Source organism: Manis javanica, chromosome 13, assembly GCF_040802235.1.
Source record: "Manis javanica isolate MJ-LG chromosome 13, MJ_LKY, whole genome shotgun sequence".
Classification (NCBI taxonomy): domain Eukaryota; kingdom Metazoa; phylum Chordata; class Mammalia; order Pholidota; family Manidae; genus Manis; species Manis javanica.
In genome coordinates, this window is record NC_133168.1 from 80,506,916 (window position 1) to 80,629,287 (window position 122,372).

General features: G+C 46.3%; 1 protein-coding gene across 15 annotated transcripts; it reads left to right on the forward strand.

Moving 5' to 3' along the window:
• Positions 1–10,621: 10,621 nt before the first annotated feature.
• On the forward strand, positions 10,622–95,993 carry FAM120B (family with sequence similarity 120 member B). Of its 15 annotated transcripts, none has more exons than XM_073219915.1 (11): positions 10,622–10,726; positions 19,002–20,291; positions 22,278–22,458; positions 32,421–32,522; positions 40,474–40,646; positions 44,262–44,354; positions 59,123–59,329; positions 60,686–60,794; positions 64,171–64,263; positions 68,174–68,222; positions 95,503–95,993. In XM_073219915.1, the coding sequence occupies exons 2-11, from the start codon at positions 19,023–19,025 to the stop codon at positions 95,936–95,938; spliced, it is 2,712 nt and encodes a 903-aa protein (XP_073076016.1). In that variant the 5' UTR covers positions 10,622–10,726; positions 19,002–19,022; the 3' UTR covers positions 95,939–95,993. The 15 variants fall into 15 exon arrangements, with proteins under 15 accessions (XP_073076016.1, XP_073076017.1, XP_036876778.2 ...); XM_073219916.1 differs by lacking the exon at positions 10,622–10,726 and adding an exon at positions 10,733–11,054; XM_037020883.2 differs by lacking the exons at positions 10,622–10,726; positions 60,686–60,794; positions 95,503–95,993 and adding exons at positions 18,297–18,417; positions 77,261–78,066.
• The last annotated feature ends 26,379 nt before the right edge of the window (positions 95,994–122,372 follow it).

The following is a 122,372-nucleotide window of genomic DNA, read 5'->3' on the forward strand; positions in this document are numbered from 1 at the left end:
TAAGAGGATCCAGCAGCAGAGATGCAAAAGAAGAAAAGAGTGTGAACTCTAAATCTTCTGTATCTCCAAGATGAGTAGATTTCAGTAAGAAATGAATTATCAGGAACCTTTTAATTAAAAAATGGCAGTGGGAAACTATTTGAATGCCTGTTTAGAAAACTGGAAATAAAAAGTTCCATGCACAAATGCTTAAACCTGAAGGAAGAAGAGGCTTGCCCCACATCTTTAACAACCACCCCCACACACACACAGTATCGAGTATTTGTTAAATTGACATGGCACAGATTTCTCGATTAGAGTGGCAAAGCGGAACTGAAAGGCATCGTAAAATCCATCAGAATCCTGCCCAAAGCGTTCATTCTTTTCCAACTTAATTTATGCCACGAGACTCTGTATTGGGGAAGTCATGCAGAAAGCACTCCTCTCCTCCTTCTCTCCTCTCCTCCTTCTCCTCCTTCTTCCTGCCCCCACCCTGAGCTGGTTCCTCTCCCCTCTCCCTTTCAAAGCTGAGCTAAGGGGAGACTGTTTAACTTCAGTGTTTCTATAGGGGCCTGTTGTAGTTTAACTCCTGCACACCAGTAGCTGAGATGAACAAAGGAGAGACTCGAGGTCCAACTATTCATCCTTTCTTTGCACTTTAATTTTCATTGATTGGGAAGACAAGGGGAGCCCTTAGGGATTCGGGCTGAGGGGGGATGACACGCCTTTAGACGCCATCAGCCCCCTAGCCAGCCATCTGCTCTGAACCAAATGGCGTTTTTCACTCCCTAACTGCATGTCTCTATACTCCAGAAACTGAGCACTCTGAACCACCTAAACACAAGCTGGAACTGGAGCTAGAGTGTGTTAAATAGACTTGCCTCCGTGTTGGCCCTGGCAGCCAAATTCCCACCTCCCTACACACCATAAATCCTCATCTTGCTCATTAGGAAAATGGAGGAAACTTTCTTTTAAATACTTTTTGATGTCTCAGCAAATTTACTGTACAAAGTGAGGCTCATTAGGACTTAGAAGGCACTCAATCCATCAGACACAGGAGTGAAGAGAAGGATTTGCCACCTGAGGTGGTGTTTTATATTGACTGGGCATGCACATCCCATAGCCTCAATAAACCCAGGGGCGAGGGTAAGCTCAGTTTGTGCGATCAGAACCAAGGCCACAGCAACTACATCTGAGTTCTCTATTTGCTGGAGACCCTGATTATTTTACCTACCATTTTATTAGGAAATTAAAAAGCTTACAGCCATCTTTTTGTCAAATTAAATATGCCCATCCTCAGAAGTGAGTATGAACCCAGTCCTGTTTCAATAATCCCCCTTTACCCAAAGGAAGGTTTTATTCTCAAGGTGTGTGTAGGGGTTGTGGGTGAACGGGTGAGGGTCTGGGCCCAGGGCAATAAACAATGCCCAGAATAGGCTTCTGACTCTAAGCCAGCCACAGGTTCAATTTTCTGTGTAAACAAGTCTGGAGGCTTGAGTGGATTTGTGTTTTCTTAGTCCAAGTGAATACTGTATCCCCAACAGAGAGATTCTCTTATTTCTGTGAAGAATTGGGGTCCTTGTTCAGAACAAAATAAAAAACTTCCAGGCAGCGAATGTGGTGTTGATCAAACATGCTAGCCTACTTGAAAAAGGAGGCAGAGGAAAAGAGGAAGGGACCTAAATGTTGACTAATTAGTATTAGTATCACATCTCTCCCCAACTTTCCATCAGTTACAGTTTTGGAGTCTTGAAGCTGTTAAAATAACAGAGGCATCCTCTCCTTGGTGGAGCATAGGACGCCCTCAAGGATGGCCACGGTGAAACCTCTGTGCCAGGCGGCGGTTATTCAGGACATTTCCTTACTTCACACTTCTTGAGGCTCCTGAGGACTGAATCCCAGAGACACATGGACATTTACAAGACACACACTGACCCTGATGGATGTACAGCTATGTCTACACGGAGCTAAGTTACGGCTGCATCTCTCTGGCTGAAGACGTGATCTCACCTAAGCCGTCCATTCATCCACAGCTGGAAAAGGAGGCAGGCAGGCCCAGCTTCTGCTGAGACACTGGGGGGCTCCCCTCGTGCTGGAAGAGGGACTCTGCACAGCACACCCCAGGAGCGACAGGCAGGTGGGACAGCGACCCCCGCCTGACAGGTCCGCGTGGTCGCGGGGGTACGGAGCGAGACGAGGCGGGAAGGCAGCATCCCAGGAAGAGGCCGCCCGCCCGGACGGCTCCCCGCACACCCCTCCTCTGCGCGTAGGTCGCGCTACGGACCGGTTGAGGCGGGCCCCGTGCTCAGGGACACGGCTGGTCCCGCAGCCTTTCCTTCTCCGACGGGCCGGTCGTCCGAGGCTGGGAGAGGAAGCCCTGTCCGAGCCCAGGCCGCCTGGTCCCGTCCTGCGGTCGGGGGGCCTCCTCCCCCGTGCGGGTCGGCGCGGCCCCGGTAGCGGGTTGCGGAGGCATGTGCTGGTTTGCATGAGAAAGCGCAGGTCGCGTGCTCAGCTGGCGCCCGGCGCAGGGGACCGCGCGCTCTCCGCGCGCCGCGTCCCCGGCCGGTCTCGCGCCCCCGGCGCACCCCGCCTTCTCCCCTTACCCACTCGGGTTGCGCGCCTCCTCCCGGCGCCGCGTCCCGGGCCCGCGGCCTTTCTCGTTCCCCCGCCCCACACCTCCTCCCAGTCGGGCGGGTCATCTGCTCCGCGGTCCCGCGCGCCATCTCCATGACAAAGGCGTGTTTACCTGGCCCGGCCCCGGGCGCCTTTGTCTTGCGCCCGGTGACTGCGCAGCTGCTCCCGCAGCGTCCCGGGGCTCCTCGGCACTTTGCGGCCGTGAGCCAGGACCAGTGCGAGCGATGGATGCCGGCCGCTGTGACCCCGGGGCTGCTCTGGACCGAGGGCGAGGGCGTTCCAGAGGGCTTCCTGGAGGCGGCGGCGGTGCCAGGCAGGGGACTCGCTCAGGGGCGTCGTGAGGGGTCGGGAGGGCCAGATCGGTGGGGAGGGGCGGCGCGAGGGGGACGCTGGACCTCTCCGTGGATTCAGGTCAGCTCGAGACGGCCCGGGAGGGGTTCCAGGGATGGGGCCTGGCGGCGGCGACCCAAAGAACCCCGGACCCAGAAGCTGCGAAGCACGACCAGGTGGGCGTGGCAGGCTGCCCTGGTCACCTGCCTTGCGTGCGCCCCCGACTCCGCACGCCAGGGCCCCGCGGACTTGGGGGAGGAGCAGAGGCCTCGCTCCGGGACGCGCCACCCGGGAGATCTGGGCACCTGTCGCCAGGCTGGCGGCCCGTCAATCAGCGTCTTGAGGGAGCGGGCGCTCGGCCCGGCGCCCCGAGACGGAGCCCAGTCACCGGGAACGTGGCCTGAGGCCTCCCCACGAGCGTCCCGCTGGACCCGGCCGCCAGGCCGTTCGCGAGGAGTTGGGCGACGCCGCGCTCCCCCCGCGAGCATCTGCCCGGGAGGAACAGATGTGGGCACCTGCGGTGACAGGCTGCATATGCTCCGTCCTATTCACAGGCATTCAGACGTGGCTACAATGAGCAGCCTTTGTGCGCGCAGTCACTAAATATATTAATCTGCACTCCCCAGAGCACCGGGCCGTTTAATTTTTCACTAGCAATAACATCTGATCTAATCCTTAAATCGGCTCCCAAAAGCCTGCCCTCACGCCCTCCTTTTTTTCTCCACTTCTCCCCACCCCCTCTCCCGAAAAACGTGTGAAGCTATTCAACCTTCCACCTGTTGCCTGCTGAAATGGGCGTGGGTTCTTGAGACATCTGATGTTGGCTCTGGTGGGGGGGTGAACAGGGTGACTGTGTTGGGGACGCTGTTGGGCCACATGGGCATGACTAGGGCATGTTTATCAGAAAGAAAATAAACACAAAGTGCAGAGTGTGGCTCCCCAAATGTTGTGCAAACAAAGAACAATAATTATTAAACAGCTCACAAAGCAACCTAGCATACCCATCCTTCTGTGGAAGTGCCTTGAAAAATGTACATAACTTTTCCATTTATCTTTTTGTTTATTAAACTCTAGTGGTTATTATAAACACCGGTCAATAGGCCACACAGCCAAAAGGTAACATAAATCTCAGATGTAAGACTCAGATTTTTTAAGCAATTTTGTTGCAAGACTTTTATCTTAGCATCCCTTATTCTGTTTTGATTTGTTTTCGGCCACAGTGATCCTTTAGTGCCATTGTGGGTGTCACAATGCAGACGGACATCAGGCTGTGAATGAAGACAGAGGCAGTTTAAACAAATCAAGCTCTTTCTTTCCTTTCCGTCCATTGTAATATCAATGGGCCTTCTGCATTCGGCTGCTAGGAGACCGGCTTTGCAAAGCCCTCCTCCACTAAATGGGTTGGAGAGAAAGAGATCCCAATAAACAGCCTAAGTATTGGAGAAAAAAAGAGGGGAAAAATTTAGGCAAATGTTTTTTATCCTTCAAATGAACATATTTCTTAATCTCAAAATGTAAGACACATTTTCTAGCACAGCATTCCTTGTTTTTTAACAATTCCCTTTCATGTATTTTAAATTCCTACTCCCTCCCTCCACAACCTCCTGGAAAACAGGGTGGGGACAGTACTGGCTCACAATCAAGAATGGTTTTCCAAATGCTATTTTCTCTTTGGAAAATGGGAACGAGGGCTACCGGTGGTTGTTTTTCAGTCATCATCACTAATAAAGTTGTAAAGTGCTTTCAAAATGTAGGTATCAGGCTGTTGCTAGTGGGTAAGTAGGGGTAAGACTGGTAAGTCTGGATTTTTTCGCAACAATTACAAACTATGATTTGTTTTAGTGGTAGTTGGAACTGGTCCTATTAACATTAGTAGGTTAACTGAGGCAAGAAATATAGCTGTTTTCAGGTTAGGGACCCAGGGTAGGTGTGTCAGGAGAGACCCGCCACTAGCACTTAGATTTCTCAGTGTGCAGAACCAAGTCACGGGCCACCACTGAACCAGCTACACTCAAGGCAAATGGGAAAACCGTGGCCGGCTCGTGGCGATCACAGCTCGCGGATGGAGCTAGACCCACCTGTCCAAGAGCACACTGCAGGGAGAAGCTCACTTCATGTTTCCATTCACTCATCCGTCCGTCCACTCATGGGTCCTAGGGGCTGAAGTCCAGAGTGAAATTAGATCTGCTCTCTGCCACTCCATAAATCACACAGTGAGTAGAGAAGTCTTCCCTGCTTTTATTTTCAGAAAGAGTTTGTATAAGATTAGTATGTCTTCCTTAAATATTGGAATTCACCAATGAGGCCGCCGGGGTCTGGAGTTCTCTTTGTCTTTTTTTTTTTTTACTTACAAATTCAATTTAATAAATAAATATAGGTTACTCAGATTTTCTATTTCTTTTTTGGTCAAGTTTGGCAACTTGCACAGTTCAAAGAATTTCTTCATTCATCCAAAATTGCCTGATCTCCTTTTAACCCTTCAGTGTAAGTGAACTCTATGATACCTTCTTTCACCATTGGAATGGGTAGCCTGTGTCTTCTTTTCATCATCATCAATATAGCTACAGGTTCATTAGTTTCATTGATCTTATCAAAGAACCAGCCTTTTGTTTCGCTGATTTTTTTTTTCTAATCTAGGCAGAAAATTGGGGCCGTCCTTAGGCTCAGCTTATTGTCTCCCTTTTTCAAAGATCTCTATCCTTTACTTCCTGTTGTCTACTGCCTGAAAGTAGTAATTTCATGTATTTTGTCTAGTTTGCTAGCTGTTCAGGTAGAAGGACAAGTTCTACTGGAATTATTCCTTCATGGGTGGGTACTGAAACAGGATACTTTTGGCTGCAAGTAACAGAAAACCCAAATCCAATACTCTTAACTGTAAGGAGAAGATACCATCTCATAGAATTAGGAGGTAGAATGGTCTTAGTGTTTAGTTAATTTCTGGCTTAACCACATCGCCATGGCACAGGGTGCTCTCCATCTTTCTGCTCCACCAACCTTGGCTTTGGAAGCTTGTCAGCTTTTAACCCTGGTTAGATCCCTTTCATGACTGATGCCTGCAGGGGCCCAGAAGCCACCAACAGACATAACGATGACCAGGAGAGCAAGAGGGACATTTTCTTTCTAAGTAACATGTTTTATTAGCAATAAAACAGTGCAGTAATATTTAGTGTGAATCGACCAAGTCAGTATGTTTTTATGGTTGTGGAACTTTCTTTACCCTCAGGTTTTAGTTGAAATATTACTCAAATAAAATCTAGGTCCCATGTGGTTGTTGCAAAGAAATTCAGTTCAGCAAATAAAATTAAAACTAACTCCAAATGAGTATTGAGCATTGTTTAAAGGGTCAATTTGTTATCATAAGAAGCCTGACCCAACCCACCCCCATTCCGCCAGTCCCATTCATTTTGTTCTGTATGCCTCTGCTTCCCTCCTCTTTCTTTCTCAAAGTTGAGAGGAAGCTGTTCTCATTGACACTATCCACTCCTCAATATTCTACTCTTCCTACTGTCAACCTGCTGTTTTTCTTCCTTCCCTATGTTTCTCTTTTATTTAAATCCTCTATCGCCTTCTTTGAGATTCTCCCCCAGAATGAGTCTAAAGGGCACAGCAGAGCCCAGGAAGGTGTCTGTGTATGGTGGGAAGCAGGAGGTGGGATAGGATGGGGATAATCACACGTAATGGTATTTCTATGTACACCTTTCTTTTAGTCTTCCAGGAAAGAGATCTGGGAATAATCATCAGCTTTTCCTTTCCTTCACTATACTGTTACTATTGTCATAAAAAAGTTGAAAACAACCTTAGAATTTAGATTTCAGTTTGAGTAACAATTGTGGCACTTACTTCTGCTTGTACTAGTTACTTTTTTAACCACTTTTTAAAATTTAAAATTCTTTACTTTTATCAAAGTAATATACTTATATAATTTAAATAAAAATAGTATTTCTAGATTTTTAACAAAAAAGAGCAATTATCCACACCACACATCCTCACTCCCAATTCCTTCTTCTAATTTAAGTCTTAGCTGCTTCTTTTGAAATTTAGTCTTATATTTCTTGAGAGTTTCTAATGCTATGTCTTTCTTTTTTCAGTTGTGTGTACTGTCTATGGGCTTCCTAATTCTAGCAGATGAAGATTTAACTTTTCTACCTTATTTCCTAGAGAAACACATATAAAATCTATTCTTGTGTTTCAAAAATAGCTATAAGCATTCTTTTTTATTAAATAACCATTCAGAATTTACCTTATTAAAAGTGTGTAATCATTATTCATAGCTGAGGTATATGCTATGTTTTCTTTTTTGTATGATTTTAGTCTTTACTAAATTATTCAATTTAGTAATTCAACAATTGCTTATTTTATTTGCTTATTGACTTTTTTAGCTACCCATTACTTATTGTCACTGAACTTCAAAGATCTCCTTTTAAAATATTCAGCTACATCAGGTATTCCACAGGACTCATTTTTTCCTGGAGATCGGTCTCTGGGAGGCCTCCTGCTCCAATTTAGATGGTTGCTAGCTTCTGCCCTGGGACTTTACTCCTCCCTCTTCACCTGGATTCCCTGCTATCAAGGTCCTAAATATTCCTCTTTCTTGACTTACTAGTTTTGGAGAGGAACATCTGAGTTAAAGTGTTTGGTAAATAATATTTTTAAGCTGCATATCTGAATATACCTTTATGCCCACACTTACAATATTTCAGTTGAGAGTAAAATTCTGTTAGAATTATTTTCTTCACAATTTTGAAGATAAATGCTCCATTGAATTTCAGCTTTCTGGGACTCTAGTGAGAATTTCCATGCCATTTTGATTTCCAATCCCTTAAATGTAACCTTTTTATTTTTCCTTATGAAAACTTTTTGATATCTTTTTTTTTATTCTTGGCGTCCTGAAATTTTGTGATGATGTACCTTCATGAGGATCCTTTTCCGCAAGTTGTGCTGAGCATTTGGTGGACTCTTGCAATATGAGAATGTGTTCTAGATCTGGGAAGGTTTCTTGAATTATTTCTTGAGTAATTTCTTCTTCTTCATTTTCTCTGTTCTCTTTCTTATGATTCCCTTTTTTTTCAGAAGTCAAACTTCTTCATCTCCTAATTTTCTTTTATCTTTTTCTCCATCTTTTTCCTATTTTCTGAAAGATATCAAATTTCTGTTATCAATTTTTAAATTTATTGCTTTAACTTTCAAGAGCTCTTATTTTCTAAATGTTCTTTTATATACCTTTCTCTTTTTCATTCATGTATGTAATATCTTCAGAGCCTACAGATAATTAAGTTTTTAATGACATTTTTCCTTCCTAGTTTTTTTTTTCTGTCTTCCTCAAGTGTCTGTTGATCTTGGTCATCTGTGTATACTCAGGGAGAAGCAGACATGCTTGTAGGCAGTCCTATGGGATACATGAGGAATGTTGAGTGGTAGAACTCTCTAGGGCAAAGGGTTTCAGCCAATCTGCCTCCCCGAGCCTCCACAATCTAGCCCCATGTCTGCACTGTCAGTGTGGGGCTTTTGCTCCTCAAGCCTGATGTCCCTGGCAGCTCCCTCTCAACACCTGAATTTCTACTTCCATCTCCTTCCTGGGTCTGCTCCTTCTGCATGGAAATGCTTCCCCTCCTAATCCTGTCTCAGATCCTGTTTCCTTCCAGGCTAAGTTTACGCATGATACCCTTGCCACCTTCTTCATGTTACAAACCTTGCTCTATGCTTCATGTGTTTCCTAGTGTTTAATGTATGTTAGTTTGTCTCCCCATCCACAATGTGTGCTCCTTAAGACTAGAGACTGTCACATACTTCTTGGTGTAACCCTATGGTATACAATGAGTAATAGATGCTGAGCACTGTTTGTTGATTTTACTTGAAAAAAATATCAACAGCATATGAAAGCCTTGTATATCAAATGGAGAGATTTGTTCCCAAATTGTTTAATACATACATATTGTGTCACTTCAATTTGGTAATGCATTTTGAGTGCTTGATCTAAGTGCTGTGTAGGATACAAGACTATGAGGGAACGTTTGATCATTTTACTTCCCAACTGAAACCTCTCCTGGGGCTTATAGGAGCCCTACTGAGACATGTTGTATGTAAAGGTGGATTTTGAGATGCATCTTAAATAATTGAGTATTATTAATAATTGACCTTTGTCCATAATTTAGTTTAAAATAAATTAGATTGGTTTCAATGTTACTCTATTAGCACACTTGGCTACCCAAACAGCCTCTTGGTTATAAAGAAAAGGATGGCATTACAGCTAGAGGAATGAGGATTGTGTGTAATCTGAAGCCTGCCTTACTTAAACCCAAGGGAATATGTCCTGAATATGAACTTTACTGATCTTAAAGCAGCTTCAGAAATCATGGTTGAGACAGAGTCCAAACTCCTTAACATGAGATAGAGACACTGCATTATCAGGGAATCCCATTCACCCATCCAGTTTTATCTGCCACTGCTCCCTTATGTATGTATACATTACAGTCACTGAAATTTCCCTAAAGTGTTATGTGTCCTTACCTGTTGTTTCTCCTCACGCTGGAACTCTCTCACACCACACTCCACACTGGCAAATCTGTCCATTAAAAACTGTGGGTTCCAGAGTATTATGAGAGTGACCATCATCATCACAGCAATACTGGCACAGGTCTACTTGCTTACTGTGGGCGGGGGCCTTGGCTATGCTCTTTGTAAGTACTGTCTGGGAAATATTGTCATTATACCAACTTTACAAATGAGAAGGTTGAGGGTACAGAGGTTAAATAACTTGTCCAAGGTCACCCCCCCCAAGGTCCAAGGGTTGGGTGTGTGCATGTGTGGAGGGGAAATGATAATATGGGTGATTGTTGAAACCACAATGTTGCTCATGTGAAACCTTCATAAGATTTAATGTACCTTAAAATAAAATAAAAATTTTTCAAAAGAAAGATTGGAGTTTATCCAGTCTTACTGAGGCAATGACCCAAATGACAACCGATCAGGCGCGTTCTGATCAGACTGCTTCAATGTCCTTTGTCAAGGAACAGTTCGTATACCTGTTTACAACAGGGGGTACCTGCAGGGAAGAGGTTACATTCACCAGTGCATCGGAGCAGTGTGCCAAGAGATATTTTAAAAGAACAGACTCAGTGTGCAGGAGGCAGGGGTCAGGATGGTTACTCTCCTACAGTTCCACCAAGATCGGGGAACCAGGTTTCCTTCCAATCGTTCTCTGAGCACGGCATGCTGTGCCCTTCTCCCGGGTGGGGTGCTGCGGCCTGCTCGGTTGCCCCACACACATTTCCACTGATCTTACACCCCTTCCCGAAGTTCGCCTCGCCACTGGCTTTCTCGGAAAGCTCTCCATAAGCACGGTAACACATTCCTCGTGAGAATCTTCTGACGTGGGCTTCTCCGAAAGAAGAAGCGGGGAAGGCGGGTTCCCCGCTCGGTGCTGCTCGGGCCCAGGACAGCTTTCTCGGGCGCTCTCCAGTCGGAGCGCGGGCCGGCGGCACACGAGCCGCACGGTCGCTCACCCCCGCGCACCAGCTGGGGCGGGGAGGGTTAGCCGGCCACCCGCCGTGGGGCCTCAGCCTGCCCGGCTGCGCTGGGACACAGCAGCCACCGCCGACGCACAGACTCCGTTTCCGAAGCAACGGGCGCAGCGCCTGCGCGCCTAGCTCCCGGGCGCCACGCCCCCAGGGGCCCGCGGGGCGGTGCCTCGGGCGGAAGCGCCGGAGCGGAAGCGGAAGCGGGCGGGCAGCTGCAACAGCGGAGTGCTGAGCGGCCTGTGTTCGGCAGTACTGCGCTCCTCTAGGTAGGGCTCCTGAGGGCCCGGCGTGCGGGCGCTTTCCGGGCCGGTGGCCTCGGCGCCCGCGGCTCTGTGCGGTTGCGGGCCCGGCCCCATGTCCTTACGGTCCCAGTGCCGCCTTGGCGCGCCCTGACCGGAGCCCTCCCCTCAGTGCTGTTGTCCTCGGCCCCCGGCCGCCGGCGCGCGAATCGCCGCTGACCCGGCACTTGCATCCCAAGCGTGCGCGCCAGCCACGAGTCACCTGCGCTGCCCAGCACCGAGCCGCCTGAGGGCCTGGGGGGTGAAAGGACTGGGCTCGCCTCCAGCCCAGGCTTGCAGACCCGCGGGAGAGAATGTATGTCTAAGTCGGCCCAAGAGGGGCAGGACGTTTCTGTACCGGATGCGGGAAGTGAGCTGTTTGAATAAGCCGAAGTTGGGAGGTGAAATAGTGGCCAGAGGTTGTTCAGTCCCGCAGGGAGAACGGCGTGTTTAAGACGCGAAGGTCGGAGGCAGTCTGACATATTCGGGGAAAAAAAGTGCTGGGTACAGATGGGGAATGTCAGGAAGCTAAAGAGAATTTGGAACAAGGAAGTGATCAGACTTAGTGCTGAAAGAGTCTGGCAGGTGTAGGGATAATGGCGGGGGTGATGACTCGCCACATCACAAGAAGAGGGCCCTGCAGTTGGGCAGGAGAGAGAAGTTTTAGAACTAAAAACCCGAAAATGGTAGTGGATAGAAGTGGGAGGTGAGTTTGGTGGAAAAGAGATGAGGTGCGGGTGCTTCTAATGACTTCCAGGTTTCTGGCTTCAGCTTTTGGGTGAATGGTTAAGAGTGAGAAGCACGGAGTGGCATCAGGTTTGGAGCTTCCCAGATGTTCTCCATTGTCTGTCTGCAGATGTGTTACACAGTTTCTCCAAGTCTTGGATCATCTTCTTTATTTTGTTCTCTGTCATTTGCAAATCTTGTCCTTTGACCATGTTTTCTTTGACCCTGCGGGTGTTTGGACCTTGCTATTAGGAGCTACCTTCTGCACCAGCCGAGCCTTCACACATTCTCTCTTTGGTTCCCCATCTGCCTCTGCGCACTCTAAGCTCCACCACAGTGGGTTCCCTGCTCTTGCCGTTCCTTTTGTCTGAGAACTCAGCTGGGCTTCCTTTATCAGTTGTGCTCATGCCAAATACGCCACCTCTCCATGTGCACTAGTTCTTGACTTCCTGGTTTTCTTGTGTTATATCTAACCACCTGCTCTTCCAGACTTACAGAAACCCCATCCCTTCTGGTCCAATTTTTTCTCATCCATAAATTATGAAAACTGCAGCAGGTGACATCTGAGGTCATTTGTATTTTTAGTATTTTGAGGTTCTGCCCTGAGCCTGAACCTGGGAGTCACTGGTGGGGCAGATTAGTGTAAAGCCAAGAGATTCAGGCTTCAGTCCCCTCACTTTTACGGTTCCCTTCTGAGACACTGGGAAGGAACTTAGTGGCCTTGTGTTTATAATTTTATATAGGTTTTTTTAAAAGAAGTTACCCCAATTGTATAAGTTCAGGCCCTGCACAACTTGGATTCCTATGAAACTGGCCTTGGTCGTATCCTGCTGTCTTGTTTTTGGAATTCTTGTCCTTCAAACTCTCCCCTTTGTCCCCATCCTTCCCCTCCTCCCTCCTTCCCTCTCTCCTTCCTCCCCCTCTTGCCCCTCCTGCCCCTCCTCCTCTGCACTCAGGCTTTATTGTAAGTGTTGTGACCTCAGGCAGGTGGCATAAGGTAGTATGCATTGTTGGCTGTGGCCCAGCAATCAGGCCTTCCTGCCTTGTGCTACAGAACATGCCTTTTACTGTAGAGTCTGGGGCTAGCCGGGTGTCTGATGTGGGCTTTTGGAGTAAACTGCACATATTTAAAGTCCCAGGCTTGCTGCTTTTCTGAGAGACCCTGAGCCTTTGCCTCTCTATTTCAAGATTCATTTCTTACGGACTTCCTCTTCTTGATTGCGGTGTCCAGAGCTGCTAGCACAGGTCCTGGAGCATAGAGAGCACTAGATGAATACCAAATGCATGTGGGAATTTAGAACTCATGCCTTTGGTATATCTGTAGGGGGCCGGAAGAGAGTCTCTGACCTCTTTTGTCTTTTGCAGTAGGAAATAGGGCTTTGCATCCCTCCAGTTTTGGGATCCTTCCGGAATAGGGAGAATGTTGGAAATTGGACAGCCAGCACAACCAGTATCCACCAGAGCCCCTCGTTTACCTCTAGTCTTGCCTGTCTCCATCCCTTCTCTGTGACATAGGCAAGACAGTGTTTCTAAGGGCTCTTGCAGATACCTTGCGTGATATCTGATTTCCCCTGGCATGGAGTGCAGGTGCGTACATGGTCTGCAGATCCTCTAGCTGGCTCTTAGCCTCTCCTTAGTCTCCTTCTTAGACCACAAGTTACAACCATACTGAACGGTTTTTTTTTCTTCTATTTTCCATATGTGAAGAACACATTTATAGTATAAATTAAGCTATAGGTTAAACTACTTAATAGACATTAAAGCACCTTATTAACATCCATTTAATAATAAAAAAGACCATACAGACCTAAGAACCCCATCCCTCCTTGCCCTTGCTTCACACCTCCCATGACTGCTTTCCCATTGCTGTCCACCCATGCCTTCCTTTCCTGCCTTGTGTCAAGTCTCATTTGGAATGCCTTTTCTAGGACAGCTGTGAGTCCTGGAACTGTGTGGGTCTTTCTGCTGAGTACCCCCATGCTCTGCTGTGCAGTGACACCCGCTGGGTGTTAACCTGTTTACGTTTCCTGCTAGGGAAGTAAGCAGAGGGCATGGACAGCCTGTTGGAGAATATATGCTTTTACTTTGGTTTAGTAGTTTCATGCCTAAGATTTATCCCCAGGAAATGACTGGAGATGTGCTCAAAGATATATGTACACAGATGTGACTCGCATTCATCTTTACAGATGCAATATTGAACATGACCTGAATGTTCAGTGTGGGCCAAACCCTTCCTCCTGCTGTGTGCACACTGCCTGTCCATTTCGTACAGGAGGGGTGATGTGAGCTTTAGGACTATCTTCATATATATCATGACTTGAAAGTAGATTATAGGAAAGTATGATCCCAGTTTTTAAAAACAGTAGATAATAATGTGTGTACTCTAAAATGTTTGCTGTGGTCTGTCTGTGGAAGATGAGATTATAAGTTGTCCTTTTTTTTCTTTGTACTATCTCTGAATTTTCTGCAAAGAATGTGGTTGCTTTTTTTTCATGGCAGCTTTTTTAATCAGAAAATACATTTTACAAATAAATACATTTCTGACATTAAAGAATAGTTTAGCTTGTAAAAATCAAACATGGTAAAATCTCACTAGAATTTGTGTGGCTTTGTTTTAAATTTTGAGGTGATTTAAGAATTTTGACTGATGAGCTGATTTTAGTATACTTTAGCAACTAATGAGAAATGTTTGATGAATAAATCTGTAATGTAAATAAAATTGCATCAGGACAATTTATGTAGTAGGTCTTGTAAACCTTACTTTGCAGATGAAAAAAATGAAACTGGTTCAGAGTTTCGCTGCTTTCAAGTGGAAGTTATAACTTGTACTTGGTCCTGTTTTGTTCTGAAGGCTTTATCTACATTATTCCACTGCCTGGTGTTCCATCGTTTCTCCCAAGGACACAGCTCAAAGAGGTCAACCTGCCAACTACTGGGTGTCTCCATCAGTCACATACCAGTGTTCTGAATCTTGCTACAAGGCAGACTGTGTTCTGGGGTGGGGGGTCCCCCAGGGCATTCTGAATCTGGACACCTGCACTGAGATATATTAAAGTACATTGCAGCAGCCATAAGCTTTCCTTTTCTCATTCAAATAATCTTTGAGGTAGCCATATTAAAAAAAAGTTATTCTGGCACTTGTGAAAATAGCAAGGAAGACTTTATTCAAGACTTCTGCAGTGTGGGAGTGAGGTACGGCTCAACTGCATATGGCAGAGACTTTTGGGGGCTTATAGCCCAGCCAGGAGTAAGAGGGTCCGTTAAAGACAAAGTTAGGGGATGAAGAGTTTGATTAGATTTTGAGGGTAATCATACACCAAGGGTGTGGGATTTTTTCTAAACTGACCCAGCAGAATTTTTGCTAAAACTGGACTTTGCAGGGACATACATGGAGGCCTAGTCAGGAAGAGGGCACAGAGGGGCCTCGCTGGAGCTTGTCAAGGACAAGGTCTGTCAGGTGTTCAGCATGCCCAGTGTGAAGGTCCTCTGAAGCTTGGAGACAACCCTTCCTTTCCACACCTGGCTGGTTGTGCATTCACAAATACTCAGCACACACCGAGCAAACCCTCTGCCCACTTGCTGGCATGGGATGGGCATTCATCTCATGGCGTTTTCAGTCCCTGTCGTTGTGCTGCTGTGTGTGAGGGGTCCCTGAAATGTGTCTCTCTAGGCGGGGCAGTCAGAAGGAGAGAAGTCAGGGTTACTCACTGGAAGGGTTACCTGGGGCTGGAAATGAGGCAAGAGAGAAAAGAGGGCTCACGTTCATCACGGCCACCCTGCGCCATGTAACCAGCTCACCCAGGAGCTCTCAGTTTTCCAGCAGAATGTACCTGTCTATTCGATTATTTACTTTAGAGCCTAAACACTGATGTTACATGTTAGTTTGCATATTTTTGTCTTGTAGAGAGAGGAACTATTCTGCCTGATAAAGATAAATCCAAACGTTACAGCTTTATTGCTTTGTAGGATGTTATCCTGATTTGTCTCCAGCTTAAGCTAATTTTAGTCAATTGTAGCTGTTCAGATGCCCTCTGAACCACCCTCTCATCTTTCCATCTCCCTCACAATTTATATTCATGTAGGTTATGTCTTTTAGCCTTTGAAAATCATACTTTGACGATATTGGATGACTGGGTATGTCCTTCAGGTGGCCACGAGCACTGGTACTGGTGGTTCTTCGGCAATCACTGCTCTCCACGTGGGATCTATTCCCTGGGCTGCCTGTGAATGCATTTGACCCTCTGGCCAGTGATTGGGCATGCAGTCTTTGTCCCCCTCTATGAGTGACAAATAGGGTTGATAGGTTTTTGCATGCCACTCTTTTTCTCTAAGAGCCTGTCAGTTGAAAGAAGGAACTTCTAGACTTCTCTTTCTTGCTCACACCCTCACCTTCTGATAACTCGGTGTGTGGGGCTGGGTCCGGCTGTCAGGAGAGTGAAGCCATTCTGAAGAGGACGGCCTCCAGCATGTTCCAGCTGGGCTTGTATGCTGCCGGCTGCCCCTCAGAGTTTCCTGCACTGATGCTGTCTCCTGAATTAGTTTGTCAGTTACTTGAGGGCCATGACCCCCTACTTTGTACTCTTACTTGCCCACAGTTGAAGTCTACACTTGCAGATATCTGATTTCTCTTCATACATCTGCCCTTAGATGCCTTGATTTGCTCGTCCATTTACAAATACGTAGTGGGCCTGCACTTGCCAAACTCTTTTCATTGCTGCGGTGAGAAGGAAAACCATTTGAATGGAATTAAATTTTATTTGATGGGTATTGGAAATATGACAGTGGTGTCATCTGTCCTGAGGGGCCCACATCGATGGAAATGATGGAAGTGACTCCCAGACTGTATTTTGGGCAATGACGCGCCTATCTATTGAGACATGACTTCTGTTTTCTTCCCAAACAAGTTTCTGAATAATGAAAATTTCCTGTGTAATTTGCAGATAAAATAAATTAAATTTTACATATACACACACACATATATATATGTATTTGTGCAACCATTTTAAACATTACCTTTAAAGAATGAAAAAACGCGCTTGTATCAGTGAAAGGCTCTTAAAAAAATCTAAAAGGTAATATCTACAGAACTTATCTTTTAAGCATTTCATTTCACACCATGCCAGCTGTGTAGAGGGTGGGTAGTGTGATTATTGAATACTTTAAAGAGCTGAAATACCAGAAGGCATCCTCAAATTTCACAAGTTCCCAAATTTTTCTTTGTAAATGCCATAGAAGAACACATTGTAATATAACATTCCTGAGGTAATTTGTTATTTAAAATGTGAGAAACAGGAGTACCAGTACATGTTTAATTAAGATACTGTGGGGTGAGAAGGAAAACATTTGAATAAAATCAGAGTAGAGGCTGAGCCTGAATTCTTGAGGAATAAAGAGGAGAGTGTTTTGAGAATCTCAGTGTTGACATTTGCAGTTTTAGAAGAAAAATGCATGAAACAAAAATCCCTTTTTGTTGGTGAGGGACAGCAGCCAACCCAAATGTGTCAGGCTGCTGCGTAAGTCGCATCTGGGGGGCCGGGTCCAGGGCGGGCTGCCAGGCTCCCTCTCTCAGCTTCGTCTCTGAGTGTGTGCATTGCAGCGTGTGTGTCTTGAGCAAGCCAGCGAGGACTGCGCGCCGGCCCTGGCCATGGGGGCACCTGATGGGAAGGGATCAGCACCCAGCTCGGAGCCAGTGAGGCATCTGCAGCATAGGAGCAGTCAGAGTCCACGTTCCTAAGAGCTACCTCGGATCCACCTGTCAGCAGACCTTCCAAGTCTGCTGTTTTTAAAGCTAGGCCTGGAGTGGCCACATTCATGAGGCCGAGTACTGTTGGCTGTCTCGACCACCCATTGTATTCCAAGAGCCCCTTTCCAAATGTGCACTCAACACTGGGCTGAAATGCCACCAGAAAAGTCACCTGCTGCAGAAATACGATGTCACCCAGAGGTCTGACCTGCAGAACTGCCTTAGAGCTGAGATAATCCCATTATGAGGTCCAGTTCCTCTTCAAAAACTCGTGTACCATGGAAATGCTCCCAAGATAAACTCTAGACTAGTAATTACTTTATGGTTGGTTTGGGGTATATGAATTCATATGTTCCCTTATGTTTAGAGAACAATGAGCAAGACTTCTCTAAATTTCAACATAAATGTGTGCTATTTATGTCCACATCAGTTTATATTTTTCATTACTAACAGCTATTAAACAGATAACTTCAAATTCCAGTGTTAGGGCCAGATTCCACCAGCAGGCAATAATAAATCCTAAGAAGATGACCCTGTATGGGTGACTTTCCTCAATCAAGTAATTAGAGTCTCTTCATTTGTGAAATAGAACTTTTAGTCTTTTACCTGTCAGGGTTGTTTTGAAGATCAGAGGTTTTGTGTGTGGAGTGCCAGTGCTGTGGGGGACATCAGGCAGAGCTGTGATGGTCTTCAGCCGGTGGCTGCTGTCCTCCAGCCTATGCTGGAGAAGGCTTATTTGTTCAGGTGTTGCTGTTTGCATAATAAGGATTTTTTGTTTTGTTTTATCAAAGGACGCTAAACCCTGATGACTCTTGAATAAAACCCATGTGAAAGAATATAGGCCGTCAAGATAAAAGATGTCATTATGGAATTTTTGTGACCATTGAGAGATTCTATTACCTACTTGAAGAATGTCTTACACTACATCTTTCATTATATATAAGGGTATCTTATTATATCAAGTACTCTGCTTAGACTTTTTCCAGATGCAAATTCTCTTTGAACTATTTTGTCTGTTTCTACATTTTAGAATGGGCAGTTTTCCATTAAAAGTCAGTCACCATCTCAAATGTAAATATTTGCATAGTAGGTTTTATTCTTTGAACATCTTGATTGACCTGTGCTTGACATTACAGTAAAGTGCACATATTACAGTGTCCAGTTCAACCTCGTCAGCATGTGTCACCCCGAGACCATTACCACCATCAAGGTAGTGAATATACCCATCACCCCAACAATTTCTCCTCTGCACACCCCTCCTCCTCGGCATCCCCACCCTTGACAACCACTGCTGTGCTCTCCGTCCCTACAGATCAGCTTGCCTCTCAGTGAGCTAGAATTTTATGTAAATAGAATTGCACACTGTATATATACTCCTTTTTTGTTTGTTTTTTTACTCAGCAAAACTACTTTGAGAAACATCATGTTGTATGTATCAACTTATGTTTTAGATTTTCAAAATCAGTGTCTACTGGAATTCTAGATGGGAAACATCTTGTTTTTGAATTTGATGAGAAATGTCCTGAATAAATGTCTTAGAGAAAATCTTGACAGATTCTTACATTATGTTGTCATGATAAAAGTCCAGCTCAGGGAGCTTCTAAGTGAAATTCCTTATGTGCTGTTGTGGAAAACTCTCTGGGCTCCCAACTGTCATATCATGTAGCATATCATGTTGGAGATGAGAGTTGTTTTGAAATAGAGAATGACCATTAAATGTTACCTTGTGTTTGCTTTGAGGGTGCCATATGTTTAGTGATAGTGCCATAATTGTTAATGTATTTCCCTTTCCAGGTCCTTTCCTGCAGTTCCATTATGGGCGTCAGAGGCTTGCAGGGATTTGTGGGAGGTTCCTGCCCGCATGTATGTACAGTAGTGAATTTCAGAGACCTAGCGGAACGCCACCGAAGCAAGCATCCTGGGTGCACCCCTACCGTTGTGGTTGATGCCATGTGTTGTCTCAGGTACTGGTATACTCCCAGATCTTGGATCTGTGGTGGCCAGTGGCGAGAATACTTTTCTGCTTTGCAAGATTTTGTGCAAGCCTTCACAGCTGTCGGCATCCAGCTGACCTTCTTCTTTGACGGGACTGTGGAGCAGGACAAGCGCCGTGAGTGGGTGAAACGGAGACTCAAGAACAACAGGGAGATTGCCAAGATTTTCCACTATATCAAGTCGCACAGGGAGCAGCCTGGTAGAAGCATGTTCTTCATACCGTCTGGGCTGGCCATCTTTACGCGGTTTGCTTTGAAGACCCTTGGTCAGGAGACCCTGTGTTCATTGCAGGAAGCTGACTATGAGGTGGCGTCCTATGGCCTCCAGAATAACTGTCTTGGAATTCTAGGGGAAGACACAGACTACTTGATTTATGACACCTGCCCCTACTTTTCAATTAGTGAGCTCTGTCTGGAGAGTCTTGAGACTGTCATGCTCTGTAGAGAGACACTCTGCCAGAGTCTGGGTCTCAGCCTGGCAGACCTCCCTCTGCTGGCCTGCCTCCTTGGCAATGACATAATCCCAGAAGGCATGTTTGAAAGCTTTCGGTACAAGTGCTTGTCTTCCTACACCTCAGTGAAAGAGAACTTTGACAAAAAAGGTAACATTATCTTAGCTGTAGCTGACCACATAGCTAAAGTTCTTCACTTGTATCAAGGTGAGAAAAAGCTGGAAGAAATGTTACCTTTGGGACCAAACAAAGCCCTTTTTCATAGGGGAGTGGCATCATATCTTTTGCCAGGACAGAAATCACCATGGTTTTTCCAAAAACCCAAAGGTGTAATAACTTTGGAAAAGGAGATAGTATCCATGTGTACAGAGCCTGAATCCAAGCAGGAAGTTCCCATGTGTACAGAGCTTGAATCCAAGCAGGAAGTTCCCATCAATATAGATCCTGCACCCAAGCAAGAAGTTCCCATGTGTACACACCCTAAAATCAAGCAGAAATTACCTATAGGTACAGTTCTTGAATTTAAGGGGGAAGCACTCATGCGTACAAACCCTGAAATGCAACAAGAAGGCCCCGTGGATATGGAGCCTGAAACGAGGCCACAAGTGACCATGGTTTCAGACCCTGACATCTTAAAGGTATGTAGATATACCCACCTGGTAGGTCATGAGTGGGATGTGTCCTCTGATGGACTTGTCTGTGAACATGGTTGAGGCACTGTGGGGAGCACAGGGCAGGACCCACAGAGTTCAGTTAGGAAGTTGACATAGCACATTTGGACTCATGTCATAAACTGTTTGCTTCTGTTCTAGAGGAGAGCTCTAGGAGTCTGTAGGAGGGAGATCGCTGTGGGCTGAGAGACAGAGAGAAGCTTCTGGTAGAGGTGGGGCTGGACTTTGCTTTGGAAGGCAGAGACGTGGGGCTATAGGAGCATGAAGGGTGGAGCGCTGAGTCTGTGCTGTTGGGACAGCGTAGAACAGGGCTGGAGCAAGGGCTTGAGGGGAAAAGTAAGAAAATGTGGGAGGTGGACTGCAGTCAGACTGTGAAGATCCTTGAACATCCCGCCAGGAATCTGGACTAATTCTAGGGGTAATAGAGCCAAGGAAGGTTTTGATGGAGGGCCACTCTTAATGAACACCTGTTCCGTGTGAGGGTCTGTGCTGACACACCTCATTTATCCTCCCAGCAGCTCTTTGAGGCAGGCACTCTCCTGTTCTGGCTAAGGCATGTGACTGCCCCAAAGGCATCTCAGCAAGCTCAAAACCCAGCCCACAGCCTTATCCATGAATTGCTCCTGGCATTGTGTCACCATCTTTCATCTGGCCACACAAGTTACAAGCCTAGGCACTGTGTATCCCAAGTCTCGTTCCTTTCACCTGTTCAATATTTGGCTACCCTGGACCAAGCTCTGTCCTGACTGGGTCACTGTGGTGATCTCTTAACACTTCCTGTACAAACCCGTGCCCCTTCCAATCCATTAGTCATGCTGCAGGCAGAAATAAAGCTATTTATTTGCACTTCACAGCTCAGGGTAGACATGATCCCTCAACAAGGCTGTGGCAGGCCTCCACCTTGCTGCTAACACGTGTGTGTAGCTGTGTCATCCGTCATCCGTCCTGGCCTGGAAAGCTCTTCTGCCGTATCTGCTGGTTAATGTCTACTAGTGTTTTCCATCATAACTGCATGGTTACACACGCTGAGAAGCCTCCTGACTATCCTATTTATTGAATGAGAAAGTGGAATCAATTTAAACCATACATCGCATCCCCGACCAATGTGTGCTGGCACTGCTAGGCAGAAACACACAACTATCAGCACCTAGTTTTTGCTCAGTAAAAATTACTGAACAAATGCATGAATATGACCTAGTTCCTAGTCCCAAGGAGCTTACAGTGAGGTAGGAGAGATCAGAAGATAAGTATTGCAGTGTAAATGTGCATTGAGCCCCGTAAGGTAGGGAGGAGATGAGTTATAGCTGCGAGGAGAGGATTTATGGAGAGGGAGACACTTTAAGTGAACCTACATGGGAAAGAGGCTTGTGAAGTGGGAGGTGGGCAGGCACCGATGGGGACATCCTATGGGGGCACCAATGCAGGGAGGAGGCTTGGCACTCTGGGACAGCAAAGGTGGCTGGAGCATTGCAGTTTCATGGTGTGTGTGGGAAGAGGACACTGAGGCCCAGTAGGGCCTGAAAGTGCGGGTGAACAATCTGCAGTAGCCATTCAGGGGTTTTGGGGAAGGTAGGAACTGGCCCTCTGTTTCTAAGAAGACAGGGTGTTGGTGTGAAGGGTGGGTTGGAGAAGGGAAAAACGGGCTGGGGGTCAGCAAGAGCCTTTTATAGTGACACTTATTATTAGGTTGACAAAGTGAGATACTGTAGCAGTAAGTGTGATACATCTGGTAGGTGTTGGAAGGAGGAGAAGGAAAAAGTAATTTTTGAGCCTAGAAGCCCAAAGGAAAGGAAGCATAAATGCCAGCTTGATGTCATGTGTGTGCGTGACAATTATTTCATTTTCTGAGTGCCTTAAAAACACTAGCATGTGATGAAAAGGTGTTGAGGCTTTTTCTTTGCAAGTTACTACTTTGTTTCCAAGGAGAAATTGGTTGTATTTCAATTTGAACAGGTTGCCAGAGAGCATCATGTCCAGGCGGAGAGCTACCTGGTGTACAACATCATGAGCAGTGGGGAGGTGGAGTGCAGCAACAGCCTGGAGGACGAACTGGACCAGGCCCTGCCCAGCCAGGCCTTTGTCTACCGCCCTGTGCGGCAGCGCGTCTACGCCCTCTTACTGGGGCACAGTACAGGTGAGGGACAGCATTGATGGAGCTGAATTCTGAGAAAATGGCTGCATGAAGTAGAGTGTGTTCTTTCAGGGCACAGATACACTTAAACAGGGCTTTGTTTCTTTGTTAAACCTGTAACAGAATGCGAATATTGTACAAAACAAAAGGTTAAATGGCATGAGACATCTATAGCTAATTATCAAGCAGTTGGTCAGTATTCATGAAGAGTGCATTGCTTTTATAAAAAGTCATATTTTTATTCCTTAAAAGGATTTGTGCTTTTTAAAAATGTGAAAACCCTTTCCTCCTTTACAGTGCTTATTATTAGATGTTACTGTTATAGAAACATTAAGGTACGTTTATTATTAGAAGACTATTCTCCATCAAAACTATATTTTCATAAAATAATTTTATAAAATCTAGTACATATTTTAGAATATAAACAAAGTTTTCCTTTACCATTTTTGTAGTTTATGTTTTTTCCCTTCTGTGTTCCCATTGTGCAGTAGCGACAAGAGAATGGGGAAGGACAGGCACTGACACAGCAGTAAGATTGGGAGGAGCTTTAATACCCAGTGTAAAGTTAGTGGGGCCCCAGACCCTCTCTTAGGAACAGTCTGGGGCGAGTTGGGGGTGTAGAAAGCAGGGGATGCTTGATGCGTTTAGTCACCCCCTGGGTAAGGCCTTGCTCACTGGAGACAGGCCTGTGGGGCCTCATGTCTGATTTGAGTGCTTTGGTGAGAAGTGGGTCTAGCACACCATTCCTAGGATGGGAGACAGAGGCAGTGAGAGCTGGTGAAAGCATACCTGAGTCCCAGAGGCCTAAACGCTGGTCTCACATCCCAGTGTTGTTAGTATTGCTCCATTGTTCCAGAAAGCAGACCTTTACATAATCTGAAGGTGATGATGGAATCTTCAGATCACAGTGTCGTGATTATTCTTTTTCATTGTTGGGGAGGGAGTGGCAGGTTCTTTGAGCCCATTGTTCGTTAGACCCGTGGCATCCCCAGCATGTACTGCCTTCCCCATGTGCACCGTGAGGGTCCAAGCACCATGTGACCTGAGGAAGGTGTTTACCCTGATTTAAAGCACAAACAAAAGAACCTATGTAATAAATGTGGGAACCAAATATTGTTTAGAAAATTTTTTTCTATTTCTTCTTATGTGCTGCTCTGCCCATAGTCTTCTTTCACATGAAACATCTCACATTGACTCTAATGAGTCAAAAAAGATAGCTTCATCGTGAAAGCTATGATATTTACCTGGAATTGCTTTTAGAGTGTTTTGTTAAATGAAGTTAAAATATGTAAACTTTGCTAACTTAAATTTCATACTTTACTAATTTATAGCCATAGAGATAACTTTATTAGCTAACCAAAATAACAGAAAAAATTACTCAAATTGAACTTGTCTTCAAAGTTTATCTTTATTTTCCTTTTCTCTTTCTCAACTTTTTGACTTTCTACCTGAAGTTTACCTTATTAGGACAGGAAAATAAATGCTCTATTTCTGTTTTGTTTTTTTTTTGTGGTGATAATAATGAGGCATATTCTCTCCTGTTTGTTTAGCTTAGCTTATTATTCCTTGTGTGCTTGAGACATGCATGTTCTGTGTTGCTGAGTACCTATGAATATCAGTAGTGTTAGCAGGGCTATTCAAATCTACTGATTTCCTGTCAACTTTTCTTAGTTCTTGAGAGAAGAATGTTGACATCTCCATTGTGGATGTTTTTGTTTATTCCTTTAGTTCTGTTAGTTTTGCTTCAGATATTTTTGAAGGTCCATTATTAGGTGCATATACATTGAGGATTGTTATGTTTCTTAATGAATTGACCCTTTTAACATTATGAGAATTCCTTTTTAAAAATCTGGTAATACTCCTGTTTTGTAGTTGTTTTTGTCTGATACTAATAAATGCATTCCATTTTTCTTAGTATTACTGTTCTCATGGTGCATCTTTTTCTATCCTTTCACTTTTAAACTACTACTTTGTGTTCAAGTATATCTCTTTAAAGCAGTAAATTGAGTCTGACAATCTCTGTCTTTTAATTGAGATGCTTGGATTATTTGTGTTTGATATAATTATTAATGTGATTGTGTTTAAGTCTTCCATTTTGCTTTTTGCCCTGTTCTTTTTCCCTTATTTTCTCCTTTCCTAACTTATTTTGGGTTAATTGAATAATTTTTAGTATTCTGTTTTATATCTTCTTTTGGATTATTAGGTTCACCAAGTTTTGTTTTAGTGGTTGCTCCAGGCTCTGTTCCATACATCTTTGAATTACTGCACTTTGCCTTCCATTGGTGTTATACCCTATTATGCTAATGTAAAAATCTTACAACAGTGTGCTTTCATTCTCCCATAATTTTTGCTGCTGTTGGTTTATGTCTTTTTTTTTTAAGGTTTTTTTATTTTGAAATGATTGTACTCAAGGGTGGGCATTGCAAATATGCACAGACTCCGTGCACCCTTCACCCAGCTTCCCCCAAAATGACTTCTTATATAATAAAGTACAATATCAAAATCAGAATGTTGACACTGGTACATTCTAATAACTAGACTATGGACCTTAATCATTTTTCACCATATTTTGCATTTGTTCATTTGTGTTTGTATAGTTCCATGCAGTTTATCAAGATACAGAACCAAACCTTCACCACAGAGGAACCCCCTCATGCTGACCCTGTGTGTACCCTGCTATCTATCCCTGTCCCCGGGCTACCACTGCCCACTTTCTGTACATTTTGGTCATTTTGAGACTGTTACATAAATGTCTTATCAATATTTAGTCATTTCAAGAATGTTACATATAGTATGTAACCTTTTGAGGTTATGCATATATTTTAAACCCCATAATACATGATTCTTATTTTTACTTTAAACCAGGAAGTGGCAGACTTTTTTTTGAAGGGCCAGATGATAATAAATAGTTTAGGCTTTGAGGGCTCCCACAGTCTGTGTAATCAGTACTCTGCTGTAGTATGAAAGTGGTCATAGACAGTGTGTCAGTGAAGGGGTGTGGCGTGGTGCCAATAAAGACTTATGTGGTATCCCGTGTCACAAAATTTGAGTATCATACAATCTTCCTTTATCACCAAATAGTCCTCTTCTGGTAATCTTCCAATCATTTAAAGTAATATTAAAGCATTATTGGCTTTCTCACTATGCAAAAATAAGCAAGGCAGACTTGGCCTATGGGCTGTAATTTTCCAGCCCTTACTTGAAACAGTCAGTTGTCTTCTAAAGGAGTTAATGAACGAGAAAGCCCTTTCTGCGTCCCACATCTGATATACTCAATTCCCTTTGTGGGTCCAAATTCCTTTAGTGTCCTTTCTCTCCATTTGAAGGACTTTGACATTTCTTGACCTGTTCATTTTAATTTCCTGAATTTTTTCCTGCTATTCTCTCTATTTCAGAAGTGTACTTTTGCTAGATATAGAATTACAGGTATTTTTTCGCTTAGCACTTAAAAGACATCATGTTGTCACTGGCTTGCATGTTTCTCATGACATGACAGTGGTCCGTCTTTACTATTGTTCCCCATATGTATCGAGTGTTTTTCCCTCTAGCTGTCTTGAAGGTTTTTCTCTTGATCACTGGTTTTCAGCATTTTGTTTAAGTTGAGCTTTAGAGTGGTTTGCTCTGTGTTTATTCTGCTTGGGATTCTGAGCCTCTTGGATCTGTGAGTTGATATTTCCTATCAAATTTGAAAAAAAAAATTGAGCGTTATTTCATCAGATACAATTTTCTGTCCCAGGGCTCCAGTCATGGTGCAGTTCACACTCCTGGTGTTACCCAGGCACCAAGGCTTGTTTGGTGCCTCTTTTCTCTCTGAGTTTCAGTTTGGGAACTTCCTGCTGCCCTGTTTTCAAATTTACTGAGCCTTTCTTCTGCATTATCTAATCTGTATGAATCCATCCTGTAAAATTGTCATTTCATATACTGTGTTTTTCAGCTGCTTTTTAGCCATTTCTTCCTGTCTTTGTATTTTCCTTTAAATCCCTGCCTAATTCACAGTAACTGTTTTCTAATCCTTGTCTCATAATCCCATAATTCCTGTCATTTCTGGGCCTGTGTCTCTTTGCTGACTTTTCTCCTCATAATGGGTCCACATGTTTCTGCTTAACCCCATGTCCAGAATCTTTTGAGTCTTTGCTGGAAGATTTTGGATCTGTGAAGGGTATTGACTTTTGTTCTGTCAGGCAGTTAATTTACTTGATCATTCAGGGCTTGTCTTAAGCTTTACTAGTGTGGGCCTATAGGACCTTTCACTCTAGAATGAGAAAGTGGCCCTGCTTCTGAGTTTGGCCTTCCTAGGCTGTCACATGAGTACCAAGTATTTAATGAGGTCTCTGCACATTGGCAGCTGGAACTCTGCTGTCAGGTGCCCTGTGCAGGCTCCAGTGGTGTGTGGGTGGGGGGGTCCCCAGAGGTCGTCTTGTCCAGCCTCACTGGGCTTTGCCCTGGACATGTATATCCCAGTCTTCAGCCATGACCTTAGGCACACTTCTGTGCAGATTTCTGGAGCCCCTTTCTGCACAGCACTAGCTCTCTGATGTGCCTGCAGCCCAGCTGTCGGGACAGCCTTAATCTGCGGAGGCTTCCTCACTTTGCTAGGGTTCTTACCAAGGCTGCCTTCTGCACAGTGCCTCTGGGCAGAAAATGGGGGTGATGACCACCACGGCCATCCCCCATGGTCCTCTAGTTCTAGGTGCTCATGAAGTTGAATGCTAGTGTGATTCTTGTTCCTTTCTTGGGGACTTTTTTCTCTTGGAACTTGTTACTGTTTTTCTCTATGTAAGTTTACAAATTTTCTTCTCCATTTTCTCTGTTCTCTGGCATGGGAGCTGCTAAAAGATGGATGCAGGCTTCCTGGGTTGATATTCTGTGTTTCTTCATCTTCTGATTCCCAGTTTGTTCTCCATTCATCATGGGACATTTTACCAGTTCTCAGCTGTTACGGGTTACTTTCCCCCTTTCCTCCCTCTCTCCATCAGGATTTCTGCCCTGGGGCCCTGTGTGAGCCCATCACCTCTCTCTACTCTGTTGAACTTGACATGTCTTCCAGCTCCTCCAAACGGAGCATTGCTCCTGGGACCCTCAGCATCATGGCTGTGTTCCTCCCAGCCTCCTGACTCCTGCTCTGTGCTGATCCCCACATGCTGGGGGCCCTCAGAGCAGGGGTAAGCCTTTTTACACCTGGGCTATCTCATCACTTGCATTGCTTTAAAGTCTATGTCCATGTTAACAAATACAAATCAGTTTTTCTGGCTCTCTTCATTTCTCCTCACTTCTATTCATTCCTCATGCCCTTAAAAACTAACTCCCACAAACTCCTCCCCTACTGCCTCATCAGAAGTTCCCCTCTGAAAGCACTGTGAGCTTTTCATTCTTAAATATGTCGTGGTTTGTACTGCATGTTTCTTCCTGTGGTTGCCTGTCTGATGTCCCCCTCCTGACTAGGGCGAGCTAGTAAGCTGAGCTGGCAGGGACTGTTTTTTTTGCTGCATCGAGCATGTTTCTTGGTGTGAATTAGGTGGTCAGTGTATGCTTTTTTACTGTATGTTTGCAATATTACCTGCGCAGGAGTATTTCTGTTTGCAAAGTGTCCCTTAAAAGAGTTCTCAAATTCCACTGGTTGGATAGCTGTCTCCAAGCCCACTCTGGCTGGCAGGTGGGCACCCACTCATTTAGAGTGAGATTCATAATTAGGGTTGTCTCCAACCCCATAGTTACAGACTCAGCACCAGCACCAAGCTCGTGAACTTGCACAGCTGTAGACACAGAGGTCTGAGCCGAAAAGCTCTGGCACTGAATAGGTAGGTGAGGTTTCTGAGTCCCTGACAGTGGCCCCAGTTTGGGTGACTGACTGTGTACTCTGACTCAGCAGAGTATGTTGGAGGGTGCCTCTTACTCCTGCATGCATTTCATGGGGTTGAATATGTGGTACTTAGATGGCTAGGTAGGGTCGTGGCCAAAAGTGGGTAGAAAACCCTGAAATCACTCAGTCCTGATCCCATCCCTGGCTTCATACCCATTCTTACCTCTGATTCTAACTCTATCACTGTTTTTTTGTTTCCCTAATGATAATCTTAGATTACATCACTATGAAACCCTATAAACTTTAGAAAACAGAAGAAACTCAGAAAGACACAAAAAGCAAAATCTGTTATGCTTTCCTCTTACCACCTCATCTCACTAGTGAATACTGATGGAGAAAAGCTCCCTGTCCTTGGGCAGCCTTTTAACATTAAGGTTAATTGTCCTTTTCCTTGCCATTGTCTGCTCATTTCATCCAGCACAGTCTGGGAGTTCCCGTCAGAGTTGGAGAAGGCTTTAGTCTAGCGATGGGTGCGTGGTTCTGTCCAGTCAGCGTGGTGCTGCAGGGCACCACAGGCCACCAGCTCCTTATCTCCAACTGCCAGCCTTCAAATGGCATACAAAAAAGAATGTTTGGGGTGTTTTTCTATTTTTTTAAGGACCAAGACCACACATAATTACAGATTAAACTAGCAGTATAAAAATACTACAGAACCAGAAGGATAAATGTATTTTTTTTTAAAGCTTGGAGGATTGTTACTGAAAATCCCAGTAACTAAGAGGTTAAAATGGACATTACTCCTCCTCGTTCCCTTTCTGCCGGCCTGACACACACCTACATGTGCCTTCAGACCCTCCACATCATGTGAGAGGAGGCAGCACTTTGGACAGTCTGCGTGTTGGCATAATGTAGTCAGCTTTTTATGGAAGGGAGGTTGGAGGTGTAGGTGTATCGACAATTTTGCTCCCCCTCAAAAATGTCTTACTTATATATAAAATATGTTTCTAAGTGGAATAATGTGATGTCCTTTGGGAATGGCAGAAACACGTTTGTGTTGTTTTTCCTGTTTCTGTATAAGATGTTAACGCGTGAAGGAGCGAGTAAAACTAGCACCTAACTTTGCTCGGGGTTTTTACTTCACTCTTGTGCTGGAGGCCAGCACACTGGAAGTTTGAATGAGAAAGTCAGCCTTTTCTTTTAGAAATTGCCAAACTCAATTTCTTCTTCTGTTTTGCTTGACATGTAGGCATTTAGGAAAATTATTTCATTTTAATTCAGACAAGCCAAATTTTGCAAACATTTCTGCTGTAATTTCAAAGTGCACACCAGGTTAGAACCTCTAAAGTTGTGGTACCCCAAGAGTATAGGCTAAACTCTAGGCTTTTCCAGCAAAATTGACAGATTTTTATTGAAAGAGGCTCTCAAGTAACACTTTGCATGGGGCTCTGGGTTGTGGGAGGAGCAGGAGTTGTGACTGTGTCTGTAGGTGGGACAAACTGGATTAACAGTGGAAACACTGCCGTCTGAATATTTAGGTTTGCATGGAGGCATTATCCAGACTACCTGACATATTCTTTGTAAATGGTAACGTCTTGTGGCCACTGTACATACTCCCTTCCCCTTTGTGACAGCAGAAGGCACACTGAGGCCTGTCCATACCTGCCCCACTGCCCAATGGCTCACAAGGGGAGCTGCGTGCAGGCGCACCTGTCGCGGTCTGGGGCTCCCAGCTCTGATCAGTGCTCCGCACCTTGCTCTCCACCGCAGAGACAATGCTTGCTTTTAATACATTCTGTCCCCTGTATCCTCCCCTACAATTTCTGATAAAACAGGAGTAAAAATTCTGATCAGCAGATCTGACTTAACTTTTATGCTCTTGTTAGTTGACTTTATTTGTGAAAATTGGGAGTTCTCCTAGTCAAGGCTTAGTATCATGAACAGCCATTTGGGCTGCATTTTAAGCAGCAAGCTCGCTCCCATTCTGTGACATACTGTGTGGACAGCAAACCTCGTGGGATGTCAGGCAGTCACTCTGAAAGCAAATGCTGCTGTAGTTAAGTAAGAAATACTTTGTAATTATATGGGCTTCCCCTCGCTGGTCCACATTACAGAAAAAGGAGGGAATTTGACATCAGTGCTGACATCAGTTTTGGAGAAGAGAGAAGTCAGTTTGGGCTGGTCTTCAGGCTGCTGCCCTCGCTGAGCCTGCGGCAGGGCTGTAGGTCCGGGACTGGGACTGAAAAGCTGACTGTGGTTGGTGTTTCTATTAGAATATTTGCCTCAAAATTGACTTCCCTAGGTCTTAACGAGAAAGGACATATTAGAAAATCTACTTGGTGTTTTTTAATAAAGTACCAGCGCCCATTGTCAGACTATCTTTACTTTCTTTGTATGTTTCTTATAATCAAACCTCTTTGAGATGTCAACTCTAAACCTTTGTGTTATGAACAGTTTTAGACGAAAGATGATCATTTCTTTACATATAGTAAAAAATACGGTTTTGTGACTGTTTCACTAGTTTCCCTAAGAGGCAGTTGGCAGGTGAGGTGAATGACAGCAGTTAAGTGTTTGTATCCAGTGAGTTCCTAAGCCTAGTAAGATTTTTCTTTTGGCATGAGACACTGCAGTCCTTTCTGAAATAAGGTTCACAATACCATTCACTCATTGACCATTATTTCATTTAGTGGAAACCTGGGCCAAGAGGATTACATAGAAAATGGTGGTGTCTTTTTTTTTTTTTAAAAAAACAACCTTAAGAATAATTCTCAGATTTTCTTTTTGATTTTTTTGGCATGTGTATGTGTGAAATTTAGGCCAAGTTGGATTTGTCCATTAAACTTACAGCTAATGAATGAGCCTCTGCTCTGGGCCCTATGTTGAAAACTGAGGCTCAGTGAAGAAGACAGAGTTCTTGCTACCAGGAGCTCCCAGTTGGGGTGGATAGATAGGGGACATAAGGTGGCATTGGCAGTAATATAGCCAAGGACACCTGGGAGCCCACAGGAAAGGTGTCTGACACAGTAGTGGAGAGACTGATGCCTAAGATGGGACTTGAAGGAAAAATAAGAGGTACCCAATGCCTGTCAAAGGTGCTGGGCCTCCTGGGAGAAGGGGTGGGGAGATGAGTGCCTAGAGCACATGAAGACCATATCCAAATGTAGGGGTAAAAAGAGGCAAGGTGAGTGCGAGGACCCTGAGGTTCTCCAGCTCAGCGGCACATGGCCTGTATGTCAGAGCCCTCGTTCTGGAGCCCCAGACCAGAGCTGCCGAGTCAGCCTCTGGGATCTGCTTCAGGTGATGGCTGATCCAAGTGAGGACCCTGCTGTGCGATAGGTGTGTGGCCCATGCTCCAAGCTCTGCACTTGCATTCTGGGGTTTTGGGCAACTTTTGGGGGATCTTAATTAGGGAGAGCAACCTGATCAAATTTTCATTTAAAAAAGCTAAAAGCAAAAACTGGCATTTACTTGGAAAGGTGCTTGGATGGAGTTGAGACTGAAGACGGCCTGACCAGGGGTGCATCAAGGGACAAGAGGCCCCCGCGAGTCGAGGGGCAGGGGTGCTGGTGAGGAGGCCGCTCTGGGGCACAAGGAGGCCGCTCTGTGAGCTAGAAGGGCTTCTTCCCACCTCTGCTCACTTTGCCGAGGAGGAAGAATGGGGTTCACGCAAATGGCATATGGTGATTAGTAATTCCACAGTGCCTCTGTTCTGGGGTATTGCCGCCAGCTTTTTGAATTGTCTCACGTAATAAGAGTGAATCATAATAAAACAGTGAATTTAAGGCTAGAAAGGACTATCATATCTGCACAGTTTTCCCTGAATGTATTCAGGATCATTGTGCAAGTGGGAGGAGAAGTGGGGAAGGACACTGCAGGAGCTGCTGGGTGGTGAGCTCTGTGCGCCCATTATTGTTTACTCACCCAGATCATCCCACCAGTTCCTTCACCTCAGAGGCCACTGTTCTTGTTGGAATGAATGGATGACCTGTAGACTGGAGAGTGGGGGCTGACTGCTGGATGTTTGAGGTCACTCTTAGTAACTGTGGAGGTTAAGACTCATCATGCTTACCAGCTTGGGTCAGCCTCCAGCAGGGTGGCGTCTGTTACACTGCTAGCCTGGTGACTTGTCAGCACTCATGTGCAACTGCCTTATGTCTGCTTTATCCAGGTGGCTCCAGCACCTGTCCTGCTGTCAAGGAGTGGTTTGTCTACTCTGGGAACCCTCTCAGGCACCCGGACCTCGTCAGGCCTCTGCCGATGAACATTCCAGGTACAGACAGCCTTGACTCAAGTAAATCAGTTGGACTTATAAGTCCAATAATGGATCCAATGTGGAAACATATTTTTCCAGATCTGTACGTACAGTAATTTTCATCTCAGCCTGGGCCCAAGAGAAATGTATTTATCTAACAAAGGTCTAAAACTCCCCAGGGAAGCATTACACCCATACCTTGGAGAAGCTTTGGTCTCAGTTCCAGACCACAGCAGTAAAGCAAATATCACAATAAAGTGAGCCAAGTGAATTTTTGGTTTCCTAGTGCATGTAAAAGTCATGTTTACACTTATACTATAGTCTGTTCAAAGTCTAAAAAAACAGTGTTGATACCTTAATTTAAGTATACTTTATTGGTAAAAACATCTACCCACTGCTGGGCTTGCAGCAAGCTGTAGTCACCGATCACAGATCACCACAGCCAGTGTGACGATGGGCAAGTTTGAAGTACTGCTCGAAGCCACGTTGTGCCACAGAGACCTGATGCAAGCAAATGCTGTTAGAAAATGCTGCTGGTGGACTCCTGATGGGGTTGCCAGGACCTTTAATATGTAAAAAAGCAGTCTCTGTGAAGCTCTGTTCAGCAAAGCGTGATAAAACAAGTGTGTCTCTGTGGATCACCCTGGTCCTGCGTGCTGCACTAGCTGCCACTCGCCCTGTATGTACCCTGCTCAGGCCCATGCCGGGGGTGGGGCTGGGCACGAAGGGAGCATGCTGAGGTCAGAGCCGCTGCTGCCAGATCCTCAGGGCCTGACACCAGCATGTTCCACAGCAAATACGCACTGAATTAATAGGACTGGGTTCTTGATACTCTTCCTTGGTCAACCTTTACCTTCTCTGCATTTATGAAAGTTTATTTTGATGAACAGAAAGGGGAGATAAAAGAAAATTATCCTAACTGGCAAAATAAGTTTTCTTTTCATGAGAGGCATCTTTAACATACAGTGAGTGGGTAGGAAGGAAAAAGCAGAGTTCACCTAAAACTTAGTTGAAGTAAGTCTTTTTTTCCTACATGTTCATAGCGTCTGAAAAGTCAAGCATCTGACTAGAAATCAGTATTCTGCACAAAGAGGATGCTTCAGGAGTACTTTTAGCAGCCCTTGTCATTGTTTTAGAGAACAAATATTTTTCTAAAATTTTGATACTCCATTTTTGTATTTGTTAAATTCTCTCATGGCACCTCATTTCCGTCACACAGGCCTATAATTTACCAAATAAGGCTTTGAGCACTGCAAAGTGTTTTTCTTAAAAGTGGAATTGCAGTAGGAGAGAAGTTGAGGAAGTTATTACAGGAACTATTTCCATATTCTCTCAGTCAGTGATACATTCAAACCTAAAAAGATACTTATTACAAAGTGAAGATGAATTGACATTTGTTTTTACAGCAAGCAGTGTTTTTAAAAGACAAAAGAACTTTTCAGAAATGTTTGTAATATAATTTCCATCTTATAGTGCCTTTCCGAAAATAATACAGAAAGGGATTATTATAATTCTCCTCATGCTATAATTAAGGAGAATACTTGTCTCTTCATCATTATATTATAAGCTAATTCTAAAGGCCACTCCGTGTAATGTTTTAATAAACTCTAGAAGTCAAACTATCAGAGGCACTACATTCTCCTTGGCACTGCTGGAAGTATGGCGCTTATGCATGTGGCAGCCATGGACCACATGCCAGGGTCCTGATTCTAGAAGTAGCTTGAGAAGCTGGGCCTGCATGGAGGGCCATATCCAAAGGCACGTCCATCCTCTACCTGAGTAAACTGGAAACATGATTTTGAGCTTTTGTTGCAGACGATTTATATGAATGACTGTTTGTGTATGCTTATATTAATAATGATTCAAGAATGACAAGAATTTAGAATTTGAATGCTTTTCTATAACCATGAGGAAAAATGCCAAATGGTTTTTAGACTGAAATGAAAGACAGACCATCAGATTCCTGTCCATGGTATTTTCTGTTGCTCAAATCATGTGTGATTTGAAACTGGAGTCCCTGACAATCCTCTTCTTTCACCTCATCCCAAGAGTCTGAGACTTGCAGGACCTCCCACTTGGCTGCGATGCACCAGCTGCAGGATGAGAGCTGCAGTGTCTGAGTCAGACGGTTCTGCTGTCGCCATTAGCTTGGGCATTACCTTAGCGACCTGTGTTGGGGTTCCCTTGTTCTCCTGAGATGGTTTTAGGTTGGTCTCATAAACGTTGTATTTTCAGTGAGTGTCCCAATATAGTGGCCAGAGTGTTCTTTCTTAAAAAAAGATTTTTTCCTTTAACAGCGCATATGATTTAATGCTTGCTTTCTTAAATGGTAAAAATAAAGAAATCACAGGTATTTTTGAACAAAGTGAAAAGGTGACAGAAGTGGGGGGCATAAAAATTAGAGAGTAGTTTCTTTAATCCCCAGAATTGGAGATTCTTCTTTAGACAAAGTATAGATGAGTCCCCTCCCCCCACCATCCTCAGTGTCACTGTTTAGGCATTATAACCACTCCCTTATTTTAGAAACCTTGGAATGCTGATGGCACATATCTAATTGGCCATTTGTCTGTCTAGAGTGATTTTTTTTAGTGTTGTTCCAGAATTGGTTCTTGGCTATATAGGACGTTTGATTCACCAGAATCTTGCAAATTGTCTTAGAGGACTGTTTTACAAAATTAAGTGAGATGAGGTGATAATTTCATGAAAAGAAGATGCTGTATTTGACCGCTTCCATCATTTGCCAAACAATTGTAGTGAAGTTTTCCTGTTCACCTTGACACCTGATGCACACAGGTGAAGAAAGTCTTGTGGAATCTTAGGGGTTTCTGTGGGCAGTATATAGAAGCCACCAACTGCTGTCTGTGGCCCCCAGCCTCTGGACCTGCCTGCCTGACGTCATGAATCAAGACAAATGGATTTATAACCTCAATAGTGGTTTTTCTTCCATTTTAAAAAATAATTGGAGGCTTTGTCAAATAAATGTATTACAAATACACATTTGAGTCACAAGCCAGTAGTTGAATTTTACAGTGTTTTATAGCCATAGTCACTATATTTTGAATGCCTTAGATAGAAGCATATAACAGTGTCATTTTACAAGCACAAAGTTAGACGCCTCATCCACGGAAGTGTAGAATTTACTACCTTGAGATGGTACTACATTCTCCTCCATTTATGTCTGAGTGGATCTTTTTGCTTATTATAATGAGGCTATTGAAGTTCAGCCAGCCAGAGAAAGGATTCTGTTGACATGTGGGTCAGCAAGCCTTTTAATTTTGTTTTCTTTTGGCCAGGAATGCCCTACGAAACAGAGAATGCTAAACAAAGATTCATTTAATTCACACGTATGAATTAGAACCTTTACAGGTAAATTTGAGACATAAGATACATGTAAATTAATTTCCAGAGACTTAACCTCTTATATCCTGGGAGTGGACACAAGCCAAATAGTTGTATGGTTTTTCTCACCATAGGAATATGCAAGGAAACAATCTGTTAATTCACTTATGTTTATTACTGTAAACACAAACGGGACCTTTGATTTGCTACTAATGGGGCGCATCCAGCAACTCCCTACCCAGAAGCTGGGTCCTTCCAGGCATTTCTGGAGACATTCTTCATGGGTGTCAGTTATGGAGACGACCTTTTTCCCCACCTCTTTGTTCAGCCCTGTGGGGCTTGGTCCCTCCTGGAAAGCTCTTAGGCTTTCCTGTCTTATTCACATGAAAACCTTAACCAGGTTATATAGTTAGATTTTTTAAGCTGATTCATTTTAGATGTGATGCTAGTTGGGGACCTAGAGACCAGGTTGCTTGTTCAGGTCTCTGATGGTTCTTTGAAACATCTTGGCTGCCCATGGAGCTCTGGGTGAAATGTAAGGGCCACTCTTGACCTTTCCTGGTGAAGTCTGTCTTCACGATCCTAGCTAAATGTGAGTGTGTGCGCACATCTGCCCACGCAGTGTGAAGAGAAGAGCTCTCTTCCATGCCTGGTAGTTTTAGGTGCCCTCCTTTGAGCTGACCTACCTTCTGGTTCTGGTGAAAATGTGTTTCTTTTAAACTGAAATTACTAACAATTTCCTGTGTGTTTGGTAGGCTCAGCCCTCTCACGTTGTCACACCAGAGTTATAAACTACTTTGCTTAGAGTGAATTTACGAGTAGAAGAGAACTAGTCTAAAGAAATTCATACCTTCCTGGCTTAAAATGGTGACTGGAAATCTATCAGCTGAGAAGTAGATCTTTGTGGACAGGAGGAGCTGACATTCTCCTGCACTTAGGAAGGAAGCAACCTTATGAATAAGGCCTTTTTGTGGAATCCTGAGCATGTCTCGGTGTGTTTCAGTGATATACTCCTTGTGGCATAAAACAACAGTATCGTCAGAATATCTTATCTTCTATTAAAGGTGAAGGCCCTCACATTTTGGAAAAAGCTGTAGACATCTTACCTCCTATACTAATATACAGATATGTCCAGACTAAACAAATTACTGATAGAATTTTAGGAGCTAAATTCTAAGACATGGTTTTTCCTGGAATCTATTATATTATTAGACCTTTTCAGGGATTGATTTCTTAATTATTGGTAAGTTATTCTTTTTTAGTCTGTGTAAGTGATTTCTTAGCTGTATTTTTGGAGAATGTTGGGAGGTATTCAAACTTTGCCTGCATGAGAATTACTTTGGGGATATATTTAAACAGATTGCTGCTCCCCACCTGTAAAAATTCTGATTCAGTAGGTCTGGGGTGGGGCACAAGAATGTGCATTTCTAACAACTTCCCAAATGATATGGAGACTATTAGTTTGATAAAAGATACAGGGGAAAGAAGGAGAGTCACCCATTTCAGAAGTTGCTTACCAGGTGTTTGTTCACTGCCTCCTTGCTGCGTCAGAAGGCTGACACCTGAAGAAATCTTCCCAGCCATTCGCAGGTACTGAACCTGCCATTCTGGGTGCAGTGCTGGTTCCTGGGAGCCTCCACAGAGGCCTCAATGTGAAGAGGGAAGAAGCCAACCATCTGGGTGCTCCCTCCCCATCTCTCCCCCTGTCCATCTGGGTCTGCCCCAGGCCCCCTCAGGTCCACCAACTTCTTCCCGCCCCATATGCCCCCCACCCATGCTCCTCTGCAGCCTGAGTTGCCTCTCAGAGCACAAGCTTGACTAACTGGCTACCCCTTCGGTGCCTTCCCATCACTCAGGGTGCAGACCTTTGCAACCCATGTCTCCCTTCCCTTCTCCGTCATGGTGAATTCCTGCTGCTCTCATATCTCTCCCTCCAGTAACCCTTGTGACCCTCCCTCTCCCCCAAGTCTGGTCCTGTGCCGCTGCTCTTCCTCAGCAGAGCACCTCTGGTGGGTGCCTGGGTGCTCCCGATGGTGGACACAGCTTTTCTCCAGCACCTGCTGTGATGGCCAGCACATGGCATTTCCCCCAAAGCAGGTGTTGAGTGTATGTTTGGTGGGATGTTAGGACAGTTGGGCAGGAGGGGGAAGCAGGAAGGGTTTTACCAGATACCCACTGCTGCCTCCTTGCCATCCCCAGATCAGCGCCTAGATCAGCGGTTCCCAGCCACCCCTTCCATGTAGACACCCTCAGCAGCTAAGCTTATTGCCCTTTGACCTTCAGTACTCCCCTGGTAAGAACTCCATGGCCTGGTATCACAGTGTGTTTGCATGCCGGCCACCCACAAGCTCTTCCAGACAATGACCGTTCGTTCCGCTTTCGTGTGGCGCTTCTTGGGACCTGGCAGCAGGCCCAGAATCCTCTCTCATTGGACAAACTCGGGAAGGTATCTTACCTGGCAATATCTTACCTGGATATTTAAGTCCATTTCACCCAGTTTTGTCCCTATTGGGAATGAATAACGGGCCACAAGCACTGTCACTATTTGTTTACTCAGGAATCTCACCTTTATCACTGCTGCTGTAGTGGCTTGGCTCTGAATATATTTCACGAATCTCAATTTTTGTATATTAAACTCTCATGCATAAGCAAGTGAGACACGAGGTAGAATCTTCCCACTGTCCATCTCATGCTCTAATGGGGGCTTGGCCTCTTACCTGTGCTCATAGATGTTTTATATGCATTGAAAAAGGGACTGAAAGCTATATTCTAAAATACAGTTATATCCAGGGGTAGGATTGTTTTTAGGTAGATTATTTTTATTTTATTTATGCTTCTCTATCATTATAAACTTTTTATGATGAATGACTTAGAGTCAGAAAAAAATGTTTTTCAGCTGCTTTATTGCATTTGAAATAAATATGATAATGGAATATCCATCACTTACCTTGGATTGGGGCTTGGCAAACTTTCTGTAAAGGTGAGATAGTAAATATTCTAGGCTGGTCTCTTGCAGCTGCTCAGCTCTGCATTTAAAGTGCTCAAAGAGCCATAGACAATATGTTAAATAAATAAGTGTGGTGGTGTTCTACTAAAACTTTATAAAGGGACATTGAAATTGGAATTAATATAATTTTCTCATATTTTGAAATACTATTTTTCTTTTGATTTTCTTTAATGATTTAAAAATGTGAAACCCATTCTTAGTTTGTAGCCTGTATTTGGATTTGGCTGGTGGGCTGCAGCTTCCTGACTCCTGAAGAAAGCCCTGGGATGTGTGTCTCTGAGCAGTGGCAGCTGACCCTTTGATTATCATGGAATAACATCTCTGTCTTGATGAGGAGTGCCTTGGATTTTTCCCCCTAGTTATGATTTTCAGCATTTTCTTCCCTTCAAGAGAAAAGTGATTATTTTCCTTTCCAAAATAAATTATGAAAAATTTTTATTGAGGTGTCCAAATATCATGTACATGGAAAACTTTAAAAAGGCAAATCTCATTGACCTTTACAATTTTCATCTATAAACTAAGTGTAAAACTGATAAAAAAAACAAACCGTTTCAGCATTTCAGCATTTCATAATGCACGTGACTTTTGCTGGGTCGTTTTGCTTCTGATAGGAGAAATGCAAACTGGGTATATTAAATGACAGAAATGTTGAGGGAAAAAAGAAGAGCTTCCTTTTCTGTTAATTAATTCTGATGCTGTCTGGTCGGTGTGTTTGTTTCCTAGTAAGCATGTGAGACCTTTAGATCCTAGCCCTCCTTGAGGTCAACCGTGTGTTACAGCCAAGTGACCGTCCAGCAAGTCTCAGCTGCCGCTCACACAGGGCCTGGCTCAGCCCAGCACTGTCAGCGGACAGAGCAGGCTGCTTCAGACCATGCCACCTTTGTTAGGGTTTCAGTGAGCGAGTGAGGGTTTTTCTTTTCTTTGATTTTAATAATTTATATGTATGTATAAAATACAGAAGTGAATCACCAAAAAGTATATTCTAGGAATTTCTGTTTGTTTAGTAGTTTTAGGGATGTGCTTCCCAAAGCATGGACCCCATAGACCCAGGTCTGTAGGTTACTAAATGCAGACACTCCCCTGCTCCCCCCTCTCCTCCTCCCCACCCCCTGCACCACACCTAGCACAACAGAATTTTTGCATGTAGAACCCAGGAAATTGCATTTTCTATAATCTCTGCAGCTTATTATTTTTGCACATTAAAGTTTAAGACCGCTGGTCTAGGGCAGTAGAGAGCAAGCTAACAAGATAAATTTGGGGTGTTTTAGTCCAGCACTTTGCTGAATTCCATCTCACCCCCTGAGGCAATATCTTTGAAACATCCTTCAAAAAGCATTCTTATTATAGGATACAACACAAGTAGGAGAAAAGCCCTAATTTCCCCTAAATCGTATCATTAAAAAAAATATTTTCAGTGAAATATGTGTATGCTGGCCTGGCCTTTCAGGGTCTTTGTTACCAGGCTTTGTTAATGTTGACTTCCTAGTTCCTTTAAGCTTTAAAGCCCAAGGTTGTCAGGAGGGGGAGATGTTAGTGTCCTCACACTTCTACTGTATTTCTGCAAGAATCTTATTATGACTTGCTAGTGCCAAGAATAATGGTGGATGGGCTCTTTTTGACCAGGGGGTATGCCGAGTTTGAAGCTGCTGTGGCTGAACCAGGAGCCAGGAACACAAGACCGACGCTTGGACACGCTTCTTGCCTGCTTTGACCTTTCTTCGTCCAGAGAAGAGCTGCAGGCGGTGGAGGGCCCCTTTCAGGGTCTGTGCTGTATCCTGATCTACCTCTTTGTCCAGGTAACCTCAGCTCCTTGCTTGGGCTGTCCTTGTGCTTGACCCATGCTTTCTGAGCTGCAGTGGTTCTGCCATCCCAGCCTCATCTTTGTGCGGCATCCCTTCCATGAGCACTAGTCCTCTGAGATGCTCTGAGGTCAAAGTGAGAGCCTGTGCTGCAGCCTTAGAGCTTCGGAAGGCATGTAGTGTAGCAGAGGCTTAGACATCTTGTGTAAAGGAACCCGCCTTCACTTTGCCTGAGCTTCTCAGGCCTTTCTGACCATGGAACACCTCCTGTTGTGTCACTGCTGGGCTGTTGTTCCAGTCCCTGGGGTTTGGGATGGACGGGGAGAAGGCCAGCCCTGCAGTCCAGCTGAGTGGCTGGAGGCCCACCTATCCCTTAGTAGCTCTGAACTTCTGGGTAAATCACTTCAACTTTCCTAAGTCTTAGTCCTTTGTTCATCTGACATGTTTCTTGAGCACTCTACCTTGGTTTTCCAGCCTGAGAATGAGGTAGCTTCCTGGGATTGTTGAAGTTGAATCATATTATAGAAAACATGGGGATGATTATTTTGCAGACCTGCCTGAAGAGGCGTCTGCCATGCCACATCCCGTCACCTGAGCGTTGTAAAGGCCGATGAGGTTTGCCTTTCTAATAGTTTTCCACATACTTGATAAGTTTGGACACCTCAGTAAAAGAAGGGCTAAAGACCTCCTATTCCCAGCCCTTTCTTCCCACTTCTTTCCAAGCTGTATTATTTTTAAATGATTTTTGTCTCATTCTTGTCATAACAACAAGAAAAAGTCCTTTACAACCAAGTCTATTTCGTCAACTCTCTTGACCCCTTCAGGCTGTCTTGTGTTATACTCTGATCTCTGTATCAGTGGATCTTGGATCTACTTTGGCATGACCATCAAACTTTCATTTGCCTGGAATCAAAAATTAAGTGATTCTGTTTTTCCAACCTGAATTCACTTTCTGAATTGTCAGTTGTCTTTAAGAAGCTTACTCTTATTGTAGAATTATATTTCAAGGGAACTTACCCTGATTTTTCCTTTCTAAATGTTCTCTTAGCACTGCTGTTCTACAGCTAGTCCTACATTTTGCATTTGTAAAAATGTGGTTTGGCTAAATAACTTAGAGATTTTATTGCTTCATTATTGGTTTCACTTGTACCATTATAAACTTCAGTTTTTACATTACTATTTTGGGGAAAACCTTTCTTTATTTGCACTAGTTAGCACGGTATAAATTAATAGGGAATGGTAGGATTAAAAGAAGCATAAAAGTACATTCCTTTTGATTTTATTTAATGTACATATATATCATCGGTTAATATCTTCTGTCCATTATTAATCTACACATGACTGTGGCTGAGGTTGAGCCGTAGTGGGAATTGGGAAGTGGTGGATAACCAATAGCTGAGTTTCTCATCCAGAAAGTAAGTGTGCTTTCTTCTCAGTTCTGTCTGCGTGAGTAACGATAGCCTGGGTTAACACTCTGAGCACACGCACTGTGGCTGGCTTCCCCTCAGCAGAGATGCTGAGCCCGCTTGCCGTTGCTTAGTGCAGCTCTTGTCTGTGACACAGGCCAGTCTGCACTTCCAGCAAGGAACACACAGATCACAGGAGAATAGCGTTACATCTCACATATCTATATGAGCCTGAAGCAGGATAAGCAGCAGGAGGAAAACTTCCAGTCTTGCCTTCTCTCTTCTAATAATTAACTAATAAGTAAAACTGTCTTTGGGGTACGGCAGCATGAGAAAGACTTACAGTGGTTTGACTTCAGAGGACACTTTGACACTGGAACATCTTAAAACTAGAAAAAAACAAATCAACTTATAGGGGGCACCCTTTAGTTAAGAAGGGGCTATGTTATTCATGGGAGTAATTTTTCTCTCAGGATTAATAAGGCTAAAAAGATAAATTTATAAAAATATTATACTTTCATATAGTTAAGCTCAGATTAGGTGTTTTGATGTGCAATGTGAGATAAAATTATATACTGTTTATGGTCAACATCTGCAGAGAAATGAAATGCTGTCACTCAGTCTAAACTCCCAGTTAACTCTAACACCATTTATTAAAAGCATATGTAAGAAAATTCTCTGGAGGGTAAGTTTATATCATAGAAGTGTAGATATTTTTTATAATCTATAGTAGAATAAATACTTTATAATGATAACATACATTATGTGAAATTCTTAAAAGATGGAATTAACTAAAGTCTGGCACCCTCTGATACGTTTTAGATGGGTTAATTACAAAGAGGGTAACAGCATGAAATTGGCCAACTGAAAAATGCAAGTGAAATATTGTAATTTTTTCATAGGTTGGTGTTAAGAAATTGGCCTCTTCAAAAGTCGCTGATGGAAGAGGCCAGCCAACCTCAGTCTAGGTGGTAAGAGATGGGGTTTATGGATTTAAAAACCTGTTCTCTGCCTGGCCCTCCCCCCGCAGATGGGACTTTTTCCTTGGCTATGAGTCTGTACATTTGTGGACTTTGTTTTTCTCTGAAATAGTTGTAGCTATTGTTTAAACAAGGCGACAGCTGCTTCGGAATAGAAGCAAAGTAGGTGATGCCAGGTCGGGAAGAATGGCGGCAGCCCGGCAGCGCTGGTGTCTCCGTGGGGTGGAGGAGTTGATGCGGGAGCTTTGCCCGGAGACACCCACCCTCCCTGGGGAGACTGATGCTCACAGCCGGGCTAAGGGTCCCTGTGAAGAGTCCTCCAGATGTATGGGGGTCAGTTTTATCAGGAATAAGCGTATCAGCCAATTTCATCCTGCAGGAAGAATCAAAATTGTTATCCATGTGTTTATTATTGTTTCCCTGATTTTTTCCCCTCAAGCCTTTACTTGCTACAAAATACTTGTGGCGGCTATGGAATATTTAGCAAGTGGTACCTTCGTGGTTTTGTCTGGCCAGCAAAATTTGGTGGGTGAGCTAGCAAAGTCACTACCTCATCCTCGTGTGAGGAGGTGGTGAGGAGAGACCTGGCTCTGTGTCTTTGCTTTCCCATCCTCTCCACGGTTCCCCGGTTTACCTGAGACTTACCCCTGGCTTTGTCGTTCCCTGTGGCTCTGTGTCTCCTTGTTTTGCTCTCACACTTCTGTCAGACCTTTTAATTCGATAGAGGATTGGAGGGGATTCATGCTTTGGGGATGCTGGTTTCCTTTAAACTGGGATCTGAGGACACAGATTTCATCTGGTGCTGGTGAGGGTGGGTATTTATTCCAGCCCTGAGCATGCCAGTGTAGGCTAGCTGTGGGTGCTCTGTCTGCAAACCCCTGAGATGCCGGCTCTGAAAATTTGTTCCAAAAAGTGATCACCTCTATTGCTCAAAGACTCAGACTTGGTCACAGCTCATAGTTCCTCCCAGGCTTTCTGGAGCTTCCTACTTTACTGTGGTGTAACCAGACCCTGCCCAGCGTAGCCCTGGGCATCCTGGAGAGCTTTGCACCAGGGCTATGGACATGAGAGAAGGGCCCTGCTCACCTCCACCTACATCTCTCCTCTCGCCCGCTGCCCAAAGTTGAAATGCACTATGCATGTGCCTGTGCTTAGTCCCTGAGGTCCATTTGCAAGTGCTGGATTTTCTCCAGGCTGACGCAGGGTTCTCTCTCTCTCCCTTTCAGGTGGACACTCTTTGCCTGGAGGACCTGCATGCTTTTATTGCTCAGGCCTTATGCCTTCAAGGAAAATCAGCTGTACAGCTTGAAGACTTGCAGGTACTGCCATGACTGACTGTCACTGTTCTGAAGACCACCTGCCCTGACCAAAGGGTCAGTGCCCTTGTCAGCCTACTGCTTTTGTCTTTCTTTTTAAATTTTGTTTGATATTTCACAGAAAAGTTCAAGAAGGCATATTTTGTCAGTGTGTTTTCATGATGCAGTGGTGATATTTATTTCTTGGTGGAAAACTCCATGGTCATGTCAGCTGTTTTTGAAAACTTAAGACTTCGCTTTGTAAATGCCATTGGGTAATAAGAACGAGTTTTATTTGAGTTTGTTTTTACTTGTCATCTAGTGAAAAAACTATTACCTTTCATTTATAGGCAACCTTTTAATCTAATCTCAGAACTCTTACATAGTGGGTTTAATCCATAAATTGTAGACCAATCAAACGAACAGTGCCAGATTTATTCTTTTGTATTAGCAGTTTTAGTAATCACTTTCAAAAAAAGTTATTTTTAAAAGTGGATTTTTCCTCCCTTTGGCAAAACACAATTTTAAAAATGAATTTTGAGTAATAGGTTAAATAATTCTTTTTTATTTATTTAGGTATAATTGATACACAACATTGTATTAGTTTCAGGTATACAGATTTTTTTTTGATTGAAGAAATATCATTAATATACAATCTGATATTGGTTTCAATATACAACCACTGAACACAGTGGTTCAGCAGTTACCTATATTATTAAATCCTCACCTCCACTAGTGCAGTTACTATCTGTCAACATAGCAAGATGTTACAGAATCATTGGCTGTATTCTCCATGCTGTGCTACCATGCCTATGACCAACTTATATTATTGAGAATTTTTGTGCTCTTACCTTCCCCATCTATCCACCCCAACCCCTCCCACGCAGTAACCACTAGTCTCTTCTCAGTGTCTATGTGTCCACTGCTGTTTTGTTCCTTTTGTTTCATTTTTAGATTCCACAAATAAGTGAAATCATATGGTATTTGTCTTTCTCCTCCTGGATTATTTCACTGAGCATAATACCCCTTGGATCCATCCATGTTGTTGCAAATGGCAGGATTTATTTTTTATTTTAATACCTGAGTAATATCCCATTGTATATATGTACAACATCTTTATCCATTCATCTGTTGATGGACATTTAGGTTGCTTCATATCTTGGCTATTATAAATCGTGCAGCAATAAACCATAGGGATACATACATCTTTTTAAATCGGGGATTTTGAGTAATTCCTAAAAGTAGAATTAGTGGATTGTATGGTATTTCTATTTTTAGTTTTTAGAGGAACCTCTGTACTGTTTTCCACAGTGGCTGTACCAATTTACATTCCCACCAACAGTGTAGGAGGGTTCCCATTTCTCCGCACTCTGGCCAACACTTGTTATCTCTTGTTTTTTTGGATGGTGGCCATTCTAAGTGGTGTGCGGTGTTACCTCTGGTTTTGATTTGCATTTCCCTGATGAGTGTTTTGGAGCATCTTCTCACATACCTGCTGGCCATCTATATGTCTTCTTTGGAAAAATGCCTATTCAGATCTTCTGTCCCTTGTTTAAATTAGATTGTTTGGTTCTTTTGCTATCGAGCTATATGAGTTCTTTATATATTTTGGATATTAACCCCTTGTCAGATACAGGAGTTGCAAATATTTTCTCACATTCACTCTGACTCTCTCCTGTTCAGTAGATGTGTCTTCATTATATTGATGGTGTCCTTTGCTGTGCAGAAGCTTTTTAGTTTGATGTTGTTCACTTGTTAGTTTTTGCTTTTGTTGCCTATGCTTTTCGCATCAAATCCAAAAAATACATTCAGGTAGCTTACCATCTGTGTTTTCTTCTTGGAGTTTTATGGTTTCAGGTCTTATGTTCAAGTCTTTAATCCATTTTGAGTTAATTTTTGTGTGTGGCATGAGATAGGGGTCCAGTTTCATTCCTCTGCATGTGGCTGTCCACAATTTTCCCAGTGCCATTTATTGAAGAGACTGTCCTTTTTCCCATTGTGTATTCTTAATTCCTTTGTTGTAAATTAATTGACCATGTATGCATGAGCTTGTTTCTGTGCTCTGTATTCTGTTCTGTTGATATGTGTGTCTGCTTTTGGGCCAGTACCATACAGTTTTAATTACTATAGCTTCCTAGTATAGTTTGAAGTCAGAGAGCATGCTGCCTCCAGATTTCTTCTTTCTCAAGATTGTTTTGGCTCTTCAAGGCCTTTTGTGGTTACATGCATATTTTAGGATTGTTCTACTTCTATGAAAAGTACCATTGGTATTCTGATAGGCATTGAACTGAATCTATATTTTTTATATTATTAGTGTAAAGGAACAAAACTGATTTCTGTGTATTGATTTTGTATCCTGCAGTTTTACAGAATCCATTTATTATTCTGACAGTGTTTTGGTGCAGTCTTTAAACTCTTCTATATATAGTGTCATGCCATATGCAAATAGTGACAGTTTTGTTTCTTTCTTATTTAGATGCCTTTTATTTCTTTTTCTTGCCTACTCACGCTGGCTAGGACCTCCAGTACTATGTTGAATGAAAGTGGTGAGAGTGGAAATTCTTGTCTTGTTCCTGATCTTAGACAAAAACATTCAGCTTTTCACTGTTGAGTGTGACATTAACTGTTCACTGTTGAGTATGAACAGCTGTTAGCTGTTCTTCCTTTTGGCAAAACAGTTTTAAAAAGTGAATTTTTAGTTCTCTTTAAGTTATTATTAGTTCCCACCTCATGTCCTTCCTTCCAGGCCTCTGTCTTGCTACTGTCAGCCTGTCAGTTCCCTTAGCAGCTGCTAAGCTGCTTACATTATAGCCTGGGACCCTCACCTGCTCTCGTGTTCCTTCCCAGTAAGTGAAACAACCAGGCAGAAGGAGCAAAGAACTTAGAGGTCAAGCCATCTCCTGCTTCATTTACAGATGGGGAAACTGAGACAGTGTGGGCAGCAGAATGAGCTGGAGCTGGGGGTCATGCACGTCAGGGTAGGTTCTGGGTTCTGTATTTTGCTCGCTGCATGACCTTGAGCAAGCTCTTATGAATGCACAGGAGAATTACTTCCCCCTTTGCTAGATGGGGGTGCCATGTAGGCTTGTGGCCAGGGCAGAGCATGCACTGTGTGGGTCTTTGTTGGTAGTGAATACATGTTCCCACCTCCATTCTGTTATTGGCAGAGCCAGAGTGGGACAGGTCTCTCAGCAGCCCAGTGTTCTTGCCTCTGCCCTTTTCCGTGAGGGTGCCAGGAGTCTGGAGGTCTTCAAGCGAGCGAACTTGAGCAGGAGCACCCCAGCACAGTGTCTCTCCTAGGCCTGTGTGTGCCAGCTATGGTATCCAAATGTACAGGTGTCTTCCCTTCATTTGAGCAAAATGGGGCCTGTGCCCACTGCTGCTGATCATAGGTCCTTCTGAGTGCCCGTTCTGGGCAGCCCCTGCTCTCCCAGTGCTCCAGTGGCTGTGCCCAGGAGAGCGTCTCTAGGAGCACAGAGGTGTCTGACCAGCTGGAAACAGCACCATTTCAGCCTCCGCATCAATCCAGGGCTGTCCCTTCTTATCTGCCCACGTTGGTTGTGGAGATGCCGTGAGAGGAGCGGGCAGGTCTCACCCCAGGGTCTGTCTCCCTCTGATGGCTGAGGAGCCTTAGCTGTGACTTAGGGCTCCTGGTGTCACTCTCACTGCTGCTCACGAGGAGTTTAAAAAATGCTCTATTAGTTTTTTAGTCTTGTTCCAACAGCTAAAATACGGGGTTAAAACAATACGTGTATTTACGTATGTATTATGATTTGTGATTGGATTATGGATGTGAAGAGCATATCACATATATACACACACATTCATTTACAGACATGGAAGTCTCCTAAATATGAAATCAAGGAATACAGGAACTCTTAATCCACAGTAATTATACAAAAGAAAAAAAAGGGAGGAAAGCAGTATTACTTATAAAAAAGAAAAAGAAAAAGGCAGCCATCTTTTGTAATGCGCGAAGGGCAGTCGCACAGGTAAGAAGATGGGGATCATCAATACCCAGCACACAGGGAGAGCCGTGCTGCCAGTAGGAAGTGTCATGGTGTCCTTGTCCAGCAGTGGCTCTTACACATTTTCTTGCTCACATCTGTAACATGGTGTGTGTGTTCTGCTTGCCATTCTAGAGGATATGGTCTGTTCATTGTACTTTAAACGCTCATGAGGTCCTTTGATGTTTGTGCATCCTGCATGGAAACATGCGCACACACTCAGAAGGTAGCGATGGACCTGGTGGTAGAACCTCTGTGGTAGGGAGGGAGAGGTCCCTGCTGAGCTGTAGACCCAATTGCAGGGTGAGGGAGTATGTGCAGAGCCCTCCTCAGGCAGCGTAATGGGGAGGGAGGTTCTCGGGTCCTCTGCCTGATTAATTAGCGACAGGATTGCTGAGGGTGGCGCATCACACGTCATGTGCATGTTCCTGTGGACAGTCGGGTGATTTTCTCTTGTCCTCTGTCCTGCCCTTTTCCAGCCGGTGCCAGTGATGTGTGGTGCCCTCCAGGGATCCTGGCCACGGCTCCGTCCTGCACACTGGAGCATCTAACTGGGGCCTACTGTGTATTTTTCCAGGATTGTAAAAGGGCTAGAAGTAGCCTGTTTGCTTACCCCATGGTATTGTCGGACTCGAGTATGCCCAGTGTTCTGTAAAGTCTTCTGTAAAACATAAGATAATAGGGTTGTCACTGAGACAATGTGCTATGCTGAGCCTAGCAGTGTGCTTCCCAGCCTGGCATCTGTACTCAGCCTGCTCTCAGAAGCATACTCGCTTCTACCCTGAGGGTCACCATGGTTCTAGATCTGCCCTTGCTCTCTTCTTTTGGGGAAGAGCCAAAGAAACCAGAGTGGCTTTCTTTGCTCTTGGTTTATCTCTGCTATGCTGGGTCCCTGGAACTAACAGAACCGCTATCTTCCCTACTGACTTTGACCCCAGCTTCCTTGCAGATGCTAGAACACCCAGATTCATCTTTAACATGCCAAGGGCCCAGGGAGCCCTGAGCCACCCCAGAGGCCTGGGCCTGCAGGGGTGGCAGCCCCCTTTCCTGATATGTATTAATACTCATTGGAGGCTTCTTGGTCATTTTTGATTGGGAACTAAAAGGGAAAAAATATGAGTTAATGGAAGGGAAACTTCTGATACAAAGTTGAAGCCATACAACATTAGACAGTGATGAGCGCTGTTCATTGCTGCTGTGAGGACTTCCCCAGATGTACTGGACACAGACTGTGGGTCACATGCTATCACTGTGGTGGTATAGGTGTGCACAGGAGCACGGCGCCGTTGTGGCGTCCTGCTCAGCCCAGTGAGCTGTGTGGGCGCGTGCTTGGAGCCATAGAGCACGGTTGCTGTTCATGTGAGCAGCAGCTCTTAGTCAAGACACTCTGTAGAGAACTCAGGGAAGGCCTTGAAGCCCCACTTTTTGCTTAATTATGGCCCTGTTTATTCAGGGCATTCAGTCACCCACTTGTAAGTGTACTATGATAGTTGTTCACATCAGCTGAACGTGGTATTCTCACAGTGAGACCTCATTCATGTTTGTTAAGTGTGAACCAGTACTTTTTTTCTTGCTGGAGTCTCTATTACATGAGTTAAAATAGCCATCCTTTAAGATTCTGATGGTCTCTGAGTCTTCATAAACTCCTTGTCAGCATATACCTTTTGAACTTTCATACTTTAATAATTTATGTTGTCAAAGTTGCAGAAATAATTTGGAAGAATACTTAGTACTCACTACAAATGTGGGCACAACTCTAGCCTTTGGAGTCTCAGAGCAAGGCCCTGTCACCCAGTCTGGAGCCCATCTCTTCATCTCTCCTTGGGGGCTCGCTATGTGAATTGGCCTCTGATTCTTTTTCTTCATCTTCATCTTTAACTTCACGTCTCTACTTGCTATGTCCCCTTGTTGATAAATTCAGGTGTCTCTCAACTTCTGCTGCAGCTAAGATTTCCACTCAATCAGTCACCCATCCCTGTTCTTCACAGAAGCTGCAGAACATAACTGGGCATGTACTCTGCCGGCTTTGTTCCCTCTTACCAGCCCCTTGTGCTGAGGGTCCTGCCCACCTGTGTACGAGACGCTGAAGCAAAGGCGAGACAGCGCTTGGTGCTGACCCAGTGGGCCTCGAGTCTGCTGGTGCCTTCCTGGCCTCTTCGTGGTTGAGCCTGCCGGTCTCACTATCTTTTTTGAGAAGCCCCTTTCACCTTGCAGACTTTTTTCCAAATACACTGGCTGAGGCCCTCCCTAGGATGATGGCACCACAGCACGTTGTTCTGGGGGACCCGCAGTTAAGAGGCTGGTGTGCCCTGTTACAGATATTCATGACCTCCTTCCTCTGCTCCACAGAGGCCTCTGAAGGGAGGGATAGCATTCTGCTCTCTGCTCTCCAGGGCCCAGTGCCCTGCTGCATGAATGGGTCCCACTGATGACCTGCCCCTTACCTCTATGTGGACAGCTGCCCACAGTCTCAGAGCCCCCCAACCTTGCCAAGGTCCCTCTGACCCTGACCCTTCAGTATGGGGGCCCCAGCAGGGTGGAAGAGCTGACAGAGACCCTCCAGGGGCCAGGCCCGCAGGGAGGGGGGTGCTGAGCCCTCCTCCTTTTCTGGGCACCCCTCCCTGGGGATGTGAGGGGGAGGCTGCTGGCTTGTGGTCTAGTGGGCACATAGACCTGGGGAGGCCAAGCCTCTCTGCAGTAGGAGCACAGGTGTCTGTGGGTTTGCAAGCCAGGCTGGGACCCCAGTTCACAGTGCGGCAAGAGAAGGAGATGGCAGGCGCAGGGAAGCTCTGTGCCTGTGTCCCGCCCCCCTTGCCCTGTTGGGGTGGCCAAGGTTCCTGTCTCCTGTCGCTCCCGTGGCGCCTTGCCATGTTAAACTGAATAAATGTATTTGTTTCTTTGAAGCTGTTCATAACTCTGCAGCCATTTATATTTTCTGAGACCAAAATGTTACAGGCCAAAGCTAGAGATGCATATCCGATGTAAAGGGCAGGGATTTGGGATGAAGTTGGGGCTCTCCCAAGGGTGGTAGCAGAAATGTCCATCGACTGCTGGGTTTGGTTGTGTTCATGCCTCATTGGGACAGCACCATGGTCTGCACTGTGCGTTCTTGGCTTTTTAAAACTTGTTAGCGATTTTCCTTATACTATTTTCTAAGTATTTTGTACATGAGAGATTTGTTTCCACGACTAAATTGTCTGTTCCTGAGGACTGGAACAATACCTTACTTTTCTTTGTAATCCCTGGCACCTAAAACGAAACGTGCTCCACATGCACTTGGTGATGGGTCTGGTGGCAGTGATTAAAGATCTTTGTGGAGCAGACCTACAACATGCAGTCCTGCCTGTGCCTCTGTGTTTAACATGGGGCGATGCCACCCTGCTGGAGCACCATCTCCTGCTTAACCAGTAGGACAGGGGTGAATGCAACAGTTTAACATTTCAAGAGATTTCTGAGTTGGGTCTTGGACTTCATCCTTCTATCTTGTTCCGTGCTCTCAGTGTCTGTCTGAAAAGAGCTGGTGCATAGTGTTTTAGATGATAATGGGTGCCAGATCACAACCCCAGGGAGGAGAGAATTGCCAAAGAAAAGGGCCCTAATGTTTCCATTCTTGAGAAGAAGGGAATCAAATCAGAGTTGTTGGCAAGAGCAGAGTGTGGCCCGGAGCAGGAGAAGGCAGAGCATGGCTCAGAACGGTGAGCCTGCATGCCCGAGAGACGCTCAGGCAGCCTGGGTGCAGGGCTCCATTGCTCCAGCAGATCCTGGGAAAGAAAGTGTTGCACCTCATTAGGAGTGCCTTCCTGCTTAGTTCCCTAAGATGGTTCCTGTCATCAGTATTTGATGGAGCAATTTCTGACAGACTGTGAGCGGCTTTTGGTAAAATAACTTCTTGCTTAGAAATAAAATGGTGACTAGTGAGTGAAAGGATCTGTTCCCAGCAAAGGAACAGGAAGTTTTTGGTGCCACAGTGCAGTGGTCCATCTCTTGGCCTCTGGGGAAAATGCTGGTAGCCTAAATTAATTAAGGACAAATAAATAGGCAGGGTAAAATTTGGATTCAATGAAGTGCTACCGTTTGGAGATAGGTTGAGAGTCCAGATTTTTAAGATAAAGCCCCATAGCAGCTGTCAGAACATGGTGTTAAATTACTCTTACTGGGAGTTAGAGTCTTGCTGGCTGCAGGCAGAATAAACTTGTGGGGTGGGCCCACTAGGCTGGGGAGGGGACGGCTGAGTGGTGCAGTGAGGAGGGCCGGGGTTCCTGATGTTGTTTGACGGGTTGCTAGCCACCTAACCAGGGTCCTCACCGGAGTCTCCACTGGCTCATAAAACTAGCTTTTTGTGGACTGGAGAGAGGTGCCTGGGAGGGGCAGGTGAGGAAGTGTGCCTGCCCAGGGGGCGCCCATGTCTGTGCATGGGCTCTGGCCATCGCGCCTGCACAGAGGCCACCCTTCCTGACCCAGTGGTGAACCCCGCGTGCACAGCAGCCTCTGTGTGGGACTGGCGAGCTTGCAGCTCACTGAAAAGTAACGGCCGTGGTTGGGTTGGCATGCATGCAGGTCAGACACGTGTCCAGCAAGGGTCGGTCCACCCTGGCTGGTGAGCTTGTGGGCGCTGGGGTGAGAGCGAGCAGGTCTCCAGGTCTCCACTGTCTCATCCTTTTTCTCAGGACATCCCCTAAATTGCAGTTCTTGGAAAGGAAGAGTTGCAGTGTGATTTTCTCTATTGCTGGAAAAGTACCTTGAGGGCCTCAGATTGTGGTCCCACAACCTAAGATGGTTCTGCTTTCCCCTAGCACCCCAGCTTGCTTAAATCAGTATTTTCTCAGTTTGATGGGTCATTTGGAAGTTGGTCACCAAACCATCCACCAGCCCGTTTTCTCCAGTTTTCAATGTGTCTTTAGCCAGTTCAGTAAAATGCTCTTCCTTTTAGCAGACTTGTCCAGAAGGACAGGTACAGTTTATTTTCTAACCCTCGTGCTGTAATTTGAAAAGTACAATCACAAGGCAAATGTGGCTGAGAAGCCTCACTTTCTAAATCAGTAGTCCCCCAGAATTACACCTCTGGGCTGATTGGCGTCAGTGGGTAATTTACCAACATTCAAAGAATTAATGCCAATTCTATATAATCTCTTCCAGAAAATATAAGATGAGACACTTCCCAGTGGGCCCAGTGTTACCTGATACCAAAAGCAGGTAACGCAGTACAGTGAAGCTTCAGGTCCATAACTCTCTTGAACCATAGATCTACAGCAAATCAAACCAAGTAGTGAATGAGAAGAATTACACACCATGATCTGATGGGGTTTTTTATCGTAGCCATGCATAGCAGATTCAGAATTCAAAAATCTCTCAATATAGTTCTCTAATAAGCCAGAGAAGAAAAATCACATCAGATCAATTGTTCAGAAAAAGCATCTGATAAAATTAAATACCTGTCCATGATAAAAAATACTCTCAGAAAAACAGGAATAGGGGAGACCTTTTTAACTCAGTAAAGAATTCTAAAAGCCCTCAGTGACATACAAGATTGTGAAGGATACATGCTCTCCCTGAGATGGGTTCTGCCCATGAGCAGCAGACGGAGGATTGTTCAGGATTAGAACATTTGAACTGCCCCCGGCCAGTGCAGGGGGGGCAAGGAAAGGAGACCGAAGGCACGTGGGCTGCAGAGGAAGACCCAGACTGCCCATTTGCTGGTGGCATGCTTCCCTCCACAGGCAACCCAGGGAGCTGAGAAGCTGCTGGAGCTAGTGAGGGTCCAGCAAGATCTTGGGCTACAAGATCAACACACAGAAAAATCAGTTGCATTTCTAGTTACTAAAATTTAAAAGACAGTACCTCTTAATTGCTCCACAAAAATGAATTACCTGGGAACAAATAAAGTGAAAACAGTCCACTTAGAAAGTGGGCAGGAGACATCAATAGACATTTCACTAAAGAAGGTATTTGGATGGCAGAGAGGCACATGAGACGTTGTTCGGCATGTTAGCCCGTAGGGAAAGCAGACTACAGCCACAGCGGTCTGCCACCACATGTATGTTAGAATAGCCAGAATTGAAAATGGTGTCAATAGCAAATCTGGTGTGGCATCGGTGCACACATCAACCTCATACATGTTGGTGGCAACATGAAATGTTTGTAGCCACTCTAGAAAATATCTAGTTCAGCAGTTTCTTAAAAACCTACGCGTGCACCTGCTGTACGGTCCAACAGTCACACTCCAGTGTATTTGTCCCAGAGAAATGAACTTACGTTCATACAAAAAACTGTATGTGAATATTCATAGCAGCTGTATTTGTAATGGCGCAAGTTGGAAACCACCAGATGTTTAAATACATGACTCCTTAAACCAGCTGGTGCGTGCATACCATGGATGTGGACTCGACCATCAAAGTAGGGCTTGTTGAGACACAGCAACTTGAGTGGATCTCCGTGGGGTTACACAATCCCACTGGGCCTCATGTCTGCTGTTCTGTGTACCTGACATTCAATGACACACTTACAAAGACAGAAGCTGACTGTGGGCCACCAGGGCTCAGCGCCAGGGTCGGGTGCTGACAGCTGAGGTGCAGCGTGAGGGAGGTCTTGACTGTGGTAAGTCCATTCTGCACCTCTATGGTGGCGGTTACCCAGGTTGTACTGTGCTAGGATTGCATAGAGCGCACACATGCACATGGGGAAGGCCTGCACACGCACTCCCATCATTCCCTGCCTTGGTGCTGTGTGTTAAAGAGTCATGATTGGGGTAATGGGGTCAGGCCTGTGAGACCCACTGTACTATCCTTGCAACTTCCTAAGACTCTGCATCACTTATAAGTAAAAAGAAGGAAACCAAAAACCAGCCAAATGCTGCCTATCAGACACACACCTGAGATTGGAGGACCCCAAGATAGCGGAGCTACAAAGACAGGAAAACCTGTGCCATGCAATTCCTGGCCAGAGAAACCGGTGGGCTGGGTCAGGGGAGGGTTTCAGGAAGGAGTCAGCACCAGAGGAAAAGGGGGCATGACATGATGGTCAGACCACAAAGATCATATCACAAATCTCTAAATCTAAATTAGCTCACACAGCTTCAAAAATATGTAAAATGAGAATTGACAGAACTGAGAAGAGAAATAGACACATCCACAGACCACAGTGAGGAATGCAAGCATAAGGCCCAGCGTGCTGCAGGCAAGGGGCCAGTGTGTACAGTCCTGCCAACTAAGAATGGTTTTTCACACTTACTTTAAAAGAAGAAGAATGTATAACAGAGCCTGTGCAGGGCCAGCCAAACCTGAGCTGTTTACTCTGGGCCCTTTGCAGAGAAGGCTTCTTGAGTCCTGTGTTAACACATCTCCTTAAGAGATGATAGAACAAGGAGGTGGAGGATTGTTCAGGATTAGAGTATTTGAACACAGTTGACAGACTTAACCTGATCGGCATATAGCTGCAGTACCAGAAAGGTCCTGGACAGAATACACATGGAGAATGTACTGAAATTGACTATACAATGGTCATAAAGCCTCAGGAAATTTCAAGCTATGAAAATCAGCATCTGTTTTCTAATGTAAGTGGAATGAACTAGAAATCAGTAATAACAAAAAAATTAAAACTCCCAATTACTTGAAAATTAAATAGCATATTTCTAAATACTCACGGATGAAAGGAGAAATCACAGTGGACATTATAGAACATTTTGAATGACAGCAAAACCACGTATCAGAATTTGTAGGATGAAGCTAAAAACTGTTCTTAGTAGGAAATGTATAACATTAAATGAATATGTTTGAAAAGAGGCAGAGAGTCAGTGAGCTAAGTAGCTGTCTCTCTATATATTAGAAAAGAACAAATTGAACCCAAAGAGTGTAGTAGGAAAAAGGTAATAAAGAGCAGTAGTTAATGAAATAGAAATAAAAGTATGGTAGAGAAAAGTTTTTAAAAATCTGATTCTTTGCAAAGATGAATAAACTGATAAACCTTTAACAAAATTGATCAAGAAAAAGAAAACACAAGTTGCCAACTTAAGACATGAAGATTGGGGCAGCCCTGTGGGCACTGTGGACATTTAGTAGGTGCTGTGAACAGTGCTAGACCAATACATCTGACAGCTGACGTAGAATGAAAATTTTTTTAAAATACAGCCTAATGAGACTAGAATGAAAAGAAATTGAAAATCTGAATGGTTCTGTGTCTTCTGAAGGCATTGAATCTGAAATGAACAGCCTTTCCCAGAAGAAAACCTCAAGGCCAGATGGCTCCTGGTAAACTTTCCTAAGCATCCAGGGGAGGAGCAGCATCAAGGTCATGCTAATCCGGCTTGTTTCCAACCCTGATGCCAAACCTAACAAACACGTGGCAAGAGATGAAAAGCATAGGTCATTGCTGTTACACAGACATTCAAAACTTGCAGACAAAATATTAATAAATTGAATCCAGCAGTGTATAAAACTAATAATATATGGTGGGCAGGGATTTATTTTGGAATAAAAAATTGATTTAACATTTGGAAACCAGTGTGATCCACTTAATTAATACAATATATGAGGAGGAGCACAGTGTTTTGTTAAGGGATGCAAGGAGAAACATGTGTTCATGGTAAACTCTCAGCCAGCTAGGTAGGAGGGGCTGCCTTTGTTGAACAGTGTGTACAAAATGTACAGAAATCATACTTGTGAAACATTGCAAGCTTTTCTTCGGTTGTGGGAGTGCATCAGGGTTGCCTTCTTTCTCACTTCTGGTGAACTAGAGTCTTGGCAGGAGAAAGGGCAGAGGAGCACCGAGGCACAGGGTTGAAAGAAACGAAGATCCGTCCTTGTTGACAGGTGGTAGGATTGTGTGCATGGAAAACCCAAACCCAGGGCAACCATTAGAATTAAAAAGGAAAGCCAGCAGGTGCCAGATACAGTCAGCATACACAACCTGAGTGTGTTCTATAAGACAATAACAAGAAGCAACAACCCCCACTTTCTTAAGTTTATGTTATTAGCAAAGAAAAAATATGAGATAGTTAGGGAAAAGTTCTGCCAGGATGGAGGGTCTGTGCTGGCACTGACCAGCTCACCGGCCACGCGGCTGCGTGTGTCCCCTGAGCAGGTGCAGTGTGACTTGTGCATCTGAGAAACTATTTCATTTTACTTAATTTAGAATCAGATGTCACACATGGTTTCTGGCTCCTGACTCAGACAGTGCAGTTCTAGAGTGGCTGCTACGTGCACAGCTGCAGGAGCACTAGGGCTGGAGGCATTTAAAGAGCAGGAGGGTACCTGCTCACAGACCATGCGGTAAGGAACATGGAGAGGAGCAGCCAGCTAGCAGACGCCTCACCTGCCAAGGAAAGGCAGTGCTGTGATGAGCTTTTAATTAATCAGAATCACCTCAGGGCATGGACCTGTTACGTGGCAGCTTTTTCTAAGGACTGAGTGGTTTTTAGAACAATTTAAAAAGTAGTGCCATACAGCAAACACACTTGCATTAAACCTTACATTAACTCAGGTGATCCCAGTTGGTAAGTTTCTTTTAAAAGTGGAATGAAACCTTACTTATAAAGGGGACAGCATGTCCATCACTTTGTTCGTGATTTATTTCTGTTCTATGAAATTAAAAATAGCCACTCTTTAATTGAGCAGAGAACATAAACCAGGTGCCAACGGGTTCAGTTGTTTACCTCGTGGACAGAATCACAGACCCTTGCGGAGGGACCAGGCAGCTCACCTGCATGCGCCAGCACAGGCACCTGGGGGCTCTGAGGTTCTCACCAGACACCCGAGTCCCCTGAGGAGCACATTGGTGTGTTTCTCCAGCCAAGAACAGTATTAATGTGTGACATCAAGGTACATTTGACCACAAAAAGGAGTATTTCATATTGGTATGACTTTGCTAATTGTAAAGATTATAATAAGCCCATCAGCCTCTGAGATAATAAGCCATTTTATTCTTAAGTGATAAATGTTCAACTACTGTCTTGCCAATGGGTTTCGGCCCTGGGCAAATTCACTATGGGTTCAGTGTAACCAAAGAAATGACAGTAGAACATTCTTGGGGTGAAAGGGTTACACCCAACTTTATTTCCAGGTGGCAGATCAGTCACTAGAATCCTGTTCACTCAGAGCGAGTCTGCAGGCAGCAAGCCAGTCTCTGCCCCTGGGCCTCTCTGCCCGCACAGCCATCCTCTGGGCCTCTGTCCTCGGTGCTGCCACCGCTCCAGCCTCGGCTCTGCTCTCCTGCAGCCTTGCAGCCATGCTACCATGTCGTCCAGAGCACTGGGCAGAGCTCTTTATATAGAGTCAGTAGTAACATATTGCCCACACATACGTAGTGAGCTAGCCAACCAGGGCCAGGTGAGAATCCTGGCCACAGGAACTTTCATTTCATCCACAACTACAATGATATTTTTAATAATCTGTACTCATAATTAGAGTGTGACTTTTTAAAATACTGTGAACTCATCAGTATCTAGAATGATGATGCTCTCTCGGCTTCTTTCTCGAGAAGGGTGCCCACGGCAAATCGCCCTGCAGCGTCTTCCCGGTGGACCTCAGCACCGACGCTCTGTGGTCCTGGGGGTGTCTGCGTGCAGTGGGCCTGGGCAGAGTCTGAGCTCAGGTGGGCGGGTGGAAGGAGAGGCCCCACCCCTGCTCCCCATGAAGGCCTGTCTGCAGGGCCCCCATCCAGCAAGGTCCACTTGAGGGCTGGCAGTGTGCCAAGCTTTCACCTGTGTCTGTGTTGAGCAGGGTTGCTGGGCAGCTGAGCTCAGTCATGTGCAGCTCCTTCTTCACATCCTCTCTGTGTGTCTGGCCTCCACAGCTTGATCACATCGACCCCAGGGCTGTGCAGCTCGGCGCCCTCCTGGTGCGTGGCCTCACCACTCTGGTGCTGGTCAACAGCGCGTGTGGCTTCCCCTGGAGGACAGGCGAGTTCATGCCTTGGAACATATTCGACGGGAAGCTCTTCCATCAAAAGTACCTTCAGTCCGAGAGGGGATATGCCACGGAGGCTCTTGTAGAGCAAAACGTGAGTCCGTGGTTTCTTCACACCCAGATGTGGGGGTAGCAGGCGTGCTGTCAGTGCCACTTGCCTGCAGACATGGGGGGGACAGTGCCCTCTGTCCAAAGGGTCGTGTCCTTTAGAAAATGGACATGCTGAGCAGAGGTACCGCTTTGGAGCACATCGCACCCGTTCCCAGAGGTCCTGGCAAGGCTGCTGGGCACACTATTCCAGTTGCTGCTCTCCTGGTAAAGGGATCCAGGAGCTGAAATGTGACTGGGGGCGTATGGCCACAGGGTCACATGCCCGTGGCTTCTGCCAAATACTTCCCCAGGCGGGAGTCCCCAGGACCTCAGCTGAGGGAGGATGGGTCACATCCCACCGACCCTCATGTTTAATTTTGAAGTACCTTCACTCTTTTCCCCTTTTGGGTTGCGATCGAAGGTTCCTTCTGCAGGCATCACTCATAAATTTCAGTTTATCTATCCGGGAGGAATAGTGACAATTGATTACTGGAGAGTGCTCCCCAAAGGCTGTTGGTTTAGCTGGGGATGCTGGCTACTATTCTGACTTTATAAGTATGACGGCTACGTGATTCCTGGAAGATATCCAAGGAAGGCCTCAGGCAGGCTCTGTAGAATGTGTTTTAACCCCACAGGTGTGTGCAAGGCTCTGCATCCGATGGGAGAGCTCGCTGGCCTGTCACTGTTGAGTGTGCAATGCTTCACTTCAGAGGGAAAACATCTGGTGAAGTGTGCCATCCTGTGTCACACACGCACCCTTAATCCAGGGCATCATAGGAATTTAAGTTCAGAATTTAGAAGCAGCCAAAATTACGTACAGACAGCAGAGGCAGAGTAATGCAGAAAAATGTCCCTCAGACTGGGCTTGTTACTCTAAGACTGCGGAGAGGAACAAGGGGCCTGCCTGCCTCACAGCCCAGCCTGAAAGTCACTCGCAGACCATACTTCTGTATCGAATGTCTTGACCGAGCACAAAACGATTATAGGCCCACTCTTCCCGTTTGGACACAGGCTGAGGCACACGGTGTGGGACAGCAGGAAGAACAGAGGAGGAGGGAAGGGGTGGGTCCTCCGCCTGCCCCTGGCCCAGGAGGCCCTGCACTTTCTGCTTCATGTCTTCTCCCTGAGAGTGAGGTCACGGCATGTGTGACAGGCATGGGCGTTGTGGGTGGCGGAGCTGGGGATTTGGCGAGGCCGTCTGACCTCAGGCAGGGAGGCGTAGCCACCGCACCCCTGGTATGCAGGAGGGTGCTGAGCTCCTGCGCTGAGGGGGACTTGCTGCTGCAGCCTCACACCAGTGCACAGCTGGGCCTGCGGGCCTGCCTGTCTGACTGCTCTGCACTGTCTGGTCTTTTTGCAGAGGGCACGGCTCGCCACATTCCACAGCCTGGAGTCGGTTGTGTGCAAGGCCTGCATGAAGGAGAACAGGCGCGTGGTCAGCAGGCAGCACTGGCATTCACGTCACTCAGGTCAGCCTCCTTGGGGAAAAGAATGCCAGGAACAGGCTAATGGAATTGGGAGGAAAGCAAGATGAAAGCAGCTGGGGGCTGGCCCCATTCAGGAAGGATCTCAGAGGCAGTGTTGCTAGTGGCATGATTGAGGCCCTTGGGGCCCCCTCCTCCAAGATTGCCATGTTGCTTGGGCAATGTCTGCATCTCACAGAAGTTATGGTTTATCTTTTCTGATAATGAAAGGTTATTAGAAAAATTCATAATGTAATTCAATTAAAAAGAAAATACAAATAACTTAATTCTGTCACCTAAAGATAACCAGTGTTGACATATAATGCTTTTCTGTCTACTCTCCTGCACTTTTATCTGACTAATTACACTCGGCAATCCTGGGTCCTACTTTTACACGAAGATCTGGACTAAGAAGCAGCTGTAATCACGGAGAGACTCCCCTTTTTCCCCAGTGGCTGCAGGACCCCTGTCCTGACCACCTTATAGTTCTCTTACTTCGAGCTCTGAAGTTGCTTGTTTTTTATCATTATGCATAATGCTTTTATGTGCATCGTTTCCTTAAAATACACTGCCATCGTTTTCAGAATTACTGGTCAAGATGTAGTTGACATTTAGGTAAATGTCACCAACTTGTTTCTCAAAGCCTCCTACGACCTCGTACTCTCACCTGCATGCAGTGAGGGAGAGTTTCTGTCTCCTGGCACCCTTGGCATCACCTAAAAGTTTGTTTTCTTAACTAATTTAGTAGATGAAAAAGTGTATCTCACTGAATGGATACTTCTTTGTTTAGCAGTAAGGCTGCACATCTTACTAATTAGCTTTCTTTGTTGATGAATTTATTTTAGTTATTTCACATCCTTGTTTGGTTAGCCTTGTACCTGTGACAATAACAGCCCCATTATTTTTCTTGATGGACGAGATAACTCACCCCACCTTCCTGTCTGCCAGACTGTCTTCATTCTGCTTGGCATCAGCCTTGCAAATTTCATTCTGAGAGGCTTTGTGTCACAAAGTCAGTACACCACTGGGACGTGCCACACCCCATCAGTGCCACATGTGGGATTTGACCAAAGGAGAGCAGGGTAGCAGAGGGGCCTCTGGCAGGAGCCCCCAGGCCACACAGTCCCTCCTTGCTCTGTCCTTCCCTCCACCCTTTAGCTTTCCCCTAGCTGTACACAGGTGGAATCCCAAAGTTTATTCCTTGCAAAATAAGTATGCAGCACTCTTCCTACATCGTCTGTTCCCTGAGCAGTTGTCAGCCTGTCCCTCTAGCCACATGCCCTGTCAGTGCAGCACCAGGGCTCCCATCCCTAGCAAGGTGGCATGGTGTCGTGGATGGCCTGAAGCACGCCGTTGTAAGCACTCCACTGTCCCTAGGATTTGAGGGCCTCATCTTGCTCTGCTCTTCGGGGGGTAGGCCTGAGGCTTAGGAGGTCTGCACATGGTCAAGTTTTGTTTTAAAGCCCGAAGAATGACCCGGTGGGCCTGCATTTGTGTTTGCGGGGCTGTGCAGCCACTCGCACTCCACGTGGGAAGCCGTGTTTGGTTATTTTCTAATGATGCATGTGCATACAATGGGCACAATTATCAGTCTTGCCCCATTATTCCAGGTTCATGAGGGAAACTGTTTCAACAGAAATGATGTCCCAGTTTATATGATTTTGAAACTGTTCCTGTTTTTGTCCTCAAAGTAATCATTTTCCTCCCAAATACAACTTGAGATTCTATGGGTCACTCCCCTCATTTTGCAGAAGGAAAATGGTTGATACCATGTGAGTCGCCCAATGCTGAGCAGGTTTGGTAGCCCTGGGCTAGAGCCCCAGCCCTGTGCCCTAGTGCTCCGAGTCACACTCTTCCCGTGACTCCACCTGGAGAAGGGCTGAAGGGATGTGGCCAGGGTCTAGTCCTTGGCCTCTGGCAGCCACACAGGCCACCCAGCCAGGCTGCTGGAAGCTGACCACTCCCTGTGCTCTTACACCTGCACCAGGCTGACCGCTATGGACCCCAGCTGCCCAGAGCCTGGGCCACTTGCCCTCTGTCACTCACCTGTAGCCAGGAGGAGAGCCCAGCAGCACCTCTGTGCCCCAAGTTCCAGCCCAGCGGGCAGCTGAGGGGAGAACACAGGTGTGTGATGGCAAGTGCAGTTTGGGCTTGACCTGTACTCCAGGTGGTGACTCAAGAAGGGAAGCTGTCCCTGGTGTGAGGACCGTGGGAGTTCTCGGGCAGAAAGTGGTGCTGGACAAGGTGCAGTGCAGTTTTAGTGGAAGGAGAGAGCTCCAGCTGCAGTAGGAAGGCTCCCTTGTGTCTCCGAAAGACAACTGGAGCTTAGATTTGAGCAAGTCTAATGGGAAAAGGAAACGCAGGGAAGGGGCCTGACCTGGGAGGCCAGAAAGTCTTGACTTTTTATCCACAGAAAATTGGGGAGCTTTTTAAGGTTTTGATCTTACGTCATCAGAAATACGCTTCTGGGAAAATGACTCTGCCAGTATAGGGAGGTGGAAGTGAGGTAGGTTGGAGGCCTTGCCCAGGCACCAGATGAGGCTGGCCACAGTGCAGTGGCTGTCCCTGGCAGGCGGTGTGGGAGTGGCCAGGTAAGGCACGTGCATGCTCTCCTGCTCACAGCAGGCCTCGTGGTCTCCCCGCTGTACCTTGGCCCTGTGTATTACGGGCAGGGAGGAGGGCATACAGGGTGCAGGGCTGCAGGGCTGGGCCCACCATGCAGACCCTGTGTCTGGAGTGCCAGTGCATACCTGTGGCATGGTGCCCAGGCAATCTATGGAGCATTTTGAAATAACGAGATGTTTTTAAAAACCACACTTAAATATGGGCTTAGGTAGACTTTCTAGTGTTAAATTGTAGTAGAAACAAATGGTAGAAGCTGTCAGGGTTTAGGAACTTAGAAGAGGAAATTTTATAGTAAAAATCAGGTGTTGACTAGGTGTGCTCGGCACTGGGAGGGACAACTTCTTGGCCTGGCTTACGAGTCCCAGGACCGTTGCTCACCCAGAGCTCTGAGTGCTGCCTCGGCACTTCGCCACTAGCCTGCTGGGGGCCACCAGTATGTGCCCTGGTGTCCAGCTCCACCGCCCTAGGGCAGCAGCTGCCATCAGAGCAGACTGGAGGGCCTGCTCTGAGCACCTTGGCCAGTGTCCCTCTGCCTGCCCCTTTGTCACCACGCAGACTCCCAGGAGCATGCATGTGATGCAGACCTCAGCTCCCACCACCTACCCCCTCTGTGGCACTCTGGCCCCAACTGAGTTTTTCATGGGTTCCCTGTGGATTTAAGGAAGTCAGAAGCTTGAAAACTGCCAACCCACTGACACTTTGCTATACTCTTTTAACATAATGTGTCATGCTAACATGCAATCATGTGTCCCCACAGGGAGATGGGGACGACAGGGATCCAGCTCCTATAGGACGAGCTTGGGGTACAGCCGATCTGGCCAAGGACAGCACTGGAGAGACCAGGGGCCAGGTAAGAGGCCTGTGGTGGCTGCTCAAGCGCTTCTGTAGTGTGGCACTTCCGCTTGAGGCCCCTGTGCATCCCTTTGGACATAGGTGGTGTATTTCCAAGTCAGTAGCAGACGAGCTTGCCGATAGGTGTGATGTCATTGCCTCGCCAAGTAGAGGCAGGTAGTTTCCACATGGGGTGCTGGTCTCTCTCTACTCCTTGCTACTTGATATACTTTCTGTCAATTCATTCATCTGTTCAAGATCCAAATGTTTGTAATTTACTCAGAAAAGGCTTTTGTAGCAGTTACATGCACACCTCCTTCTAATAAAAAAATAGTACAAAAAGTAGCATTCTACCGAAAGTAGCATTTTAATGTTTTCTGTGATGTGGCTTATGTATGTAAGAGCCTTGCAGTGTGATCTGGGAATTACATGAATCCCTTCCTTTTATGTGTATGATACAGAAATTTGGTTTTATTGCATAAAGCTGAATTTAGTACATAGTAATTACACCTTAAACACACAGAAAACCTCACATCCGTGTTTAAGCTCAAATTCCTTATAGTTTTGAGAGCCGAACTGGATAGACTTTTAAATTACCTAGTTTTATCCTTCCAAATATAAACACACCTTAAATTGTTTTTTTTTTTTACTTTTGCAATCTCTGAAATGTATAGAGATTTCACAAATTGCTTAAATTATTGCCTAAAAGCACAGCAAGTCTTTGTCATTCCCCAAACTGGCACTCCTGGGTTTGCCCCTCCAGGCAGCCATGGCAGGTTGCCTTGTGATGTGGCCAATGGGCATCTGAGTCAAGACAGCATGTGGCCTGGTGAAGGGCTGAGTACTTTCCTCTTGTTCTGGTAGAATCTGTATATTTAGCAGATGTTGGGAGTGTCCCATATAGTTCCATGTAGACCAAGGTTTGTGATTACTGTGTTGGCAGTGCCTACACATGTGCAGATTTACAGTTGCTCCAGACGATTCTTTGAACCAGCTTGACCTGCAGCCTCTGCCTCGCAGACAGTGCTACCCGCCGTCATCTGGAGCTGCTGGACATGCTTAGTGATATTCCTCCCTTGCAGTCAGTCTAGTCTGAGCATGAGGGTTGTTTCCACTTCATTGCTGGCTAAATTGTCTGAGGATTTATGCCACAGTGGGCTGACAGCAAACACCCCCTTAGCACTACTTCGGGAGAATCAGAATGCAGCCCCAGCCCAGGAAGGTGGGCAAGGTGAGGGGAAGCTATGGCTTGACCCAGTGGGCCTCTGGGGTCCTCCCTCCTCAAACCTGCTGTATGCTTCTGCATGAGGAGCAGGCGGCCCCATCGGGACCCCAGCCCTTCCCTTCCCTGCTATCAAGGTCTTCCGTGTGGCTTGCTGCCCACCCCTTGGGCTTGGACTCGTCCCCTTTCTCCCCACAGGGCCAGGGAGTTGGGAGAGGCAAAATGACCTGGTCAGATTGGTGTTTGTGGGCTGAGGTCAGGCCGGGCTTGGGTGGGAGGGGCCATGGCCATGCAGGTAGAGGAGCACACTCACCTGGGGCCTGTGTCATCACACCTGCGATGGGCAAATCGCTAACATGCCTGCCTAGCGCTTCCTGGGCACCTGTCAACGGGCCGTGTGGCCCAGCCACCCCAGCTTTGCTCCTTGGCCTCGTCATGGACCTCGGCCTCCGTAGTCTCTGCCCTCCCAGCTCTCTGGGTCTTTGGTTCTGCTTTTCCCTGGTGGAACAGTACTGCTGTGGGTGGGCAGGAGGACATGCCATTGAGAACATGCTGGACCTCACAGCCAGGGTGGAGGTGGGGGTGGTTGGACCTGGAGGTCCTTGAAGTTGAAGCCTCTTTGGGATAAGCCTTGTACGCTTTTTTTTTTTTCATTTTCTGCAGAGGCAGGCCACTCAGGTGGGTTCAGACAGGCAGACGCCATATTGCATCCCATTGCGTCGCTTACCAGTGACCAGACCTAGCGAACCCCAGACCCCCCAGGTCTGCCTGTTGTAAACTCCGCACAGAATCAGTTTCTCCCTCCAGGGGCAGGGCATTCCCTTACTGCCCACATGACCACTTTCAACTTCAAGAAATCTCTGGGACTCTAAGGAATGTTTGTCACATGGGTCCCAAGCCCTAGAGAAGAAGAACCTCTTAAAAGAAAGAACACCTACAGCCTCCACAGCAGGGCCAAACACTGCTTACAAACTATTCCCTAGCCGGACATGTGGGGCTCGGAGGAGTCCATCCTGTTCTGGGGTAGGACCATGATGAGTAGTAACAGAAAAGCCCAGGGACAGTAGTTTGGGAGGGCTTGGGGCTGGAAAACCTCTGGGAAGCCTCAGGTTAAGGGGAAAGTCAAGGTGGTTGGTGAGCGCTGAGTTAGGGTCAGATTTAGTACCTGGGAATGGGGTGAAGGGACCGAGAGCCCAGACAACACAGTGAAAAGCTGGGCACGAGGGTCGCTGTGCTTCACCTCTTGTGGGGACACTGGCAGTACTCACATGTTCTGTAACTTCAGATGCTTGTGTGCAAGATGTTTCTCACACACACCTTTTATCAGGGTTGGGGCATCTTTTTCCAGGTTATGTAACATGCTTCTTCAGTTCTCACTGCTGTGGTTAAATTATGCCTGCCTTTACTTGGCCAGCATACTTTGCTGAGTTTTGTCCACCTTTCCTATTTTAGTACTTTTTTTGAGATACTAGTGTACATAGAAAGTTGTCACTATTACCAGGACAGGGTTAAGTGGTAAAATCCTTTGCATTTAGTGAAAAATTAAAAATACCTCAGAATGAGAGTATTCAGTTGCTGCCAAACGTTGGGAAGCTTCCTAGGGCCTGACCCCTGGCCTTCCAGGAGGTGAGCCCTTTCCATTTGGGCAGGAGGGAGAGCTAGATGTTAGAATCACAAAGCTGTGAGGCCTTCCTGAGCCCGGAATCCAGCCTCCCTGGGAAGCATTTTGCTCCCTGACATGTGTGAACTAGGGGTGCGGGACCCTGGGCCACAGGGCCTCAGGAAGGTGGTGAACATCAAAGCTTTCGGAACTTTTAAAATGCTATGTGGCAGCTGAAGTGAGAACATTTTAACCTCTTCCTTGCTGTTGGTGAGAAATGATGTGTTAAATCCCACAGTCAGTAGCTACAAATTTGCCTGTGATCTCTTCAGATTTTCACATCTCTGTGGTAATTCTATAGGAGGCCTGGGCTGTTGTAAAACTGCTCTGTTCATCTGTAATAACACGGGTGGAGCCTGGAAACCTCATCTGGCCAATGCTGTGACCTCCTGCCCCCTAGCCCTCTGCCAGAGCCCCAGGAGCCTCACACTTCTGGGAGAGGTGTGAGCAGCAGACTCCACAGCTGGGCCAGCAGCCATCATCAGCCAAGCAGAAAGTGGAAAATTTTGTAGGAAGTTTTAGCTTTAAATGTGAAAAATGGTCACCTTTTTTGCTTGTTTGATGGTTCTCTTCTGATGCTCTGCCCATGTTCCCTGTCTAGTGGAAGGCAGAAAGTGGCCAGCTGCTCCGCAGGCTGGGAGGGGACGGTGTTGGCTCAGCTGCAGAAGTAGCCATGCATTACTTTTTTCCAAACTTGGCAAAACATCCCATGAGCCATCTGCATGTGCACTTCCACTTTGAGATGCCATTCGCGGCAGTAACCATCTAGATAGAGTGCAGATGGTTGGGATGAGTAAAGAGGGTAGTTTCAATACTGCTCCTTCCACTAGCACACCTACCTCTTGTTAATTGCTTCCTGCTTTAATGGAGTAATAATGCAACAAAAATCTAATGCCATGTGGGCACAGCTGAAGAACTGACAAAATTGTGTCCTCCACATATGTGCAGAATGCTGTTTTTATACTTGTTAGAAATGTGCATTTTTTTCTATTTGAGTTTTACAGAAATTTAATTCTCTGTTTTGATTTTTGTATCTGTTTGGTGCAGGAAATAGACAATATGAGCCTGACCAGTGGAGAAGACACTCATCATCCGGGTAAGTCTGTCTCTGCCATCTTCAGAATAAATCAATTTTACCAAAGATTGACGTAAAAGTCTGTCTTTATAACATAAATCTTTCATATCAAGTGTCAGACTTTGGAAGCTTGTTTTCAAGGTAGGTTTGCTCCCTCCAGAAAAAGGATGGAGCAAACAGAAGCAGAGTCTGGCTGTGAACCCATGGAGCAGCCCTCAGAGCGAGGCAATGGAAGCAGCCCTGCCCCACCTCACCCACAGGGAGCCAGTGGCACCCGGACAGCCCAGTGAGGGGGAAGTGCCCTCTCTGTGGCTTCTCCCCCAGATCGCACGGAAAGCTGTTGGTGGCTTGTTTTCAGAGATTGTGCCTGATTGTGGCCCCAAACGGTCATGTTATATCTCCTTTCCAGTCTCTTTCTTTATGTCTGTGAGGAATGATTGATAGTTTTTTAATGAGTTAGAATCTTACTATATCCTGATTTGTTTTCGACTTAACACTAGAGTGTGAGGTTGTTTCCCAGATCAGTATAGTATGTCTTTACAGACATGTTGTCTGATAGCTATATAATGCCGAGGGATTGCTTTGTAGTTACAAATTCTAACCAAAGGTAAAGTTTCACCTGTATCTTCTCTTCATCCTCCGAGTGTTTGCACAGAGAAGAGGTGACAGCTTTTTTCTTGCCTTCCTGGTGGGAGATCTCTACCCAGGAATCCTGACAGTGTGTGACTCAAGGGTCTGTTTCTGCCCTGTTGTCCTTCTTTTATTGTTGCCAGGCTCTAGCTCAGAGTTTCTTAGAGCAGCGCGTGTGAAGGCAGGCCTGCGCTCTCAGCAATTTCCCGTCAGGCCTCAGGCAGGAAGCCTGTGGAGGCGGGCGGGGAGGAGGCGGTAGCTGAGAGTCGGGGAGCCCCATGCATGCTGCCGCAGAAGAGTGTTGCGTTTGTTGCTCTGTTATCCGTGAGCACTGAAGGGCCCTTGTTTTAAAAGCATTTGAGACGAGTCCAAGTTCAGAGTAATCATTTCCATGGAAGACTTTTCACATAATTAAGAATTGAAAATTTAAGCTTCAAACTGTACTGAGCTCAGTGTCTGGGGGTATTGATAATGAAAAGAAATCGACAGTAGGTGCCAGAAGGCAGGCCCTTCATTAGCAGCCATCTGCCTGAGCCTGGAGAGCTGGCTGTGATGACCGCGTTCCTTTGTAGTACTCTCAGAAACGCTCCCTCTCGTTCACAAGAAGGCGCGTCCTTCCACTTGCTGCTGTCTTTAAAAGCAGAGCAGCCCTAAATATGCTCACGGTCCAGTGTATGTACTCGCACCTTATGAATCACTCTAATGACAGCTCAAGTACACATGGCTCTTGGCTTTGTCTTACCTTAAAATTCCATCTAGTATTTACCAAAAAAGGGATACAGTCTCCAGATATTTTCATGTTTATTTTTCTTAGATTTGAAGTATTTTCACCATGTCCTGCAATTCCTTCTTAAGATCATTTGCATGTCTAACTACTGTTCATGCAGGTCTTATAAAGATCTTATTTCCCACTTTTAGAAATAGATTTTTTCATTTCACTTATGAATGTTTTCTGTCTAAATATTAACATCCTCTTCATTTCTGCTAATTTGAGACTAGTGCTGCTTCTAGCAGTTTCATTTTTATGTGACTTACTTGCATAGCTTTGAAATAAATTTCTTATCTCTTAAAAGCATAGATCTCCATGAAAATTGTTTTCCCTCTTCATAATATCTAAGTTCCAACTTGTCAATAAAATATTTTTGTTCACTTAGCAAGCTTAGGTAGGGCATTGAGTTAGTATAACCTTTATGACATTTGAAAAGCCACTGCAGTGAAGTTTTTATGATCTTGATATTGTATATAGGTTACCCCTGTAGTCAAGTCTTCTGATGAAATTTCCATATGTTAATTTAAAAATGAAAATAAAACAATATATTTTTACTCCTAATTAAACATAATTACACGTTTCTTTTTTTATTTGGAAGACTGCTCACCATCCAGTGTTTTGGGATCTTTGTTAAGAAAAAGAATATTGAATTTTGTCAAATGCTTTTTTCTGCATCTGTTGAAATGATCACATGATTTTTATCTTCATACTGTTAATGTGGTTTATCAGGTTTACTGCTCTGTGTTGAACCATCCTTGCACCCAGAGAAAAGTACCACTGATCATGGTGTATGAGCCTTGTAATGTGCTGTTGAATTTGTTTTGCTAGCATTTTGTGGAAGACTTTTGCATCAGTGTTCACCAGGGATATGGACCTTTGATTTCCTTATGGTGTCCTTGTGTGGTTTTGGTATCAGGTTAATGCTGGCCACATAAAATGAGTTTGGAAGTGTTCCTTCTCTTAAAGTCTTTTTTGGAACAGTTTGAGGGGTGTTAGCATTAATTCTTCTCTAAGTGTTTGCTAGAATTCCCTAGTGAGACTGGTCCTGGGCTTTTGTTTATTGACAGGTTTTCAATTACCAATTCAATTTGCTTTCTCATTGGTTTGTCTGTACAGATTCTCTCTTTCCTCATTATTCAGTCCTGGAAGGGTACATGAATCTAGGATACCATCTCTTCTGGGTCATCCTGTTCTGGCCTGTGATCACTCACAGTGGTCACTTACCCTGTATATTTATGTAGAGCTGTGGTGTTCTATGGTTTGTAGCTCTATTTATTTATGTCATCTCTCTCTTTCTCTTGGTTAGTCTAGCTAAAGGTTTGCCAGTTTTGTTTATCTTTTTAAAACCCAAGTTTTAAAATCTTTTTTACTATTATCTGTGCTCTAGTCTTTATTATTTCCTTTCTTCTGCTAGCTTTGGGCTTAGTTTGTTCTTGTCTAGTTCTTTGAGGTGTTATCTATTAAGTTATCTATTTGAGATGTTTCTTTTTTCCCTAATGTAGGTGCTAATTGCTCTAAACTTTGCTCTTAGAACCGCTTTCGTGGCATCCCCTAAGTACTTGTATGTGTGGTCCTGTCTCTGTCTGTCTCAAGATGCCCTCTGGTTTCCTTTTTGGTTCTTTGTCGACCCATTGGTTGATCAGTAGTGGTTGTTTAATTTCCGTATTTGTGAATTTTCTAATTTTCTTCTTAATGATTTGTAGTTTCATATCGTTGTGATCAGAAAATAGACTTGATATAATCTAATTCTTCTGAAATATATAAGACTCATTTTGTGGCATAACATGATCTGTCCTGGAGAATATTTGTGTACACTTGAGAAGAATGTTTATTCTGCTGCTGTTGGGTAGAATGTTCCCTCTGTCTGAAGTGTTGTTTAAGTCCATGTCTCTTTACTGATTTGCTGTTTGGATGATCTACCCATTGCTGGAAATGAGTTACTGATGTCCCCTACTATTATTATATTGCTGTCTGTTTCTCCCTTAAGTTCAGTTAATATTTTATTTACATATTTACAAAATTTAACATCCTTTCATGATAAAAATTCTCAACAAATGAGATACAGAAATAATGTACCTCAGCATAATAAAGGCCATATAGGACAAGCCCACACTTAACATCTACAGAATGGTGAAAGGTTGAAAGCTTTCCTTCTAACTAAGATCAGGAACAAGACACGGGTGTCCACTCTTATCACTTATATTCAACATAGTATGGGAATTTTAGCCAGAGAAATTAGGCAAGAAAAGAAATAAAAGGCATCCAAATTGGAAAGGAGAAAGTAAAGTCTGTTTACAGATGATAAATCTCATACATCGAAAGTCCTAAAAACTGTTAGAATTAATACATAAGTTCAGTAAAGTTGCAAGACACAAAGTCAACATAGAAAAACCAGTTCATTTCTATATTTTAACAACTGACTATACAAAAAAAAAGAAATTAGGAAAATCCTGTTTATAATAGCATTAAAAGGAACATAATACTTAGAAATTAAACTTAACCAAGGAGGTGAAAGATCTGTATGCTGAAAACTATATAAACATGATTAAAGAAATTGAAGATGATAAATAAATGGAAAGATATCCCATGTTCATCAGTTGGAATAATTAATATTGTTAAAGTGGCCATATAACCCAAAGTGATTGACAGACTCAGTGCAACCAATCAAAATTCCAATGGCAGTTTTCACAGAAATAGAAGAAACAGTCTTGAAATTTCTCTGAAAGCACAAAATACCTCAAATAGGCAAAGCAATCTTGAGAAGGAAGAACAAAGCAGGAGACTTCACAGTTCCCGATTTCAAATTATATTACAAAGCTAAAGTGATCAAAACAATATGGTATTGGCATAAACATAGACTCAGATCAGTGGAACAGAACAGAAAGCCCAGAAATAAAACCCCTAGACTTGGTGTATGTAACACACTGTTCAGTGTGCTCACACCCTGATCCAGGAGCTTGGGCAGCCACAGCTTGTCTCTGTTCCAGTGTGTCCAGGGCCTCAGCCAGAAGAGATGAAGGCATTCAAAGGCTTGTTCACCCAAAGGTCCAGCTGGGCTGGCCTCCGTTTCTCCCTACTGGCCCATGAGGGCTAGTGTGCACTTTTTCCCAAGAGGTAAAGAACCAGGCAGAAGCCATGTCACTTTTTTGAACGTAGCCTCATAAGTCACATGTCAGCTTTTCTGCCATATTCTGTTCATTGAGGCGGCCAAAAAGGGGCCTGTCCAAATTAGCGTGGAGATGAAGCAGACTTTCCTCCTGATGGTGGGGAGGAGTGAGGTTCTGGCAGAACATAGGAGACCAGAAATACTGCTGTGGCCATATTTGGCAGATACATTCTCCTGTGCAGACCATTTTCTTTCTCCTTAAAAACAACTAACTTTAAATCTCATGTCATTCAGCCCTGCCACCTGCCCTCCTGTTCTTCAGACTCAGCTCCCGGCCCAACATGGCTCCTGTGACGACCCGTGGCGACCTCAGCAGCCTGTAGATGGGCTTCCCATTCTTGACACCAGCTCCTTGGCCTCCCGTCCCAATGAGCTTGTCTTCCACATCAGCCACCTCATTCCCAGTAGTTCAGCTCTTCCATATCTTCAGTTTCAAACACTTTTTCTCCAGCCACATGGCTCACTGCCCCTAGAATCTGAGCGATCCTTTGGTCAGATTAGGACCCCATCCGCCTGTCCAACCTCCCTTTCCTGGTCCTCACATTGCTTCTTACCTGTCCTCTCCTACTTGTTTATCTACTGTGATCAGTAATCCAAGTCACTTTCTTGTATACATGCTTGATAGCTTTGCCTCTCTCATTTTACCATATTTATGTGGTAAAACCACAAACCAGGTTAAATCCATCCTCTGCATTTGGGATGTGGCCAGAGAGTAATCCACAGTCATCCTACTGGTCCCAACTTAAATTCATGTTCACTGACCTCAGTGAACTCTCAGTACTGCCCAGAGCTCATTCTCCATTCTCTCCCACTATCCAGGTGGTTCACATTCCCCTCTCTGCTAGCCTTCAACACTTCCTTCCCATCCCCAGTCAGAGACAACAATTTTGTTTTCTGTGCATTCCCATGGCCGCATTTATAACCAAATACCAGAAGAAATAGACAAATTCATAATAACAGAGGTAATAACCTACTTTCTTGCCTACTCATGGGTGAACTGACCATGTTCCTAGCTAATGGCAGTCTCTTCATCTGCTAACCAAAGTCCCCGCACCGTCCCTCCAGAACCCCTCCACAATCAGCCATCAGCCAGGTCCTTCCCGCGCTTATTCCTCCCACCTCATGAGAACCTCTGTAGCCTCCTCCTCTCTCCATCAGTCACATCGTTCATTTGCTTCCTTTACAGAGAAATAATTTTGAACCAAGAATTCTATAGTCAGCCAAATTAGCATCTAGCTAAGAGGAAAAGTTAAAATGTTGTCAGAAATTAGCACATTTTGACCCACAGTACCTTTACTAAAGAAAATGATTGTGCTCAGCCAAAGGAGCATTAAAATAACAGCAGTGTGTGGGGTGTAAGAGATAGTGCTGGACAAAGAAATCAGTAAAGTGCATCATTATTGCTGGTATGCAATTAACTATAAAAATAAATATGCAAACAAACCAGCAAAAAAAAAACCCTCAAGATTAAAATCCCACATCATTACAAGGAAAGTGGTGTGTTTGAAAAATAAGCTAAAAAGAGTGCGAAAGGCAGACTACATTTCTTATTTTTTTTTTGAGAAAGATTTTCATTTGAGAGGGAATAGGTTTTGAATAAATCCAAATATGTTTAGAAAAATGTAAGTATATGCAGGTTTGCAAAATATAGGGGTCTACACTGGAAGGACATAGATAATTCGTAGCTGCTAAGTTGGTGATAGATACACAAATACATACATATAGGTAGGTGATAGGTAGGTAGACAGAGGAAGGCCTACATACCTTTTATGTACCTGGTGTCATAAATCAGAATTATAAATCAAATACAAGGAGAAATAGACTCAGTAACAGGGAGTATACTTGACATATATCACTCTCAGAAATGAACAGATGAACTAGACCAACAGTAACATACACTGAATAAGTCCATTAACAAGTTTGTTCTAATATAAATGTACAGAATAATGTATACCCTTTTATCCATATTATTTTCAAATACATAGGGATAGCTCAAAAATCTAACCATGTACTAGACTCCAAAGTAAATCTCAACCAATTCAGTGAAAAGCACAAACCGCACAAGCCCTATTTTCTGTCCACAAGAAAATAACTTGAGAAATCAACAACAGAAAGATAAAAAACAAAAGTCTTTTCACTTGGAAATCAGTCCACTATTCTAAACATTTGAGAAAGTCAAAATCAAAATTACTTTTAGAAATAATAATAAAGATTTTGTAAAGAGTGTGATGTCAGGGCTGAAGTACCAGGAATCCATCTCCACCTGGACAACACTTGAATTGGCAGAAACTGTCCAATGGAGCTGTTTTGGAACTGTGGAGTCTGTTTGAAGGCCTGCAGCTTCCAGGAGAAGGCTTGGCTGGAAAGTCATGGTTGGTTCCCATCATTTGTGTTTGCCCACCCCCCAGCCCATGGCAGACAGCCGCGCCTGTGTTCCTGGTGCAGCTTGCTGGAGCCAGGATGGTCAGGGAGAACCTTGTTATCCGGAGTCAGGCCTCTGTGTGGTGACCGCTGTTTTGCTCACTGGAGTGCCTGCCACCATTGTTTCAATCCCCAGTAGTTGAAGTGGCTTCCAGAGCATTTACTGGAGCAGCACCAATGGTGTTTTTTTCTTTTTTTTCCCTTTTTGATCCTTTGGGAACCAGACATCTAAGGAGTAGGACACTGAAAATGAGCCACACATGTAGGGGAATTTGGGAAACTACTGCACATGTTCAGGGAACGACAGGCTCAGAAAAGACATGAGAAGACCTCAAGCTTCCCCTCAAGTTGGTCCCCAGCACAGAGACACAGTAACAACAAATGCTAGAAGACAGGGAGAATCTGATTTCCAGAGTCTCAGCCATCTAAGATCCAAATGTCCAGTTGTCAGCAAAATAACAACAGGGTAGTCAAAGAAATAGGAAAGCATGGCCCATTCAGTGCACAAAACAAATAGAAAAAAACTGTTCCTGAGGAAGCCCAGATGTTACACTTACTAGGTAGGACTTTAAGGAGACCATCTTAAAGATGCTCAAAGAGGACACAAAGTGAGGCTATTAAGAGATATAAAAGAAATAAGGGTTATAAAAGAGAGCTTAAAAGTACAGTAGCTGAGATGAAGAATTCTCTAACGGGGTTCAGAGGCAGGTTCAAGAAAGAATCAATCGCCTTGAACATAGAAGAACTGACATCATTGAGCCTGAGAGCGAACAAATGGAGAGTGAGGAGGGCACGAGAGGAGAGCTGCAGGGACCCGGAGGGCACTAGAGGAGAGCCGCAGGGACCCGCAGGGCACGAGAGGAGAGCCGCAGGGACCCAGAGGGAACGAGAGGAGAGCCACAGGGACCCGCAGGGCATGAGAGGAGAGCCGCAGGGACCCGCAGGGCATGAGAGGAGAGCCGCAGGGACCCAGAGGGAACGAGAGGAGAGCCTCAGGGACCTGCAGGGCACGAGAGGAGAGCCGCAGGGACCCAGAGGGAACGAGAGGAGAGCCGCAGGGACCCAGAGGGAATGAGAGGAGAGCCCCAGGGACCCAGAGGGAATGAGAGGAGAGCCCCAGGGACCCAGAGGGAATGAGAGGAGAGCCTCAGGGACCCAGAGGGAATGAGAGGAGAGCCCCAGGGACCCAGAGGGAATGAGAGGAGAGCCGCAGGGACCCGCAGGGCACGAGAGGAGAGCCGCAGGGACCCAGAGGGAATGAGAGGAGAGCCCCAGGGACCCAGAGGGAATGAGAGGAGAGCCGCAGGGACCCGCAGGGCACGAGAGGAGAGCCGCAGGGACCCGCAGGGACCCGCAGGGCACGAGAGGAGAGCCTCAGGGACCCGCAGGGCACGAGAGGAGAGCCGCAGGGACCCAGAGGATATGAGAGAAGAGCCGCAGGGACCCAGAGGGCACGAGAGGAGAGCCCCAGGGACCCAGAGGGAATGAGAGGAGAGCCCCAGGGACCCGCAGGGCACGAGAGGAGAGCCGCAGGGACCCAGAGGGAACGAGAGGAGAGCCGCAGGGACCCGCAGGGCACGAGAGGAGAGCCGCAGGGACCCAGAGGGAATGAGAGGAGAGCCCCAGGGACCCAGAGGGAATGAGAGGAGAGCCTCAGGGACCCGCAGGGCACGAGAGGAGAGCCGCAGGGACCCAGAGGGAATGAGAGGAGAGCCCCAGGGACCCAGAGGGAACGAGAGGAGAGCCTCAGGGACCCAGAGGGAACGAGAGGAGAGCCGCAGGGACCCAGAGGGAATGAGAGGAGAGCCGCAGGGACCCGCAGGGCACGAGAGGAGAGCCGCAGGGACCCGCAGGGCATGAGAGGAGAGCCTCAGGGACCCAGAGGGAATGAGAGGAGAGCCGCAGGGACCCGCAGGGCACGAGAGGAGAGCCGCAGGGACTCGCAGGGCATGAGAGGAGAGCCGCAAGGACCCGCAGGGCACAACGCCAAGCAGACAATGCTGCAGGGCCCCAGGCTGGGGGTGGGAGGAGTGGGAAGGACATTCGAGATCACGATGTCTGGAAACTTTCCAGATTCAACACAAGACCTGATCCTACGAACCCAGGACGCTCAGCAAACTCTGATGGGGATGAACCCAGCCCACCCTGAGACACATTCTGATCAGACTACCAAGGGCCAAAAGCAAAGAGACTCAAAAGCATCAAAGGAGAGGTGACTTACCGGCAAGAAGGACCCTCAGAGAGCTTATCACCAGCTTTTCATCAGAAATGTTGGAGGCCAGAGGCAATGGGTTGACGTATACAAAGTACTGAAAAAAAAAAACTCAACCAAGAATCCTGTATCTGGCTAAAGTCTCCTTCAAAGATAAGGGAGAAATTAAAACATTCCCAGAAAGGCAGAAGCTGAAGGAGTTTGTCACACGAAACCTGCCCTGCAAGAAGTGCTGAAGAGAGTCCTGCAGGCTGAAGTGGGGCACAAGCCTTCTGAAGAAAAATACTCCAGTGAGGAGAAATACTGGGGCACATTGTTTTTGTCTTTTCATTTTGGTATGGTTAATGTACAATTATTTGAACAACATTATGGTTACTAGACTCCCCCTATTATCAAGTCCTCCCCACATATCCCATTACACTCATTATCCATCAGCATAGTAAGATGCTATAGAAGCATTACTTGTCTTCTCTGTATATACTGCCTTCCCTGTGTCCCCCCACTACATTATGCGTGCTAATCGTAATGCCCCATTTTCCCCTTATCCCTCCCTTCCCACCCCTCCTGCCCAGTCCCTTTCCCATTGGCAACTGTTAGTCCATTCTTGGGTTCTGTGATTCTGCTGCTGTTTTGTTCCTTCAGTTTTTGCTTTGTTCTTATACTCCACATATGAGTGAAATCATTTGGTACTTGTCTTTCTCCACGTGGCTTATTTCACTGAGCATAATACCCTCTAGCTCCATCCGTGTTGTTGCAAATGGTAGGATTTGTTTTCTTCTTATGACTGAATAATATTCCATTGTGTATATGTACCACCTCTTCTTTATCCATTCATCTACTGATGGACACTTAGGTTGCTTCCATTTATTGGCTATTGTAAATAGTGCTGTGGTAAACATAGGGATGCATATGTCTTTTTCAAACTGGGCTCCTGCATTCTTAGGGTAAATTCCTAGGAGTGGAATTCCTGGGTCAAATGGTATTTCTGTTTTGAGCTTTTTGAGGAACCTCCATACTGCTTTCCACAATGGTTGAACTGGTTTACATTCCCACCAGCCGTGTCGGAGGGTTCCCCTTTATCTGCATCCTTGCCAGCATTTGTTGTTTGACTTGGGCAGTTTTGAAGCTAGTAGATTGTAATTTTGGTTTATAACTACTTTTTATTCTCTACATGACTTGAAAGACAAACACATAAAAATTCAAATTTTCATCTCTGTTACTGGGCATAAAGTGTGTAAAGATGTAATGTGTGATGTCAGTAACAGAAGAGGAGGATGTAACTGTATAAGAGCAGAGTTTTTTATACTATTGAAGTTAAGTTGGTATAAATTCCATTTAGGTTGTTAAAACTGAAGAATAGTTGATGTAATTCCAATGGTAACCAAAAAGATGATACCTTTGGAATGTTTGTTCAGGAGAAAGGAGAAGAGAATCAAAATGTGTCACTCCAGAAAGTCAGCTAATCAGAAAAGGCAGTAATGGAGGAACTGTTGAGGGGTGAGAGTCTCTGCAGCATGTAGAAAAGGAACAGCAAACAGCAGCAGTCCCTCCTTGTAAGCTATTACTTTAAAGTTAAATGTGTTCATCTCTCCAGCCAAATGACAGAGATTGGAAGAACGGAGGGACAGATTATTTTAAAAAACCCAACTATGTGTTGTGTATGAGAGATTCACCTTAGAGCCAAAGAAATGAGGAGGTTGAAAGTGAAAGGATGGAAGAAGATATTCCAAGCAAATAGTAACCAAAGAGCTGAGATGGCTTTATATCAGACAGAGTAGTCTTTACATCAGTGAGGTTTACAAGAGACACTATATATTTATAAAAGTCTCCATACAGCAGGCAGATACAACAGTGATGAGCATTTGCTCACCAAATAACAGACCCTCTGAATATATGAAACAAAAATTCGACAGAATTGAAGGGAGAAATAGTTCGACAATAATAGAGACAGTCCTTCACTTTTAATAAAAGAACAACCAGACAGAAGATAAGGGGGAAAAATGAAGGACTTGAACAACGTGAAAAACCAACTACATCTAAAAAGAGATATAGCAAGCTCCATCGAACAGTAGCATACACGTTCTCCAGTGCACATGGGACATTGTCCAGAATGGGACATTTGTGGCCCATTGCTGGGCCACAAAACAAGTCACAGTAGATTTAGAAAGCTATCATACAAAGAATCTTCTCTGATCACAGTGGGATGAAGTTAGAAATCAGAAACAGAAGAAAACTGGAAAATTCATAAATTTATGAAAATTAAAAAGCATACTACTAAACAACCAGTGGTCAAAGAAGAAATCACAAGGAAAATTAGAAAATACTTAGAGATGGATGAAAATGGAAACAAAAATTCCAGAACTTAATGTGATGTGAAAACAGTGTTTTGAGGGAAATTTATAGTTGGAAATGCCTATGTTAAAAAGGAAGAACGGTGGGTGGAGCCAAGATGGCGGCATGAGTAGAGCAGCAGAAATCTCCTCCCAAAACCACATTTATCTATGAAAATATAACAAAGACAACTCTTACTGAAAGAGAGACCAGAGGGCACAGGGAAACATCCAGACCACATCCACACCTGCGAGAACCCAGCGCCTCGCGAAGGGGGTAAGATACAAGCCCCGGACCGGCGGGACCCGAGCACCCTGCCTCCCAGCTACCAGCGAGTGGAGAAGAGTCAGCAGGGAGGGAGAGGGAGCCAAGGACTGCTGAACATCCAGCCCCAGCCATCCAGACCAGAGCGCAGACACAGTACATGCATGGGGTCCTGGATACTAGGGAAACAGGGCGGCAGGACCGGTGAGCAGGTGCCTGAGGCCAACGCCGGAGAACAAAGAAACGGGAGTGGCCTTTTTTTGTTTGTTTGTTTTTTTGGCAAGTGCTTTTTGGAAGTCTTAAAGGGGCAGGGACCCTAATACTAGGGAAACAGGGAAGCAAGACCGGTAAACGGGCGCCTGAGGACAAAGAAAATCATGCGTGTTTCTCTATTTTTTAAAAAAATTATTTATTTAATTTTGTTGTTGCTGTTGTTGTTTTGTTTGGAGAGTGCTTTTTGGAAGTCTTAAAGGGGCAGGGCAGGAAACTTAGCCCAGAGGCAGGGAATCTGGGGATCTCTGGGCACTCTAACCCCCTGGGCAGCAGGGAGCACAGAAGCCCCTAATAGAGATAAATAGCTTCCGAGCCGCTCCCCCTCCAACGGGGCTCCACCATTTTGGAGTAGCAGCCCGAGCCAGGCCACGCCCACAGCAACAGCAGAGATAAACTCCATAGCAGTCGGGCAGGAAGCAGAAGCCATGTCTGCACACAGCTGCCCAGCACAAGCCACTAGAGTTCGCTATTCTCCCAGGAGAGGAAGGCCACAAACCAACAAGAAGGAAAGCTCTTCCGGTGTCACTCGTACCAGCTCTGCAAACTATCTCTTATCACCATGAAAAGGCAAAACTACAGGCAAACAAAGATCACAGAGACAACACCTGAGAACGAGACAACCTAAGCAGTCTTCCTGAAAAAGAATTCAAAATAAAAATCATGAATATGCTGACAGAGATGCAGAGAAAAATGCAAGAGCAATGGGATGAAGTCTGGAGGGAAATCACAGATGCCAGAAAGGAGATCACAGAAGTGAAACAAACCCTGGAAGGATTTATAAGCAGAATGGATAAGATGCAAGAGGCCATTGAAGGAATAGAAGCCAGAGAACAGGAACGTATAGAAGCTGACATAGAGAGAGATAAAAGGATCTCCAGAAATGAAACAATACTAAGAGAACTATGTGACCAATCCAAAAGGAACAATATCCGTATTATAGGGGTACCAGAAGAAGAAGAGAGAGGAAAGGGATAGAAAGTCTCTTTGAAGAAATAATTACGGAAAACATCCCCAAACTGGGGGAGGAAATAATTGAACAGACCACAGAAATACACAGAACCCCCAACAGAAAGGATCCAAGGAGGACAACACCAAGACATATAATAATTAAAATGGCAAGGATCAAGGACAAGGAAAGAGTTTTAAAGGCAGCTAGAGAGAAAAGGTCACCTATAAAGGAAAACCCATCAGGCTAACATCAGACTTCTCGTCAGAAACCCTACAGGCCAGAAGAGAATGGCATGATATACTTAATGCAATGAAACAGAAGGGCCTTGAACCAAAGATACTCTATCCAGCACGACTATCATTTAAATATGATGGCAGGATTAAGCAATTGCCAGACAAGCAAAAGCTGAGGGAATTTGCTTCCCACAAACCACCTCTACAGGGCATCTTACAGGGACTGCTCTAGATGGGAACACTCCTAAAAAGAGCACAGAACAAAACACACAACATATGAAGAATGGAGGAGGAGGAATAAGAAGGGAGAGAAGAAAAGAATGTCCAGACATTGTATATAACAGCTCAATCAACGAGCTAAGTTAGGCAGTAAGATACTAAAGAAGCTAACCTTGAACCTTTGGTAACCACAAATCTAAAGCCTGCAATGGCAATAAGTACATACCTCTTAATAGTCACCCTAAATGTAAATGGACTTAATGCACCAAACAAAAGACAGAATAATAGAATGGATAAAAAAGCAAGACCCATCTATATGCTGCTTACAAGAAACTCACCTCAAACCCAAAGACATGCACAGACTAAAAGTCAAGGGATGGAGAAACATATTTCAGGCAAACAACAGTGAGAAGAAAGCAGAGGTTGCAGTACTAGTATCAGACAAAATAGACTTCAAAACAAAGAAAGTAACAAGATATAAAGAAGGACACTACACTATGATAAAGGGCTCAGTCCAACAAGAGGATATAACCATTCTAAATATATATGCATCCAACACAGGAGCACCAGCATATGTGAAACAAATACTAACAGAACTAAAGAGGGAAATAGACTGCAATGCATTCATTTTAGGAGACTTCAACACACCACTCACTCCAAAGGATAGATCCACCGGGCAGAAAATAAGTAAGGACACACAGACACTGAACAACACACTAGAACAGATGGACCTAATAGACATCTATAGAACTCTACATCCAAAAGCAACAGGATATACATTCTTCTCAAGTACACACGGAACATTCTCCAGAATAGACCACATACTAGCTCACAAAAAGAGCCTCAGTAAATTCCAAAATATTGAAATTCTACCAACCAATTTTTCAGACCACAAAGGTATAAAAGTAGAAATAAATTCTACAAAGAAAACAAAAAGGCTCACAAACACAGGAGGCTTAACAACATGCTTCTAAATAATCAATGGATCAATGAACAAATCAAAATAGAGATCAAGGAATATATAGAAACAAATGACAACAACAACACAAAGCCCCAACTTCTGTGGGACGCAGCGAAAGCAGTCCTAAGAGGAAAGTATATAGCAATCCAAGCACACTTGAAGAAGGAAGAACAATCCCAAATGAATAGTCTAACATCACAATTATCAAAACTGGAAAAAGAAGAACAAATGAGGCCTAAAGTCAGCAGAAGGAGGGATGTAATAAAGATCAGAGAAGAAATAAACAAAATTGAGAAGAAGAAAACAATAGCAAAAATCAACGAAACCAAGAGCTGGTTCTTTGAGAAAATAAACAAAATAGATAAGCCTCTAGCCCAACTTATTAAGAGAAAAAGAGAATCAACACAAATCAACATAATCAGAAATGAGAATGGAAAAATCACGACAGACTCCACAGAAATACAAAGAATTATTAAAGACTACTATGAAAACCTATATGCCGACAAGCTGGAAAACCTAGAAGAAATGGACAATGTCCTAGAAAAATACGACCTCCCAAGACTGACCAAGGAAGAAACACAAAAGTTAAACAAACCAATTACGAGCAAAGAAATTGAAACGGTAATCAAAAAACTACCCAAGAACAAAACCCCGGGGCCAGACGGATTTACCTCGGAATTTTATCAGACAAACAGAGAAGACATAATACCAATTCTCCTTAAAGTTTTCCAAAAAATAGAAGAGGAGGGAATACTCCCAAACTCATTCTATGAAGCCAACATCACCCTAATACCAAAACCAGGCAAAGACCCCACCAAAAAAGAAAATTACAGACCAATATCCCTGATGAATGTAGATGCAAAAATACTTAATAAAATATTAACAAACCGAATTCAAAAGTATATCAAAAGGATCATACACCATGACCAAGTGGGATTCATCCCAGGGATGCAAGGATGGTACAACATTCGAAAATCCATCAACATCATCCACCACATCAACAAAAAGGAAGACAAAAACCACATGATCATCTCCATAGATGCTGAAAAAACATTTGACACAATTCAACATCCATTCATGATAAAAACTCTCAGCAAAATGGGAATAGAGGGCAAGTACCTCAACATAATAAAGGCCACATATGATAAACCCACAGCCCACATTATACTGAACAGTGAGAAGCTGAAAGCATTTCCTCTGAGATCGGGAACTAGACAGGGATGCCCACTCTCCCCACTGTTATTTAACATAGTACTGGAGGTCCTAGCCACGGCAATCAGACAAAACAAAGAAATACAAGGAATCCACATTGGTAAAGAAGAAGTTAAACTGTCACTATTTGCAGATGATATGATATTGTACATAAAAAACCCTAAAGACTCCACTCCAAAACTACTAGAACTGATATCGGAATACAGCAAAGTTGCAGGATACAAAATTAACACACAGAAATCTGTAGCTTTCCTATACACTAACAATGAACCAATAGAAAGAGATATCAGGAAAACAATTCCATTCACCATTGCATCAAAAAGAATAAAATACCTAGGAATAAACCTAACCAAAGAAGTGAAAGACCTATACCCTGAAAACTACAAGTCACTCTTAAGAGAAATTAAAGGGGACACTAACAAATGGAAACTCATCCCATGCTCATGGCTAGGAAGAATTAATATCATCAAAATGGCTGTCCTGCCCAAAGCAATATACAGATTTGATGCAATCCCTCTCAAATTACCAGCAACATTCTTCAATGAACTGGAGCAAATAATTCAAAAATTCATATGGAAACACCAAAGACCCCGAATAGCCAAAACAATCCTGAAAAAGAAGAATAAAGTAGGGGGAATCTCACTCCCCAACTTGAAGCTCTACTACAAAGCCATAGTAATCAAGACAATTTGGTACTGGCACAAGAAGAGAGCCACAGACCAGTGGAACAGACTAGAGACTCCAGACATTAACCCAAACATATATGGTCAATTAATATTTGATAAAGGAGCCATGGACATACAATGGTGAAATGACAGTCTCTTCAATAGATGGTGCTGGCAAAACTGGACAGCTACATGTAGGAGAATGAAACTGGACCATTGTCTAACCCCATACACAAAAGTAAATTCAAAATGGATCAAAGACCTGAATGTAAGTCATGAAACCATAAAACTTTTAGAAAAAAACATAGGCAGAAACCTCTTAGACATAAACATGAGTGACTTCTTCTTGAACATATCTCCCTGGGCAAGGAAAACAACAGCAAAAATGAACAAGTGGGACTTTATTAAGCTGAAAAGCTTCTGTACAGCAAAAGATACCATCAATAGAACAAAAAGGAACCCTACAGTATGGGAGAATATATTTGAAAATGACAGATCCGATAAAGGCTTGACGTCCAGAATATATAAAGAGCTCACACGCCTCAACAAACAAAAAACATATTACCCAATTAAAAAATGGGCAGAGGAACTGAACAGACAGTTCTCTAAAAAAGAAATACAGATGGCCAACAGATACATGAAAAGATGCTCCACATCACTAATTATCAGAGAAATGCAAATTAAAACTACAATGAGGTATCACCTCACACCAGTAAGGATGGCTGCCATCCAAAAGACAAACAACAACAAATGTTGGCGAGGCTGTGGAGAAAGGGAAACCGTCCTACACTGCTGGTGGGAATGTAAATTAGTTCAACCATTGTGGAAAGCAGTATGGAGGTACATCAAAATGCTCAAAACAGACTTACCATTTGACCCAGGAATTCCACTCCTAGAAATTTACCCTAAGAACGCAGCAATCAAGTTTGAGAAAGACAGATGCACCCCTATGTTTATTGCAGCACTATTTACAATAGCCAAGAATTGGAAGCAACCTAAATGTCCATCGGTAGATGAATGGATAAAGAAGATGTGGTACATATACACAATGTAATACTACTCAGCCATAAGAAAAGGGCAAATCCTACCATTTGCAGCAACATGGATGGAGCTGGAGGGTATTATGCTCAGCGAAGTAAGCCAAGCGGAGAAAGAGAAATACCAAATGATTTCACTCATCTGTGGAGTATAAGAACAAAGGAAAAACTGAAGGAACAAAACAGCAGCAGAATCACAGAACTCAAGAATGGACTAACAGGTACCAAAGGGAAAGGGACCGGGGAGGATGGGTGGGTAGGTAGGGATGGAGGGGAGATGAAGGGGGGTATTAAGATTAGCATGCATGGGGGGGTGGGAGAAATGGGAGGGCTGTACAACAGAGAGAAGACAAGTAGTGATTATACAACACTTTGCTATGCTGATGGACAGTGACTGTAATGGGGTTTATAGGGGGGACCTGGTATAGGGGAGAGCCTAGTAAACATAATATTCATCATGTAAGTGTAGATTAATGATAACAAAAAAAAAAGCAGTTCCTGTGTGGTGACCTCCAATGAGTTCTACACAATGGTATAAAGGGCATATAAAAGTGTAGGCAAAGGGTTTGTTTGTGTTTATACAGAGGATCAAAGCCTAATTTGGCTTCCCTGAAAATGAACTAAGATACGATATGAAAAAGAACTTCCAACATCAGCACTCTGTGGAAGACTCATGCCAGAAGATGATCATCAAAAAACCCCAACAAAGATCCACACGCTGCTACAGGTGTAGATGCACTCATCCCATGGGTTCCTGGACTTGCCATGGGAATGAAGAAGGAGATATCTATGCTGACCTGTGCATACAGTAAAACAACAAATTTGACTGGATCTACACTGTTGGAACTCAACCAAGAATTAGGAGAAGTGCAAATTGTAGCGCTCCAAAATCTTACAACTACAGACTATTTACTGTTAAAAGAACATATGGGATGTGAACAGTCCCAGGAATGGGCTGTCTTAATTTGTCTGATTTCTCTCAGACTGTTCAAGTTCAGTTGGACAATATCCACCGTATCATAGATAAGTTTTCACAAATGCCTAAGGTGCCTAACTGGTTTTCTTGGTTTCACTGGAGATGGCTGGTAATTATAGGTATACTTTGGTGATGTAACTGTACTCCTATTACGTTAATGTGTGTGCACAATTTAATTAGTAGTTTAAAACCTATACATGCTGAAGTTACTGTACAAGATGATCTGTCAAAGAAATAATCAATCTTTCTATGTTTTCTTCTGCCTGCTACTTCTACAGCTTTTCTTCTTCCTTCCTAATTACAACCCCTAAATGGAATTCATGCCCCATATTGAATTTACCATGTATCACAATTCTTCCAAGTGGTAAAGATACCTCAAGACAAATGCTGGGCATAGAAGCCACAGGGCATAAATATCCAAAGAAGTAAAAAACTAACCTTTTCAACCAATAAGGCTTCTCTCTCACTTACCAACTTTACATTTCCCTGTCTGGCCCCAGAAGATGACTGGTTAGCCAGAGACGGGTAAGATTCCTCACGGGAGGAACAACCTAAGATAGGCACAGTCGCAGGGGGGCCATCAGGTGAGAAATTGGGGATCAACAGAGGTGAGGCTTAGAACCTCTCCCTCCTTGTTCTGCGAGAAATCTGCTGCATCCGTGGATGTTTTATTGCCCTTGTCTAGCTTGGATTAACACATATTCTACAGGCACACACCTGATCATCTACATCTGCTCTCTTACAACACTGAACTATGTTTTCTACCTTTATCTCGCATCTACCTACCACTTCAGCATTTTATTAAAAATAATAATAATAAAGAGAGAAATGTGGTATCCACATATAAATCAAGTATAAAAATCAAACAAATACTCATATTTGAACTGACTGTTTATAGTTCATAATGCATGATCAAAATCAAAAGTTTCTGTGATGACTGCCCTTGTACTGTTCACCATGTAACTTATTCACTATGTAAGAATTTGTTCTCCATGTAAGAACTTGTTTGTTATGCTTCAGAAGATTGGAGACTGACGAAAATTAGGCTTGGGGTAGATTAATGATTATACATTGAGCATTGAGTCCCCTATACAGAATTTTATTGATGTTAACAACCATTTGATCAATAAATAGGAGAGATGCCCTCACCAAAAAAAATAAATAAATAAAGTACACACTTCCAATTCTAAAATAAATAAGTAACCGGGATGTAATGTATAGCATAAGGAATATAGTCAAAATATTGTAACAACTTGGTATGGTGATAGCTGGTACCTAGACTTATCATGTATATAAATGTTCAATCACTGTGTTGTATACCTGAAACTAATGTAATACTGTGTGTCAACTACCCTTCAATAAAAAATAATTATCTAAAAAAAAAAGGAAGAATGATTTCAAATCAATAAGCTGTCTTTACACCTTACTAGATAAAGAAGAGCAAACTAAATCCAAAAATAGCAAAAGGAAGGAAGTAATAAATATTAGAGGGGAGATGTACAAAACAGAGAACTAGAAAAACAATAGAGAAAAATCAGTGAAACCTGAAGTTGGTTCTTTGAAAAGGTAGGAAAATGGAGAAACCTTTAGCTAGGTAAAAAAAGGATGCAAATAAAATCAGAAATAGCATTGAGGACACTGCAACTAACCTTAGATAAAAGGGATTATAAAAGCACCCTGTGCTTCTATTCAACATAGTACTGGAGGTCCTAGCCATGGCAATCAGACAACACAAAGAAATAAAAGGCATCCAGATTGGCAAGGAAGAAGTGAAACGGTCCCTGTTTGCAGATGACATGATATTGTACATAAAAAACCCTAAAGAATCCACTCCAAAACTACTAGATCTAATATCTGAATTCAGCAAAGTTGCAGTATACAAAATTAATGCACAGAAATCTGCGGCATTCCTATATACTAACAATGAACTAGCAGAGAGAGAAATAAGGAAAACAATTCCATTCACAATTGCATCAAAAAGAATAAAATACCTAGGAATAAACCTAACCAAGGAAGTGAAAGACCTATGCTCTGAAAACTACAAGACACTCATGAGAGAAATTAAAGAAGATACCAATAAATGGAAACACATCCCGTGCTCATGGATAGGAAGAATTAATATTGTCAAAATGGCCATCCAGCCTAAAGCAATCTATAGATTCAATGCAATTCCTATCAAAATATCAACAGCATTCTTGAACGAACTAGAGAAAATCATCCTAAAATTCATATGGAATCATAAAAGACCTTGAAAGCCAAAGCAATCCTGAGAAGGAAGAATAAAGCAGGGGGAATTATGCTCCCCAACTTCAAACTCTACTACAAAGGCACAGTAATCAAGACAATTTGGTACTGGCACAAGGACAGACCCATAGACCAATGGAATAGACTAGAGAGCCCTGATATAAACCCAGCCATATATGGTCAATTAATATATGATAAAGGAGCCATGAACATACAGTGGGGAAATGACAGCCTCTTCAACAACTGGTGTTGGCAAAACTGGACAGCTACATGCAAGAGAATGTGACTGGATTATTGTTTATCCCCATACACAAAAGTAAACTCAAAATGGATTAAAGACTTGAATGTAAGTCATGAAACCATCAAACTCTTAGAAGACAACATAGGCAAACATCTCCTGCATGAGCAACTTCCTCCTGAACCCATCTCCTCAAGAAAGGGAAACAAAAGCAAAAATGAACTCACGGGACTACATCAAACTAAAAAGTTTTTGTACGGCAAAGGACATCATCAACGAAACAAAAAGGCATCCTACAGTATGGGAGAATATATTTGTAAGTGACATATCCGACAAGGGGTTAACATCCAAAATATATAAAGAACTCACACACCTCAACACCCAAAAAGCAAATAACCCAATTAACAAATGGGCAGAGGATATGAGGAGATGGTTCTCCAAAGAAGAAATTCAGATGGCCAACAGACACATGAAAAGATGCTCCACATCACTAATCATCAGGGAAATGCAAATTAAAACCACAATGAGATATCACCTCACACCAGGAAGGATGGCCAGCATCGAAAAGACTAAGAACAACAAATGTTGGCGAGGATGTGGAGAAAGGGCAACCCTCCTACACTGTGGTGGGAACGTAAGCTAGTTCAACTATTGTGGAAAGCAATATGGAGGTTCCTCAAAAAGCTCAAAATAGAAATACCATTTGAGCCCGGAATCCCACTTCTTGGAATATACCCAAAGAATACAACTTCTCAGATTCAAAAAGACATATGCACCCCTGTGTTCATCGCAGCAATTTTTACAATAGCCAAGATATGGAAGCAACCTAAGTGTTCATCTGTAGATGAACAGATAAAGAAGATGTGGTACATATATACAATGGACTACTATTTAGCCATGAGAAAAACAAATCCTACCATTTACAACAACATGGATGGAGCTGGAGGACATTATGCTCAGTGAAATAAGCCAGGCAGAGAAAGACAAATGCCAGATGATTTCCCTCATTTGTGAAGTATAACAATGAAGCAAAACTGAAGGAACAAAATGGCAGCAGACTCAGAGACCCCAAGAATGAACTAGTGGTTACCAAAGGGGAGGGGTGTGGAAGGGCGGGTGGGGAGGGAGGGAGAAGGGGACTGAGGGGTATTATGTTTAGTACACATGGTGTGGGGGATCACGGGGAGAACAGTGTAGCACAGAGAAGGCACATAGTGGATCTCTGGCAACTTGCTGCACTGATGGGCAGTGACTGCATTGGGGTATGGGTGGGGACTTGATAGTATGGGTAAAAAAAAAAAAAGGAAAAAAAAAGCACCCTTTGAAAAATTTTATGCCAACCTAGAAGAAATGAGCTAGTTCCTTGAAACACGTAAATTACCTAAAATGACTCAAGAAGACACAGGAAACCTCAACAGACCTATAACAAGTAAAAAGATGGAATCAGCAGTCAGAAACCCCCAACAAAGAGACCTGGACTATAGGCAGCTTCACTGGTGAATTCTACCAAACAGTAAAGAATTGACACCAGGCCTTCTCAAACTCAAAAACAAGAGAAGAGAGAACACTTCCCAGTTCATTAACTGAGGCCAGCATTTCCCTGATACCAAAGCCAGATGAAGACATTACAAGAAAAAGAAAATTATAAATCAATACCCCTTATGAGAGTAGATGCAAAAATTCCCAACAAAATATTAGCAAATTGAATCCAACAGCATATTAGTATTCACAATGACCAAGTGGAATCTACTTCAGAAATGAAGGGGTAGTTCAACCTAAGAAAATCAGTGTAATGTATCATATTAATAGAATGAAGAGAAAAAAAAATACATGATCCATGTAAGAACTTGTTCGTTATGCTTCAGAAGATTGGAGACTGTTGAGAATTAGGCTTGGGGTTGATTAATGATTGTGCATTGAGTCCCCTATACAGAATTTTACTGTTGTTAACAACCATTTGATCAATAAATATGAGAGATGTCCTCTCAAAAAAAAAATATGTGACAGTCTCAATTTATGCAGTAAAAACACTTGACAAAAATCCAACATCCTTTCATAATAAAAACTCTCAGAAAATGAAGAGTAGAGGTTAAATTCACCAGTATAATAGAGGGTATTTGTGAAAAACCCATGGCTAACATCAATGGTGAAAGATGGAAAGCTTTTCCTCTAAAATCAGAAAGAAGATAAGGATGCCCACTCACCACTGCTATTCAACATTGTACTAGAAGTTCTAGCCAGAGCAGTTAGGTAAGAAAAAGAAAGAAAAGGTATCCAGAGTGGAAAGGAGGGTGTAAAGCTATATATAGATACAGACATCATGATCGTATATATAGAAAAATCCTAAAGATTCCATAGGAAAGCTACTAGAGTTAACAAATTCAGCAAAACTGCCAGATGTAAGACCAACAGACAGAGGTCATTTGTGCTTCTGTATACCAGCAGTGAGCATCTGCAAAGGAAACTAAAAGCAATTCCATTCACAGTAGCATCTTGGTTAAATTTATTCCTAAATATTTAATGGTGTGGGAAAACTGAATATCCCATGCAAAAGAATTAAATTGGGCCATCCCTTACACAATGTACAAAAATTAGCTCAGAAAGGATCAAAGCCCTAGGTTCAAGAGCTACAACCATAAAACCTTTGAATGAAAATACTGGAGAAAATCTTGGCAACACTGGACTTGGCAGTGACCTCGTGATATGACATCAGTAGCACAGGCAGCAGGAGGTAAATTAGATAAATTAGACTTTGTCAAAATGAAGAACACTTGTGCATGAAAGAATTACTGTAAAAGACAAGCTACTTAATGGAGAAAATAGTCACCAATCATATATCCAATAAGGTATTAATATCCAGGATATATTTTTAAAAACTCCTACAACCTGACAAAAAATCAACCAACCCAATTCAAACATGGGAAAAGGACTTGAATATGTTTTTCTCCAAAGAAGATACATGAGTGGCCAGAGCACGACAGGACGCTCCACTTCACCAGTCATGGAAATGCAAGTGAGAACCACGAGGTGCCACTTCATACCCACTCGGAATGCACCACCACCACTGGTAACAGTGATAACAAACAGAAAACAGTAAGTATTGACATAAGGATGTGGAAAAATCCAACCCTCACACATTGCCAGTGGGAATGTAAAATGGTGCAGCCACTGTGGAAAACAGTTTGGTGGTTTTTCAAAAGGTTAAATAAAGAACTACCGTATGACCTGGCAATTGTACTTGTTAACGAAAGGCTTACTATCTGTAGCCTGTGCTTCATTGCCTCTTGGCTGTCAGCTGAGAAGCTATTGCTTCTGATTCTCGATCCTTTGTTTGAACCTGTATTTTTCTCTCTGGATGTTTATAGGGTCCTCCTTGCCCCTGTGATTAGAAATTTCGTGATGGGTCTGAGCTTGGGTCATTGGCCACTCAGCAGGGTTTTCAGTGTGACCCCTTCAGTCTTGCATCAAATGACGCATGTTCTGCCAACTAAAATTGGCCTAAACAGACAGCAGTGGATTGCTTTGGTTCACCTCTGACCTCTAGTTTTACTGCCAACTGTGTTCCCTGAGTGGAGGCGCCGCCTCTACTTAGGCTTTTGTTTGTACATCAGCATCTTTGGGGAGAAGCACAGACGGAAGGCGTTTGCCTCCCTGGCGAGCAGCCTCTGGTTCATCTCCAATTTGCTGCAACCATCCTCCAAAGGCAGTGCCTCCTGCCGCCTCTCCTGTGACGGAAGCTGCCGTGGTGGGCAGCAGCTGACCCCTGTGCTCAGCTGCTCAGCTCTCCTGTTCGTGGGTCAGAGGGCCTCTCTTCCCACCCCTGCAGGCGCAGAAGCTTCAGCTCTGGAGCGGGGTCCCAGCCCTCCGCCCTGCACGGCTGGATCCTCACATGGGCTTTGGCTTTCCATATCTCTGCTGAGCTAACACTATCATTTCACCTTGTCAGAAAGTACACTAGGGCACAGACAATTTTAATAGGTTATTTGCCCAGCTCAAATCAATTTGAACTGGGCAGTGCCAGGTGGTTAGGAGCACTCCGCCGACAGGAGCCAGGGAGACTCAGTCATCACTGTGGCCAGAAGCCTTCTTGGCCTCTTGTGGTCATCTGCGGATTTTGATTGCTCAACTTATAGTGATTTCGCATTAGGCTTTGGTTTGCACATAGGGTACTAGGGCATCGTCTGTAATGGGTGGACCATCACTGCCAGTCACTTAGGTAACAGCCGCTTATGCACAGCCTGTGTCTCTGGTGGGGCAGGTGTGTCCTCCACTCTGAGGAAGGGCCTTAGACATGGCTGTCCCGTGGGTCCCCAGCTGGGAGGCACAGCTGGGCATATGCTGGACCACCAGCAAGATCCAGCAGGAGAGCCCCCCACTCAGAGAGCCAGGGTGGACTGGCCGCCAGCCCCGAGCCTAATGCCAGCCCAGGAAGCCCACACCCATGGCTTCGCATCTCCAGCATACCCTGTGCTTTGTTCTCTCCTATCTGGAAAGCTCAGGAGTGATTTATTCTATTCTGTGACTTTCCCTGTTCTCTACCCCATCACTTTTCTCCAGTTAGACTCTGCACTTCAGCCCTCTGATCGCCTCATATTTTCTCCTGATGCATTTTGTCTTTTTGCTCTACTTCGTGGGGAATTTCCTCAACTTTATCTTCCATCCTTTCTATTAATCCCATAGTTTTGCTGCTTTTAACTGCTGTGAGCTTGGAATGTTTCTTTTCTTTTAGGCCACCTTCTTCCTTCCTTCATGACTGCAGCATCTGCCCACATCCGAGGGAGGCAGTGACACCAGCAGTTGTGTTTCATTTTGCTTTTCCCTCCTTCATAGACTATTACTCCTAGTTTTCTCTCTCTGCTTGTTGAGGTCTTTGTTTTTTTTTCAATTTTTTTCTCTTGTGTGCCTGGTGATCCTTGAGTACCTGCTGGTGTTGAAGTCTCAGCCAATTGGGAGCCTGACCTGGGCCTCTCCTCAGCCCAGGTCCCTGGGAGATCCTCCATGCATATCGGCAGTTACCCCTCCGCATGCCCTCGTCCCTCTGGCTTAGGCACCTGCCCCCAGCAGGAAGAGCAGGGTCCTCGTCCCATCGGCCCTCTGCCCCATGGGCTGGCTCGCAGGGTATGGTTGGCAGGGGATTCACATGACGCTTCTGTTCCAGGTGGCCCAACTGATCCTGCTCACTGTGGACAGAGTGGACAGAGCCTTTCACTGCTGGAGAAGGGATTGTTTTAAAGCTTGAACAATGAACACAAAGTCAGTATAGCTTGCTGATACATAGAACATATACAATGCTCTGTATTTCACGTGGCCGCATGCAGTTCCGAAGTATGAAGTGTTGGGGCTGGACACACTCTGCCGTCTATTCCATTGCACTATTTCCTGTGCAGCCAAGGAGATGAGGCTGAGCTAGAGACGCCGTGAAGAGCTGCCTTCCATCAGCCCGAACCCCGCAGGCAGGGAGGGGCTTTATGTTTCATGCCATGAGTGTATCCTTCCCCACACAGGGAAGGACAAGGAAGTGAAGCTCTGCTAGAGCCTCCTGTGCACAGCAAGGATCCTCTGTCCCCTGCTCTGAGCGGCCTTGAGAGAGTCTCCACGAGGTGGTCACAAGGCCTCCTGGTTTGTTCCCGGGAGGGAGACCTGCAGCGCAGGAAGCCTGGGGGCATGGGGTGCCTCCAGCCAGCTGCCCTTGTTCCCCTCACACCTCAATTAAAGTGTGATTTCACAGCAAGTTACTGTCTCATGGAAACCCAGGCCCCGATGTGCAAGGGCCCCAGAAAGCCTATGGCCGAGTGCACGTCACCAGCGCTTCTTTTACAGCTCTTAGGTTTTGCTTCCCTGTTGAACGTGCCAAAAAGACGCCTGAGTCCCCCACCAGTGAGCAGAGGTGGCAGGTTTGTGGTCGCCACTCTGCTTCTAGAAATGTACGTGGACCCTCATTTAAGTGAGACCCAACAGTGCAGCACGCAGAGTCTGGCCTGGCGGCTCCTCTGGGGGCCAAGAGGCCCCTTCCTGTGTCTACGGCTGGAAGGACACCTGCTCGGGCGTTAGGATGAGGGTATGAACAAGCTGTTGCCCATTGCCAAGTAGAAACAGCTAGTCCCCTGTTGCAAACAAGTCCCCCTGCCCAGCTTCTTTGCTTTTCTTTGGTCCTGTTGTTGGAATCCTGGGGCTCTGACCCAGGTGTCACGGAAGCAGACAGGTCTGGCAGGGTTACTGTGGGTTCTACACACAAGTCCTAGAGGCCCCAGGGTCTTCCTCAGGGGGGCAACTTTGCTCCTCTTTGGGATTTCTCCCCTCTAAGGCCCGTGTACCCCCTTGGGAGGGAAAAAAGTGGTGGTGTTTCCTGTGTCAGTGTGTTGTTACTCTAACGTTATTGAAATCTGCAGAAATGCATTAGATTCCTCATGCTTAGAGCCTTTCTTAACTTCCCATCCAAGACATCCTGTATGTGAAATGAAACCAAGTTATAGAATAAATAATGTTATTTTCAATCCCCAGGAGCTCTCGGGGGCCTGGCCAGTGGCCTATGAGGCTGGATGCTGTAGCCTGTGCTCAAGAAGAGGGCTTTGAACAAAGCTATGGCCTAACCTCTCTTCTAGGGGCAACAGAGCCTGTGCCACAGAAGGGACAGACACCGTGGCCACAGCAGCACAGGTGGACAGCAGAGACCCGAGGGCAGCCAAGCATGAAGGTGGGCCAGCCCTTCCCGTCTCAGGGAGCTGTGGTCCACCAGGGGCCCCTGCCCCTCTCACCCTTGGCACCCATGAGGGGGTCCCACCTTCGGGCGCCCCACCCTTGTACTAAAAGAACGTCTGGTGTGGCGAGAGCCGGGGTCATGTCTGGCATGCTACCCTGCTGTGCGTCGAGCCTCTTCTGGAGAGACTGGATTTCAGAGGGAACATCTGCCTTATCTGTGCTGTTTGAAGTTTTGTAACATGGATGACTTAATGTCCTATGAAACTGAAAATAAAGATAAACAATATGACAGGCCAATGACAGTTTTGTATATTGGGTAAAGTATGTATTTTTAAAGTGTTAAAACTAGGATTTTAATAAATCATATTTTTTTCTTCAGGTTTCAGCACCCAAAGGATGGGATATGTACTTTTTTTTCCACCCTTAGAATTTTGTGCTTAAAATTTCAAGATCTTCCAGGTACCTGCCACAACTTAGAAAATAAGTAGGCATTACCATCACACACAAAATTATGCAAAAGGAAAATGAAAATGCGCGTTCATGTGTGTGGTGGGTCTTTGACCACGTGGTGCTGAAATACGAGCTGGCAGTGCAGCGTGTTCGTGCTCCCAGGTCTCCACCGGCGGCATCTCCATGTCCCAGCCGGGAGTCGGGATTCCCACCATCGTCACCGGCGCCCTGGGGAGCAGGCCGTGCTGTCCTCAGGCGCTGTCTTGCTATTATCCCCCCAAAAAAGGGGCCAAGCTCTACGTGGGACAGGGGCCTGGCCTGCCCGCCAGGTGCTCCCTTGGCTGGAGGCTGGAGGCTGCACACTGCTCGTGTCTGACACCGGGTTGGACTCCCCAGGATGGCCCATGTCCGAGCCCACTGCCCTCCTGTCAGTTTAGGGAGAGCTGCCGTAGGCTTTTTTCTTTCCTGATTTTTTCTTTCCTGATTTACATCTCCTCCTGGATGTTCTGGGGACCCTGTAAACCATTGAGAAGAGGGCAGGGGCCAGGGAGTGGCTTTTCTAAGTCAACCATTGGTCAAATGGAGATAAAACTAACCAACAACTGGTCTGCCGTGACCCCGCCCCCTGCCCTGTCCTGTGTGCTCACGTCTCTGTCCAGGTGAGGCCTTCCTGGTCACGTGACACTTCCTAACATGAAGCCTACCCTCCCTGCAGAAGCAGCCCTTGGTCTGTGAGCTGTTCATAGTTTTGAACAAGAAAATTGAGGGTGAGAGCCAGAGGCTCCGAGAGTCTCCCATCATTGCCAGTTCTGTCGGCTGCCAGGGAAGAAATGAGAAGTTAGCTTCAGCCTCTGTATTTGGCAAGCCATCTGAACTTTAAAGAAAAGAAGAAATGACACAGCCTTTCAAGCACCAGACTGATCTTCACTTCTGTCATTTCTGCAGAGAGCCCCTCTCCCCGGGGAAGCCAAGAGCGGAAGAGGCGCGAGGGACCCCTCAGGTGCTGATGACCCACCGAGGGTGTGACACCCGGCCTGGGGGTCAAAACAGGCGGGGGTGCTTCCTCCCTGGGCATGCCCTAAAGCCCCAGGGAGCCACCCCTCCACCAGACTTTAATGTTTATAATAAAACTGGACAAACTAATCCAGGAAGCGGCCCCCAGGGAAGTTTCCTCACTGGCTTTCTCTACTCATTGTCTTTAATCAAATTTTGTGAGAGGTTTGGTGCCAAGAGTCAAACACTGTCCGAGTTCTGCTTCCTGGTGTCGGCTGAGCCCATGGACTGTGTGCACTAGTGTCCAAACTAAAATGAGAAAAACTTTAAATAGGTATTTGTCAATTCATTTAAAAATAACCATACACCAACTACATGTTAACAATTTTATGCAAAAAACTCCTGTTTTCCCAGAAAAAGGCCTCAGAAGAGTGGCTCTGGTCTGCTTGTCCTGCCAGCGCTGTGGAGCCAAGGTGCCTAGGAAGACCTGGCCTCATGGGCCCATAGCTTGAGGGACACTTCAGAGCTCAGAAGTGTGGGGTGTTTTCCAGCTAGTTCCAGGTCTGTGCCTGGAAGCACACCCGTGAACTCTCTGCCTGTTGCACGATTCATCAGTCTTGCACTTTAAATGGACTTTTCCCTATGGCGATTTTGGGACCTGCTTCTGTAACTTGGAAGATACTGGTCCACAGAGGGATGCAGGCCCTGGAGTATTGACACAGTACACCGGCATATTTCAGTTTTTGCTTGAAATCTCAGATTTCAGCATTGGCAACAAAACTGTTGTTTGCTCAAAGTGACACCTTCAGAACCTCTGGAAAGGGAAAAGGAAAGAGACATGGCTGCGTATCCAATGCTTTTTCAGAAAAAGCATCAGGAAAAAATGGCCACAGCTAATGCCTGTTGAGTAACCAGTACAGGAACACTGAGGTGTTCCCTGTGTGCTCAGAATATTTTGTAATTGAAAATACTGAACTGATCTGGGAAACACAGCAGCCCTAAAGCCTGTCCTACCAACAAGGGAGAGGGCTGCCAGCATGCTCGCTCTCCACATTCATCTTGGAGGTGGAGATGTGTGGCCACGGAAAACCGGTGGGAACCAGAAGGAAGCAGGGGTGGACGGGGGCTCCATGGAGCTCATGCAGCAGGAAGCACCACTTGGTGACTATGGGCTGGGCCACAGTGAGGGTCCTTCCCACCAGAGCTTGTTCAGGGGCAGGCAGTGACTAGGAACGGGCATGCCCGGCTTAAGGGGCACAGGGCATGTTCAGACGGGCCTGTCCGAGGGCAGCGTTGTGTGAGCACTAGTGGGATTTGCATGTACCTGGCCACCTGGAGTGGGTATATGAGGAGGAGGGTGTGAGACACCCAGGCACCTGGTCCAAGAGCCCTGGATCCCACGGCCTCTGGGCCTGGCCACACGGCCGCAGAGGGTGTCAGGAGAGCCTGGCTGCACGCCCACAAAGGGTGTTGGGAGAGCATGGCCGCATGCCCACAGAGGGTGTTGGGAGAGCGCTATTTCAGACCTGTGGCCATGCAAGGATGGACTGGAAGCAGCCAGGCTGGAAGTGAGGAAGCCAGGGTCACCCATCCATCCACAAACCGGGTGTGTTAGGCCCGTGTCCATGCCACGACAGGCATCTTGGACCCCTGGTCTTGAGAGCTGCAGCTCTGGGCAGCAGGCAGGAGGGCTTCCCAGCTGCAAGTGGGTACCCTCTTGCGAGTGGCCACCCCAGGCACAGAGCCCTATGTCTGTCACCTGTTTTGACAGGGCTTATGGTACGTCATAATCTTTGCCTGATCTGATAAATAGAATTCTGTTCACCTGGAACACGCTTCTTTGAGCCGTGACACTGACTGGAATTGAGGTTTGGCCCTGCAGGGTGTTCAAGAGGCTCCAGGCTCCTTCTGGCTGTCTTCTTTCCATTCAGACGAGCCTCCGCCCCTCGAGTGATCTCCCTGGGGCGCGTGGTCTGAGCCGCTGGTCATCCCGTGGGCCATGTATGAATGAAAAGCATCAGATCACAGGGGAAGGAGAGAGAGTGAACAGCGCAGGTACACTGAAGAGAGAGGTCTGAACAGCAGTGGGCAGAAATTCTGATTACAAATGCAGAAATGAAAAGTAAAATGGATTTTAATTTTTTCCCCAGAAGTTCATCCTGTGATATTTCCTTTTCTTTATTTTTTGTTTGCCATGATGGTTGTGTCAGGTGGGAACATGGCATGGCTCAAACTCATAGTCCTTCGGTAGACTTTAAAAAGGCTCACATTAAATGCCTAAAATTGAAGGAGTTCAGAGGCACTTGATTCAAAACTATAGCAAATTTCAAATATTTATGCAGACAAACCATTATTAAAAAACAAGATCAACTCTAATTACCTAACCTTTACATCCAATTTGCGTGTCTTAACATAGTTGTTACAACATCCCCCTTGGGAGAACTCAGCCCCACATGGGGTTGCTTGGGCGAACAGCAGGGTTTTCTGGCTGTGCAAGCATGCCAGCTGCCGCAGCCAGCCTGCAGATCCCAGCTCCTCAGGAAGCAGAGGTGCCCAGGCCACTTGCAGCCCGCACAACGCCCGTCACTAAGTGGGACTCAGCGTGTGCCACTGCACGTGCACGCGGCTCACAGCCACGGAGGAAGCCCGGAAGCCGGGCTGGCAGGCAGCGAGCATTGTGGACAGATGATTCCTTTCCAGCCTTCCCCCAGAATGCTGGAAATGGTGCACCGCCCCGTAGAGCCAGCCAGACTTCTTCACAGGGACTCCCTCTCCACGTGCTGCAGAGCTTACGCATTTTATTTAAATCGGTTTTACTAGGAATTAACGTTCATGAACGACCATTATTCTTTGTGTTAACAAGGTCTGATTGCTGATGGAAACCAATAAAAAAAGGAGAACATGCTTTTAAAATCAAGAGCTTGCTGAGTGTGATGTACTGTGATGACATCACTGGCACTTCGGTCATTGCAGAGGTCTGCTGGGACTTCCAGAGCCTGGAGGTCGGCTCAGGGCCCAATGTCAGCCCTACCCCAGCCCCCTCGCAGCTCCCTCCTCTCTTGCCTAAGCAGGAATTTACATCCAGCTGGCGCGCAGAAGTGGCCTGGCAGCCCAGTGAGATGTGGGGGCAGCCACCTGTGGGCCTGGTGCTGACCGCCCAGTCTCCCAGCCTAACTATTCTTGGGTCCCTGTGCAGACGCAGAACACTAGCCCTTCACGGCGCTCATCGCTGCTAACCAGCGCCAGGAGAGGGCAGGAGGCACCCCCGAGACAGCGCCTCTCCTGCCCACTGACAGCAAGCACCTGACTGCGAGGGGAAATAGGAGGTAAAGAACGTTGGACATGGTCTTGGCGCCCCTGCCAGCTCTCCCCACCCCCACCCCTCTTGCCCCTGTGAACTGGATGCCACTGCCGCTGGTTTAGCTCTGTGAGATTACTCAGGTTCACACTCGCTTCCGTGGAGACCCTTGCAGATTGGAGATGTGGCTCTGGTTCTGGGAGCTGGAACCCAAGTCCTGGGTTCTGCCTCACCCAGGGAGTGATTCAGAGGTTGGCGTTTTAGCACAGGAAACCTCAGAGGAAACCGCACAGCCCTTCCCTGACTCTCCCTCTGAACCGCGTGGCAGTGGCGAGCAGAGAGGAGGCGCAGTTCGCTCTCCAGGCAGCACCATCCTGGGCACCTGCAGCCAAGCTGACATTGTTCTTAAAAAATCAAGTTTGTCTCCAGTTAGGCTCTTCTGTACCAAAACCTGACTTGTCGCGGGAAGGACAGACAATTGAGGCCTCTGAGCACATAGGTGCTGGCAGGGCTCTTCTGCAGTGTTTCACCTTGAGGCAGTTAGGAAAGAGGCCACTCAGGACTGGGACACGTCAGCCTGAGCAGAAATCTGCTGAGGATGCTCCTCTGGTCCTCTGGGGAGCAGGTCCTGGAGGGTCGGCTCCAAGCTGGTGGCGGACTGAGGCAGTGCAGTCAGGCAGACATGGGCACCAACAGGCTGGGAACAGGTGTGAGCTGCAGGCGCACTGCTCCCCAACACTCATGGGAGATGCCTCCTGGGGCCTGCAGCAGCCCACCAAGTGTCCCCAGCAGAGTGAGCCCAACTTTCCCCAGAGGAGGCCTGTGCAGGGCTCTGCTCCCAGCCCCGGCAGGACAGTGGCCATGAGGCCTGGGCCCTCTCAGAGCTCTGTGGGGCCTGAAATTGGAGGCCCTGCGGGGTGCCCTAAGGCCAGCTCTCCATTAGACCCCAGCACAGCTCACCTGCTTTCACCCTAGAAAGCCCGAGGCATTTCCAGGATCTGTGGTGCAGCAAATACTCTGTAAAAGGCAGTTGGTGATTAGCCATGTCACCCCCAAGGCCCTTCTTCCTCAGCACAGGGGGTTGTTCCCCTACTGGCTGAGGTAGAGACTCAGATTTAAACCTCCCTTCAAGGGGTCATACCAGAAGCAGGGAATATTGGCAAAAGACTTCTCTGGCCCAAGGTGGAGTTGCTAGGTCCCACACTGTCCTGGCCAGCGACCTTGCATCAAAAACATCCCCTTTCCCTGTGGCCCGGCAGGGGCTTGTCTCTGCCCCACCCCCCATGAAAATGCTTAAGGAGACATTTGATTCTTCATCCTGTAAAGGAAGTCTGATTTCTGCAAAAGCCACACACTGCTAACTGGGGTCCTCAGGAGGTGGTGTTAAAGCCCCGTCCAGTGTGCTGTGGGGCTGCGGACAGCCCCGGTCACACGGCAGTATCGGAACAGGCACTCGGCAACCAGCTAATCTCCGTGGCCCAACCATGCAGCGCCAGAGACCAGCAGGGCGGGAAACGCCAGCTTCCCCAGTGCCCTGCCCACCCTCCATCTGCGCCACCGGGCTCACGGAGCATCTGCCGCGCTGCACACTGACCATCTGCTCCCGGGAGGAACGCCTTGCTGCCATGGCGACAGTCCTCCGTTGGCTGTGGCACCACAAACATTCCCGGCTCAGGTTTCACTCTTATCTGTGCTCTGGAATGGGGCTGGGGGGCTACAGGAGGGGCTGGGGACTGGGGAGGGCAGGCTGGGGGCTGGGGGAGCCAGCTTCCCTCTGCGTCCCCCTCTTCTCCCTGGTCTCCCGCCTCACGCCTCCCCCTCTGGCACATCTGGGGCTGTTTGTCCACCTGGAGCCCGGTGATGGCTCCAGGATGGGACATTTCCAGAATTTCAGGCTGGTGTCTGAAGACTGAGCCCCACCCTCAGGAGAGCTCCAGCTGGCTGGTGTGCACCCCACAGCCCCAGAAATCTGTCCTCCATGCACTTTCGGAGACCCAGTTCAGTGGGGACAATGGGCTCTCATTCGCCGTAGCAGAGCTGTTGCTGACCCTGATCCTGGCTCTGTGCTCCGCGGGCCCCAGGAGGCTCCCAGGCACACCGCTGTGGAGAGAGCCTGGAGAGCCTCAGGCCTGGTCTGGGAGGTGCTGTACGTGTGGCAGGGCCCCTCCGTGCTGGGAGTGGGCAGGACAGCTGAGCCTGGGGGAGTGCAACCAGCCCTGTAGGGAACAGGGCTCTGGGATGGAACGGAGCCCTTGAGTGACACGTGCCCGATTCCACTTCAACTGCTGACCCTCAGTCTGGGAACCAGCGCCAGTCGGGGGAAGCCCCCGGTCTAGGCTTTGACTCTGGGACTGCTTCAGTTTTGGGCAGGACTAGGGTCTGCAGGCCACCAAGGTGACCTGTCGTTGGGTGGCTGTACATTTGTGGCACACGGAGGCCATGCCAGGCTCTGGAGTCCTCAAGGCAAGGGCTGTGTACACAGGGACACCCCATTATTACCATGGCACGTTGATTCCCTCCAGAAAGAAGGGCACCAAGCTCACTGTCCTGTCCTGTCCAAGGTCCACCCAGTTGTTCTGCAGAGCTGGACCAGGCAGGAGGGCTGAGCACAGGTCTGCTCTGGGGCTTCTGGGGCCTCCTTGGGGCGACATGAGGCCAGACCTTCGGTGTGGGCGGAAGTTGGCTCACACAGAGCTCCCCAGAGGCCCCATGTGCCACAAGGAGAAGCCACCTCACATGGAGTCAGCTGTCACACCCTAAGTGCACTCAACCACCAGAGTTGCTCCCAGATACCCTGCCCAGAGCAGGGAGCCTTCAGACTGCCATTGCTCTCTGCTGGTGGGTGGGAACAGACCCCAGCATGTCACCCACTCTGCTTGGAAGTTTCATCCACGGCATCAGGAAGTGCCCTCCCCTCAGTCACGGGCTGGGGTGTCCCTGCTGTGGGGTCCCCCAAGTAGTCATTTTACCCCCATGGTCCCTCCCGAGCTTACCACGCACAGCCCTCCTGAGATTAACTGTCCCCAACCCTGACTGGGCCCCCAGCTGCCTCCCCTAACTTCCATCCAACACTCCAATCATGCCACCTCCAGGGAAGAAAATCTGGCCCCATCCATCCAAATTACAAATGCAGGTAACATTTGACCTGGCGATTCCATTTCTGTGAGCTTAGGCATACAGGAAATGACACAGGTGTGGTTATTCACGGCTGCATTTCTATATAAACATTGGGAAGTCCAAGTACCTGTGAACAGTGGACTAGTTTTAGAACTCTGGTCCAACCGTGTGACGCCAGGATGTGTGCACAGCCATCAGCCAGGATCTGCGCCCCGGAGTTTGTCACTCACCATCCCTTCCTCTACAGATGCTGCTGCCCACTAAGTGCCAGACACAGGCCGGCCTGCTGAGCAGAGTACACACCACGCATTCCCTTGCGCAGCCCGGTGCTCAGTGCAGTGGCCATCAGACCTCCATCCTAAGCTCCACCCGCTTGGGGAGCTCTCTTCCCTTTTAGGACTCAGGCATGGAGGGCTGGCCTAGGCTGGCAGGGAAAATTGAAGGGTGGGCATGAGGCTGGTGTGATGTCCAGAATCCTCCGTGGCTTTGTGTCCCCATCACAGACCACCCTGGAGTGACAGTGTCCCTGTAAGGCCCCTGCCTTCTCAATACATTCCCATACCATAGTCTGGTCCCATACCACCTGGTGACCTGAGACGTCACCAGGGCTCAGAGCAGCCCCGTGGGGCCAGGAGGCCCAGGTCACCCGGTACACCTTCTGGGAAGCAGCTGCTGCAGGGTTCCATGCATGCCTGCCTCTCCACAGCTGTGGGAGGGGGGCCTTCTCAGCTGCTCCTGGGCAGAGTTAGGGAGGGCTGTCCTGTCATTAGGAGCAAGAGTGCAGCCCACACGGGCTTCTCTGTCCACAAGGGCCAGGGTGCTCACTGAGAATGACCCTAAGTTCCAGGACTTCCCAACACCAGGCCTGTCCTGCGTGGGTCCTCCGGAACCTTCTGGCTTCCACATCAGAAGATGAGTTTCTAAGTGGGTGCTCTTAGCGCCCACCTGGTGCCCTGCTTGTTTGTGCCGAGGTGTGGCTGATGCGGCCCCTCCATGCCCTTCCCTCCCTGGGCTCCCCATCCGGATACCAGTGAGAAGGGAGGAAGGAGCGTGGATAGATGCTGGCTCTGGGATGGGCCATGGGCTCCAGAGTCACGGGGTGCTGACCAGGCACGGCAGCCCAGAACCGCCTGGCGCCAGCTGGCAGTTCTGATGGCCTTCAGTCCGTCTGCACGTCACGTCTGAAGGATGCAGCACGCCATCTCCCGTGGTCGGGGGCAGAGGAGGATGCAGGCGGGTGCGGTCTGCTTCTCCAGAGCTCTGGGGGCCCGAGAACCACCATTTCAGTTACTTTTTTCAAAGACGCTTCCTTTTTCTGACCCCAAGTCGTGGGACTCCAGGGCAAGGAGACATGTCGAGTTCCAGGCTGTTTCCATGCTGCTGAGTGCTGAGAGCAAGAGACCCAAGCGGGCTGTCCAGGCTGAGGGCCCTCCCAGGGGTGGGCAGGGCCTGCTGAGGGCCCTGTGCCTGCTCACTAAGGCTCTGGGTCCTCTGTCAGGGGCCCCACAGCAGTGCACGTGGGGCCACTACCTAGGGCAGGGGAGCAGGCCCACCAGCCCAGGTGTCCTGCAGGGACATTGAGGCAAAGGAAGACTCAGCAGGGCTTGGACCCCCAGTCTGTGTTCACTTGCTGTGCCCCATGCTCCCCCAGGTGCTCCCAGACAAGAGGTGGCCTTTGTGGGGCCCTGTCTGCTGCGACGTTCTGCCATAACACAGCACGAAGGGAGGACAGCTCACTGCTCGGTGAGGAAGGATGCAGGGCAGAACGGCACTTCTGTCTCCCCGCAGGGTCTGGCTTGTTTTCAGTGACAGTCAGAATGTAGGCCCCCCACCCCACCCACCACATGGCCTCACAAGCAGAGCCAAGCCCTCCCCCTCTCAGCCAGGCTCCCGCTGGAAAGCCTCCTCCTCGGGGCCTGTTGTCCCCCCTCCAAACAGGAGGCCTGGAGCAAAGATGGGAGGGACGTCCCAAGCCACGTTGGCTGGATTCACAGTCACACTTGCCACTCGGACTCCACTGTAAGGACCTTCTTCCCTTCAGTTTCACCCAAACCCCTAACAAGCTGCCCCGGGACAGATGAAGATGTAACGGGACGTCAAGGCATTCAGTGGGCAACGCGTGGATGGAGCTCGGAACATGAGCCCCCGCCAGCAAATGCCTGGGGAGAGGTTTTTATCTCTGTGGATTAATCCCAGGGGAAGCACAGGCCTTGTGATCCTTTCCATATTAAAAGTAAAAATTTTAATCCAAATTGAAAAGACACAGAGCCCCCTTCCACTTCCTGGGGTTGTCCCCCTGCTGAGTTAGGTCGAGCTGAGGCTCCATGTGGGCCTCTCCGGCCGATGGCAGGGGTCAGTGCCCCTGTGTACATGTGTGTGCGCCCCAGCGTGTGAGGAATCAGCTTCCTAGAGCCCTGCCCTCACTCGAGGACCCCCGGGGGGCAGCAGCACCTCCACCCTTCCCCTCGAACCCTCACTGGAAGCGTCAGGGTCACACACTGTGGGCAGACTCACCTGAACCACAGTGATGTGCCTGGACCTGGGCACGCAGGCTTAAAATTCAGGCCTCCATTCCAAGGTCCCACCTGATGCAAATTTAGTTGAAATGCTAACACATCCCCTCGTGGGACTCATGTCACATCCCTGACACATGCTGGCACCAGGCGGGCCTGATTCAGCAGTAGAGGGGAGGGTCCAAGGCCTCTGCTGAACCCCAGGTGGTGGGCATGCTCTAGCTGGAGCCACAGCCTCTGTGCCCCTGGGGCGCCAATGCCCTCCACCCCTTTTCCCTCCTGAGCTGACTGCCGCACCCCCGAAGCCGGCAGGGGCTTCTTGCAGAGCTGAAGTGAAAGGGGGTCCTAGTAGCAGGCAGTGAAGGGATCTGCCAGAGCCCTTCTGAGTCTGGGATATCTGTAAGGGGCAGAGAGCCGCCATCTCCAAAATGAAGCAGGAGTTACAGTGCTGGGGAGCGCAATGTGCTGATTCAACGTGAGCGCTGGCTCCGGAAGCTTCTGCGTGGCTTCTGCACAGCCCGGTGCTGGAAGTCCCGCTTGCCAGGCTGGGCGGCACGGGCCACACAGAGCTGGACAGGGACCCCCGCCTAGGCCTCTCCCATCAGGCCACCCAACCCAGCGGCAGTCGTACCCCCAGGGTGTGTGTGGCTTTGGCCACATGAGTGTGAGTGTGGTTACTGCTTTTTCTCTCCTGAAGGAGACACCGGCTTCTCAACAAGTGTCTTTGGTGGAGACTCTGCACCGTGGGCGTCAGTGGCCAAGTGTGCCTGTGGGGGCAATGTGGCAGGCTTGCCCCAGTGCCTGGGCGTGGGAGGGGAGCAGCCCCAGCGCCTATCGCCCAGGCTGAGGAGCCCCCGCAGGGGCAGACCCTCCAGGGCCCCAAGAGCCTGAGATCATGGAGCTGATGCGACTGCACTGTCTCCCTCGCACATGCTCACGGGCACATGAACACACCACGCATGTGCGCCAGGATGCTTGGAGACTCAGGCAGGTGACTCGCCCTCTCCGGGCCTGTCCCGCAGCCCCGAGAGGGGCAGCAGTCCGGGAGCCTGGGAGTACCAGCCCAGCTCCTGGCACGAGACACCACTGTGCGAAGATGGTTCCTCCCGCCCGTGACCAATCCAAGGCTCAGACCAAACTCGATGCCACTGGGTGGCATGCCGAGAGGATCCTTGCATCCCTTACCAAATCTGCCTCCACGTTGCCCTGCCCTGAGGGCAGCCACAGCCACACCAGGTGCAGGAGAAAGTGGGGCCCAGGGAGGCGCGGACGCAGAATCAGCTCTGCACTCATGCCGGGACCCACATGGCGGCTTTATCGCAGGTGGTGTGGCAGTTCCACGTTGCCTCCCATACGGTGCATGCCTCGGTGGGCCCACTGGGTCACAAGAAGCTCGCGTCCCCTCCATGTGGTGCAGAGCGGTGAGTACTTTTCAGGGCAGCCGTGTCTGGGGTTAGTCTGGGCTCACAGCCTCTGTGGGTGTGTGAGCGTGTGAGTGTGTTAATCACATCTCCCGACAGCGGCTCCCCAGGCAAGACCAGCCAGTCTTTCTTTTCTTCTCAGCTGCAGGGAGACACAGCCTGTCCGATGCAGCAGAAGCTTGTCAAGTGTCGGTTGGGAGCTTTCCCAGGCAGGCGCCCAGCCCCTGTGGCTTAGGCAGAGCCGAAGTGCTCTGTGACACCCCCTTCTGCCACTGCCAGAGTCCCTGTGACTGCCCCCTGCCGAGAGGGAGACTGATGACATGGGCCTGGAGGGGGCACAGGGGGCTCTTCCTGCAGCTGGAGGTCCTCAGGTGGGCCCCCTGCCACCCAGCTCTGCTTCCTGAGCAGAGGCTGGAGGTGAGCAAGGCCAGGCGCCCCTCACCTCTGGCCAGGGCATGTGTCCTGCCAGCTCTGCTGTCCTGGGGTAATGTTGTCCTACCCCCCTGTGGGCCCTTTGGGGCAGGGGCAGCTCCCTCGCCTTCCTGTGAGGATCTTAGCAAGGCTCAGAAAACAGAGATTTGCCTAAACCTCCAGAGAAGCATGTGGCTCTGGCTGGGGCCCTGGGCTCGGCTGTGACCCAGCTGCGTGGGTGTTTGCCCTGCCCTCCTGGACTGACAGCAGGACCACCAGAAAGGACCTGCCCATAGCAGGAGCCTGTCCACTCCGGCCACCAGGCAGGGGGCCTGTCCATGTGGCCACCAGGCGCCTGCCCACACTGGCCACTGACTCCCAGCAAAACTGGTTGGCGTCCTGGGAGTAGGTACATGACGTGTGGCCCTCAGGTGGGCTCCAGCACTTCACTGATCGCGTAACTCAGCCTCCCTTTGCCCACATTTCCTTGCCTTTCTTTGTATTGAGATTAAACTGAAACACTCCAGGCCAGTAGGTCTCAGACCCTGCACAGAACCACGGGCACTGAGCCCCACCCAGAGTTCAGGACCACGTGGGCCTGAGAATCTGCATTTCTGAGAAGTTCTGAGAAGCTTCTGGGGCTGCTGGTCCAGGGACCACCCTTGGAGAAGCTGGGACTGTAATCCGATGGCATTCAGATTTGTCTCTTAAGAGCTCTGTAAAGGTGGTGGGGCACCCAGGCCCGTTTAAGCCTGAGAGGCAGGAAGCCCCGAGCTGCTAGGCAGGCCCAGCTACTCGATGGCATTTGTGCACGAATTACCTGGGGACCCCGCTGCAGAAGGTCCTGCTGGTGCTGGTCCCCCACAGTGAGCAGCAGAGGTGTGCACGACACAGCAGAACCTCTTGGGGCCCCCCTTCCCTGTGTCTGCTCCGTGGTCCCTGCACCCCCATCGTGGACCCCATGGCCTCCACCCCTCCTTCCAGAGCCTGCTCCAGGCTCCACGAGGGATCAGGACTCCTGCCCCACCCGGGGATCTTCCGGCCAAATGAAGCGCTGCCTAAAGCCTCTGCCTCATCCTCTCACCTACTGGTAAGGAGCTTGGGGAGCAGGGCCGGGTTTCTAGGCTACCAGGACATAGTTAGGGGTCCCTCCCAACCTGGGGTCCTAAGCACCTGCATACACTGAGTCCCGGGGCTGCAAAGTCCCCAACTTGGCCGGGAGAGCCTCCTGCACAGGCCCAGGGTCAGCAGGTGGGGGCAGGGGGTCCCTGCGGCCCCCTGCCCTCCCAACAGGGTGTCTCCTGTGCTGTCCCTCCCCAGAGCCACAGCCCCAGTTGCCGTGCGGGCTTGGCGCCCCATTGGCTGGCACTCATGCTGGGCTGCCAGCCTTCACGACCTCGTGGGCGGGCGGAGGTGATGCGAGACAGAGGAGGCCAGGCTCCTGTGCCAGCTCTAACTTTGGGGCCTCTCTCTGAAGCCCCCACTGCTGCTGGTGAGGGGCGTGCCGCCAGACGGTTCTCCGGCAGACAGTCCCTCCTGCCTCTCTTCCGATTCTTGGGTTCCAGGCACTTCAGGGTCACAAGTCACAAGGTTTCTGAGCTAAGGCGACTTCAGGAGGAGGTGGCCCCCGATGCCTCCCAGTCCTCAGGTGGGTCAGAGGCCATGTCCTGGGCCAGGCGATCTGCATTCTGCTCTCACTGGCCAGGAGAAGCAGGGAGAGAATGTGCCCAGAATAAAGTGATTAAAACTGAGGGCTGCAGGTTTAGGACACTGCCATCCACCAGAGAGGAGTTTCACTTTCTCTTGGCTTCATTGGGCCTCCGGTTCAGGCAGCTGTAATCCCTTCACACCAGGACTTCCCACCTTTGTAGCCCCAGAAGGCTGGCTGTGCAAACATGGAGGGTGTCAGGACCTTGCCTGCGGGCTCTGCATCCCCTCAGGGGCTTTGAAGTGGCTTCGCCTGACCCTGCAGGACACCAGTCAGAGGTGAAAGCTGGTGGGAATCACACCTCTCAGACTGTTCCAGGGTTGCACGGGGCCAAAGGGAAGAGGTGTTTGTTGTTTTGGGAATCTCGGATCTGCCTGGCTCAGAGGAAGGGAGCAGGGTTTGCAGCCAAGGCAGCTGGCCACCTGTGTGGCTGGAAGGTCAGCTGTGGCCCCCAGGCCTTCAGACCTAAGTCCCGGACTAGGGGACCTCAATGTCCCCTCCCATGTTCAGGTGCCATTTGTGTGTCCAATAGAAGCAGCATCTCAGAGCTCCAGGCAAGACTCCAGTCCCTGTGGTCTGTTCCTCACAGGAATCTCTGCAAAGCACTTCACATCACTGTGAAGGTGGTGGGGAGCAAGTTCCAGGGTCCCCAACCCCACAGAGGGGCCTGAGCCCCCAAGCCCCGCAGTCACTTCAGCCTTTCCTCTTGGAGTCAGCAAAGCAGCCCATTCATGACTCAGATTTCAACCACGTTACCGAGCTGCATAGCAGCCACACCAGACCGTTAGAGTGGGCACAGCGTGCTGCATCCTCAGGGACTTGGCGGCATTAAGGCTGGGATGCAACCTGAACCTGCTGGAAAGGAGAAGCTGACCAGTCCTTCCGCAGGATGTCCCCCAGCCTGCAGGCAGCCTTGACCTGCCACCCTTGGCTGGGGCTGTGGTCCTGCCCTCCAGCAGGAGGCTGAAATAATAGCCACTTCGGAAAGTCTTCAATCCAGGCCCACCTTGTCCAGGGGTATTCAGAATACCATCTTCTAGAAGATTCAGAGGTTACGCCCCCCACCTGGTGAAGACCAGGCCGTGGGGCCACAGCCTGGATGCTGCTCAGGGCAGGCCAACAGAACTGCATGCCCATCCATCCAGGAAGGCCCTGGTCAGCTGCCAGGCTCTGCACCCTAACCCTCTGCGGCAGCTGCTGCAGCCTAAGCTCAGAAACAAATGCTTAATTTGGAGATCAACCTCCCACTGGGGTGGGAGGAGATGCTAGCTCAGTGGTTCCTCCAACTTTCTACCACCAAGAATTCTTTTCATCTTTTGCACCCCACCCCCATTGACCCACCCTGTGTTGGGAAGGTTTTTCCTGCACAACTGCATTTAGTAACAATGAATTCTTCAAGAATCAAAGACATTTATAGCTGCAACTGAAGTTCTATTCAGGAAGCCACTGAACTGATTTAATTATTTTAACAAGTATTTATTAAGCAGTAATGTTAACATGGATCTGGAGTTAGGCATGTAAAGGGAGTGAGGTCCGTGGCCTCCAGGATAATAGTCGGAAGTCCACATTGTGAGGAGAACCCTCTACAGGGTGTCTGGGGAGAGGAGGGAGGTGAGTGGGTTAGGAGAAGGAGCAGGGGAGGAAGCAGGGGTGGGGGGGCACGATGGCTTCCCAGAGGCTCACCCAAGCCAGACTTTGAAGGACTTGAAGGTTAAATAAGAGTTTCCAGGCAGATGGGAACGAGGGCTGGGCGGGTTTGCAGGCCTCCAGAGAGCAGTAACATGTGGGGGCTGTGCTCAGTCACCAGAGTTCACTGTGCGTCAAACTCTGGGCTGCGCACTTGCATATCATGTCCTTTATTCCTCCATGTGGAGTCCTGACATTCCCACGTGTTACAATGGAGGAAACTACGGCTTTGCAATGTCCAATACTCTGCCTAGGAAGCTACGGGATTGAGCCCCAGAGCACACAGCTACTAGTCACTAACTCTGGGCAACAATAAGCAGCTTGGTGTTGCCAGGAGACCCAGTGTGGTCAGACACAGCAAGGGAGGACTAGGACCTGAGAGGCAGCACAAGTTGGGTCCCCAAGCTCGCTGTGGCCTCTTGTGACAGGACCACAGTGCTGGCTGGGTGAGGAGGGCCAAGGGGATCAACAGTATGGCTGCTTTGTGGACACAGAGGGAGCCCAGTCTCCACATCTGTGGGCCTGATAACAATTTTCTGATTCCTGTTGTATTTTCCAGAATATTGCTCTTGGACCCTGCCCTGACCTGATCTCTTGTAAACGTTCAGGGCTCATTGGATCCCCTGGGTTCCTCTTGGCATCTAAGCCAGCTGTAACTCTTTCTGGGTGGAAATTCACATAAATTTGCTTTCAATCTGTAACTTTTCCTAATGTCTGCCTTACTTTGACTTCCTGACACATACATGTCACAGATGTACACTGTACAGGAAGGGACAAGAGCTGTGACCTTGCCTAGGCCGTCCACCACATTTGCACAGAACACATTTCCTACAGAAGCTTCTTCTGGGATGTGGTCAGGGTGCAAATAGGGATAAACAAGATTTTCCTTTTCTGGACAATTCCTTGAGATAGAATCTGCTCCAAAAGGCAAGACACTTACTTCCTGACATCAGAAACTGCTGTCCCATGAGCAACAGGTAGGCTTCCATGACAGACTAACTGCAGGTGACAGTAGCAAGGGATTGACAGCATTGGTGTGGCTGGCTTCCCACCGTACTTCTGCAAGTTGATGTGAGATGTCCCATTCCACCCAATGCCAGGTTACAGAGGTACGAGGACATCCTTGAAACTTAAAAATGGCCTTAGTTTTAGGAAAGTAAGAGAACAATATGCCTCAGAATAATAGTTTAAAATTCAATTGCCGTTCAGAGTGGCACACACATGAAACACAAATAGCTGACAAACTGCACCGACTGTGGATGATTGATTCATGGCAGGCTGTTGGGGAAGCTCAGGACAACCAGGTTATTTTGGGACCAGGCTGTTGGAGGACACCCTCTCCTCCCAGGGACTGTCTCCTGGGCACCCCTGTCCAAGAGGAGCTGCCGGCCTGGGCAGCCCACGTCTGACTCCTGCAGGCATTTCTCATGGCCTTTCCTTTTAAGGCTGTTCGGGGTTTGAGCCCAGGCAGGGGGAGCTGAGGCAGCTGGGGCACAGGGAGTCAGCACTTTGAATAGCTTGACTCTGAAGTTTCTAAAAGGGAACCTGCACCACCTGAGCCCCCAGGAGAGGTGCCAGTCATGCTCACCCTGCCACCACTTGTGTCCAGGCAGAGCCATCTGCACGAGCCGGCACCAGAAGTGTCTTTGTAAGACACTTCAGCTGGCAGGTTAAATGTGTCCCACAGCTGTCACTGAGGCACTTTCCCCAAAATAGTCCCAACATAGGAATAAGAAAGGCAGTGGTAAAGGTGGCGATGGCTGCAGTAGCAGCGTGTTATTGCTCTTATCCCAAGGAATCAGACCTAGAAATAAAGGTGTTAACCAAAACCCAGCACAGGGAATGGAGAGCAGAGTGACTAAAGCTGAGCTGGAGAATGTACAGGAGCAAGACACCCCCTGCCAGCAGATCGGAGACTCTGGAGATTGTTATTTGAGAAAGCAGTGACATTTATATTATTAACACAGAGCAGGGTGACATGATAGAGTAGAAACTCTGTTTAAAGACCAAAAAACCTTGGAAGAAAATGCATTGCCCTACAGGAAAAGCCGAGACCTTGTGAAGGGGCTTCCTTCATCACCCAGGGGACTGGCTGAGCATAGGATCTCCCCATCCCCATGCAGAGGCCACTACTGCCACCCCTTCTGGGACAGGTGGGAAGGGGCATCCTTCCCTCATGAGTGGGAGGCTAAAGCCCTGGCCAGTCTGAGTCCAGGACCTATGTTCAAAAGAAGGCTTGTGGCTTCTTAGAAGCTGAAAGTTATCTTACGATGGTGTGAACTTAAAAATGAAGGATTCTCTGAGATATGTGTCATATAACAAAAAGATTTCTATCACAGATTATTGTGTAACTAATAGAAACGGTTTTAATTTGCCAATCTAAGGAATGGTAAGACTTATTATATAAAATTAATTTGCTCTGTTAGTGAAAAATTGAACTGGATCTATCTGGGATCTATCTAATCAAGCTTCTAAATCTACCAATTTATAGAAAATGCAGGAATTCAATTAGTAATATTTGCAAGACAAACCACCTAGCTTCTTTGAAAATTAAATTTCAAGGGATAGGATGTATTATTTATTCATTCATTCATTCATTTTATTATGGAAGTATAGTTGATGTGCAATATTATATTGGTTTAAAGTATACAGCACAGTGATTCAACAGTTACACACATTATTAATTCCTCACCCCGACTAGTGCAGTTACTGTCTGTCAGCATAGGGAGATGTTACAGAACCACTGGCTCCATTCTCCATGCTGCACTTCCATCCCCATGACCAACTTGCATCATGATTGAGATTTTGTGCCTCTTTATCCCCCTCACACATCCCACTCACCCACCCCAATCCTTCTCTTGTGCTAATTAACAGCCACTTCTCAGTGTCTATGAATCTATTACTCTTCTGTACATTTTGTTCTGTTCTGTTTTTATATTGCACATGTAAGTGAAATCATATGGCATTTGTCTTTATTCACCTGGCTTATTTCACTTATTAGCATAATACTCTCTAGGTCCATCCATGTTGTCACAAATGGCAAGATTTCTGTTTTTTATGACTGAACACTATTCCATTGTGTATATGCACCACATATTCTTTATCCATTCATCCATCAGTGGGTGCTTTGGGTGCTTCCATGTCTTGGCTGTTGTAAATAAGGCGGCGATAAGCAGGGGTGCATATATATTTTTGAATCAGAGATTTTGTTTTCTTAAGGTCAATTCCTAGAAGTGGAATTACTGGGTCAGTGATATTTCTATTTTTGTTCTTTTGAGGAACTTCCATACTGCTTTCCACAGTAACTGCACCCATTTACTTGCCCACCAACAGTGAGGGAGGGTGCCCTTTTCTCCACATCCTCGCCGACATTTGTTATTTCTTGTCTTTTGGATGGTGGCCATTCTGACTGGTGTGAGGTGATACCTCACTGTGGTTTTGATTTACATTTTCCTGATGATCAGTGATGTGGAGCATCTTTTCATGTGCCTGTTGGCCATCTGTATGTCTCCTTAGGAAAAATGTTCAGGTCCTCTGCCCATTTTTTAATCAGGTTATTTGTTTTTTTGGTGTTGAGTCATAAAAGTTCTTTATATATTTTGGGTGTTAACCCCTTATTGGATAAGTTGTTTACAAATATATTCTCCCATACTGTAGGGTGCCTTTTTGTTCTGCTGATGGTGTTCTTTGCCGTACAGAAGCTTCTTGGTTTGATGTAGTCCTACTTGTTCATTTTTGGTTTTGTTTCCCTTGTCCAGGGAGATGTGTCCAGAAAAAAGTTGCTCATATTTATGTCCAAGAGATTCTGCCTGTGTTTTCCTCTAAGAGTATTGTGGTTTCATGTCTTACATTCAGGTCTTTAATCCATTTTGAGTTTACTTTTGTGTATGGGGTTAGATAGTAATTCAGTCTCATTCTCTTGCATGTAGCTGTCCAGTTTTCCCAACAACATTTATTGAAGAGGCCGTCTTTTCCTTATTGTATATTCATGTCTCTTTTAACATCTACTAATTGACCATATATAGATGGGTTTATATCTAGGCTCTCTATTCTGTTCCATTGATCCGTGGGTCGGTTCTTGTGCCAGTACCATATTGTTTTAATTACTGAGATTGATTTATTTAGATACAGATTTGAACAAACTGTGAATAGACATTTATGAGACAATTCAAGAAATATGAATACACACACTGGATATTTGATTAAGGAATTATAATTAATCTCTAAAGGTATGATTATGATACTGTGAATTTATTTTAAAATATGGTCATTATCTTTTAGAGGGCTGAAATATTTATAGATGAAGTTACAGGATTTTGAAGATATGCTTCAAAATAATCTGGGGGTAGGAGGAAATGAGATAAGGCTGTCCATAAGTTACTGAAGTGGGTGAGGGGTTCATAGGGTGTGTCATTATATACTAGTCTCCCAACTTCTTTTGTATGCATTTGAAATATTCCATAATAAAAATACATGAATGAATGAATGAAGCATCAGAGAAATTCAAGGAAAAAATAGCTAGTACCTCATAATAAAGCAATGCATGCTGGCACTTAGATGATAAACAAAGTTAAATATTGCTCTCTAGGAAATTGCCTAATTTAGGACAGGCATATCTGTACTCACCCTCTCATCAAATTGAAGAGAATAAGAGGTGCTGAAGGGTCAGGAGGGCCTGGCTCTGAGCTGGGTGGACATTTTGAGCGACTGAACATCTTATATCTAATTTTTATCCACTATAAAATCCAAACCAGAATTATGAGGGACACAGGACAATGTAAATGTATGAAGGGGATAGGAGAAAGTAAAAATGCTCCATACCTATGCCCAACTTCCTGATAAGTTTTGACTGGTAATTATTTACTGCTAATACAAAAACTGTAAGAGAGAATGTGTTCTTGTTTTTCAAGCATTGAAAATTGGTAAAAAAAAAAAAGCCATTGGTCATTTTTCCTTACTTTTCTTGGTGGGGCACATATTACCTATAAGCATTTATTAGCCTGGTCATTTTGAGGGAAACTACACCCTTCAGTACCATTTGCTTTGCTAAAATTTTGTAATATGTGCTAAAGGTTAAAACCCCTTTTACCTTCATGAAGCAGGAAGGAAGTCAGAATTTTCTGCGGTTTTCTCTAGACAACCCAGAGCCTTTGCACATGTCTGTCTAGGGAGCCTGGGTCTCAGCCTCAGAAACCCACAGACGATCAGGCTCTTCTTCTGGCCCAGTGCCTCCTGACTGCCCACTGTCTAATGCACGTCAGCAAACCAGTGCCTTCTTCCTCCCAGCCTTGCGCTGCCCACCCACCCTGAAATACATTCCTCACAAATTAGATGATTGGGCATACCAATTGAAGTCCACAGGGCAGGTTAAAAGTGAGATACTCCATCAAACTCAATTATTTTTTACTAACTCAAACCAAGCTTCCAGTTAGATTTCCACTCCCATTAATACCATTGTATCCGCCTTCACTTTGATCCACAAACAAAATAAAATATTTTGAGAAGGCTGGCAAAAAAATGGAGGAGCAGTCGTTAAATGTAGAATTTTAAATCTACAAAACTGCCCTAAAATTAAAAAAATAAGTAAGGCAGAGGTCTATAGTTAAGAATCACCCACATTGGGCCACTCCATGTTTCTTCAGATGTCTTACTTCTGCACCATTATATTCATATTTTCACGCATCTGTGCTTGTGGTGCACAATTTTGGATTCTGTCAGTTTCTGTCTAAGCTCCACCCTGATATTCTGCTGTGTTACTCCAAGGACCTGGTCAGCCCTACTTTTAATGGCTGCATAATACACATGGAGTGAGTATTTCATGAACTGCCTAACCACCTCCCCTCCCAGTCGTTGGTGATTTAAGGAATTTAAAAGAGAAACACCCCTCTGTGATAGGTTTGTGTTTATCCAGCTGTGCTGCATCCAGGAGCCCCGGGTTCCAGCCCTTTTCACAAAGGGAACCAGAACGGTTCCTAATAAGAGGCCGGAGGCTTCTGTGCATGAACTTAGTGTTGAGATTTCAGTCTCACTCCGAGGCACAACACAAGAATCACCATCAGCAGCTTCTTTCTCAGAAGGACTTGGGAGCATGGTCTCACTTCCACTCTGTTGGAGGGATCCCCTCCAGGATGCCTGCCTGTCCTTCCCCCGGCACCCCTTGCCCCGGAACAGCTCTGTGAGGTGCACTTCTCGCATTGATGGTCTCACTCACCCTTTAGTGCAGGAGCTTCTTGAGAAGAGGCCTGGGGTCTGCTCTGTTGCAGTTGCTACCCGAGCCTGGCACAGAGACGGCACTCAGCCCCTGTTTGAGGAATAAATAAGCTGCAAGCTCATTTCCAAGATCTCAGAACCCAGACTGTCCTTGTCATCACCCTCTTTCTCACTCTGAAGGAGATGCCTGCTCTCTCTGCTACCCAACACTTGTTAAGCTGCTATCCTCATGGGCCTCTGATGTTTCCTGGTCTGCCTGCCTGCCTGCAGGGGCTTCAGCTATACCCCCAGGACTTAGGAAGTTCTTGGAACAGAGCAGGAGCTTGAAAACTGCTGTTGGAAGAATGGGCACATTGAGCACAGTGAGCATCTGCATAGACATCCCAAACCCACCTCCAAATAAATAGCATAAGTAAGCACATTCTGATTTCTTGGAAAAATCATATTTTAGTGTTTATGCTCTCATAATGAAGCAATACTGGCTAGCTTAAATTCTGATTCAGATTGAATTTCTAAAATGTGGTCATAACAACAGTTTTTTTTATCTCCGGTTAGGGCAGGTCTGCCTTGAACTTACTTGATTTGTCTTCTGAGCAAAAGAGAAAAAAGCTAGAGTTCTTTGTGATGTACAAGGAAAATACATATTGCCAGAGGACAGTTCCATTACCCAAAAAGCATCACATCTTTCCGTGCACTTTCCTGGGGTACAGGTGAGCTCTACTTGAGTGAACGGCCTACCCGCTGGGACTTAGAACCTCGTTAACTGGAGGTTATGCCTCACAACTTTGCGGATATTTTCTACCAGCACCTCAAAACCCTCAACCAAGAATCTTAATGTCATGTGCAGACTTGGGTCCTTAGATCATCATAACATCAAGGTTCATTTGAAAGGAATTTACCAATAAATAAAAGGACTTGCTGGTAGCAGAAAACAAAGAAAGCCCATAGAGGAACCAGTTAGAATAAAATGAACATGGAGCCATAATTCAGCTCTGCCACCATTCAGCTGCCTGGTGACCCATAAGTTTGCCTCTTTCCAAAGAAATTCTGTGTTTTGACTTTTGTTTCCCCAAACCACGACCAGTCCCTCCTCCTCCTCCTTTCTCTTTCTCTCCCCCTGTCCCACCACAAATACACACACCTAGCAACCAGAATAGATGACTCATACCAACTTCTCAGTTTTCTTCTCTAGCACAGATCACTACCAGTTTGGCTGGGTTTATCTCCTTCACTTTGCTCTTTGATGAGGAGTTGAGATTCAGAGCATCAGCAAAGCATCTCTCCTCCTAGGCTATGGAAGAAGATTTACTCTTAGGCTCAGGGACCCCTTGGGAGCTTGTAGAGTTGGCACCCTAGGAAATTTGGGCCAGCAACCTGCTTCTTTCCAGAACACCAGACTCCTGCCATGGATGGCAGGCTGGGTGGGCCAGCATCGCCATCTGGCGGCCTCTGGGGGCGTGGCATGCAGATCTGACCGCTTGCCGGGACTGAAGCCCCCATCTTCCAACTTGCAGGCTTTCTTCCACCGAGCTCTCCAGCGGCCTCACCGTGCCTGGAAGGCACAGGACAAAGATCACACTCTCGGTCCTCTACACTTCCTAAATCGGCCTCGTGGACACCCATCCACATGCATGCTGTTTTTCTAATGGAGATTTTCCCATTATAGAAAAACCATTTTTTCAAAGATATTTGCAAACTCCGAGGAGCCAGTCAGACCAGGGAGAGAGCCTCACAGGCAACTAATCTCATGCTAGAGGACAAAGGAGAGCAGATGCCTGTGAAGTGCATTTGGGACACAGAGTCCTGGAGTCCGCTCGGAGAGGCTGATCATGGTTGGGTTGTAGGACCTCTCCCTTCGTTGGACGGTCCCAGAATCACCACATGGGGCCCAGTGCATCCAAGCCCTGGAGTGTTAACAGATGAGCTCATAGTGATGCAGCCAGTGAAACTTCCCTGCAAACAATTCTCTCCTAACCCTCTGCCTGGCAGAAGATGAACTAATCAGATGAACACAAAGATGTGGCTCTGCACCAACTTCCCTTGCCTTAGGCTTCCCTGGCTGTCTGGACTGTTCAAGGACACAGCTGCCACTTCCTCCATGGAAGCAACAACTTGACGAGAAGGAACCTGAAGCTTCCTATCAAGTCTAGGTACAGCCTGCTGCTGAAACTCCAGAGGAGCTGGCAGGTGAGGGAGGTGTGGAGAAAGTGAAGTTTCCTGTGTCCAGGATTCTCACCTGGCCCTGGTCAGCTTGCTCACTACACATGTGGGCAATACGTCGTTATTGACTCTATATAAAGAGCTCCTCCCAGTGCTTTGGGTGACATGGTGGCACAGCTGCAAGGCTGCAAGAGAGCAGAGATGAGACGAGTGGTGGCAGCACCAAGGACAGAGACTGAGATGGCTGCGGGGGCTGAGAGGCCCAGAGGCAGATACTGACTCGCTACATGCAGACTCACTCTGAGTGGACAGGATTCTAGTGACTGACCTGCCACATGGGAATAAGGTTGGGTAGAAACCCTTTCACCTCAAGAACATTCCATTGTCATTCTTTGGTCTCATTGAATCCCCAGTGAACTTGCCCAGGGCTGAAACCCACTGGCAAGTAAGGCAGCAACCATCTTCTTCGTGCCCACCTGGTAGGTGTGGTGGCACCTAGGCCCACAGCACCCTGCCAGACATTCTCTTAGCTGCTCCCCAGCTGCTGGCCAGGTGAGCCCTTTGTACCTGACACTGAAGTGGGAGGTCTGGTGGTAGTGAGGCTGGCACAAGTGTCCTCATGGGCCCAGCTCACAAGTCCCTGTGTTCACCAGTTCACACCCTTTGTCCCTTCCCAACAGCCTGTGCTGTAGATTTTAGGCTCCAGCACCAAATACAGAGACCATCTGTAGAGAAAATGGAAGTTGCATGGCCAGGATCCTCATCTGATCCTAATTGACTTACCCACTGGGCACATGTAATGACAGAATACTTAGCCTACTGCTTAGGTGCATGCTTGCACATGTGTTAGCAATAAGCCATTATTGCTTGTGTTCTCATATAAAGAGCTCCGTCCAGTGCTCAGGGCAGAGGCTGGAGCACAGCCTGACACAGAGCTGGACTTGCTGACTGCCCAACGCAGACGTGTTTCTAGTGCTCAACCTGCCGTCATGAGAATAAAGCTTGGTGTAACAACTTTTACCCCTGTGTTCCACTGTCATTATTTGGTCTCACCAAGTGCAGAGTGAACTTGCCAGGGGGCTGAAATCACCCTCCAGTGGGATGCCACCTAATCGGTTTCCCTTAATTGCACAAGGTGAAACCATTTTTTAAAAATCCCTTATTATACATCTCCAAGGGGCTTTTTTTCTGACTGAAAACTGTGCAAAGAGGAGTTAAGGGAGTTTTCAAATTATTTATGCATCACTTGGGTATTTGATTTTTAAAAGATGCCGATTTTCATGTCCCAACCCAGGGTCTAGGACAGTATGCCTAGACTGGGCTCAGGGATGTTTTTAGTAAGTATTTTATGTAATTTTGATATAGGGGATCCACCAATCACGCTTTGAAAGTCACAAATTGAGGGGATGGGAAACCCTGGAGTCAAAAAGTTAACGAACGTTTCTGGGCCATTAAGGGCTCCCCTACCTCTAGCAGGTACAGAAAGGCAGGGAAAAAACCTGTCAGAGTAATAGTTGAGACATTCTGGTAACAAGGACCATTTCCCATTCTTAATGGTCCATATTCCTCTCAAGTAGGCTTGCAAAGTCACTGTCTCAGAGTCTGGTTTTTCTGTCTTCAATTAGAGCCAAATTGTGGCTGTGTGTGACTGAGGCACTGGAGGAGGGAGGATCTGTCAGTTACAGGTTCTGTTCTGAAACAGCACAATCCCATGGGCTGCTCCACAGGCTGCAGAAATTATTTCTGCCATGTCTAATAATCGAAAACATCTGCACAGCATTGCAGTTGTGTGTAAAGAAGTCATGGGCTAACATCTCCAAAGAGTAAGCACTGTTTTCCAAGAACAACTACTTTTAGTATCAGTTTCTTTCAATCCCTTTTATCCTGTGCAGGAGGCAGAAATATAAACCCGAGGTACAAAGGGAAGTCTACTAAAAGTAATGGCAGCTTTCTGATAAGCACCTTAAAGTTTGGCTAGCTGTGAATTATACCTCTAATCTATCAAAGTGCTACAAAGATGGCTTTTGAGGCAAGGAACTGTAGTTGAGTAATCCAAAAAAATCACCCGATTAACTGCAGTCAGAGTTAGATCTGGAAGGATCCACATGCCAGCATTCTGGACAAGGTGGTGGTGACTCTGACTTCCTCAAACACAGGCCTTCAAATGGGACCTTATTCAAGGTGTGGAGGAATACAAGGTTAAAATAATTTGTACCTGAAAGTGGGAAAAAGACATCATTAATTTGTAAAGCTTCCCTAGAAACCTTGGGAGGTGGACTTTATAGAAAATTCTAGACAGACACAAATTTGTAACTTTATTAATTAAATCCCAAGATAAATGCAAAGCCCTTTAAAACAATAAAATATACCTAGTTTATGATTATAAATGGCTAATTTTATGTCAACCTGAGTGGATCACAGGCACCCAGGTATTTGGCTGAATGTCCTTTCTGGGCGTCTGTGAGGGTTTCTGGATGAGATGAGCATTTTAACAGGTCAGTGACGCTGTCAGTGGACCTCGCCCAATCTGTCCAGAGCCTGAGTGGAACAGGTTAGAAGGGAGACTTGCTCTCTGCCCAGAATCTGAGCTGGGACCGCAGTCCTTCCCTGTCCCTGGATAGGACGTCGCACTGGCTGTCCTCACGGTTCTCAGGCCTTCGGATTCAGGCTGGAACATGGACTGCCTGTCTCTGGTCTCCAGCGTG

Bases quoted from the DNA above. Each gene is read 5' to 3' on its own strand.
- FAM120B (XM_073219915.1), top strand. From the start codon at position 19,023: ATGGGCGTCAGAGGCTTGCAGGGATTTGTGGGAGGTTCCTGCCCGCAT. The intron at 22,459-32,420 runs GTGAGGGACAGC...TGCTTTATCCAG, and splicing joins CTTACTGGGGCACAGTACAG to GTGGCTCCAGCACCTGTCCT. The intron at 44,355-59,122 runs GTACTGCCATGA...TGGCCTCCACAG, and splicing joins TACAGCTTGAAGACTTGCAG to CTTGATCACATCGACCCCAG.